The following is a 144,179-nucleotide window of genomic DNA, read 5'->3' as shown; positions in this document are numbered from 1 at the left end:
GGTTTATGAGAACGGATGTGATTCGCACCGCACTGCAGTGCAAATCACATCCGATCTCTGTGCGATTCGAGTTCAGCCATTCGCCGCACCCGCCGCACCCGCCGCACCCGCCGCAAATTCGCACGGGACCCTTTTTTTGGCCCGCAGCAGAATCGGATCGCATGGGTGTTCACACCATGCGATCCGAGTTTGCAGATCGCACTGCGATATGCGAACTGATCTGGGGGTGTCAGTAACATTTCACTGACACTCCCAGCAGTTCGCATAGGGCAGTGTGAACTGCCGCCGGGAGGCATGCGATGCGGGAACCCGCCGCGCATTCGTGGCGTTCCCGCATCGCTCCAGTGTGAACCCAGCCTAATAAGCGATCGTTTTTCTGATCGCTGTATTAGTGTCACAGGTGACGCTAGTTAGGCAGGTAGGTATTTAGGTTCGCTGCAGCTTTTTATAGCGCCAGGGACCCCCATATACTACCGCATAAACCCCCCTAATTGCCCCCTAGTTAACCCTTTCACCAGTGATCACCATATAACTGTTACAGGTGACGCTGGTTGGTTAGTTATTTTTTTATAGTTTCAGGGCACCCGCCATTTATTACCTAGTCTCACTAGTGTACCCCTAAATTTAGGGGTGTCTACTTTCCAAAATGGGGTCATTTGGGGGGGGGGTTTGTGCCATCTTGGCATTTTATGGCCTTCAAAACTGTAACGCCCTTAGAAAGCCTGAAGGCGGTGCTTGGTTTTCGGGGCCCCGTACGCGGCTAGGCTCCCAAAAAGTCCCACATATGTGGTATCCCCATACTCAGGAGAAGCAGCAGAATTTATTTTGGGGTGTCATTTCACATATGCCCATGGCATGCGTGAGCAATATATCATTTAGTGACAACTTTGTGGAAAAAAAAAAAAAAAAAAAAAAGTTTGTAATTTTCCCGCAACTTGTGGCAAAATATAAAATATTCCATGGACTCAACATGCCTCTCAGCAAATAGCTTGGGGTGTCTACTTTCTAAAATGGGGTCATTTGTGGGGGTTTTGTGCCATCTTGGCATTTTATGGCCTTCAAAACTGTAATAGGTAGTGAGGAGTGAAATCAAAAAATTACGCCCTTAGAAAGCCTGAAGGCGGTGCTTGGTTTTCGGGGCCCCGTACGCGGCTAGGCTCCCAAAAAGTCCCACATATGTGGTATCCCCGTACTCAGGAGAAGCAGCAGAATTTATTTTGGGGTGTCATTTCACATATGCCCATGGCATGCATGAGCAATATATCATTTAGTGACAACTTTGTTAAAAAAAAAAAAAAAAAAAAAAAGTTTGTAATTTTCCCGCAACTTGTGGCAAAATATAAAATATTCCATGAACTCAACATGCCTCTCAGCAAATAGCTTGGGGTGTCTACTTTCTAAAATGGGGTCATTTGTGGGGGTTTTGTGCCATCTTGGCATTTTATGGCCTTCAAAACTGTAATAGGTAGTGAGAAGTGAACTCAAAAATTTACGCCCTTAGAAAGCCTGAAGGCGGTGCTTGGTTTTCGGGGCCCCGTACGCGGCTAGGCTCCCAAAAAGTCCCACATATGTGGTATCCCCATACTCAGGAGAAGCAGCAGAATTTATTTTGGGGTGTCATTTCACATACGCCCATAGCATGTGTGAGCAATATATCATTTAGTGACAACTTTGTGTAAAAAAAAAAAAAAATTTTTTTTTTTGTCATTATTCAATCGCTTGAGGCAAAAAAATAAAATATTCAATGGGCTCAACATGCCTCTTATCAATTTCCTTAGGGGGTCTACTTTCCAAAATGGGGTCATTTGGGGGGGTTTTGTACTGCCCTGCCATTTTAGCACCTCAAGAAATGAGATAGGCAGTCGTAAACTAAAAGCTGCGTAAATTCCAGAAAACGTACCTTAGTTTGTAGATGTGACAACTTTTGCGCAAACCAATAAATATACAATTATTGACTTTTTTTTTACCAAAGACATGTGGCTGAATACATTTTGGCCTAAATGTATGACTAAAATTGAGTTTATTGGATTTTTCTAATAACAAAAAGTAGAAAATATCATTTTTTTTCAAAATTTGCGGTCTTTTTACGTTTATATCGCAAAAAATAAAAATCGCAGAGGCAATCAAATACCATCAAAAGAAAGCTCTATTTGTGGGAAGAAAAGGACGCAAATTTTGTTTGGGTACAACATTGCATGACCGCGCAATTACCAGTTAAAGCAGCGCAGTGCCAAAGTGTAAAAAGACCTCTGGTCATTTACCAGCAAAATGGTCCGGTCTGAAAGTGGTTAAAGTGAAAGTTCCACTTTTGGGTGGAACTCCGCTTTAAAGTGTAATTGTAAAAATAATTTCAGGCTGATCCCATGTTCATCTGCAACTGTCAGGCTACATTGTTCACTCTCACTGTTCACGATCGAATGAAAACAGAAGCACTTCAACTAACAGTATGTACACTATAAAGCCGGCCATACATTATTCCTTATTTTTTTGTTGAACCAAATGAAAAAAAAAGAAAGGAAAAGGAAAAGTTGACCCAGGGAAAATCCGATTGTCTCTCGGGGGATCAGGAAGGAATTTTTTCCCCTGCTTTAGCAAATTGGATCATGCTCCGCTGGGGGTTTTTTTACCTTCCTCTGGATCAACTGTGGGTATAGAATTGGGTATATGGGATTGTATGATATTATTATTTTTTTTTTTTTTTGTGGTTGAACTGGATGGATATGTCTTTTTTCAACCTGACTAACTATGTAACTATGTATGAAACAATTTCTCCATCCATATTAATTGGTAAACTGCAATATGTTACTGTTTTGTTTTTTGATTCAGATACACTTTTAATAAAACATGAATGCAACAGCAACAAAGTAAAACTACATTTTAAAATGGTATTTATATAATGTTTGGTTGAGTGCATCTTCCAGAAACGACTACAGAGGAGACTGGGAGGATATAACAAAACCATAAAGTACAGATGAATAGAGAGAAGATCTCCACAGTATAAAGAATTCTCCAGCAATCTCCAGCTGTCACCTTGCTCCCGCCCACTAGTGTTGTAATCCTCCAGGTTTAGGTTGGCCCCTCCCCCCCTCCTCCTATCTCAGAATTCTCCAGCACAGAGTACAGAGTTCCAGCCGTCACTCAGAAGTTCCTGCCCCCCCCCCCCGTATTATTCATGATGTGTCCCCCAGGCCCCTCCCCCTGGCTCCATATATGGAGAGCACATGGAGGGGTACAGAAGTGTCTCAGGCAGTATAAAAGGAGTCGGGCTGGCAGAGGTTGCAGTACAGCGAGCAGCAGAGAGCAGACGCTGACACACAGGCAGACGGCCTCCAGCTGAACTGTGACAAGAAGCTCCAGGAAAAGCAGCAGCAGAGCGACATGTTCCCTCTCAGCCTCCTCCAGTCCTCGCACAGTCCTGTGTATGTCTACCGCCAGCCCGAGCTCCCCCACTGGACCGCCACACACCTCATCCTCCGCCAGCTGGAAGACGACATACAGAGCGTGAGCAGCGACATGGAGAGGAGAATGCAGCGCCTCCACCAGGCTTACCATCTCCTGGCCAATGACCCGGACATGAGGAGGGGGAGGGGGGCTCAGAGCGGACACCCCACCGCCCCCCAAGACAAATCCCCCACCGAGGGCAAAGACGGGAAGGAGAACTTTGAGCTCTCCCTGGACGTGAGTCCGTTTTCTCCAGAAGAACTGACAGTGAGGACGGAAGGAAGGAGACTGATCGTGGCGGGAAAATCCGACAAGAAAAGGGAGGCGGAGAATGGCGGCTTCTTCCAGGAATACAGAGACTGGCGCAGAGAAGTCGAGCTCCCGGAAGACGTGAATCCCAGGGACGTGCTGTGTTCCATGTCCAAGGATGGGCGACTCCACTTCTGGGCACCTCGCCTGGCACTGCCCGCTGCCCAAGGAAGAGACATCACCATCACCATGGAGCAGAGCCCAGGAGAAGGTCAGGAGTCCAACCCAGAGAACCAGAACCACCGGGGACAGCAGGAGCAAGACCTTCCCCACAATTCATCCTGATGACATGATGGGACTGAGATTTGGCGTCATCACAGATCACATTCTTCTATCTCATTCTATTCTAAAATTTGATTTTATTACAAACTTTTTTTATTGAGGTTAAATTGTGGTACAATAAGAGGTTTCAGTAAAATTCAGTAAATTTCTGTAAAATTCAGTAAAAAAGAGGTTACAGTAAAATTAACATATTAAAGTTATTCAGTTATATAATTATTGGAAAATAGACAAGTAGAAAATATATTGATACAATCGATCAAAGGTTTTGTATAAATAAAAGCCTGTCCGGTACTATAAAGAATATATATATATATATATATATATATATATATATATATATATATATATATATATATATATATATATATATATATATATATATATATATATATATATATATATATATATATATATATATTCTTTACAGTACTGTACAGGCATTTATTTATACAAATATGTGTAGGCTATGAGCCAATGAATTGCTACACATATGGTGTAGTCTTTTGATTTTAATGAATAATAGACGGTTATGAATTGTGAGATTTTATTTTATTCTATTCTATCTATTCCCACCCTGAGATGTAACTTTATTTTATAATTAATGCTTATTTTGGTCTTGCTATTTGTTTTATACAATCTCTTCTTATGTTTTGTAACATATTTTTTAAATAAATGTTTAGATGCTAATGTTATTGTCTGTTTTGATTTGTATGAAGTCGTATGATGGGATATGAGATGTTTGTATTCTATGTAGAGGTGTTAGGGAAATGGTCCTGACTAGAGGAGGATAGCACTGACTATGAATACAAATGATAAATATTAAAATGTAACTTCAGCCAAATCTTTTTTTATTTTTATTTTTGTTTGCTTAATGGGGAAAATCTGTAAGGTTTTCTTGCCTCATTTGACTATATTGGAAACATTTCTTCTCTCTGTCTTCTACATGAATGTCTGTCATAGGGATAATAAGTGAGGGGGCACAGACATTATTAAAAACCTGATAGACTTTCCAACCCTTCCCCATAACAATAAAAAAACGAAAGAAAATAATTTGTATGAAGATCCACTTTAACTTGTGTACCAATCTGTATATATATATATATATTATTATTTTTTTTAAAACATAAAGCATTCTTTTGGTGATATTAAATATGCTTTTGGTTTTTAATTTTTTAACTGTATAAGTGAAAAAAAAGGTCAACATTTAAAAAAAAAACTTTTTTCTTTTAATTTTTTCTTATATAAAAATATGCCAAATTATTTCTTTTTGGAAGGCAACCACCCCAAAGTAATCGCAATTGAAATGAAAATATATGCTGGTCAGAGGCGCTGCTAGGTCTACAAAAGATGTGGGGCTAGAGCCCATAGAAGCATAGTAAAGAAAGTCATACGCTTGGGCGGGCATACACATGTATATAAAGTAATAAACGTGTGTGTGTGTATATATCCCCAGAGCGCCCCCCACTTACATCAGGGTCCCCAGAGAGCCTCTCCCTTAAATCAGGGTCCCCAGAGATCCTCCCCCTTGCATCAGGGTCCCCAAAGAGCCCCCCCTTGCATCAGGGTCCCCAGAGAGCCTCCTCCTTACATCAGGGTCCTCAGAGAGGCCCTCCCTTACATCAGGGCTTCCAGAAAGCTCCCATTAAATCAGGGTCCCCAGAGAGCCTCCCCCTTAAATCAGGGTCCCAAGAGAACCCCCCTGCATCAGGGTCACCGAGAGCCTCTCCTCCCCTTCGGGACCCCTGCAGGGACTCGGGGCTATAGCCCTAAAAGCCACCCCCTAGCGATGCCACTGATGCTGGTGATGAGGGGGTTAAAACACAGAGGTTAATGATTGTGCACAAGATAAAGGGTATCATGAATGTACAAGTCATACATAGAGGGAGGAGAAAGTGAAGGGGTTAATGTACAGGTCATACACAGTGTAAAGATGGAAATTAAGCGGTTTATGTACGGGATAACGGAGGTGAAGGGGTTAATATACAGATCACCATAGAGACAAGTTTTCAGGGCATGCTGAGACTTGTAGTTCCACAGCGGTGAGATGTTTTTCAGGCTCATCCTTAACATATACACATTTAACAAACTTTACCTTATTTTTACTCTTGAATAATTGCTCATCATTTGGAGAGATTATCTCACTGTTTATTTTTATTTGTTCATTGACTGCGGGGCTCTTCCTTAACATGACCATTAAGAGCAAAGAGAAAGATCAAGGACCCGCCCACTGGGAAGTTCCTCCACCAATTCCAACTTTGCAGGACCTGCCAGCTCCTCCCTCCCCTTGTATTATTCATGATGTATATACAGGCCCCTCCCCTTCACTAGAGATACACAGAGAGCACATGGCTGGAGGGCGGATCTTAGCTTCATTGAGGTTAACCCTGTACAGTCTGGAATAGAAGGCTGGGTAGTGATTTATGGATGAGTAGATTTGGACAGACTTTATATGAGTAACAAATTAAAGTAGAACTCCAGATAACACTCTTTGTACAGTTACAGCAATAGTTATTTTTTGACTTTTGTAATAAAAGTTTTACAGAAGTGAATAAAAGCTGATCATTGTAAGCACCCCTGTGCTATTATCAGACTGCATCATACAGTATTGGATATTTTTGTGTTAACATTACAAAGGAATCCAGAAATCTGACCGGATGATAAGGACTCAGCTTCAGTTTACATAAAACATTCCTATTCATTCTATAAACCAAATATTAAGAGATTTCTTATTTCAAAAAACATTTCCTGGTCCATGCAAACAAAGAACAGAAGATAGTTATAAAATGAAAATATTTATTTAGAAAACTATATATACAGTATATAGAAACAGTGATCCAAGCAATATAAAAATCAGGAAGTGGAACAATAACATCAATTCTAAGATGGCAAAGTAGAAGTGATCTTCCTGACATCTTCTCATCCTGATAGAAATAGTGACAGAAAATCGATTATTTTGTACCAAATCTCAGTCCCATCATGTCATCAGGATGAATTGTGGGGGAGGTCTTGCTCCTGCTGTCCCCGGTGGTTCTGGTTCTCCGGGTTGGACTCCTAAACTTCTCCTGGGCTCTGCTCCATGGTGATGGTGATGTCTCTTCCTTGGGCAGCGGGCAGTGCCAGGCGAGGTGCCCAGAAGTGGAGCCGCCCGTCCTTGGACATAGAGCACAGCACGTCCTCGGGATTCACGTCTTCCGGGAGCTCGGCTTCTCTGCGCCACTCTCTGTATTCCTGGAAGAAGCCGCCATTCTCCGTCTCCCTTTTCTTGTCGGATTTTCCCGCCACGATCAGTCTCCTTCCTTCCGTCCTCACTGTCAGTTCTTCTGGAGAAAACGGACTCACGTCCAGGGAGAGCTCAAAGTTCTCCTTCCCGTCTTTGCCCTCGGTGGGGAATTTGTCTTGGGGGGTGGTGAGGTGTCCGCTCTGAGCCCCCCTCCCCCTCCTCATGTCCGGGTCATTGGCCAGGAGATGGTAAGCCTGGTGGAGGCGCTGCATTCTCCTCTCCATGTCGCTGCTCACGCTCCGCATGTCGTCTTCCAGCTGGCGGAGGATGAGGTGTGTGGCGGTCCAGTGGGGGAGCTCGGGCTGGCGGTAGACATACACAGGACTGTGCGAGGACTGGAGGAGGCTGAGAGGGAACATGTCGCTCTGCTGCTGCTTTTCCTGGAGCTTCTTGTCACAGTTCAGCTGGAGGCCGTCTGCCTGTGTGTCAGCGTCTGCTCTCTGCTGCTCGCTGTACTGCAACCTCTGCCAGCCCGACTCCTTTTATACTGCCTGAGACACTTCTGTACCCCTCCATGTGCTCTCCATATATGGAGCCAGGGGGAGGGGCCTGGGGGACACATCATGAATAATACGAGGCGGGGCCAGGAACTTCTGAGTGACGGCTGGAACTCTGTACTCTGTGCTGGAGAGTGCTGGAGAATTCTGAGATAGGAGGAGGAGGGGGAGGGGCCAACCTAAACCTGGAGGATTACAACACTAGTGGGCGGGAGCAAGGTGACAGCTGGAGATTGCCAGAGAATTCTTTATACTGCGGAGATCTTCTCTCTATTCATCTGTACTTTATGGTTTTGTTATATCATCCCAGTCTCCTCTGTAGTCGTTTCTGGAAGACTCACTCAGCCAAACATTATATAAATACAGTTTTAAACTGTAGTTTTACTTTGCTGATTTTGCATTTGTGTTTAATTAAAAGTGTATCTGAATCAAAAAACAAAACAGTAACATATTGCAGTTTACCAATTAATGTGGATAGGGGAATTGGGTCCTTTTTTTTTTTTTTTATCATTCAACCTGCTGGTTGAACAAAAAAATGATTAATGTATGGCCAGCTTTATAGTGTACATACTGGTAGTTGGAGCACTTCTGTGTTCTTTTGATTATGGACAGTGAGAGTGAACAATAGTGCCTGACAGCCACAGACGAGCATAGGATCAGCCTATGATGTTTTTTACAATTATACTACTCAGGCAATTTTTTAAATTTTCTGTACACATTAAAAACTGCATTTTTTGGCTAGAATTTACCATCAAGAAGTATATATTTTCTGAAAGCAGAGACCCTGGAGAATAAAATGGTGGCAGTTGCAATTTTTATATTGCACGATATTTTTGCAGTTATTTATCAAACTTTTATCTTCAGAAAATAATACGCTAAAATGTATTTTAGTACAAACAAATACAATATTATACTGAGTTTATTTCCAAAATATAAAAGATGGGTTGTTTCAAGTAAATGGACAACATGGCAAGTCTTGCGCATGCTTATGGAATCACAAAAATGATGGTACTGAAAATTCTCTAAAGGTGACGCTGACTTGCAGTAAAATGCAGGGAAAATGAATACACATTTCCATCCATTTTATGCGCATGCTAATGTGTGTTGATGTACTTTGATGCATGTTTTAATGTGCATTAAAATGCTATGACAGTATTTTAGTGAATAATAGACAGTTATGAAATATGAGATTTTATTCTATTCTATCTATCTATATGTAACTTTATTTTATAATTAACTCTTATTTCGGTCTTGTTATTTGTTTTATATAATCTCTTCTTTTGTTTTTTAACATATTAACATATTATTTTTTAAATAAATGTTTAGATTCTAATGATATTGTCTGTTTTGATTTGTATGAAGTCGTATGATGGGATATGAGATGTTTGTATTCTATGTAGAGATGTTAGGGAAATGGTCCTGACTAGGGGAGGATAGTACTGACTATGGAAGCAAATGATAAACATTAAAGTGGAACTTCAGCCAAATCTTTTTTTCTTTTCCTTTTTTTACTTAATGGGGAAAATCTGAAAGGTTCTGTTACCTCATTTGACTATATTGGAAACATTTCTTCACTCTTTCTTCTCCATGAATATCTGTCATAGGAATAGTAAGTGAGGGGACACAGGCATTATTAAAAACCTGACAGACTTTCCGACCCTTCCCCATAACAATAAAAAGAAAGAAAACATTTTGTATGGAGTCCAACTTTAACTTGTGTACCAGTCTGTATATCCCCCATTTATTACCAGGCCACTTTTCAGTGCAGTGATAGTTTGACTGACAATTGCATGGTCATGCAGGTCTGTACCAAAAATAAATAAATATATATATATATATATATATAATTTTTTTTTAGGAAACATACATTTTTTAACTGTTTAAGTGAAAAAAAAGGTCAACATTTTTAAAAAACTTTTTTCTTTTAAGTTTCTCTTATATAAAAATATGCTAAATGATGTCTTTTTGGAAGGCAACCACCTCAAAGTAATCACAATTGAAATGACTGAAAATACTTGCTGGTCAGAGGCATTGCTAGGTCTACAAAAGATGTGGGGCTAGAGCCCATAGAAGCATAGTAAAGAAAGTCATACGCTTGGGAGGGCATACACATGTATATGCAGTAATATACGTGTGTGTGTATGTGTGTATATATCCCCAGAGTGCCCCCCCCAACTAACATCACAGGTCCCCAGACAGTCCCTCCCTTACATTAGGGCTTCCAGAGAGCTCCCCTTAAATCAGGGTCCCCAGAAAGCCTCCTCTCCCCTTGGGGACCCCTGCAGGGAATCGGGGCTATGGCCCTAATAGCCACCCCCTAACGACGCCACTGATGCTGGTGATGAGGGGGTTAAAACACGGAGCTTAATGATTGTGCACTAGATAAAGGGTATCATGAATGTACAAGCCATACATAGAGGGAGGAGAAAGTGAAGGGGTTAATGTACAGGTCAGACACAGTGTAAAGATGGAAATTAAGGGGTTAATGTACAGGATAGTGAAGGTGAAGGGGTTAATATACAGATCACCATAGAGACAAGTTTTCAGGGCATGCTGAGACTTGTAGTTCCACAGCGGTGAGATGTTTTTCAGGCTCATCCTTAACATATACACATTTAACAAACTTTACCTTATTTTTACTCTGGAATAATTGCTCATCATTTGGAGAGATTCTCTCACTGTTTATTTTTATTTTTTCATTGACTGCGGGGCTCTTCCTTAACATGACCATTAAGAGCAAAGAGAAAGATCAAGGACCCGCCCACTGGGAAGTTCCTCCACCAATTCCAACTTTGCATGACCTGCCAGCTCCTCCCTCCTCGTGTATTATTCATGATGTATATACAGGCCCCTCCCCCTCACTAGAGATACACAGAGAGCACATGGCTGGAGGGCGGATCTTAGCTTCATTGATGTTAACCCTGTACAGTCTGGAATAGAAGGCTGGGTAGTGATTTATGGATGAGTAGATTTGGACAGACTTTATATGAGTAACAAATTAAAGTAAAACTCTAGATAACACTCTTTGTACAGTTGCAGCAACAGTTCTTTTTTGACTTTTGTAATAAAAGTTTTACAGAAGTGAATAAAAGCTGATCATTGTAAGCACCCCTGTGCTATTATCAGACTGCATCATACAGTATTGGATATTTTGTGCTAACATTACAAAGGAATCCAGAAATCTGACCGGATGATAAGGACTCAGCTTCAGTTTACATAAAACATTCCTATTCATTCTATAAACCAAATATTAACCTCCTCGCGCCCGCCCTATAGCCGAATTACGGCCGTAGAGCAGGCGCGTTCGTCCGGGCGGTCGTCCCTGGACGGCTTGATGTTTACTTCCGCAATGCGCGCCGCCGCGGGCGCGCATCGCGGAAGTTCTGTGTTCGCCGTGTCCCCCGGGGACAGGCAAACACAGATCGCTGTAAACGGCCAATCACAGCGGCCGTTTACAGCGTGATCGGCGTGTCCAATGGGAGATGATCTCATATGTAAACATATGAGATCATCTCGCAGCGCCGCTCTCCTTCCTCGCACAGACAGTGCGAGAGGGGAGAGATGAACGGCTGCAGCGGCAGCCGTTCTGATTGTGGAAAAAAAAAATTAAAAAAATGAAATAAAAAGTGCCATCCGCCCCCAGCAGTGCCATCCGCCCCCAGCAGTGCCATCCGCCCCAGTGCCATCCACCCCAGTGCTACCTGCCCCCAGTGCCATCCACCCCAGTGCTACCTGCCCCCAGTGCCATCCACCCCAGTGCTACCTGCCCCCAGTGCCATCCACCCCAGTGCTACCTGCCCCTAGTGCCATCCACCCCAGTGCTACCTGCCCCCAGTGCCATCCACCCCAGTGCTACCTGCCCCCAGTGCCATCCACCCCAGTGCTACCTGCCCCCAGTGCCATCCACCCCAGTGCCACCTGCCGTCAGTGCCACCTGCCCCCAGTGCCACCTGCCCCCAGTGCCACCTGCCGTCAGTGCCACATAGTGCCATCTGTCATCAGTGCCACGTATCAGTGCCATTTGTCATCAGTGCCACCTGTCAGTGTCACGTGCCATCTGTTGTCAGTGTCACGTGTCATCAATGCCACTTATCAGTGCCATCTGTCATCAGTGTCACGCGTCATCGGTGCCATGTATTAGTGCCATCTGTCATCGGTGGCACATATTAGTGCCACGTATTAGTGCCATCTGTCATCGGTGCCACGTTTCAGTGCCACGTGTCATCAGTGCCACGTATTAGTGCCACGCGTCATCAGTGCCACGTATAAGTGCCACGCGTCATCAGTGCCACATATTAGTGCCATCTGTCATCAGTGCCACATATTAGTGCCATCTGTCATCAGTGCCACCTGTCATCATTGCCACGTATCAGTGCCATCTGTCATCAGTGTCACGTGTCATTGTCCTGGTGCTTCAAAAGTGTAATAAATAGTCAACAAGTTAGATGTGTAACTTATGTTCCTAGAACACATGATGGCGCTACCTGCATGTTGGGCCTCTCTATGTGGCCAGGCTGTGAAAAAGTCCCACACATGTGGTATTGTAATACTCAGGAGGAGTAGCAGAATTTTTTGGGGGGTGTCATTTGTGGTATACACATGCCACGTGAGAGAAATAACCTATTACAATGACAATTTTGTGGAGAAAAAAAAAAAAATGAAAAATCTTAATTTTGCAAAGAATTGTGGGAAAAAAATGACAACATCAAAAAGCTCACTATACCTCTTACTAAATACCTTGGAATGTCTACTTTCCAAAAAGGGGTCATTTGGGGGGTATTTGTACTTTCCTGACTTGTTCGGGTCACAAGAAGCGAGATAGGCCACCAGTACATCAGATGTGATCAATTTTGTGCGATTCGCACCACAGCTTGTAGACTCTCTAACTTTCACAAAGACCAAATAATATCCACTAATTTGGGTTATTTTTACCAAAGACATGTAGCAGTATAAATTGTGACCAAAATTTATGAAGAAAAATTAATAATTTGCATAATTCTGTCACAGAAACAAAGAAATATGCGTTTTTTTTCAAAATTTTCGGTCTTTTTTCATTTATAGCGCAAAAAATAAAAACCCCAGAGGTGATCAAATACCACCAAAAGAAAGCTCTATTTGTGGGAAAAAAAGGACAAAAAATTCATTTGGGTACAGTGTTGCATGACTGAGTAATTGTCATTCAAATTGTGAGAGCACCGAAAGCTGAAAATTGGTCTGGGCAGGAAGGTGTTTAAGTGCCCTGTAAGCAAGTGGTTAAGAGATTTCTTATTTCAAAAAACATTTCCTGGTCCATGCAAACAAAGAACAGAAGATAGTTATAAAATGAAAATATTTATTTAGAAAACTATATATACAGTATATAGAAACAGTGATCCAAGCAATATAAAAATCAGGAAAGTGGAACAATAACATCAATTCTAAGATGGGAAAGTAGAAGTGATCTTCCTGACATCTTCTCATCCTGATAGAAATAGTGACAGAAAATCGATTATTTTGTACCAAATCTCAGTCCCATCATGTCATCAGGATGAATTGTGGGGGAGGTCTTGCTCCTGCTGTCCCCGGTGGTTCTGGTTCTCCAGGTTGGACTCCTGACCTTCTCCTGGGCTCTGCTCCATGGTGATGGTCATGTCTCTTCCTTGGGCAGCGGGCAGTGCCAGGCGAGGTGCCCAGAAGTGGAGTCGCCCATCCTTGGACATGGAGCACAGTACGTCCTCGGGATTCACGTCTTCCGGGAGCTCGGCTTCTCTGCGCCACTCTCTGTATTCCTGGAAGAAGCCGCCATTCTCCGTCTCCCTTTTCTTGTCGGATTTTCCCGCCACGATCAGTCTCCTTCCTTCCGTCCTCACTGTCAGTTCTTCTGGAGAAAACGGACTCACGTCCAGGGAGAGCTCAAAGTTCTCCTTCCCGTCTTTGCCCTCGGTGGGGAATTTGTCTTGGGGGGTGGTGGGGTGTCCGATCTGAGCCCCCCTCCTCATGTCCGGGTCATTGGCCAGGAGATGGTAAGCCTGGTGGAGGCGCTGCATTCTCCTCTCCATGTCGCTGCTCACGCTCCGCATGTCGTCTTCCAGCTGGCGGAGGATGAGGTGTGTGGCGGTCCAGTGGGGGAGCTCGGGCTGGCGGTAGACATACACAGGACTGTGCGAGGATTGGAGGAGGCTGAGAGGGAACATGTCGCTCTGCTGCTGCTTTTCCTGGAGCTTCTTGTCACAGTTCAGCTGGAGGCCGTCTGCCTGTGTGTCAGCGTCTGCTCTCTGCTGCTCGCTGTACTGCAACCTCTGCCAGCCCGACTCCTTTTATACTGCCTGAGACACTTCTGTACCCCTCCATGTGCTCTCCATATATGGAGCCAGGGGGAGGGGCCTGGGGGAGACATCATGAATAATACGAGGCGGGGTCAGGAACTTCTGAGTGACGGCTGGAACTCTGTACTCTGTGCTGGAGAGTGCTGGAGAATTCTGAGATAGGAGGAGGAGGGGGAGGGGCCAACCTAAACCTGGAGGATTACAACACTAGTGGGCGGGAGCAAGGTGACAGCTGGAGATTGCCAGAGAATTCTTTATACTGCGGAGATCTTCTCTCTATTCATCTGTACTTTATGGTTTTGTTATATCATCCCAGTCTCCTCTGTAGTCGTTTCTGGAAGACGCACTCAGCCAAACATTATATAAATACAGTTTTAAACTCTAGTTTTACTTTGCTGCTTTTGCATTTGTGTTTAATTAAAAGTGTATCTGAATCAAACAACAAAAGAGTAACATATTGCCGTTTAACAATTAATGTGGATAGGGGAATTGGGTCCTTTTTTTTTTTTTTTTATCATTCAACCTGCTGGTTGAACAAAAAAAATGATTAATGTATGGCCAGCTTTATAGTGTACATAATGGTAGTTGGAGTGCTTCTGTGTTCTTTTGATTATGGACAGTGAGAGTGAACAATAGTGCCTGACAGCCACAGAGGAGCATAGGATCAGCCTATAATGTTTTTTACAATTATACTTTAACCACTTGTCTACTCAGGCAATTTTTTAAATTTTCTGTACACATTAAAAACTGCATTTTTTGGCTAGAATTTACCATCAAGAAGTATATATTTTCTGAAAGCAGAGACCCTGGAGAATAAAATGGTGGCAGTTGCAATTTTTATATTGCACGATATTTTTGCAGTTATTTATCAAACTTTTATCTTCAGAAAATAATACGCTAAAATGTATTTTAGTACAAACAAATACAATATTATACTGAGTTTATTTCCAAAATATAAAAGATGGGTTGTTTCAAGTAAATGGACAACATGGCAAGTCTTGCGCATGCTTATGGAATCACAAAAATGATGGTACTGAAAATTCTCTATAGGTGACGCTGACTTGCAGTAAAATGCAGGGAAAATTAATACACATTTCCATCCATTTTATGCGCATGCTAATGTGTGTTGATGTACTTTGATGCATGTTTTAATGTGCATTAAAATGCTATGACAGTATTTTAGTGAATAATAGACAGTTATGAAATATGAGATTTTATTCTATTCTATTCTATCTATCTATCTATCTATCTATATGTAACTTTATTTTATAATTAACTCTTATTTCGGTCTTGTTATTTGTTTTATATAATCTCTTCTTTTGTTTTTTAACATATTAACATATTATTTTTTAAATAAATGTTTAGATTCTAATGATATTGTCTGTTTTGCTTTGTATGAAGTCGTATGATGGGATATGAGATGTTTGTATTCTATGTAGAGATGTTAGGGAAATGGTCCTGACTAGGGGAGGATAGTACTGACTATGGAAGCAAATGATAAACATTAAAGTGGAACTTCAGCCAAATCTTTTTTTCTTTTCCTTTTTTTACTTAATGGGGAAAATCTGAAAGGTTCTGTTACCTCATTTGACTATATTGGAAACATTTCTTCACTCTTTCTTCTCCATGAATATCTGTCATAGGAATAGTAAGTGAGGGGACACAGGCATTATTAAAAACCTGACAGACTTTCCGACCCTTCTCCATAAGAATAAAAAGAAAGAAAACATTTTGTATGGAGTCCAACTTTAACTTGTGTACCAGTCTGTATATCCCCCATTTATTACCAGGCCACTTTTCAGTGCAGTGATAGTTTGACTGACAATTGCATGGTCATGCAGGTCTGTACCAAAAATAAATAAATATATATATATAATTTTTTTTAGGAAACATACATTTTTTAACTGTTTAAGTGAAAAAAAAGGTCAACATTTTTAAAAAACTTTTTTCTTTTAAGTTTCTCTTATATAAAAATATGCTAAATGATGTCTTTTTGGAAGGCAACCACCTCAAAGTAATCACAATTGAAATGACTGAAAATACTTGCTGGTCAGAGGCATTGCTAGGTCTACAAAGGATGTGGGGCTAGAGCCCATAGAAGCATAGTAAAGAAAGTCATACGCTTGGGAGGGCATACACATGTATATGCAGTAATATATGTGTGTGTGTGTGTATGTGTGTATATATCCCCAGAGTGCCCCCCGAACTAACATCACGGGTCCCCAGAGAGTCCCTCCCTTACATTAGGGCTTCCAGAGAGCTCCCCTTAAATCAGGGTCCCCAGAGCGCTCCCCTTAAATCAGGGTCCCCAGAAAGCCTCCTCTCCCCTTGGGGACCCCTGCAGGGACTCGGGACTATGGCCCTAATAGCCACCCCCTAACGACGCCACTGATGCTGGTGATGAGGGGGTTAAAACACGGAGCTTAATGATTGTGTACTAGATAAAGGGTATCATGAATGTACAAGTCATACATAGAGGGAGGAGAAAGCGAAGGGGTTAATGTACAAGTCGTATACAGTGTGAAGATCGAAATTAAGGGGTTAATGTACAGGATAATGAAGGTGAAGGGGTTAATATACAGATCACCATAGAGACAAGTTTGTAGCGCATGCTGAGACTTGTAGTTCCACAGCAGTGAGATGTATTTCAGGCTTATCCTGAACATATACACATTTAAGAAACTTTACCTTTTTTTTACTCTGGAATAATTGCTCATCATTTGGAGAGATTATCTCACTGTTTATTTTTATTTTTTTTATTGACTGCGGGGCTCTTCCATAACATGACCATTAAGAGCAAAGAGAAAGATCAAGGACCCGCCCACTGGGATGTTCCTCCACCAACTCCAACTTTGCACGACCTGCCAGCTCCTCCCTCCTCATGTATTATTCATGATGTATATACAGGCTCCTCCCCTTCACTAGAGATACACAGAGAGCACATGGCTGGAGGGCGGATCTTAGCTTCATTGATGTTAACCCTGTACAGTCTGGAATAGAAGGCTGGGTAGTGATTTATGGATGAGTAGATTAAGACAGACTTTATAGGAGTAACAAATTAAAGTAGAACTCCAGATAACACTCTTTGTACAGTTACAGCAATAGTTCTTTTTTGAGTTTTGTGATAAAGGTTTTACAGAAGTGAATAAAAGCTGATCATTGTAAGCACCCCGGTGCTATTATCAGACTGCATCATACAGTATTGGATATTTTTGTGTTAACATTACAAAGGAATCCAGAAATCTGACCGGATGATAAGGACTCAGCTTCAGTTTATATAAAACATTCCTATTCATTCTATAAACCAAATATTAAGAGATTTCTTATTTCAAAAAACATTTCCTGGTCCATGCAAACAAAGAACAGAAGATAGTTATAAAATGAAAATATTTATTTAGAAAACTATATATAGAGTATATAGAAACAGTGATCCAAGAAATATAAAAATCAGGAAAGTGGAACAATAACATCAATTCTAAGATGGGAAAGTAGAAGTGATCTTCCTGACATCTTCTCATCCTGATAGAAATAGTGACAGAAAATCGATTATTTTGTACCAAATCTCAGTCCCATCATGTCATCAGGATGAATTGTGGGGGAGGTCTTGCTCCTGCTGTCCCCGGTGCTTCTGGTTCTCCGGGTTGGACTCCTGACCTTCTCCTGGGCTCTGCTCCATGGTGATGGTGATGTCTCTTCCTTGGGCAGCGGGCAGTGCCAGGCGAGGTGCCCGGAAGTGGAGCCGGCCGTCCTTGGACATGGAGCACAGCACATCCTCGGGATTCACGTCTTCCGGGAGCTCGGCTTCTCTGCGCCACTCTCTGTATTCCTGGAAGAAGCCGCCATTCTCCGCCTCCCTTTTCTTGTCGGATTTTCCCACCACGATCAGTCTCCTTCCTTCCGTCCTCACTGTCAGTTCTTCTGGAGAAAACGGACTCACGTCCAGGGAGAGCTCAAAGTTCTCCTTCCCATCTTTGCCCTCGGTGGGGGATTTGTCTTGGGGGGCGGTGGGGTGTCCACTCTGAGCTCCCCTCCCCCTCCTCATGTCCAGGTCATTGGCCAGGAGATGGTAAGCCTGGTGGAGGTGCTGCATTCTCCTCTCCATGTCGCTGCTCACGCTCCGCATGTCGTCTTCCAGCTGGCGGAGGATGAGGTGTGTGGCGGTCCAGTGGGGGAGCTCGGGCTGGCGGTAGACATACACAGGACTGTGCGAGGACTGGAGGAGGCTGAGAGGGAACATGTCGCTCTGCTGCTGCTTTTCCTGGAGCTTCTTGTCACAGTTCAGCTGGAGGCCGTCTGCCTGTGTGTCAGCGTCTGCTCTCTGCTGCTCGCTGTACTGCAACCTCTGCCAGCCCGGCTCCTTTTATACTGCCTGAGACACTTCTGTACCCCTCCATGTGCTCTCCATATATGGAGCCAGGGGGAGGGGCCTGGGGGACACATCATGAATAATATGAGGCGGGGCCAGGAACTTCTGAGTGACGGCTGGAACTCTGTGCTGGAGAGTGCTGGAGAATTCTGAGATAGGAGGAGGAGGGGGAGGGGCCAACCTAAACCTGGAGGATTACAACACTAGTGGGCGGAAGCAAGGTGACAGCTGGAGATTGCCAGAGAATTCTTTATACTGCGGAGATCTTCTCTCTATTCATCTGTACTTTATGGTTTTGTTATATCATCCCAGTCTCCTCTGTAGTCGTTTCTGGAAGACGCATTAAAATTAACATTATACAGAGGGAACACAAAAACACTCCTTGATTTTAAGTAGTTATAAAATACAAATTTGGTGACTGCAGACACATTAACTCACATTAATGTGGTTGTAAAGGCAGAAGGTTTTTTATCTTAATGCATTCTATGCTGGTGCAAGGTAGAATTTGCTAAAACAAACAGTGCCGTGACTGTGCAACATGCTTTCAAATGCAAAGTTAATGTGGATCTGCTAGCAAGTCCATTTTGAAGTGGTACAGCAATTTCCTTGATAAAGAATGCATCTGTGATCAGAGAAAGGGAAATTCAGGCCGATAATCGGTCCCCGAGCAAGTTGTTGACTGAGTCAAAGAAGCCATTTTTGCGCAGCCCCAAGAAGTCAACACGCAGAGCTTGCCCAGAGTTACATGTCCGGCAAAGCACGGTAAGCAAACGATTGTGGTTTCATCCTTACAAGCTGCAATTGCTCCATAAGTTACACCAGCAAGACAATGAAACCCGATTTGAATATTGCGGGAGACGTTAATGGAAAATGATGATAACCTGCTGTCAAAATTCATTTTCAGTGATGAGGGACCTTTCACTTAAGGCGCACATTAGACATGTGCAGAACGGAAAGATATGTTTCATGAGATGGATCTACATCAGGGGGACATCGTTTTTTATTTTTTAATAAAGGAATTGTCAAAAAACTCGTGTACTATTTTTCACATTTTACACATTTTTGGTGAAAGGGTAGGAAATGCTCATTCGCATGGGGAGGTGTGGGGGATGAGATCTGAGGGCCCCCCTTGTTAAAGGGAGCTTCCAGATTTTGTTAAGCCCTCCACCAGCAGACCCCCACAACCACAGCTCAAGGTTGTAGGGAAGAGGCCCTTGTCCCCATAAACATAGGTACAAGGTGCTTTGGGGCGGGAGGGCAGAGGGGACTGGTATGGATTTGGGAGGGAATCCCCCACGCCATTTTTAAATAAAATTTTTGCATTGCTGGCATTGTTTCGCTTACATTTCAGGTGTCAGTGGGGAAGCCCGCTGACAGCTGATGACTCATCGGTTATTAAGGATGCGTTAGTCGGCTTTCCAGCCCGCTGCTTTACAACCAGCTATTCTTCACACAGGATTCAAATCGGTCGATCATTTTCCAACCAATCCACATTCGGATCGTTCTGAAAATTTGGAATTCATTAGAAAACAAGTAAACAAAAACAGTTTTAATGATTTTCAACGGAATTCGTTACTATTCATTACTATTTTGTTCAGAGATTTGGATGTATCACCAAAAATGTGTCTGAATTTGTATTCGGACCAAAATGAATTGCATATGTCTAGCGCACATCAAGTGTGTGATACCAACCAATACCACATGAAACTTTATGAGTTGATGCATCTGTAGCCATTAATGTGTAATTTATATATTTACTGCTACAGGGCGGCTCTCCAGTGCAGGATAAGGTATATACAGTATATGTGATGCTGCACTTCAGCCTAGGGGGGCGTGCACCACCGGCGGGCCACTTCTGCTGTGATTAATCTCAGCAGAAACTGTTCTGAGGGTGTCAGGCACTGCATGTCTGCCGGCACCTACTGAACGTTGATACAACACACAGAGCAGAGATCTGACTATGTAAATAAAGAAGATTTCTGTTCTGACAGGGGGGAGGGATGGATTTTGTGTCCCTGGGGAATAAAATCCATCTCTTCATCTAGTAAAAGCAGCACATAAAGTACACAAAAACACTGGCTAGGCACACACTTAACCCTAGATGTTTAACCCCTCCACCGCCAGCATCATTAACCAGTTCCGGACCGTCCACTGTACATATACTGTGTCAGGGCGGCCTGGCTGCAAAAAACAATGTACTGGCTCATTGTGTGTACCCACGGCTAGGAGTTGCATGCGTGAGACCCCCTGCTGTCCCTGCGGCAATCAGATTACTTTCAGGACTGATCAGTCTACAGGTTCAGACCAATGATTTCTGGCCTGGACCTGATGATTGGTTCTGGCGAATGACAGACTGTCCTCTGCCTCTATGTAATGTAGACACAGGCCGAAGAAGTGATGTCATCTCCCCTCGTCGAGCCCTTTTTGGTTCCAGTGAGCGAGGCGAAGACATCTACTAAGACCAGTACATGCAGGCACACTTTAAACCCCCTGATGGCCCCCAAGTTAACCCTTTCACTCCCTGTCACAGTGTCTCCAAGTGCAGTTTTCACTGATCACTGTATTGGTGTCACTTGTGACACTAAACAGCGTTAGGGCAGTTAGTGACAGTTAGTGGTAGGCCCAGGTAGGTTTTGGATACCCCCCATATATTTCCCAGTACATTTTTAACCCCTTGATTGCCCCGAGTTAACCTTTTCACACCGTTACAGTGTCACTAGTATAGTGTATAGATATTTTTTCTGATCGCTGTATTAGTGTCACTTGTGCTGCTAGTTAGCTAGTTTATATCATTGTTAGTCTTGTATAGCATCAGGGTACCTGCCATATATTCCCTATTAAAGGTTTAACCCCTTGATCACCCCCCTTTCACTTCCTGTCACTGTGTCATTAGTATAGTGTACAGATCTCTTTTCTGATCAGTGAATTTGTGTCACGGGTAACATCGGTTAGGTGTTAGCATCAGTCAGTGGTAGCGTCAATCGCAGGCATTTTAACCCTTTGATTGCCAGTAGCACTAACACACATTCACACACCATACACCTCCTTTACTAGTGTATCACCATCTACCTTACGTAGGATATGCTAGAGGTAGTGGTTTTGTTTTTTTCAGCCAGTGCAGGCAAATGTAGGCAGGCCTAACTGTGAGCTAGGCCTATTTGTTTTGATCTGGGGGCTGGAAGTGGTTTTGAGAGTAGAAAATAATGGAAAATAATAGTGGCCACACAAAACAATTTGGACATTTTCACTTAGGGGTGAAAATTTTGTTGCCGGCGGTTTAGACATTAATGGCTGTGTGTTGAGTTATTTTGAGGGGACAGCAAATTTACAGTGTTATACAAGTTGTACACTCACTACTTTACTTTGTCATTTCTTCAGTGTTGTCACATGAAAAGATATAATAAAATATTTACAAAAATGCGAGGGGTGTACTCACTTTTGTGAGATACTGTATGTGTTTGAGCTTTGGGGTGCACACCCTTATGCAATAGGCTGCGCACGCCTATGGCCGCTCAACCTTCTGGTGAACTGGCAAGCACCAGCAGCTTAATACATCCTGGTCCTAAACAAACCAGCACTACAGTACCACTTTGTGATGTGGCGAGTCCCAGAAGTTCAGTTCATGCTGGTGTGGTGGCTAGCGCAAGTAGTGACCCGCCTCCACCAAGAATTTGAACACAGGCCCGTAGAGCACATAGTGACCTTTCTGATGCGTTTGCAAATCCTGATTGGTAGCCCACCACTTCTGCAGCGCCTGTACTTCTCCCATTCACTGGCCAACCCAGAATTCAGGTGGAAACAGCAAATTTTACTTCCCTTGACTGTTATGAGCTGTCTTTCATGGAAGATCTGTACAGATCTATTGTGGACCAAAGCAATTTATATGCTGGTCAATTTATCGCTGCAAATCCAAATTTGACCCTTGCCAGAGAATTTGGCTGGAAACCTATAACGGCTCCCAAATCTTTCTGGGCCTCATGGGCATTACTTAAAAGAGTGATTTGCAGTCATATTGATCCACGGACCCAATGCACCATATGCCCGTGTTCTTTGCTGCCATGGCCAGGACTCGATACAAGCACATTTTGCGGTTCATGCACTTCAACGGCGATGGACTCTGTCGTCCTGGGGTTGACCCTGAATATAATTGGCTCCACAAAATTTGGCCCCTCTTAAACCACTTCAACCAACAATTTACAGCCTTGTTTATTCCTTATCAAGATGTCTGCGTTCCATTGTGGCAATTTCTCTTTATTTCCTGTCACATAACCAAACAGGAAGTGAGAGGAAATCCCTACAAGGGGGCAATTAAGGGAGTAGCGATGGGCGCCAAGTTCGCACCAAGTGTGGCATGTCTGTTTATGGCCCAATGGGAAGAGGAAGCCGTATACCATGATGGACCTGAAGAATTGATGTTGTTCAAGAGGTATATTGATGATATTATTATATTCTGGAAGGGAGATACTAATAGTTTAGTTATGTTTTTGGAAAACTTGAACTCAAATAATAGGAATATTAGCTTATCGTGGGAAGTCAGTAGTAAGTCTATATCTTTTTTAGATTTAGAAATTATACAAGAGAATGACAGATTACGCACGAAGACGCATTTTAAAAATGTGGATAAGAATAGCTATTTACCAGTAGGAAGCTGCCATCACCGTAACTGGTTATGCAATATACCTAAAGGACAATTCATGCGGTTGCGAAGAAACTGCACAGATACCGAAGATTATTTGAGACAAGCTGGAAGGATAGGTCAGAGGTTCATGAATAAAGGCTATAGGAAAGAAGAGATCAAAACGAAGATTATGGAAGTTGAAAGATTGAATCGGATAGACCTTATCAGAGATAAACAAACTTCGAATATAGAAGACAAGAAGGTGCCCCTTGTTTTGAATTATAATGCTCAATACAGAAAGATCGAAAAGATTGTTAAGAAACATTGGTACATCTTATGCTCAGATGTGCATTTAAAGAGTCTGTTACCACAATGTCCTAAATTTGTGTATAGGAGGGCACCAACATTAAGAGATAAGGTTGTTAAAAATGTCCCTGATCCACCGTTCAATGGTTTGACCTTTTTTACGGGAAAAGGTTTTTTTCCTTGTAAATGCTGTTATGCGTGTAGAAAAACGAAACGTCCACCTGAAAAGAAATTTAGTTTCCAGTCTACAAGTACTGGGAATTCCTATAAGGTGAAAGATTTTATATGCTGTAACACAGAAGGAGCTGTGTATGCTTTACAATGTAGTTGTGGCCTGCAGTATATAGGCTGCACTAAGAGACCCCTAAGAGTGCGTATAAAAGAATATGTTAAAAATATTATTAATGGGTTCGACAAACACAGTGTATCAAGACACTTCATAAGGTTAGGACACTCAGTCAATTAGAATCCAAGTGGATATTCACTTTAGACACTTTTGTACCTCAGGGACTGAATGTGGACTTCGATCTTAACTGCTTTATTAGCGATTTTTAGATTTTATAACTGCTTTATTAGTGTTTTTTAGATTCTTTTAATATGTGGTATCTCTGTAATATTCCTTCAGCTTTGTATACTAGTAAGTGTTATAGTGGGTACAATGGACTTCATTTTCAGTATCTCCCACTAAATTGTTTACGGTTTATTGCATTAGTACCGTAATCATTTTTTTTTATCTTTCCACTAACCTCTCCTTCTCTAGTGGGATTTTATATCCCACCAGTTTATTGAACTATTGCCCCTCTTTTATTGCCGATGTATCCCTAGGTTTTAAGTCTGTTTGGGTGCTGATACTATTGGTATTATCATTTGGGAATAATATAAGATTAACGATATAATCAATTTTAGGCCGCTAAATCTTGGATTACTGAGGGATGATATGGGATTCTTGATATGGGTCTATGGGTATCATTTAAATCTCTGGTAGGTACAGGTCATGTTTTCAGGATTTCCTCAGATGAAACGGCTGTGGTAAATACTAAGGCAGTGAAACTGATCAAATCACCTGTGCAAAATAATGGAAGGCCTGAAAACATGACCTGTTGGGGAGCCTTGAGGACTGGAGTTGAGAAACACTGCTCCAACTGAACTGTGACAAGAAGCTCCAGGAGAAGCAGCAGCAGAGCGACATGTTCCCTCTCAGCCTCCTCCAGTCCTCCCACAGTCCTGTGTATGTCTACCGCCTGCCCGAGCTCCCCCACTGGACTGCCACATGCCTCATCTTCTGTTGTCTGGAAGGAGGGTTGCGCCGATACTGATACTGGTATTGGTAGAAGTGATTCTACAGGGAAAAAAAATATTTTTACAAATAACAATTATGTTATACTTTCCTGCTCTGTGCAATGGTTTTGCACAGAACACCCCCAATGTTCTCCTTTTTGGAGCCCCCGCCAGCAGTCCTGGCTCCTTCCCCCGGCAGAGTACTCCCAATAGCAAGCCTCTTACTATGGGGGCACTCAAGCAGGCTTGCTCCTGAGCCAAACTCTGATTGGGCTCGCCTCCCACTCTCTTCTTGCTTCTTCAGTTGTGCCTTTTTACTGAGATGGTCCTTCTCTTGTGTTTCTTGCCCTCGGAGTAAGTTGCTGTAACTTTTTGCCCTTCAGCTGAGACACATTGCAATCGTACTGAGAGATACTGGTGGCACAGATTTCTATGACCTCAGCGTAGGCCATTTCCCTTGCACTGAATTCAGCCCCCTGGCTCAGGACTTGCACTCCTTCTGCATGAATGGAGATGATGGGTGAAGGGCCTACCAGATCCTCAGGAAGTCTGTCTGAGTTGTGCTTGGCAGCCTAGATTCGGGCTTTTCCCTGTTGTAATACCCTCCTCTTCATAAGGTTCTTCCCAGGCTTAGAAGAGGAGTGTTAAAGTGGTTGTAAACCCTTACAACACACTTTGACCTACATGCAAGCCTAGATTAAGGCTTACCTGTAGGTCCATGAAATATCTCCTAAACCTATACGGTTTAGGAGATATTTGCCCGAAGACAGCGGCGCGCAGGCGCACTGAGCGCGGCATCGTCAACGACGAAGATGCCACGCGTGTCGGCTCCTGTGCGCAAGAGATTTTTCTGACGAAAACTCTGATCATTTGTACGCAGCATAAGTCTGAAAATCTTTTAGACCTCCTGCACACCAGTATTGCTAAAAGAATAGACCCATGGTGTGAAAACAGTCTGAAGATTGAGACTTCTGCTGGCTTAATTGGGGCCCTTATGTTGGCTCACAATGCAAGGGTCTCATATAGTTTTGATAGAGCTAAGGTTGATTGTAAAGTCAGATTGTAACATATTTGGTGAGATTTAGCGTTTACAATTGTGCAGTGTGAGAGACGTGTAGGCAGGTGCAGTCTATATTCTCCACTTCAGCACCAATGCTAATATGAGAGGAAGTCAAGAGACGCTATTTTTCTCCATGATTTCCTCAGTGCACCTGCCCTATGTAACCATAGTGGCCATCTTAGGTTAGGCAGAGTCTATTTAACACTCTTGCCCTTGGGTTTGGCATGCTTTATGCGAGTGGACAGGTTAGGGACAGGTTTCCCCGTCTGACAGGGACAGTGGTAGCGGTAGGGAAAGGCTTTGGTGGAGTAGGGAGAGAGCAGGGCCTACGTCTTCCTGTTCAGAAAACTGACCATTTGAGTGTGGACTGGCCAGGCCCCACTTCATTACTACACGTGGCAAATGCTGTTGGCATTCCTGAGGCTTCTGATTGCTGTCATCCTCTGCATGCCTGTAAGTGGCTCCGGATGGGTGAACTCTCCACCGGGCCTGTTGTGCTGTTGATTCACTGGTCAATATAATGTTCTTTGCAAATCGGGGCACTTTGTGTTTAGTGCCTGCCACACCATGCTGCACTTACTCAACACAGTGATGGGGAGCTATGTCCATCTGCGCTGTTTAGCATGGATGGAGGAATCTATCAGATCTAGATCAAATTGTAAAATATACACGTTGAACAAAAAAATCTATGCGTGTGTGGTCATCTTTATCCTATGTGTGCACAGCTACCTTAGTTACTGAGATTAATTATCCTTTAGGGCTCATTTACACTTTTTTCGACTTCAACACTCACTAAAGCTCTCACCGCTTTAACAAACTTTTTTGATGTGTTTTTGATGCTTCGGTGATGCTTTTTTGAAGCTTTAATGCAGCTTGGTCAATGCCCTCTTTGTGCTGATTTTCTATTTGCTTTAAAGCGGCCCAGTAGAACCCCGGCTCAGTAGTACTGCTGTATAGCAGATCCCCAGCTCATTAGTACCTTTGTTAAGCAGATCCCCAGCTTGTTAGTACCCTCATTCAGCAGATCCCCTGCTCTGTAGTAACCCTTAGCTCTGCTGATCCCCCGCTCAGTAGTAATCCCCACCTTTGCTGATACTCCTCTCTTTCTCTGGTCCCTGCTCACCTCCTGCTATATGGCTCCTATGCTGCTCACCACATGTGACATTTCTAGTTTCTCCTGCTCCTGACTGCCAGCTCTGCTGATCAAACACTGCTCAGTCCTCTCTCTCTGGTACCTGTTTATCTTCCACTATGGCAATCCCATGTTGCATATCACATGTGCCATTTGCTAGTTCCCAGTGCATCCTGGGATATCTCATATCTGCAATACCTCCAAAACAAAGCAAAGCTAACTCTGCATAAAAGCCCCTCAAAAGCTGCAGGTGGTGTAAGTGAACTTTGTCATACACTTCTATGGAGGCTTCGGAGATGCTTTGAAGCACCAAGAAAGCAACATGGGGTATAATTTTTGAAGCAAGACAAAAAAACAAAAACAAAAAAAACAAAGCAAATACAATAGGTGAACAGGATTGTAAGCTAACCATTTTATTTAGTGACAGGTGGTTTGTATGAAATTCACAACGCCAACGACATAACGACATTCTAAACAAGCCCTAAAGCTTAAGAAAGCATCACTGAAGCATCCCCGAAGCATCAAGAGTGCATCAAAAGCACATCAAAAAAGCATGTTAAAGTGATAGGCGCTTTAATGTGTGTTAAAGTGGAATTTCATCCAAAAGGGGAAGTCCCTCTTATTTGCATCCTCCCTCCCTCCACTGCCAAATTTGACACTTTTTTTGGTTGCAGCAAACTGAGCTGGAAGTTCAGCCCCCTACTTGCCCCGCAATCTTCTGGGACACATCACAGGTCCCAAAAAGCTATGGGATCATTCAAAAGGCACAGCGCGGCTTGAGAATGCACAGTAGGGATCCGGCTGTGATGCCACAAGGCTTCACTGCTGGTTTCACTTACTTGAGATACCAGCACCTGCACCCGATTAAAGAATCGGCTCAAGTGAGGACATCACAAGATCCCTGGGCAGGTAAGTGTCCCTATATTAAAAGCAAGCAGCTTTAATTTTTTTGGGGCAGCCTGCAGCTCTTCTTTAACCGCTTGCCGACCAGCCGCCGTCATTATACTGCGGCAGGTTGGCACGATCCCATGAACCGTTGTAGCTGTATACCAGTCCCTTTAAGCGGGATAGCAGGTGTGCGCCCGCTGCCGATGTCACGATGACCCCTGGCCATGCGCGATTGCGGGCACGCAAATCCCTGTTCTGTGAAGAGAGGAGAGGCAGATCGTGAGTTCTTACAAGCTAGGAAACATGACCTCTCATTTCCTCCAGTCACTCCCATCCCCCTACAGTTAGAACACACACTAGGGAACACAGTTAACCCCTTGATTGCCCCGAGTGTTAACCCCTTCCCTGCCAGTGAGATTTACACATTAATCAGTGCATTTTTATAGCACTGATCGCTGTATAATTGTCAATGGTCCCAAAAAAATTGTGTCAAAAGTGTCCGATCTGTCTGTCATAATGTCTCAGTCCTGATAAAAATCGCAAATCACTTTACTAGTAAAAAAAAAAAATAATAATAAAAATACCATAGCTCTTTCCCCTAGTAGAAGAATACATATCGGCCTAAACTGAGAAAAAATTTGCCATATTTATTATAGCAAAAAGTACAAAATATTGTGTTTTTTTTTGTTTATAGCTCAAAAAAAAACCGCAGAGATCATCAAATACCACCAAAAGAAAGCTCTATTTGTGGGGGAAAAAGGACGTCAATTTTATTTGGGTACAGCGTTGTGCGACTGCGCAATTGTCAGTTAAAGTGACGCAATGCCGTATCGCAAAATAAAATATGTTCTGGTCATTGAGTGGCCAAATCTTCCGGGGCTGAAGTGGTTAAAGTCGAAGCAAGTGTAAATAAGCCTTTTGTTTTTTTTCAGAGCTGCAATACATAAGTTCTTTCACTAGAGGCCACTCTGCGCTGGTTCCATGGTGCTAATAGCTGGGCATTATGAGATTATCTGCTGCTTTTAAGGCTTGCAGCTACCAGTTTCTCCTATTCAATTTCACAACAAGAGTATAGAGAAATTAAAGAAAACAAATCGCCTACAACTGCTCTTTATTCAGATAGTATTATAGTAGAAGATTACAACACAAAAAGTAAATAATAAAAGTAATAGCGGCAGAAATAGGCTACAGTGGGCTCTGTGCAGCGAGGGGTAGTCCGGACTAACTTTGACCACCCTTGACTGTATCCATGGGCGTCCGCAGCAGGGGGCAAGGGGGGTCAAGTGCCCCCCCCTGGAATCCCCAAGGTGTCTGCCGCAGCCGCCGCCATGCTGCATTTTTTTCACTTTTTTTTAAAAAAAATTGTCCGCTGGCGGCTGCATCCTCCGCCCTCTCCGACTCCTATGGATCAGAGCGCTGGATGGCTCTGTTTACTGCGGCCGCTCTGTAACATGGCCCCGCCCCCTCAGACCGGCTCGTGTGATAGTAAAGAGAATAAACGTTCCGCCTATCACATGAGCCGGTCTGGGGGGGCGGGGCCATGTTACAGAGCGGCCGCAGTACACAGAGCCATCCAGAACTATGATCAAGAGAAGGAGATGCGGCAGGTACAGCCCGCCCTATGTGCCACAGTGCCTGGATAGGAGGATCGGGGGGGTATCCAACTTATTTTACTGTCCCCAGTTCACCTTGTGCTCCCTGCCCCCCCCCCCCCCAGTGCTCTCCTCCACCACCACACTCTCCTGCCCCCCCCAGTGCTCTCCTCCACCACCACACTCTCCTGCCCCCCCCCCCAGTGCTCTCCTCCACCACCACACTCTCCTGCCCCCCCCATTACTCTCCTCCAACACCACACTCTCCTGCCCCTCCCAGTGCTCTCCTCTACCACCACACTCTCCTGCCCCCCCCCCAGTGCTCTCCTCCACCACCACACTCTCCTGCCCCCCCCCCCCAGTGCTCTCCTCCACCACCACACTCTCCTGCCCCCCCAGTACTCTCTTTCACCACCACACTCTCCTGCCCCCCCCAGTACTCTCCTCCACCACCACACTCTCCTGCCCCCCCCCCAGTGCTCTCCTCCACCACCACACTCTCCTGCCCCCCCAGTGCTCTCCTCCACCACCACACTCTCCTGCCCCCCCAGTGCTCTCCTCCACCACCACACTCTCCTGCCCCCCCCCAGTGCTCTCCTCCACCACCACACTCTCCTGCCCCCCCCCAGTGCTCTCCTCCACCACCACACTCTCCTGCCCCCCCCCAGTACTCTCCTTCACCACCACACTCTCCTGCCCCCCCCAGTGCTCTCCTCCACCACCACACTCTCCTGCCCCCCCCCAGTGCTCTCCTCCACCACCACACTCTCCTGCCCCCCCCCAGTGCTCTCCTCCACCACCACACTCTCCTGCCCCCCCAGTGCTCCCCACCACCACACTCTCCTGCCCCCCCCCCCAGTGCTCTCCTCCACCACCACACTCTCTTGCCCCCCCCCAGTGCTCTCCTCCACCACCACACTCTCCTGCCCCCCCCAGTGCTCTCCTCCACCACCACACTCTCCTGCTCCCCCCCCAGTGCTCTCCTCCACCACCACACTCTCCTGCCCCCCAGTGCTCTCCTCCACCACCACACTCTCCTGCCTCCCTAGTGCTCTCCTCCACCACCACACTCAACTGCCCCCCCAGTGCTCTCCTTCACCACCACACTCTCCTGCCTCCCTAGTGCTCTCCTCCACCACCACCACACTCTCCTGCCCCCCCCAGTGCTCTCCTCCACCACCACACTCTCCTGCCCCCCCCCTGTGCTCTCCTCCACCACCACACTCTCCTGCCCCCCCAGTGCTCTCCTCCACCACCACACTCTCCTGCACCCCCCCTAGTGCTCTCCTCCACCACCACACTCTCCTGCCCCCCCCCCCCCCCAGTGCTCTCCTCCACCACCACACTCTCCTGCCTCCCCCCTCTCTCCTCCACCACACTCTCCTGCCCCCCTCACAGTTTTCTCCTCCCCTGTTCTTGCTGCCCCCCCAACTCTCCAGCTCTCCCCATCCTTCTCTAGCCACCATCCCAGTGCTCCCCCCCTGTCCCCCCCAGTGCTCTCCCCCCCTGTTCCCCCCTGCCCAGTGCTCTCCACTCCCCCACAGTGCTCCCCCAGTCCCACCCCCCACAGCACTCTCCGCTCCCCCCAGTCCTCTCCCCTCCGTACTCTCCCCCCTGTTCTCCCCCCGTGCTCTCCCCCCTGTTTTCTCCCCCCCAGTGCTCTCCACCCCCTCCAGTGCTCTCCCCCCTGTTCTTTCTCCCCCTCTTCTTTCCACTCCCCCCAGTGCTTTCCCCCCCCCCCCCAGTGCTCTTTAGCTCTCCCCATCACTCTCCAGCCCCCAACCCAGTGCTCTCCAGCCCCCCATTCTCCCCACCCCTGTTCTTTCTGCCCCCCTGGTGCTCTCCAGCCCCAACCCCCCCCCCCCCCCCAGTGCTCTCCACTGCTGTTCTTTTTGGCTCCCCCCAGCACTCTCCACTCCCCATCCCTGTACTCTCCAACTCCCACCCAGTGCTCTCCACTTCCCCAGGACCAGAGGATAGGCTGACTGGGGCCGGAAAATGAGGATGGCTGAAGGTGCAGGTGGCCAGGGACCACTCCATCTCACAGCAGACAGATCCTCTGGAAGGAGCACCGTCCCCATCCAAAACGAGAACAGACCCTGCCTGCTGCTGCCCATCATGGATATCCTGCTGGCATGCAAGGTACCGTACCAAGCATCAACAACACACCTTCCCACAGACAGGGACTGCAGACTGGGACATGGGGCACAGGAGGGGCTGCAATGATGGGCACAGTAAAGCTGCATTTGATGGACACAGTGAGGCTGCATTTGGTGGGCACAGTGAGGCTGCATTTGGTGGGCACAGTGAGGCTGCATTTGGTGGGCACAGTGAGGCTGAATTTGGTGGGCACAGTGAGGCTGCATTTGATGGGCACTGGTGAGGCTGCATTGAGCTCTTGCATCAAGTCTGCAGTCTCTGTCCATCTCCTGTAGCATGTCTGCAGTCTCTGAGGGAGTCTGGAGAGGAGTCAAGAGTGGGAGCACCGCTGGGATGGGGGTCATAGCAAAAGTCAGACTTGTGTGGACTGTGGACAGGAGACCATAGGATAAAACCAGACCCACCAAGCTGGAGCCGACTGACTGAGCCCTGCACAGTGCACCTGAGAGGAGGTCAGTGAAAGCACCGCCAGGCCAGTCGGGGGGGGGGGGGGGGTCACTGATGTAAGGGGGGAGTGAATACGATAATGTAAGGGGCACTGATATAAAGGGTTTCCTCCTTATATTAGTAACCCACCCCCCTTACCTTTGAGTATTCTTTCTGCAGAAGGTGGTCCCCCTCCACGTTCTGAGTTCCTGGGGTCCCCCTTGATGATTGATCACTTACCACTATTAACTGGTAAAATGTATGGTTTTCCCTTTCATGAACAAGAAAATAATGACATTATGCTGTTGGGCTGGTATAATAATGCTGTTAGGCTGGTATGAAATTTTTTCCAGGGTTGGTATTTGAAAGCATGGGCGTCCGCAAGGTTACTCAGGTGGCTGCGTACCATGCCCATATAGCCTAGAGAATGTACATCTTTTTACATTGCAATACATCTGTTTTTGCCATATTTTTATCTTGATGAAAACAGCCTATACAGTGACAGTATGAGATCAAAATATGGCCACAACAGATGTATTGCAATGTAAAAAGATGTACATTCTCTAGGTTATATGGGCATGGAACACAGCCGCCAGAGTAACTTCCAATACAAAGTGAAGATGAATTATCTGTTATATAACACATATGTATTACCAGTGGAAAGATTTTCATGAGATTGTCGAAAAGGGGCAGAACATGAGTGGCCTTAAAATGATGCCCCCCCTTGGAAAAAGTTCTGCAGACGCCCATGACTGTATCCAATTATAATTTTCAATGAGAACATAACAGCCATTTTCAGATTTACAAAGTAAAAGTCTGTTAAAAGCACAGATAGTACAAGATGTCTGCTACTACTTTTGATAGACAGAAATTCCTCCTCTGTGTGCCTTTCTGAAACTTGTTTCAGTTTAGCCCTGGGGGGCTGATTTCAAAAGGCACAATAACAAAGTGAAATTAGTTTTAAAGAGGCACAAAGAGGTGAGTTTTCTGGTTAATAAAGTTTATAGTGGCATCTTGTTGACTGGTCCGCTATTTTACTACTGTCCTACTTTCGAGTTACAGTCCTACTATCACCTCAAAACCATAATCCAACTACTTTCCCACTTTCCAGCTGTTGTCAAACTATATAACTACTGTCCTATTCTGTAACCTCCATCCCACTCACTAACCAACTATTGTACTGCTATCTAGTCACTGTTCCAATATCCAACCACCATCCCACCATCCAACTACTGTCCTACTACCAGATTAGTGTCCCATTATCTAACTGATGCAGTGGGAGGCAGTGGACGATAGAAAAGCTTGGCGCACTATGGTCAGTGTGGTCACGAAGAGTTGGACACAACTAAATGACTGAACAACAATTCAACTGATGTCCCACCATCCATCCACAAACTCACTATCCAACTGATGCCCCACCATCCAACCACCATCCCACTATCCATCTACTGTCCCACTACCCTACTACTGTTACATTATCCAATTACTTTACCATTATCTGTCTACAATCCCACTATCCAACCACAGTTCCACTATCTAACTACAGTCCTATTATCCAAGCACCATCCCCCTATCCAACAACAGTACTGCTTTCCAAACGCTTTTTGTTGTTCCTCTCAAAACTTGCATTGTCTTATAAATATCTATTATAATTGAAGTCTCCAGAACTGGACACAGTATTAGAAATGAGGTCTAACTAAAGATCTATACAGGGGAATCAGGACCTCCTTCCTCCTGCTGATGACCAATTTAGTGATATCAAAAATTCTATACAGAAGCATCAGGTCCTCCTTCCTCTTGCTAAACTGAAGATTTGTATAAGGGAATCAAAACCTCCTTCCTCCTGCTGGTGATCGATCCAGCAATACCTAAAGATCTATATAGGGAAATCAGGACCTCCTTCCTCTTGCTGGTGATCCTTCTAGTGATAACTAAAGATCAGTATAGTGGAATCAAGACCCCCCTTCCTGTTGTTGGTGATACCTCTAGTGATATCTAAAAATAAGAATCAGGACCTCCCTCCTCTTGCTGGTGATCACTCTAGTGATAACTAAGGATATATATAGAAGGATCCAGACCCCCTTCCTCCTGCTGATGGTCCCTCTGTGGATGCACCACAGAATTTTATTTGCTCCCCCCACTGCCAAGCCACACTGCTCATTTTGCAATCATTTGAAATAAGAACCCTCAAATATTTTTTCTCTGTATCTCTGATCAATGATGTACTCTATCAGGAGATTATTCTTCCCAAAGTACATTATTTTACTTTTAGAAACATTGAACTACAATTTCCACTGCTTTGTCCAATCTTCCAGCAATGCAAAAATCATATTCCATGTTACAAACACCTCCGGGCATATTAGCCTTATTACATAAACTTGTGTCCAACCAACATCTCACTATCTAGCTACCATCGCTCAATCCATCTGCAGACTTAATATCCAACCACAACTCCACAATCCAACCACCATCCCACTATCTAATAAATTAAACATAGTGCTACAATCCATCCATTGTACCACTATTCAGCAGCCATTCCACATTTTAACCACTGTGCCAATATCCAACAATTGTCCCAATATCCTATCTGCACCCCAGTAATAAACCACAATCACACTATCTATTCACCATTCTATTGTCCAATATTCATCCCAATGTCTGACCACCACCTCATTATCCAACCACCATAACACTATCTAATAACTATCCCTCTATCCAACCACCATCTCACTTATCCAGCTACCATCCCAACATCCAATAATTGCACATCTACTTAACCATTATTTCACTAATCTGACCACCATTTTACCATCCAACTATTCATTTATAATCACACTAGTAAAATATTTACTCACTGACCCAGCAAAACCACTATCCATTCACTGTACCCATATATAAGTTCTGCATATAACACATCCAATTGGTTAATGATAAGGCAGGGGAGGGGCCGCAGGGGCGTAACTAGAAATCACAGGGCCCCATAGCAAAATGTTGTATGGGCCCCCCCACCAAAAAAAAATGAACTAATGCCATTAAACAACAGACTACCACACCCATGTGGCACAGTACCCAGGCAACAGCTTATATTAATTTTGAACAACAAAGTATGCAGTATACTGTATGCAGCCCCTGAAGGGAACACATTGCAGACCTCCATGCCTTCTAACCAATTTCTGTTCTGTTATATAAAATGAAATAGTTCAACTCACCATAATGCAAAATCAGTGGGATCCCTGAGTGTGTCACTTGCCATCATCGCCTGCCACCAGATGCAGATTGTAACTTGTCACACGTTGCGAAATGTCACCTACCACATGCTGCGGATTGTCCACTTGCCACATCCCAGATTGTCACTTGCCAAGTCACCTGCCACACATTATGGATTGTCACTTGCCACGTCCTGGATTGTCACTTGCCACGTCACTTGCCACACATTATGGATTGTCACTTGCCACGGCCTGGATTGTCACTTGCCACACATTAAGGATTGTCACTTGTCACATCACCTGCCACACGTTGCGGATTGTCCACTTGCCACGTCGCCTGCCACCAGATGCAGATTGTCACTTGTCACACATTGCAGAATGTCACCTGCCACATGTTGCGGATTGTCCACTTGCCACGTCCCGGATTGTCACTTGCCACGTTACCTGCCACACATTACAGATTGTCACTTGCCATGTCCTAGATTGTCACTTGCCACGTCTCGGGTTGTCACTTGCCACGTCACCTGCCACACATTACGGATTGTCACTTGCCACGTCACCTGCCACACATTACGGATTGTCACTTGTCAGGTCACGGATTTTCACTTGCCACGTCACCTGCCACATGTTACGGATTGTCACTTGCCACATCCAGGTTGTCACTTGCCACGTCACCTGCCACACATTACGGATTGTCACTTGCCACGTCCTAGATTGCCACACATTACAGATTGCCACTTACCACATCCTAGATTGTCACTTGCCACACATTATGTATTGTCACTTGCACGTCCCGGGTTGTCACGTGCCACGTCACCTGCCACACATTACGGATTGTCACTTGTCACATCACGGATTTTCACTTGCCACGTCACCTGCCACATGTTACGGATTGTCACTTGCCACATCCAGGTTGTCACTTGCCATGTCACCTGCCACACGTTACGGATTGTCACTTGCCACGTCCCTGGTTGTCACTTGCCACGTTGCCTGCCACACATTATGGATTGTCATTTGCCACGTCATGGATTTTCACTTGTCACGTCACCTGCCACACGTTACGGATTGTCACTTGCCACATCCCGGGTTGTCACTTGCCACGTCACCTGCCACACATTACGGATTGCCACGTCACCTGCCACACATTATGGATTGTCACTTGTCACGTCAGATTTTCACTTGCCACGTCACCTGCCACATGTTACGGATTGTCACTTGCCACATCCAGGTTGTCACTTGCCACGTCACCTGCCACACATTACGGATTGTCACTTGCCACGTCCTAGATTGCCACACATTACAGATTGTCACTTACCACATCCTAGATTGTCACTTGCCACACATTATGGATTGTCACTTGCACGTCCCGGGTTGTCACTTGCCACGTCACCTGCCACACATTACGGATTGTCACTTGTCACGTATTTTCACTTGCCACGTCACCTGCCACATGTTACGGATTGTCACTTGCCACATCCAGGTTGTCACTTGCCACGTCACCTGCCACACATTACGGATTGTCACTTGCCACGTCCTAGATTGCCACACATTACAGATTGTCACTTACCACATCCTAGATTGTCACTTGCCACACATTATGGATTGTCACTTGCACGTCCCGGGTTGTCACTTGCCACGTCACCTGCCACACATTACGGATTGTCACTTGTCACGTATTTTCACTTGCCACGTCACCTGCCACATGTTACGGATTGTCACTTGCCACATCCAGGTTGTCACTTGCCACGTCACCTGCCACACATTACGGATTGTCACTTGCCACGTCCTAGATTTCCACACATTACAGATTGTCACTTACCACATCCTAGATTGTCACTTGCCACACATTATGGATTGTCACTTGCACGTCCCGGGTTGTCACTTGCCACGTCACCTGCCACACATTACGGATTGTCACTTGTCACGTATTTTCACTTGCCACGTCACCTGCCACATGTTACGGATTGTCACTTGCCACATCCAGGTTGTCACTTGCCACGTCACCTGCCACACATTACGGATTGTCACTTGCCACGTCCTAGATTGCCACACATTACAGATTGTCACTTACCACATCCTAGATTGTCACTTGCCACACATTATGGATTGTCACTTGCACGTCCCGGGTTGTCACTTGCCACGTCACCTGCCACACATTACGGATTGTCACTTGTCACGTATTTTCACTTGCCACGTCACCTGCCACATGTTACGGATTGTCACTTGCCACATCCAGGTTGTCACTTGCCACGTCACCTGCCACACATTACGGATTGTCACTTGCCACGTCCTAGATTTCCACACATTACAGATTGTCACTTACCACATCCTAGATTGTCACTTGCCACACATTATGGATTGTCACTTGCACGTCCCGGGTTGTCACTTGCCACGTCACCTGCCACACATTACGGATTGTCACTTGTCACGTATTTTCACTTGCCACGTCACCTGCCACATGTTACGGATTGTCACTTGCCACATCCAGGTTGTCACTTGCCATGTCACCTGCCACACGTTACGGATTGTCACTTGCCACGTCCCTGGTTGTTACTTGCCACGTTGCCTGCCACACATTATGGATTGTCATTTGCCACGTCATGGATTTTCACTTTCCACGTCACCTGCCACACGTTACGGATTGTCACTTGCCACGTCCCGGGTTGTCACTTGCCACGTCGCCTGCCACACATTATGGATTGTCACTTGCTCTGCCACTTTCCTGCTGTGTCACAGAGTCAGGCAGCAGATTATCAGTCAGGCAGCAGAGAGATAATGTCATCTCTCTGCTTCCTGGCTGCCTGCACAGTGAGGGGGAACTGCACTGCAGGGATGAGAGGGCAGCGAGAGATGATGTCATCTCTATGCTCCCCCGCCCGTCAGCTCCCTGATTGGCCAGCCCGCTCACGCCCACTCTCTCACCAGCGGACCGGCCACTCTCATCTGCCTCCCACTATCACCCGCGGAGCCGCCCGCGGACCACCCGCGGAGCCGCCCGCGGACCACCTGCGGAGCCGCGGACTGCCCGCGGACGACCCGCGGACTGCCCGCGGACCACCCGCGGAGCCGCGGACCGCCCGCGGAGCCACCCGCGGAGCCGCGGACTACCCGCGGACCGCCCGCTCTCACCCGCGGGCCGCCCGCGGACCACCCGCGGAGCCACCCGCGGAGCCATGGCACCTATCCTCACCGGGCCCCACTTGACTGCGGGTCCCATAGCGCCCGCATGTGTTGCTATGGCGGTAGTTCCGCCACTGGGAGGGGGCATATCAAAGCTCAGACAGCGGTGTTCTGGTTGCACAGGGTGGTCAGGTTAAAGAGGTCCCAAACCACGCTGAGAACAATTTTCAGATAAATAAAAGTGCACACAATTATTTACATTTTAGAGCTTAAGCTACTTTGCTCTTCCAACATCCCTGATAGTATCACTTTAAAGCAAAAAGCTCAGGCAGTATCTGAGCCCCTACTAGATAGGCTGAGGTGCAGGAGCTGTACTATGGTGGTCTATACAGGCATACCCCATTCTTAAGTACACAATGGGGTTTATTTACTAAAGCTAGAAAGTGCAAAATCAGGCTCACTTCTGCATAGAAACCAATGAGCTTCTAACCCCAGCTTGTTCAATTAAGCTTTGGTAATAAAAGCTGGAAGCTCATTGGTTTCTATGCATAATTGAGCCTGATTTTGCACTTTCTAGCTTTAGTAAATAAAGCCCATTGTGTACTTAAAAGTGGGATATGCCTGTACATGTTGGGGGCACCGTGGGCATTGGACAAATTGACAAAACATTTTCTAGTCAGGTGTGGCTTCTGGGTGTAAAGTTTATTATGTCAGTATGAAAGGGGAGGAGTGTTGATAGCTTATTTTTAAACACTAATTAATGGCTAATGTTTCCTGTGTATTATAATTAACTGAGAGGAATGAGCCTAATTTATTCCATCTCATTATAGAATCAATATCAGATTTTTTTTTAATTCTGTGAAATAGGAGGTGTGTATGTGACCTCGTATAATAATAACATTGGTAATTCCTGATAATTACTCAGGATCTGTGATTTCCCACGCTTCATCCTCACTGATTAGGTCACATAGATAGGGACACGTTATTAAACTGTCTGTGCTCTTGGGATATTACATAAATTATAAACTTAAGTTGGAAAAGACAGATCCAGAGAAAGGGAAAAAACATATAAAGCATGGTCCAACTTGTTCCAGTGGAGAAATAAAAACCCTTCTTGATCCCACAAGGCAATGAGATATTTTCTAGAATAGATCATCAATCTGTTGTGTTATTACCTATAAATCTTAATATTCAGTTATATTCTGTATGCATCTACACAGGACCAGAAGAGTGACCAATTACCTGTGCCGCAAAGATGTCAGCCTTGGACACGGGCAGGTGGGAGGCCTGTGACACCGTATGATCCAATCAGAAAGGATTATGTGATTTGGAACTATCAGCCATAAAAGAACAGATATTTTAGCCTCATATAAACACAAAAAAAAAATGTGCAAAAAGAGGTAATGCAGCAACCTATATTCCAGACACAAAGGAATTACAAAAATAATTAATCTAAAAGGGGCCCAAAGCCAGTATCTCTTTAGTGATAAATACAAAAATATATGCGTAAGAAATAAAGTTAAAAGGATTGTAAAGGTATTTTTTTTTCTTAAAATAACAAACATGTTATACTTACCTTCACTGTGCAGCTCGTTTTGCACAGAGTGGCCCCGAACCTCATCTTCTGGGCCACGGCTGCTGTCTCTGCTTCTTCCCGCAGGTACTTCTCACGTTCATGCGAGCTCCCTCGCATGGTAAGAAGCACCTGCGGGCGCGCTCCCATGATACAGCCGGCGGCTATAGCCGCTCGCTGTATCACACGGCCCCTGACCCCTGTGCACCGCGTCATTGGATGTGATTGACAGCAGCGCGAGCCAATGATGTCTCCAGGGGTGATGGGGTCCCTGTCTCCAGGGGTGATGGGGTCCCGATTCCCAGGGGTGATGGAGTCACCCCCCCTTATGCAGTGTCCTCTGTACCCCCATAGCAGTGTCCTTTATCCCCCTTCACATCACTCCCATAGTGTCCTTTGCCCCCTCCCCCTAGCAGTTCCTGTGCACCCCCAAAGCAGTGTCCCTTGTCCCCTGCCCCCCCCCCCCCCCCACACTGTCGTGAACTCTCCTACCTTACACAGGTGTACAGCAGAGCAGAGATTGGCTGGTATCAGAGGGCTGGATGAAGGCGGGAACTGCTAAAGTTAACTTTCCATATTAACAGGCTGGTGATTGGTTTCTAGGATCGCCCAGCAATGAATCACTTACTGTTTAATGTGAAAGGTTAACTTCAGCTGTTCCTGCCCCCATCTAGGCTTGTGATAACAGCCACTGTCCGATGAGGAGGAGAGCGGTGCAAGTGTTCGTGGCCGGGTGCCCGTGAATTCATCACAGACACTGACATTTAGCAGTGGTGGGCTGGATGCGGCCTGTGGGCCGTAGGTTGCCAACACCTGACATAAACAGTAAAATAACAGTCCCATAACATATACTTCACTTATGCATAACAAAAAAGTAAACTTCAAAGAGAAATATATAAAAGTCCAACAAAAATTATGAAAGCCCAGATGTAGGAATCCCAAACCTACTCACAGGCCAGTATGCCTGTTCCCTTACCAAACAGTAATGATCTCCAAATGATAAGAGATTACAGTGCAGAAATGATCCAATTTGGGGACCATGACTCAGGATACCACCTCCTCCACTTCATCCATGGTCCTTCACTAGTTATGCAAAGGTAACACCCTACACGCGTTTTGTCTGTTGCAAAGGATGTCTTCAGAAGATAAGACACCAATTGCACAAGACAAAATGCACAAAGGAGCAGGCTTTTGGTAACTAGTGAAGGACCGTGAAGACGGTGGAGTTGGCGATATCCTGGGAGGTGTCCCGTCCCCCCCAATTGGATGATTTCTGTGCTGTTGATCTCTTTTCATTTGGAGATCCTTACTGTTTGGTAAGGGAACTGGCACACTTGTCTGTGAAGGGGGTTTAGGATTCTTACAAGTGGACTTTCATCATTTTCAAAAAAGGGGGCTCCTGGATTCCGATAAGCCCCCCGCCTGCAGACCCCAACAACCAACGGCCAGGGTTGTCAGGAAGAGGCCCTTGTCCTCATCAACGTGGGGACAAGGTGCTTTGGGGTGTAGGGATTACCCTTAAAACCCATACCAGGCGACGGGGTTCGCAAGATGTCAATCTCGTCGATGGAAGCGACGAGATTGACTTACTTCTCTAGTCCTGTTGTACCTGAAGTCACATTCAAAATGAACGATTTTAGTCTGTGTGTGGGCAAGTCCATTCACTTGGAAGGTCTGGCGGACTAGCACACAGATGAGCAGATTGTCCGCTAGAAAGCCGAGTCCGGTGGACAATTTTGAAGCAAGTCTTCTTTCTAAGTCCGCCAGACTTTTGGGAAGAAAAAGTCCGCTGGAGCCCACACACGATCGAATTGTCCGGCGGTACTCTGGTCCACCGGAAAGTCAGATCGTGTGTACGCGGCATTAGACAGAAAGCAGCCCATGCACTTTGTTTTGTATTTTTTATTGAGGGGAATTAACTTGGATAGGGTAAGGGTATACGGGATGCCCAGTTGATTGAAGAAAATTTACATGAGACAAAATATATACATTCTCTGTAAATAAACTCCAGTCTTCACTCCAGCACAACACTTGCTTGCAGACTATTACTCCTCAATACCTCCAGCACTTCACTTGCTTATACTGTATTTCCAGGACCAGCTAACACGGATTTGTAGGCCAGAACTGACTCAACCAGGTCTAAGATAGAGGCCCCTTGCAGGCAGAGACCGCAGTCCCCTTTTTAGTGTAGCAACAAAAATAAGGTAGTTCTTTAGTTCTAGCTGTTTACATGGCTACTGAGCCCAGTACTACATTTTCAGGCCCTGCCAGCCCTCATGGCTGTAGCTACCTCTCTCCACTGCCCATGTTTCCACCGTTCTCTCACCTTGTTCTGCACCCACCTCAGACTGCAATCTCCCAGTCCTCTTAGGCATGCCTCCCAGTCCTTTCTTTTGGTTCTACACCTATCTCAGACTGCTCTCTATCAGTCCTCCCTGGAGTGTCTCCTCAGTCCTCTCAACTGTGCTACTTAACTCACCAGCCCTCCTGGCTATGATCTGTGGTTCCTCCTTGGAGACTTGCCTGGCAGTGCTCTCTCCAGCTGTCCTCTCCTTGCTCCTCTTGGCCAGGACACCTCTGTGTGTTGCAGGAGGGTGCCATCCATACCCGGGCCCAGGCCCAAGGTCACCCCCTCCCCCTCAGACTGGGGAGCTCCCTCCAAGGCCCTCGACAGCCTAGCACTCCATCTCCAACTTCCACCCAACTAACTCCTCTCCAGCTGGGCTGACCCTGGGTATTTAAAGAGGCCTCCCCTCTGCAAATCTAGATTGGGGATTGGTCAGGGCTCCTCATAATATCCTAGGCAGCACCACCTCCCCTCCCCACCTCTCTTTCCAGAAAACACCAGAATGTTCTGGAAAGAAGTAGGAGGTCCCGGTGATGCTGGTGAGTCACCCAGCACTACCCCGAGCCACTCCCAGCATAGATCAAAACAAACAGGCCTGGCTGCCAACCTGTCTGCCTAAATTTACCTATTCTGCCAAAAACCCTGTATACATACTCAAGCAACCTAGAGGGTTCTATGTCTGATTATTGCTCTCCTTGCCCGGCTTGTCAGTTTAGGTGGATGCAAGTCTTGGTAGGTTTGCAGTTGTGCCATACTTACTCTCTCCATTTTCGGATGATAGATTGAACAGTGCTCCATGAGATGTTCAAAGCTTGGTTTTTTTTTATAACCTAATCCTGCTTTACACTTCTCCACAACTGTATCCCTGACCTGTCTAGAGTGTACCTTGGCCTTTATGATGCTGTTTGTTCACAAAGGTTCTCTAACAAAACTATAAGGGCTTCACAGAACAGCTGTATACACAGGAGGACTCTATTTACTAATTAGGTGACTTCTGAAGGCAATTGGTTCTACTAGATTTTAGTTAGGGGTATCAGAGTAAAGGGGGTTTAATACAAATGAAGGTCACACTTTTCAGATATTTATTTGTAAAAAATGTTGAAAACCATTTATCATTTTCCTTCCACTTCACAATTATGTGCCACTTTGTGTTGATCTATCACATAAAATCTCAATAAAATATATTTATGTTTTTGGTTGTAACATGGGAAAATGTGGAAAATTTCAAGGGTTATGAATACTTTTTCAAGGCACTGTGGGAGTAATTTACTAAGATGAATGCTCTGCGCCCGTTCATACCTTAATTTGTGCGCCAGATAAATTATTAATTGAGCGCATGAACCGGCTCACGCATAAGCGCAGCGATAATATGCCGGCGCACGCGATAATAATATACCATTGATAATAGCGCACACCGTATCATTAACAGTCCATTCACACAGGGGCAACACGACTTGAGTATGAATCACAGCGCGACTTACAAGACGATTTGGGGTGACTTACAACATGACTTTAAGTCGCCCCCAGGCCAGGCGACTTTACTTTTAAAAAAAAAATGGCGTGGGTTCCCTCCAAGAGCATAGCAGGCCCTTCAGGTCTGGTATAGATTTTAAGGGGAACCCCGCGCCAAAAAATAAATAAATGGCATGGGGGTCCCCCTCAAAATCCTTACCAGGCCCTTCAGGTCTGGCATGGATTTTAAGGGGAACCCCATGCCAAAAAAAAAAATGGCGTGGGGGTCCCCCTCAAAATCCTTACCAGGCCCTTCAGGTCTGACATGGATTTTAAGGGGAACCCCGCGCCAAAAAAAAATGGCATGGGGGTCCCCTTCAAGATCCATACCAGACCCTTATCTGAGCACGCAACCTGGCAGGCCGCAGGAAAAGAGGGGGAATGAGAGAGTGCCCCCCCTCCTGAACCATACCAGGCCACATGCCTTCAACATTGGGAGGGTGCTTTGGGGTACCCCCAAAGCACCTTGTCCCCATGTTGATGAGGACAAGGTTCTCATCCCCACAACCCTGGTCGGTGGTTGTGGGGGTCTGCGGGTGGGGGGCTTATCGGAATCTGGAAGCCCTCTTTAACAAGGGGACCCCCGTTCCCGGCCTCCCCCCCTGAAGGGCCTGGTATGGAATTTCGGGGGACCCCCACGCATTTTGTTTTCTTAATATTTTTTTCTTAATGTTAACATGACCTGTGTGCAAATAGCCTTAAAAAAAAAACCATAGAAGTGAACCAGCGTAAAAAAAAAAAAAGGCAAGTTGAGAGGTGCGCCTGTTCAACTTATACAAATGCATCTACGTGGCTTGATATTTACTAAGATTTTGCTGGCGCAGTGAACCAAAGCACTTGAACGTGCGCAAATGCCGCTTGTGCGTGCGCAGTGCATAAATTGACCTTGCGCAGTTCCAAGTGTATTTGCAGGCGCAGAAAGCTTGTTCACAGAAAGTTCGTTTTCCATTCTATTTTGGGCATATTTGTTACTTGGACAGTTATAACTATACTTCCTCACAGCACCCACATCACATCCATAATATTGGCACTTCCACCTTCTTTTAAATTTGAGTTGAAGAATGCGTACGCCATGTCCATAGTAGTGCACCGATCGCCGCCTCCCACGTGCCGGCAACATGATAGTAAATGGGGAATTGCGCTGTGTAATGCCGCGTACACAAGACCAGACTTTTTGACAGCAAAGGTCCGACGGAATGAGTCAGTCGGACAATTCGATCGTGTGTGGGCTCCATCGGACCTTTGCTTGCCAAAAATCCGGCGGACTTTAGAAATAGAACATGTTTTACATTTTCCCACCGGAACTCCGCTAAACCGAGAAATCCGTTCCTGTGTATGCTAGTCCGACGGACAAAAACCGACGCTAGGGCAGCTATTGGCTACTGGCTATGAACTTCCTTATTCTAGTCCGGTTGTATGTCATCACGTTCAAATCCGTTGGACTTTGGTGTGATTGTGTGTGGCCATGTCCGTTGATTCGGAAAGTCCATTGGAACTCCGCCGAAAGTCCGTCGGAAAGACCGTCGGACCTAGTCCCTCCAAAAGTCTGGTCGTGTGTATGCGGCATAACAGGCGCAAATGCTTTGTGAATAGGAAAACGGCCTATAGGCATGCGTCGCAACTCATGGCGTGTATGTGTTACATAGGCAGCAACGGGTTAAACTGTGGATTCTTTTGCAGCATTATACACAGCATTATACACAGCAGGAGTTTTAAAACCTAGAGAAGAATGAGTTAGGTATACAAGGTTAATTTCAGTGCTGGCTGGGATGACCGGGAGCTCTGAGGGTGACAAATCTACATAGACAGCTAAACAAATTTACTGAATTTACTGCATAACCCTTAAAGGGAGATGTATAATTAGTGACACTGACTCTGAAGTCTCCACCTGTACTTCTGATGGACTTTCTCTTGGATTTCTTTTTTATGAGATCTGGGGTGGGTGTTGAGGAGCACTGTGTAGGAAAGTTCATAACCTGATTTTTCTCTGCTGCTGTTAAATAACACTTGCAGGTCTCGTCCCCCAACCCCCCCCCCCCCAGACTTTGACTGGATAAGAAAAGGAGAAATAGCAGACTAAGGAGCTCATTACTCTATCACTTTGTTCTCTTCCTTTTAGCCTCTACCTTGTTGGCACATGCAGCACTCTGATGTGCCATCTAAAAGACAATGTTCAAAATCCCTAGTCTGTCTCACAGGGACATTGCCTACAGTATTTGTCTCTACCAACCTAAAAAGCCCTCCTCTGAGCAGCTTCGTTGTTTGCGTCATCATCATGATGGTGTAGACGGTGCTCGTTCACAGCAGTAATACGGATGGGGAGGAAATCGAGAGAAGCCTAGTTCCTCCATGGTTTCCTCAGTCACAGGGAGGCAGCTATCCGATTGGATGCTGGCACCCCATGTGACTTTGACAGTCATCTTGGGTCAGGCAGAGTCTTCTTAAGAGCCTGGCTTGCAGGTTTGGTGTGCATCTGTCAGGGACAGTTCTTAGAGCCAGGGAAAGGTTTTCCGGAGAAGTAGGGAAAGCAAAGGGACTACGGTAACATTCCTGGAAGCCTCCACTTTGGGTACGGACTGGCTAGGCCGCATTCCGTTCCTCGAGGCAGACTCTGTCACCATCTTCAGTCTTCTGTTCCTCGACTTTTGCACTTTGTAAGGGGTCCCAGTCGTGGTTCCTCCCCACCGGACCTGTTGTGTACTGCTGAACTTTTGTTACAATATACTCCTGTCACTGCACTTGGACTCCATGTGCTTTCTGTCCACAGCCTCACACTGTAAGTACCCACACTGGCACTGTCTTTGGCCCTCCAGCTACAAGACGTGTTAGCTCAGAGGGCTGGACTGGGAATATAATTTTAAAAAAGCACCTGAGATGGTGTTCTCAGAAGACCAGCTTGATAGTGACAAGGTAAACTTGGAAGCAGGAAGGCCCAGACCCAGGCAGCAACACTTGAAAGATAATCTCAGGCCTTAAACTTAAACTTTTTCTGGAAAAGGAGTTAAAGAATGGACAAGCTTGCCAGTAACAAAGTTTATTTGGGTGTAGGGTGTCCCAGCACAGCCTAGACAGCAACACCTGAAAGATAATCATCAATCATCAAGTCCTAAGATGGTCAGTTGTATCACCCATGTACACTTCAAGACCTCATTTTTATTTCTGGAGAAGGAGACCAAGACTGCACGAGTCCAAAATACAAATATATTATTAAAAAAAACATTGTTTTGTCTTTTTATTGTTAAAGGTTTTTTTCTTTATGGGGCACCACAGTGCTTTGCTTGTTGATGCCCTGTGAAGAAAAAGAGTGAAGCATGAAATCCCAGCACAGAAAAAAGTGCATGAGGGTACAGTGGGGTCCAACCTCTGAAGAGAAAGGGGACTTGATCCCTGAACCCCTCAAGGTACAAGGCATGTGACATAGCAAGGCACTCTAGTCCACCTGGTTGAAACCAGACTACATTTCTTAGAAGCAGCCAAAGACAGTTCTAGGTACTAGATGAGGGATCTCCTGAAGAGACCAGTTGGGAGAGTTAAAAAGGCCATAGATCCTCCCCCCAACTTCAGGGCAGCCCCTGATAAACTGGCATCCTCTCTCTGTGGAGTGAAAAAACCAAACCACACATGCAGTGCAGGTGCTTGTGCACAAATAGTGAAAAATACATGAAAAGTGCCAAGTGAATACACATGGCAGGCCTTCTGGCCAGTATAAAAACTGGCTAGCCAAAAAATGCCTGCCTGTAAAGCCTAGTGCAAGAAAAGCAGTAGTGAGCTTACCTAGTGCCAGTGAAACTCACTGGGAGCCCAAGCCTATAGTGTTCCTCTGGCACTCCTGGCATCAACCCCAAGTGCACATCACCAAGAGCTCCTTGCCCTCCCCACTGCCCGACCAGACAAGAGCAGCCCCATCCTTTCCACAAGAAATTAGCACTTAAAGTGGAGTTCCACCCAAAAGTGGAACTTCCGCTTTAGGGACTCCTAACCCCCTGACATGCCACATTTGGCATGTCATTTTTTGGAGGGAGGGGAGTGGGTACCTAGTTTTGACAGGTACCCAGCCCCCACTAACACTCGGACTGCAAAGGGTCTAGAGTGGAAGTTGCCACTGAGAAGGTGCAGCGCGACTTGCGTATGCACAGCGCACCCGACTGTGAAGCCGCAAGCTCTCACAGTCAGATGACCACACTTGTGATGCTGGCCACAGAGAACCGAGTGAGAGAACCAAGGGTTTGGGTGGCCGCATAGCTGGATCGTGAGACAGGTGAGTGTGTGTTTATTAAAAGAGCAGATACTACACTTGATCTTAGCCAAAAGGCCAAGGAGCGATATCAATGGCAGTCTTCATTATACCAGAATAAGTTTGTCTTTTGGAATCTCTAGTGTTGGAAAGTGTCCAACTATGTGTACAAACACTATTACAACACCACCATATCACAGTTCTGGGGAATCAGCACCACCCATCTACCCTTCATTTTTTATCAGTTTCTTTGGAATCAGCACCACCCATCTACCCTTCATGTTTTATTTCTGACTGGGGAGTTTACACAATGGTCCAAGCTGTCACTCTGCCACATTCTCAAGAAAGACATCTGGGTAGTGCCCATAGTGTAATCTCTTTAATTATACATGTGGTACAAGTCACCACCTCCCTTTCTCACCACATGCAGAAAGCAGATTAGGTCACGTCTCAGGTAGCAGAGTATATAAGGAGCCAGGGATAGATTAGCTAGACCATAAATAGATCATTAAATTGATTCTCTCTATCCAACCTGATCAGAAGTTCCAAGGGCAACTGAGCTGAGATGTTCCGTTCCAGCCATTTTCAGCCCAACCATGAGATCCATAACTTCAATCCAAGCCATGATGTGGAGATCCTTCATCAACAGCTTCAAGATGACTTACAAAGAATGCAGAATGATCTTGAGAGAAGGATGGAATGGATGCAGCGGGAGTGCCAAATCCCACCTCACCACCTTGACCTAGGACAGAGGACAATTCAGAGTAGACCCCTTTCCACCCCCAGAGGAATGCTCCTCAGCAGACGATGGAATGGAAATGGAAATGGAAGTGGAAATGGAAATGGAAACTTTGAGCTCTCCCTATATGTGGACCAGGTTCCTCCGGGTGCACTGACTGTTAAGACGGAAGGAAGAAAACTGATCGTGACAGCAAAACATGACGAGAAAAAGGAGACAGCAGATGGCAGAATTGTTCATGAATATAGAGAGTGGCACAGAGAAGCTGAGCTCCCTGAAGATGTCAACCCCAAGGACGTGCTGTGCTCCATGTCCAGGGATGGACGACTCCACTTTCAGGCACCTCGCATGGCACTGCCCGCCGCTGAACACAGAATTATCCCACTCCATAGAGAAATACACATCCCCATCCGGATGGACTCAAAGTGGGCAATACACTGAGACGAAGGCCAACATGTAGGAATCTGTTTTTAAAATAGAGACACAAAGCTTAAAATCCCTGACTCTATTCTGTAAATTGCTTGTCTGTCTGGTATAGGCCTAGCTGTTCTGATAAACTATAGAATGTTCTATGTCATTTATATTAATAAATCTTTCATGGTATTAATCGGTGCTCCAAAAAAAATCTGATTTTATTAAATGTATTACATTTATGTGATGCCTTAGATTTATGGGAAGGAAGGAAGGAGTGTTTCAAAAGCTATTTTATGTATTTAATGTATGTAGAGAGGTTTCCTGTCATATAAATATTATAATTCAACCACCTCAGCCCCAGAAGGTTTTACCCCCTTAATGACCAGGGCATTTTTTGCGATACTGTACTGTGTTGCTTTAACTGACAATTGTGCGGGCGTGCAATGCAGTAGCCAAATAAAATTCATGTATTTTTTTCCCACAAATTGAGCTTTCTTTTGGTGGTATATGATCACCTCTGCGGTTTTATTTTTTTGCGCTTTAAACAAAAAAAGAGTGCCAATTTTGAAAAAAACAAAACAATATTGTTTTACTTTCTGTTATAATACATATCCCCCCCCAAAAAAAAGTAAAAAAACAAATTTCTTCATCAATTTAGGCCAATATGTATTCTACATATTTTTGGGAAAAAATCCCAATAGGCGTATATTGATTGGTTTGCGCAAAAGTTATAGCTTCTACAAACTATGGGATAGATTTACAGACTTTTACATTTTTTCACATTTTCGCAGTGATCTGTAATTTTTAGCAGGACTGCGACGTTGTAACGGACAAATCTGACCCTAAGTGACACTTTTTGGGGACCAGTGGCACCAATACAGCGATCAGTACTAAAAAAAAACACTGATTACTGTATAAATTACACTGGCAGGGAAGGGGTTAACATCAGGGCAATCAAAGGGTTAAATGTGTTGCCTCAGTGTGTTTTCTTACTGTATGGGGGAAGTGGTGACAGGAACAACACAGAGATCACTGTTCCTAATCACTAGGCTTTTTAAAACTGCTTTAACCTCTTCAATACCAGCCATTTTCTCCCCTTCCTGCCCAGGCCAATTTTTAGCTTTTAGCGCTGTCACATTTTTTATGACAATTGTGTGGTTATGCTACACTGTACTCATATGAAATTTTGATTATTTTGTTCCCACTAATAGAGCTTTCTTTTGGTGGTTTTTGATCACTGCTGGGGTTTTTATTTTTTGCACAACAAATAAAAAAATATAGGATTTTTTTTTACGTTTTTCTTTGTTTCTGTTATAAAATTTTGTAAATAATAACTTTTCTCATTCATTGATGGGCACTGATGATGGGCACTGATAGGTGGCACTGATGATGGGCACTTGATAGGCGACACTGATGGGCACTGATATGTGGCACTGGTATGCAGCACTGATGGGCACTCATAGGCAGCACTGAACGGCACTCATAGCCGGCACTGATGGGTACCTATAGGCAGCACCGATGGGGACTGAAAGGCTGCACTGATGGGTACTTATGGGTGACACTCATAGGTGGCATGGATGGGCACTGATAGGTGGGAACTGATAGGCACTGATAGGTGGCACTGATGGACACTAATGGGTGACACTACTGGGCATCACTGATGAGGAGACATCTGGCAGGCATTTGTAGTGGGCACTGACTTGTCCCATTTCTGGGGACTGATTGGCATCTTTTAGGGCACTGTGTTGCATTCCTGGCCTGGTAGCCATGGGGGGCATACCTGGTCATCCATGTGTGCTGGCCATCATTGGTGGTCCTGGCGGCATCCCTGGTGGTCCAGTGCAGGCATCCGCGGGGGTTGGGCTGCGTTCCTCCCTGTCAGGAGCGCTGCCAATCGGCTCTCCTTTACTTGCATCTGTCAGACACGAGTGAGAAAAAGCCGATAAATGTCTGTTTACACTGTGATCAGCCGTGATTGGAGGTTCTTTACGGAGATTGGTGTTGTGGTGTGTCAGACTGACACGCCACCCCACCGATCACCACGCTGCATGCCCCCACAGGCATGCGCCAGCAGTTATCCTGAAAGGCGTCCATTTTGCTATAGGCTGGGCGGAAAGAGATTAAAGTATGTAGGGATATTTCTTGTTATGAGAAAGAAAGAAAGAAAGAAAGAAAGAAAGAAAAAAAAGAGGAAGAAGTTCAATGCACAGTATGTGAGTATGTGGGACAAGTCTTGTCATATGAAGATTATAGTTTAAACAATGATTTGATGTGCCTCTCCCTGTATCATCTTATCGGAGACCCCCTGGGGTTATGGCAGAATTGTCTTGTAGGTCCGGAATCCTTCGGTCTCACATCCCTGCTCCTTGGCTGCTCTCTCTTGTTTTTTCACACTATATACATTGGGACTGATTTACTAATATCTGATGCCGCTCTGCATAGAAATCAATCAGCTACCATTTTTTTTTTTGTTTCTTTTTGTCCAAGCTTAAGTGAACAAGCAGGAGTTAGAAGCTGATCGGCTACCTTGCAAAGCTGTACCAGATTTTGCACTCTTAAGTTTTAGTAAAGCAACCTCCTTGTCTTCCACTTGCATTCATGAGAACTAACATGGTGGGAACTGCATTATATAAACTTTAATTTCTGGGGGTGTAAGTAAATGACTACATACTGTATGGATGTCTTCTCTATTTGGACGACTGTGTTGGTCTATAGAGGTGAGGGACAGAGTGAAGCATGCATTACCAGATAATACCAGCAGAGGGCACTGGTCTTGTGCAGTAAAATACATGTGTAGAAATCATTGAAGCTATTTAATTGTTTGAAAATGCTTGATACCTGGCTGTGAAACTGATCAAAAGAATTTGAGATACTTAGATTCATGGACTTTGACTTTCCTGACTTAACTCATACTCGTTTAGGGCATTTTTTCAGAACATATTAAAACCACAGACAGCCAGGAAACTAGCATTTTCAGAAGGGGTGAGCTAGCAATCTTCGTATTATTTCACTATTGTTAAGCTAGCCTGCTAGGAACCCTCTAAGAAGATCTGCTGCAGACACATGGCAATTTTTGCGTATTAAAGAAACATCTAAAGCCATCACTTTTTGCTTTTGTAGTTTTGGATAGAGTTGAGGGGGGTTCTTTTTTCAGGGGGGGGGGGGGGGTAGCTCTGTCTGTGTCCCATTAAAGGTTTCTGTTGCTTTCCTGTCCTGGAAACACAATAGCAAGCAAGATAAATCCTTTCCTAGACAGTTGTCACCATGACAGGTGTCCCCATTGGAAGATTTCCCACACCCCCTGTTCTAGTGACAACAGTATTATTTAGATTTTTCCATCACTTTCCATTCCAGAGACAATGGTTATCAGGACAATAGAGAGAGTGAATCTCCCAACAGTGTACAAAAACAGCAATAAAAACCTGACAGGGGTTCCAACTCTTCCCCACTTAACCCAAAACTAAGTTCTGGATTTAGATGTACTTTAAAGATGTACTTTAAAGAGGAGCTCCAAGCTGAAGACCCCCCCCCCAAAAAAAAAGTGAGCAGCTACAAATACTGTAGATACTGACTTTTAATATAAAGACACTTACCTGTCCAAAGATCCTGTGCTGTCCTCACCCAACCTGATTCTTCAATCGCCTTTGGGTACAGGAGCAAGCATCTCTAGTAAGGGAAACAGGAAGTAAAGCCTTTCGGCTTCACAGCCAGCTTCCTACTGCACATGTGCGAGCAGCTCTACACCTTGTGAATGGTCCCGTACAATTCTAGGACCTGTGATGTGTCCCAGAAGACTGCAGTGATCTGAGCCAGAAGAGGGAATGACTACCTGTCAAATCCAGGTACCCGCTCCCCCCCAAAAAGATCCAAATGTGGCAGAGGAGGGTGCAAACAAGCAGAACTTCTCCTTTTGGGTGGAGCTTTGTTTTAATAATGTAGGTATCCCAATATCCTCTTCCTGACACTTCTAACAAGAGTTTTCTTTGGAAAGCAGCCACAACCTCAGTAGAAAAGCCTGTCCCCTGCCAGCACACTGCAGAGAAGAACCCTTGCCCTCTCAGTAGTCTCTCTGCAGAGGCCCAACACAACAGAGCTCTCCAATCAACAGCAAGCTTAAACTTTGCTATAGATCTGACTCAGCAGGGGGTGTATTGGATCTCGTCAGAGAGACCATTGCTTCCATAAAGAGAGCAAGACTTTTCTCTGCAGCATCCTGGCAAGGGACAGGCTTTTCAACAATATGTCCCTTGCTGAATCAGGTGCTCCATGCTGATTGGAGAGTTCTAACTCTGACTCGGGATAGGGTGTGTCAGAGCTCTGCAGAGAGACCACTGCTTCCAAACGCAGAACAAGGGCCCTTCTTTGCAGTATGCTGGCAAGACACCGGGTTTTCTACTCAGACTGTGGCTGCTATCTAAAGAAAATGTACTGTATGACTTTGTACTTTGCGCGCCTTTTGATTTGGTGCACCTGGGATGTATTTAGTTGACATAAACTGAAAGCTCCATTGGGCTGGGCCAAACCTATTTCACCAAAGACAGTAGAGCATGGCAAGTAGATTGCACACACCAGTAAAAATGCTGTTGACTTACAGCTCACCACACATGTTACAGCCTGATTGTACAATCTCCTTTAGATGTACCAACAACTATTAGTGTAAGCTTGCCTGGTTGAACTGGCTACATTAGGTAGGTCCTCTTATTATTTTGGTTGACTTTTCAAAGATTGTATGGTCAGATTATGATGAGTATGGTGACCCCAAGGCTGACCATATGCTATACAATCTGATTGTACTATCTCCTTTAGCTCTAACATCAACTACACTATATTGGCAAAAGTATTGGGACGCTTGCCTTTACACGCACATGAACTTTAATGGCATCCCAGTCTTAGCCCATAGGGTTCAATATTGAGGTGGCCCACCCTTTGCAGCTATAACAGATTCAACTCTTCTGGTGAGACTGTCCACAAGTTTTAGGAGTGTGTCTATGGGAATGTTTGACCATTCTTCCCGAAGCGCATTTGTGAGGTCAGGAAGCGATGTGGATGACAAGGCCTGGGTCACAGTCTTTGCTTGCTCTAATTCATCCCAAAGGTGTTCTATCGGGTTGCGGTCAGGACTCTGTACTCCAGTCATGTTCCTCCACCCCAAACTCGCTCATCCATGTCTTTATGGACCTTGCTTTGTGCACTGGTGTGCAGTCATGTTGGAACAGGAAGGGGCCACCCCCAAACTGTTCCCACAAAGTTGGGAGCATGAAATTGTCCATAATGTCTTGGTATGCTGACGCCTTAAGAGTTCCCGTCACTGTAACTAAGGAGCCAAGCCCGATCCCTGAAAAACAACCCCCCCCCCCCCCCCCACACCATAATCCCCCCTCCACCAAATGATTTGGATCAGTGCACAAAGCAAGGTCCTTAAAGACATGGATGAGCGAGTTTGGGGTGGAGGAACCTGACTGGCCTGCACACAGTCCTGACCTCAACACGATAGAACACCTTTGGGATGAATTCAAGCGGAGACTGGCCTTCTCTTCCAACATCAGTGCCTGATCTCACAAATGCGCTTCTGGAAGAATGGTCAAACATTCCCATAGACACACTCCAAAACCTTGTGAACAGCCTTCCCAGAGGAGTTGAAGCTGTTATAGCTGCAAAGGGTGGGCCAGCTCAATATTTAACCCTACGGACTAAAGCCTCATACACACGATTGGATTGTTCGCCAACAAAAGTGTGGAGTTTTGTCCGAAGGGCATTGGCCCAAACTTGCCTTGCATACACACGGCACACAATTGTTGGCCAACAATCACGAACGTAGTGACGTACTACGTAGTTTTTCAGCTCTTTAGCTGCACCTTTTGGGCTCCTTCTGCTAATTTCGTGTTAGTAGAAGTTTGCTGAGTGTTGATTCGTACTTTTCAGTTCGTTTCTGAACGGCCGTTTGTCAACCAGCCATGTTGTGGAACTTGAGGAGATAACGTGTTATTTATTATTGGCCTTGGAGTTTTTGATTTGACATTATTTTTTGGTGGAATAATAATGATTTAATTTGTTATTTTTCTATATTTTTGGATGCATAGAATGCACTTTTTGGTTAAGTTCTATTGGCAGATAGCATGTCTAATTTTATTTGTTTTCTTTCTTTAATGCACAATAAAAAAAATTGTGTAGAATAATACTTGGCGATGTGTTTTACTTCAAATGACAGATTGGAAGTAGGCCGTTACATTTAAAAAAATACAATGTAAAATTGACAAGGGACACCAACATACTTGTATCTTTAATCTTAAAAACTACAGGATAATGGTGTTGTGGTAACTTGCTCAAATAAAAAAAAAAAAAAAAAAGCATAATAATATTATTCTTGATATCACTAGAAAAATAAAAGCCTTTGAAAATTAGTTTGCAATAACTCCATCAGTATCACCAGCAAAGCAGCTTCATTATTATCCCATTAAAGAAGAAGAGAATTGTGCGCTGCATTTCAACATTTCATAATTTGCCGCGTCACGAATGTTAATTCTCCATTACGAATGCTAGTTTGCAAGACCGACCACTTCCGGCTCGTCCTTGCTTCTGAGCATGCGTGTTTGTACTTTTGTCCGATGGACTTGTGTATACACGATTGGGAAAATCCGACAACAGACATTTGTCCGCGGGAAAATTTTAAAATCATCTAACATTTGTCTGCGGAAAACCCGACAACAATTGTCCGATGGAGCTTAAAAACGATCAGATTTTCCGCCAACAGCCTGACATCACATATTTCCTGACGGAAAATCCAATCGCGTATACGCGGGATGTGTGTGTAAAGGCAGGTGTCCCAATACTTTTGGCATTATAGTATAAATCGACCAATCAGGTTGTATCCTGTATGGCCGGCTTAATCAGTGACACATGTTTTGTTTGCTTGTTTATTGCACAGAAAGTTTTGCAGTGACACCACCACGTACTGTGCAATCCTTTCGGCGTGTCCCAGACTGATCTGTTACTGATTAATTCACGGATCTCGAAGATCTATCAAACCAAAAGGTCATCGGTGATCCCAACCAGCATTTTTTTTTTTAAATGAATGAGCTGAAGCCAAGTTACAGAAGAGCCCTGCAGCCGCCCCCCTCCCTGCGCCCTCTTATCTCCCCTCCCTGGAAATGGGCAGGCTTTACTGTACCTCCTGTCTGAGTGACACTAATTCTTTCAGTCCACTGCCTGCAACACACACATAGGGACCTGTAAGAGGGGGGGGCCCACACGTAATCCACTCACAACGATCCAGCTGCATCCGATCGCTTACAGCTCTTCCCAGCTACACCTCGCCATCCAACATGTCCGACAGCGCCAGCGAAGCATCAGTGCCAACCGTGGAAGAAGGGAGCGCGGCGGTGGCGGCAAATCCCTGCGCCGAACTCAAGGTCGCCATGGAGAAATGGTGAGTGGCCCCTAGCAATGGCTGTGAAGCTGCGAAGGTCACATTTATCGGGTGCAGTGCGCTGGAAATGCGCAAAACGCAAGATAGGCTGTTTTATAAAATGGGAATGACGTTGGAAAAATTTATGGGGCAAATGTACCCATCATTTGTTCATTTGTTATACCATCCTGAGGGTTTCTATCGCCTGCAAAAATTCCGCAACTCGCTGGAAATTATCCGTCGCAAATTTTCAGTATGTGAAGACGGGATTGGTTACATAACCAGCTGGCCTTTTGCTTTTTGTCCTGCGTTGGTTTAACCATTTATGTACATTGAGTTGCTGACTTCGTCTTCAAGAATTTTTTCTGTTTCTGCTACAAAATCAGATGAATGCTGGTGATGGTGGCCATACACTGCGTGATAAAACTGGAATGATCGATGTCCGATTGGACAAAATGATCAAACTTTACATCAATCATGCAAGATATTAATGATGTGGCTAAGGAATGAGTGTCTGATAGTGACGGTTTTTGGGTTGATCGGTTGTGGCGGAAAAACATCAACCATACAGGGTGGCACTTTTTACACCCTTGTGTATCACGTTCGATTGTTCTACATGTATAGACATGAAATTCCACCGTGGTTCACACTGACTGCGGGAATTACATCGTGCGTGTTCAGCTGAACTCGCACGATTTCATTTCCGCATGTCAGTCCCGATTTCGGGGGCGATTTCAGAGACATCGATTGCATCAATTGCGATTCACTACAGAAACTACCTTTGGGAATTGGGGCAGCGGTGACATTGCCAGCAATTGCCGCCGATATGGCATGAAATTTGACATTTCAAATCGTATACCAAATTGCATCAATGTGAACCAGGGCTAAATCAATTTCGTACTATCACTTTTTTTTTAGCCACGACCAATCGATCAAAACTGTCACTATGGGGGGAGATTTACTAAAACTGGAGCACTCAGAATCAGGTGCAGCTGTGCTTGGGAGCCAATCAGCTTCTAACTTCAGCTTCATTTAAGCTTTGACAACAAATACCATGCACAGCCGCACCAGATTTTGCACTCTCCAGTTTTAGTAAATAACTCCCACTCTGTCGCTCGTCCATGCTTTTTTTGTCTCATGTGATTGATGTCTGATCCAATTATTACATAGTTACATAGTAAGGTTGAATAAAGACACCAGTCCATCCAGTTCAACCTGAGTGAGTGTCTACAATTGTCCCTATCCCTGTACATTGCACACTCACATCAGTCCCTACCCTCGAGGAGCCCACAATCCAAGGTCCCCAATCATATACTAGGGCCAATTTTGGACAGAAGCCAATTAACCTACCTGCATGTCTTTAGAGTGTGGGAGGAAACCAGAGTGCCCGGAGGAAACCCACGCAGGCACAGGGAGAACATACAAACTCCAGGCAGGTAGTGTGGTTGAGATTGTATTGTATTGTATTGTCAAACTGGACATCGATTGCTCAGTTCTATCAGGCCGCGTACCGCCACCATAAAGCGCGGATCGATCTTTCCGTTTCTACAGTGAAATCCCTGGGAATGATTGTTTTTGAAAAGCACCTGTGGCCACAGCAAAATTAGCAAAAAAAGATGCCTGCACCATTCTGAAAAATCACGCCGCACCAAACTGCATGGTGCTGCGCTTTTTGGCACACATAAACCAAAAGAAGAGCAACAATTTAAAAAAAAAATAAAAACACAATATCTTTTACTTTTTGCTATAATAACAATCCCAAATTTAAAAAAAAAAAAAATATCTTTTCCTCAGTTTAGGGCAATATATATTCTTCTACATATTTTTGTTAAAAAAAAAAAAAAATCGCAATAAGTGTATATGGATTGGCTTGCGCAAAAGTTATAGCGTCTACATAATAGGGGATAGAGTTACAGCATTTTCAGGGGAGCCGACCTGCTGCAGTATAACTGCGGGGGCTGGTCCGGAAGCCGTCAAAGGAGACCGACATACACCTACGGCGATTTGCGGGATCAAAACGACCTGCCGCAGTGGCGGTCGGCAAGTGGCTAAACTTGAACTGTTTAGGAGATATTCACATGAGATGCAGCTGGTGATGTAACCAGTGCATGCGCTCTGAAGGGACGGGGCTCTCTGCAGGGGGCCCACATTTTTTTTATTTTTATGGCGGTATACTACCGCTTTAAATGCAACACAACCAAAATGTGACGCACAGATGTGAACCGGCCCTAGCAAGCCTTAGCCAATGGCTGTTAACTCTGTCCACTGCATATTCTAAAGCAAAAAAAACGCACTGAAATGAGTGTCAACCTGCGTCCAGCACACGTGTCAACGCACTTAGGTAATGCACGCCAACGCAGAACCTTGCACCTGCCTTTTCATTGTGTTTATTGAGATTTCCAATTATATAAACATTTATAAGGCTTACTTTTACAATGTTACAATGATTATGTAGCAGCAATACAGAGTAACAGTGAGAAGTAGTATAAAAGTAATATATGGGAAAAAATTAAAGAGGAACTCCACCTATTAAAAGAACTCGTTTTCTCCTGGCTCCTCCCCCACAACTGGAGAATATTTTCTACGTTTTTCAAAGGCTCCTTATCTTTATAACACTTTACTGCAGCAGGTGAGAAGGATGTAGCGCCCCCTATAGTCCCCTAGCACACTAAACACTCTAATGCTCTGTACACACGGTCGGACATTCCGACCACAAAATCCGTCTGATTTTTTCCGACAGATTCCGACGGATTTTGTCTGAAACTAGTCTTGCATACACACAGTTGTCGGAAAATCCGATCGTTCTGAACGAGGTGACGTACGAAACGTACGACGGGACTATGTAGAGGCCAGTAGCCAATAGCTTTCATCCCCAAATTTATTCTGAGCATGCGTGGCACTTTGTGCGTCGGAATTCTATACACACGATCGGAAAAAGTCAGATCGGATTTTGTTGTGGGAAAATTTTAGGCCCTGCTCTCAAAAAGCCCGCTAAAGCCCACACACGATCGGATTTTCCGACAACATAATCCGATCTGACTTTTCCCGTCGGAATTTCCAATCAGGCAGGCCCTTGTATTGCATAACTGTTGGTAGATCTAAAGCAGATTATGCAATCAGATTATAGAATGTATAGTCAGCTTTAGGCTCTGATTGAACAATAAACTTTAGATTTACCGAAACTATTTATTATGAGGACCTACCTAAAGCTGGCCATACACCTATAGATTATCTGCAGATTTTCTATGGTTAGATGGAAAAAGTGCAACAGATTTCTCCATGTTCGCTAAACTGTGTGGATGGAGGAATCTCCCACTTTTTCCATCTAACCATAGAAAATCTGCAGATAATCTATAGGTGTATGGCCAGCTTTACCTATCCAATCAATTATTATCCAATTAAGCAGGCACTTGCACTACCTACTTGTTGATAGATCTAAAGGTGATTTTACCATGAGATTGTGATGTGGATGGTGAGCCTAGCCCTACAAAAAAAAAAATGAAAGGATCTAAACGAGCCTCTAACATTTGACATCAATTTTTATTATTCTTATGAACTTATTTTTTATTTTGTTGATTTGCCGCCAACGATACTTTGATGCAAAATTTACAACTGTCATTTGATGCTGTAAATTTGTACAATTTAAATCTGAATTATTTTTTTATTAGTTTTATTACATATTTACAAAATAATAATAATAAAAATAATAAATAATTGACATTAATAATAAACATAATAATTATTATTATTATGCAGGATTTATACAGTACCAACAGTTTACGTAGCGCTTTACAACTTGGAGGCAGTACAAGTACAATACACTTTAATACAGTAGGAATCAGAGGGCCCTTCTCCTTAGAGCTTACAATCTAAAAAAAAAAACAAGGAGACCGTTAGATGTCAGGGTCCATCATCGATACATCGATCGGTTCGTGTTTTCTTGTTTTGTGTAATTGACACATAACGGCGAATTGCTGCTAAAAGAAATATCTTCCGAAAATGTCATTTGTACGTTGTGTCGATGTTGATAAAGCTAGCATGTTCCAGTATAAATGACGCAGGGAGATACGCCATGACAGTATAAAATTTGTCCTAAAAAAATGGTGAAGATGACTGATCCCGGCCTCGTCCTGTGCGGGGGAGGGGTCCAGATGTTGTCGCCTCTGATGTAACAGATTAGAGGTGATCGGAGTGAATGAGTAACTGCGGGAGAGCTAAGCTGCTCTGTGGTTGGATCCAGGCGCGGGTCTCTGATCGGAGAAGAGGCCATATTGTCCTCTGTCCCCCACATACACAGCAGATTTTTATCTGTATTTAGAAGCCAGATGAGGAATGTGATGATCCTGATCCTTATGTTATGCTATTTAACTATTTAAAGGGACACTGAACCATAGCTCCCTACTGTCCCTGATTTCAAGGGACTGTCCCTGATTTGGAACAAAGTCCCTCTTTCCTCCTCACTTTGGTCCAAGCTATAGCTATAGCTGTACACTATATTGTAAAAACTATTGGGACACCTGCCTTTACACACAAATGAACTTTAAATGCATCCATAGGCTTCAATATTGAGTTGGCCACCCTTTGCAGCTATAAATCTGAAGACAAAAACCAGCAGAAAATCTGATAGTGTGTATGGGGCTTAACAGCATCAACTCTTCTGGGAAGGTTGTCTACAAGGTTTAGGAGTGTGTCTATGGGAATGTTTGACCATTCTTCCAGAAGCGCAGATGAGGTCAGGTGCTGATATTGGATGAGAAGGTCTGGCTCGCAGTCTCCACTCTTATTCATCCCAAAGGTGTTCTATTGTGTTGAGGTCAGCACTCTGTGCAGGCCAGTCAAGTTCCTCCCCCACAAACTCGCTCATCCATGTCTTTATGGACCTTGCTTTGTGCACTGGTACGCAGCAGACATCCCAACCTGCAAAAACTAATTTCTGGGAGGTGGCACTCCGCGTCCGCATACCCCCCGCCCAAGTTTTTCACAGTGCTCCTGGAGGGGGGGGGGGTATGTGGCAGTGGATGTTGTCAGTAATTTTTTACTTTTTACATTTTTTTTTTACAATTTAATTTGTTTTTCATTTTTTTCACAATTCTTTTTTTTTTTTGGGGGGGGGGGGGGGGGGGCAGTGGACAGTGTTGGAAGGGCAGGGGGGAGTGGTGTCAGTAGTTTTTATTTTATACATTTTTTTTACACTTTTATTTTTTAGAATTTTTTTACAATTCATTTTTTTCATAATTTTGGGGGCTTTGATGAGATACCAGGGGGCTAAACAGACCCCTGACATCTTGTCTTTGAGACAGAGAAAGGGACTGAGGACACAGATTCCCCAGTCCCTTTCTCAGCACTGAAGATGTATAAAGATGAGACAGAGGCTCCTGTTCATTCATAAACTGAGCAGAGTAACACACAGTTTACTCCTCTGCTCAGTTATCACTGGACATAGGAGCGATCTCGCTCACTGTGTCCAATTCAGACAAGGAAGGGGTCAGTAAATCACATATTTACCCAGCCCCTTCCTCCGCTCTCCATCCTGACAGATCCTCCTCAGCCGGCGGGAGAGGAGAGGAGGGAAGCCGGATGTGGGTGGGGGCGGAGGGGGGGGGGGTGGATGAACAGGACAGGGAGCGGGGGGTGGGGGGGTGGGAGGACACAGAGGGGGTGGAGGAGAAAAAGGGGGGGGGGGAAGGTTAGGGGAGGAGCACACAGGAAACAGCAGGAAATGATTGGTGCGGCGGGAGGGACAGCTGTGAACACCGATCTCCCTGTATAGATTTTTAGCTGACAGTCACGGGAAGGAGAGAAGGAGAAGCGGCTGTCAGCTAAAAATCTATACAGGGAGATCATTGCTCAAAGCTGTTCCCCGCCTCAACTATCATTCCCGGTATATCGGGAGGCACTTAAGGGTGTGCATGAGCCGCTGCAGAAATGCGGGAGACTCCTGCACCTCGCAGGAAACTTGGGATGTCTGGCACCATCATGTTGGAACAGGAAGGGGCCATCCCCAAACTGTTCCCACAAAGCTGGGAGCATGAAATTGTACAAAATGGCTTGGTATGCTGATGCCTTAAAGTGTTTGTTAACCCCAAAAAATAATAATAGAGATCCTGGTCCCTTAAAGCAGATGAGGCAGCACAGTGCTTGTGCTGTGTAATCTGCCCCTGTCTAAACTTGGCTGATCCTGCCACTTTCTGTATCCCCCTCTCTGCGCTAACCACGATAATCAGGGCTTCTGATCCCTGACCACCGTGCTCAGCGTACTTCCCTCCGTCATCTGCAGCTCTCCTCTCTACCCCTCACCCCCTCCCTCTCTGCCTGTCAGATCCATGTTCTGTGTCTCTGTTACATGACTCTCGGCCAGTTTCCAGGGCTACTGCAGGAGGAGCTGAATGGTCATGTGACCTCCCCAGCTGACATCAGAAGAGATCTTGGCTCCTCCTACAGAAGCCATATATTTGAGATATAAAGTGGCCGCATGTCCCGTGACCGGCCTGAAGATCACTCTAAAAAGGTGTTTACATGCTTCGTTTTTATAAAAGACATATAAAGTGTGCTATGCCTAGAGGGACTGGCAGTGATTTGTATATATTCACAAACACTTCAAGAGTTCCCTTCACTGGAACTAAGGGGCCAAGCCCAACCCCTGAAAAACAACCCCACACCATAATCCCACCTCCACCAAATGATTTGAACCAGTACACAAAACAAGGTTCATAAAAACATGGATTGAGCGAGTTTGGGATGGAGGAACTTGACTGGCCTGCACAGAATCCTGTCCTCAACCCAACAGAACACCTTTGGGATAAATTAGAGGGGAGACTGAGAGCCAGGCCTTCTCATCCAACATCAGTGCCTGACCTCACAAATGCACTTATTGAAGAATGGTCAAACATTCCCATAGACACACTCCTAAACCTAGTAGACAGCCTTCGCAGAAGATTTGAAGCTGTTATAGCTGCAAAGGTTGGGCCAACTCAATATTGAACCCTATGGACTAAGACTGGGGTGCCATTAAATTTCCTGTGTGTGTAAAGGCCGGTGTCCCAATACTTTTGGTAATATAGTGTATATAAAATGCAATATATATCTTTCAAAAAGTGCTTCCCAGTGCTAAACCTTTCATCCAAATTCTAAATTGCTGCGTTTATAAATTTCAAATGTCAGTATAAAGGACTAGTGGTGGTAAAAAAAAAAAATGGCACAGGTGCAACCTAGGCTGAACTCGTTTTTCATATTATTGAGATAGACCCCTTGCTCTGACACCGCCTTCTTCACCAGCTGCCGCACTTCCCTTTTGGTTCATTCACTTCCAGGTATCTTCACCACCGTACACAACTGCAGTCGGCTACCTTGCTTCTGACCCCAAGCGCCTACTGAGTACATTTGTTCTTCATCTCTTGGCTCATCACACCGCTTGCTAGGACCAACCATGCAGGGAATCCCGGACGAGCCCCCAAATGTCCTATGCCAGTGATGGCGAACCTTGGCACCCCAGATGTTTTGGAACTACATTTCCCATGATGCTAAACTTTATTGCAAGTGCATGAGCACCATGGGAAATGTAGTTCCAAAACATCTGGGATGCCAAGGTTCGCCATCACTGTCCTATGCCTACATACTTTTGCTAATAGTTGTCCCTCGTTCCCATCTCAAAAAGTTGGAAGGTATACTGCACCCAAAATTGAAAGATGTCAAAGCATTTAACTATCTAACGGCTACTAATGCTGACCATACACTATCCCAGTGATGGCGAACCTTGGCACCCCAGATGTTTTGGAACTACCTTTCCCATGATGCTCAACTACACTGCTGAGTGTATGAGCATCATGAGAAATGTAGTTCTAAAACATCTGGGTTGCCAAGGTTCGCCATCACTGCACTATACAATCTGATTGTACAATATTCTATTTTGGTGGCCATACGCACTTTGATAAATTAAAAAAAAAGTTTCCAATCGATCTCTCCTAAAAGAAATAATCAATCTATAGTCAACAACCTAATTGATTGCAATGCCATGCATGGGCAAGTGTGATTTTGACCAATGGTTGGAAGATATGATTGTAAAGGATACCAAAAACTGCTCACAATGTGAATTAGAAGCTGCAGCAAGTCAGATAGAGCACATCTCATTTCCTATATGGGGGACATCCAGCAACATTTAGCTCCTTTCTCCCCAGCCTGGCTTTCCCTTGCCCTCCCGTTTCATTCATTGGACTTCTATTCTATCAATCAGGAAGGCTCAGCATCACATGTGGGTGTTACCTATGGGGGTCTGCATGCAAATACAACCTGCCTAGGAACGCCTACTCCTCTAGGCTTACATCCACACATCAAGTCCCTTTTATATTTGCATAAACCCTCCCAAGGGCCAGCCCACTGCCTACATCAGGACTGAGAGCTCTTGAGTACTGAGGCAGGGTGCTGTGATGTTTTCAGGAAGCCGTGTACAGCACCCTGCTGGTTCCTCTAATCAGCTATGATCTGCCTGCATTGTATAGAGAATCACAGAGGCCCAGTGATTTGCCTGTAACGCCCTCTTGTGGCAGTTAGCTTAGCCTGTTCATGCCACATTAGCTACAGCACATGTCACATAATGGAGGGTCTGGGACCCTATTAATGAAACCACCACTCCTCAACCTTTGGTTCCCAATCGGGAAACACTGGCTCACGTTCACGAGAGGGGCCCCCCAGCTTACGATACTTCCAGGCCTAGTCCTGGTGAACACCCGGGACCATGAGATATGGGGGTCTCAGATTATCAGGCGCATGCGACTACTGAGATGACCCTTCTTGGTACCACCAGACAAGCGGCCCCTCCTCTACTACACCAGCATCCTTCTCCTGACCAGAACCAGTCTCAGAGTCTCCACTCCCCAGGTATAGCCCTCCCCTGAGTTCCCATAACAATAAGAAGAGAAGCTTCCTTAACATTTTCTTCAATTAAAGGAAAGTTGGACACAACAGTTCAATGTTCATCATTGGCTTTTCCAAGTCTTACTCCATCTGTCATAGCGGACCCAGTCTATATGGGTGGCTAATGCCAAGTCCCTTCTCTCTAGCCAGAATCCAGATTTGCTGGTGGGCTCCATATGAAAGAACAGGTGCTGGCTGCCCCTCAAAAGGGGAAACCACAGACTAGACCAAGACCCCCAACTCTCCTCTCATCCCTCCTTCTTCATCTTACACCTTCACTACTCTCCTGTATCTTACTGCACCCAAACCACCCTGATCCCCCCTAGAAGTGGATAAACCTACCTACTCCTAGCAGACCAACATTAGGAGTTAGAGATAACTGAGTTATTTCATAGCGAAGCACAGAGACCCAGTAATGACGTAATTAGGTCTAAATTAAGGTATGCTATGAAAATGGAAAGTTTTAAAAAAGTTATTTCCTTGGCATCTTGATGGGAGGGGAAAGGAAGAACCAATGATAGCAAAATATTATCATATTACATTTTATTTTTAATCATTCCATACTCTTTCCAAAAAAAAAAAAAAATGCCTTTACATAAAATTTAAACAATTTCATTTTTCATATGAATTTTTCATGAAAAGGGTGCAAGTGCTTAAGTGATAAAAGGCGTCCCTCTATCATCATCATCTTAGAATCTGATAACGGGCCCATAGTGTACGGGTCAGGCACTTGTGTACAGATGCCTCAAAGTCCACAGAGAGAAATTCAAGCATGCTGGAAATACAGACACAGCACTTATATTTATGGAGCAAAGACAGGGGATGATATATGGGCTTAAAGGCCAGCCCAGCCTTCAAGTCGTTATACCGACCAACATGTACTTCTACAATGCTTGTCCTCAGATTCTTCTGGGTCCTCCATGCTATATCCTGCTTTACCATGAAGAGGGTCTGTCTCTCCCTACCCCAGTAACCCCTATCATTTATATATAACCCAGCAATTTCAAATTCTCATGGATTTAGGGTAACAGGCAGTCTGCAGATTACATTTGTTTAGGTATATATGTCCACAAGATGAATATATAGAGCTGTATATTAACAGTATATTAACTATAACCAACTCCCTAGAACCCTTTTAAAGTAGAAGTAAAGGCAAAACGTATTTTTTAATTTTGGATAGAGTAAGTAAATGTCATGTTGGAACAGGAAGGGGCCATCCCCAAACTGGCTTCTGTACAAAAAATTGTCCCTAGTATATGAATGTGAGTTGGGGACCTTGGATTGTGGGCTCCTTGGGTGTGGGGACCAATGTGTGTTTGGTGCACTGCGTAAATTGACGGTGCTATATGGGTACCTTAAAAAATAAATAATATATATATAATGGAGGGGCATCTTGATGAGATGCAATGTGCAGGGACAGTGACTATTGTGGACACGCACCCACACTCACTCAGGTTAAACTGAGTAACTAACTATGTATCTATGTAACTTTTCCCACAAAGTTGGAAGCTTGAAATTGTCCAAAATGTTTTGGTATGCTGACGCCTTAAGGGTTCCCTTCACTGGAACTAAGGGGCCCAACCCCTGATAAACAACCCCACACCATAATCCCCCTCCACCAAATGATTTGAACCAGTGCACAAAGCAAGGTCCATAAAGACCTGGATGAGCGAGTTTGGGGTGGAGGAACTTGACTGACCTGCACATAGTCCTGACCTCAACCCGATAGAACACCTTTGGGATAAATCAGAGTGGAGGCTGTGAGCCAGGTCTTCTCATCCAACATCAGTGCCTGACCTCACAAATGTGCTTCTGGAAAGAATGGTCAAACATTCCCGTAGACACACTCCTAAACCTTGTGGACAGCCTTCCCAGAAGAGTTGAAGCTGTATATAGGGTGGGCCAACTTAACATTGAACCCTACGGACTAAGTCTGGGATGCCATTGAGGCCGGGTTCACACTGGTACGACACAACAGTCGTGTGACTGTGGATTCGACTTTGCCCTCCGACTTGAATTCCGACATCCGTCCGACTTCAATGAACGGGGATCTGATTTTGATCCCGACAATACCATGTCAAATAAAAAACACACAAAAAAAAAAAAAAAGCGGCATGGGTTTCCCCCCCAAGACCATATCAGACCCTTCGGTCTGGCATAGATTTTAAGGAGAACCCCCACGCCGTGCGCCTCCCCTCCTGAACCATACCAGGCCACATACCCTCAACATGGGGGATGGCTGCTTTAGGCCCTGCACCCCCCCCACCCCAAAGCACCTTGCCCCCATGTTGATGGGGACAAGGGCCTCATCCCGACCACCTTGGCCGTTGGATGTCAGGATCTGTGGGTGGGGGGCTTATCAGAATCTGGAAGTCCCCTTTAGCAAGGAGGGCCCCAGGGCCCGGTCCACCACCCTATGTGAATGAGTATCGGGTACATTGTACCCCCTACCCATTCACCTAAAAAAAAGTGTCAAAAAACAAAAACCAGTACACAGGATTTTAAAGTAATTTATTAAGGCAGCTCTGGCGTCTTACGATTTCTTCTCCCCTCTCTGGCTCTTCTCCCTTCTCCACTGATGTCTTCTGCCTCTGCTGGTTCTTCTCCCCTCTCCGGGTCTTCTCTACTCTCCGCTGATGTCTTCTAACCCTCTTCGGTTCATCTCCCTCTGTCCGCTGTCTTCTTCCTCTGTTCTTCTTCCAATTTTGACTCAACGCTCTCTCCTGCTCTAATGTTAGGTGCACCACTACTTATATTGGCATGGGTTGGGGTCACGGGGTGACGTCATCTGGAGGCCCTGCCCCCTTATGACGTCACCGCCCATGGCATGATGGGGCGATGATGTACTGCGAAAAATGTGGCTCGATCCCATGAATCGCTGGCATTGTACTGGCCAGCGGGGGAGCCAATCAGCAGGTGGGGTGGACCAGATGTCCACCAGCCACCCGCGATTGTTCCCTGCAGAGACAGAATGGGGATCTGCCATAGTAAACAAGGCAAATCTCTGTCTGACAACAGAGATCACAAAGATCCTGTCTTTTTGCTAAGTAGGAAGACGGATCTGTGTGTTTCCCCCCGTCACACAATCCCCCATACAGTTATAAATCAGAAACATATTTAACCCTTTTTTCGCTCCTGATGTTAACCCCTTCCCTGCCAGTGTCATAGCACTGATTGCTGTAATAATGTCACTGGTTCCCCAAAAAGTGTCAAAAATGTCAGTTAGGTGTCTGATCTGTCCGCCGCAATGTCGCAGTCCCGCTAAAAAGCACGGATAGCCACCATTACTAGTAAAAAAAAAATCATAATAAAAATGCCATCAATCTATCCCCTATTTTGTAGACACTATATCTTTTGTGCAAACCAATCAATATACGCTTATTGCGATTTTCTTTTTTTTACCTTTGCCTAAACTGATGAAGAACATTTTTTTTTACTTTTTTTGTGCATATTATAGCAAAAAGCAAAAAATATTGCTTTTTATTCATAAATTGTCATAAATTGTCACTCTTTCTTTGTTTATAGCGCATTTTTTGTGGGGAAAAAAGGACACCAATTTTGGGTACAGCGTCCCACGACCACGCAATTGTCAGTGCCGTATTGCAAAAAAATGGCCTGGTCATTAAAGGGGAGTTCCAACCAAAAATTTAACTTCCGCTGTCCGAATTCCTCCCCACCTTTCAGGGGGAAGAAGATACCTTTTTAATACAGGTGATTGCTCCTACTTATGGCAAAAGATCGCTGCAGTATCCGCGTTGATCTACGCCATGTGCAGCCCCTCCTCCATTCCCCCTCTGTCTTCTGGGAGACACACAGGTCCCAGAAGACAGCAGGGACCATTTAGAATGCGCAGCGCGACTCGCGCATGCTCAGTAGGGAACCAGGCTGTGAAGCCGCAAGGCTTCATTTCCTAAATCCCTTACTGAAGATGGCGGCGCTTCCACCCGGGAGCTGAAGGACGGGTTAGCTTCGGGTGAGGGCATAGCAGGCACCCTGAACAGGTGCCCTTATATTAAAAGTCAGCAACTGCAGTATTTATAGCTGCTGACTTTTATTTTTATTTTTTTTCGGCAGAACTCCTCTTTAACCACTTGCCGACCGCCTCACGCCGATGTACGTCGGCAGAATGGCACGGGCAGGCATAAGCACGTACATGTACGTGCTTTGCCTCCCGCGGGTCGGGGGCCCGATCGGGCCCCCGCCCGGTGCCTGCGGCGGTCGGTTTTCGTTCGGGAGCGATCCCGGACGAGGGGACGGCCATTCATTCATGGCCACCCCCTCGCGATCGCTCCCGACGAATGGAAATCCCCGGTGACATCACTTCCTCTCCTGTAATGTAAACACAGGAGAGGAAGTGATGTATTCTCTCCTCCGTGTCGGTATTTTTCGTTCCGACACGGAGGAGAGCGGATCAGTGAGTTGCACCAACACATCCCACACACAGTAGAACATGCCAGGCACACTCACACCCCCCCTTTACCCCCCGATCACCCCCCCAATTACCCCTGCCCCCCAGTCACAGTGACACCAATGTCATTTTTTTTTATTTTTTTTTTTTTTTTGCATTGGTGTCATTTGTGACTGTAATAACTGTTAGGGCAGTTAGGGTTAGCCCCCTTTAGTTCTAATGTACCCCCCTAACCCCCCCAATAAAGGTTTAACCCCGTGATCACCCCCCGTCGCCAGTGTCACTAAGGCTGGGTTCACATTGCAGCGGTTTATGAGAACGAATGTGATTCGCACCGCACTGCAGTGCAAATCACATCCGATCTCTGTGCGATTCGAGTTCAGCCATTCGCCGCACCCGCCGCACCTGCCACACCCGCCGCACCCGCCGCAAATTCGCACGGGACCCTTTTTTTGGCCCGCAGCAGAATCGGATCGCATGGGTGTTCACACCATGCGATCCGAGTTTGCAGATCGCACTGCGATATGCGAACTGATCTGGGGGTGTCAGTAACATTTCACTGACACTCCCAGCAGTTCGCATAGGGCAGTGTGAACTGCCGCCGGGAGGCATGCGATGCGGGAACCCGCCGCGGATTCGCGGCGTTTCCGCATCGCTCCAGTGTGAACCCAGCCTAATAAGCGATCATTTTTCTGATCGCCGTATTAGTGTCACAGGTGACGCTAGTTAGGCAGGTAGGTATTTAGGTTCGCCGCAGCTTTTTATAGCGCTAGGGACCCCCATATACTACCGCATAAAGCCCCCTGATTGCCCCCTAGTTAACCCTTTCACCAGTGATCACCATATAACTGTTACAGGTGACGCTGGTTGGTTAGTTATTTTTTTATAGTTTCAGGGCACCCGCCATTTATTACCTAATAAAGGTTTAACCCCCTGATCACCCGGCAGGTGTCATTTGTGACTAATAACTGTTAGGGCAGTTAGGGTTAGCCCCCTTTAGTTCTAAGGTACCCCCCTAACCCCCCCAATAAAGGTTTAACCCCGTGATCACCCCCCGTCGCCAGTGTCACTAAGGCTGGGTTCACATTGCAGCGGTTTATGAGAACGGATGTGATTCGCACCGCACTGCAGTGCAAATCACATCCGATCTCTGTGCGATTCGAGTTCAGCTATACAGATAGTATGGCTGAATTCGTGTCGCACCCGCCGCACCCGCCGCAAACTCGCACGGGACCCTTTTTTTGGTCCGCAGCAGAATCGGATCGCATGGGTGTTCACACCATGCGATCCAAGTTTGCAGATCGCACTGCGATATGCGAACTGATCTGGGGGTGTCATTAACATTTCACTGACACTCCCAGCAGTTCGCATAGGGCAGTGTGAACTGCCGCCGGGAGGCATGCGATGCGGGAACCCGCCGCGCATTCGTGGCGTTCCCGCATCGCTCCAGTGTGAACCCAGCCTAATAAGCGATCGTTTTTCTGATCGCTGTATTAGTGTCACAGGTGACGCTAGTTAGGCAGGTAGGTATTTAGGTTCGCCGCAGCTTTTTATAGCGCCAGGGACCCCCATATACTACCGCATAAAGCCCCCTGATTGCCCCCTAGTTAACCCTTTCACCAGTGATCACCATATAACTGTTACAGGTGACGCTGGTTGGTTAGTTATTTTTTTATAGTTTCAGGGCACCCGCCATTTATTACCTAGTCTCACTAGTGTACCCCTAAATTTAGGGGTGTCTACTTTCTAAAATGGGGTCATTTGGGGGGGGGGGTTTGTGCCATCTTGGCATTTTATGGCCTTCAAAACTGTAACGCCCTTAGAAAGCCTGAAGGCGGTGCTTGGTTTTTGGGGCCCCGTACGCGGCTAGGCTCCCAAAAAGTCCCACATATGTGGTATCCCCGTACTCAGGAGAAGCAGCAGAATTTATTTTGGGGTGTCATTTCACATATGCCCATGGCATGCGTGAGCAATATATCATTTAGTGACAACTTTGTGAAAAAAAAAAAAAGTTTGTAATTTTCCCGCAACTTGTGGCAAAATATAAAATATTCCATGGACTCAACATGCCTCTCAGCAAATAGCTTGGGGTGTCTACTTTCTAAAATGGGGTCATTTGTGGGGGTTTTGTGCCATCTTGGCATTTTATGGCCTTCAAAACTGTAATAGGTAGTGAGAAGTGAACTCAAAAAATTACGCCCTTAGAAAGCCTGAAGGCGGTGCTTGGTTTTCGGGGCCCCGTACGCGGCTAGGCTCCCAAAAAGTCCCACATATGTGGTATCCCCGTACTCAGGAGAAGCAGCAGAATTTATTTTGGGGTGTCATTTCACATATGCCCATGGCATGCATGAGCAATATATCATTTAGTGACAACTTTGTGAAAAAAAAAAAAAAAAAAAAAAAGTTTGTAATTTTCCCGCAACTTGTGGCAAAATATAAAATATTCCATGGACTCAACATGCCTCTCAGCAAATAGCTTGGGGTGTCTACTTTCTAAAATGGGGTCATTTGTGGGGGTTTTGTGCCATCTTGGCATTTTATGGCCTTCAAAACTGTAATAGGTAGTGAGGCGTGAAATCAAAAATTTACGCCCTTAGAAAGCCTGAAGGCGGTGCTTGGTTTTCGGGGCCCTGTACGCGGCTAGGCTCCCAAAAAGTCCCACATATGTGGTATCCCCGTACTCAGGAGAAGCAGCAGAATTTATTTTGGGGTGTCATTTCACATACGCCCATAGCATGTGTGAGCAATATATCATTTAGTGACAACTTTGTGTAAAAAAAAAAAAAAAATTTTTTTTTTGTCATTATTCAATCGCTTGAGGCAAAAAAATAAAATATTCAATGGGCTCAACATGCCTCTTATCAATTTCCTTAGGGGGTCTACTTTCCAAAATGGGGTCATTTGGTGGGGTTTTGTACTGCCCTGTCATTTTAGCACCTCAAGAAATGAGATAGACAGTCGTAAACTAAAAGCTGCGTAAATTCCAGAAAACGTACCTTAGTTTGTAGATGTGACAACTTTTGCGCAAACCAATAAATATACAATTATTGACTTTTTTTTTACCAAAGACATGTGGCTGAATACATTTTGGCCTAAATGTATGACTAAAATTGAGTTTATTGGATTTTTCTAATAACAAAAAGTAGAAAATATCATTTTTTTTCAAAATTTGCGGTCTTTTTACGTTTATATCGCAAAAAATAAAAATCGCAGAGGCAATCAAATACCATCAAAAGAAAGCTCTATTTGTGGGAAGAAAAGGACGCAAATTTTGTTTGGGTACAACATTGCATGACCGCGCAATTACCAGTTAAAGCAGCGCAGTGCCAAAGTGTAAAAAGACCTCTGGTCATTTACCAGCAAAATGGTCCGGTCTGAAAGTGGTTAAGGGAGAAAATCTTCCGGTCCTTAAGTGGTTAAACAGCAGTCCACATTAGAGCAAAGAACGGTGCTGCAAGTTACAGCTCTGCGGGGTCACTGACCTCATACATAGTAAGGGAGCACTGCCACCGCCAGGTCAGTGACTGTGCCCGCCATGTCACGTCTTCAATTTTTATTTAGTGTTATTGCATATAAACAGTCCTAAATAATATAATAAAAAGAGAAAACAGAACGGAGTTGTATCAACTTTGTTTTTCCCATTACTAATCCAACAATGCTGCTAGTATAACCACTAGGAATCTGTCTTCATATGATCTTCCCACAGATACCTGCAGAACACAGGTTCTGCAGTGTTTGATTGCACAGTGTTGGCAATCTAACATGTTTCAAGCACTGGGAGTTGGAATGGGACATTTTTAAGGGCAGATGAAGACAGCAGTGTGCTGATAGCTCAGTGACCTCAATGACACAGTAACCTGCAAAGTTGCAGTAGTGAATGGTGGTGTCACCCAGTAGGCTGCACATGACTCACATAAGACTAATACAGCCAAATGTATGTATAGTAACCTTCATCTTGACAGTCCTTCAGATATCTATCTGTTACTCGTTGTTTCCGGTTGATTAGGTCTGAGCTGCTATGTCCTTCAGTAGAGTAATGCCCCGTACACGTGATCGGAAATTCCAACGGGAAAAGTCCGATCGGATTCAGTTGTCGGAAAATCCGATTGTGTGTGGGCTCCAGCGGTCTTTTTCCGTCTGAATTTCTGACGGAAAAAATTTGAGAGCAGGACCTAAAATTTTCCGACAACAAAATCCGATCTGACTTTTTCCGATCATGTGTATAGAATTTCTATGCACAAAGTGCCACGCATGCTCAGAATAAATTTGAGGACGAAAGCTATTGGCTACTGGCCTCTACATAGCCCCGTCGTACACGTTGTACGTCACCTTATTCAGAACGATCAGATTTTCCGACAACTTTGTGCGATTGTGTGTATGCAAGACTAGTTTCGACTAAAATCTGTCTGAAAAAATCCGGTGGATTTTGTGGTTAGAATGTCCGATCCTGTGCACAGGCCATAAGCCTTTGGATGCTTTCCTCTATAATGTAATCAGCAGTTTAAAGGGAATGCATACAATGATTTATATTTATGTGATTTATTATTTCAATAATAAAAAAATAAAAAGTATATATTTTTTTCTTTTTTAAACAAGTAAATATGAAATATTCCACATCTATGCATTTCATATTTTACATTTGCAGCCAACCGGTACATTACGCCAGGAGAGATCAGATTACACACATACTACTACCTACTGAACTGAGATGCCAGTGTTCTGTTGAATAGTGCCCTCTATCCTAAAATGCCCGATTCGGGCTGCTTATGCACCGTACGGTATAGTGTCCGGCCATGAAATAGTGTCCGCTCCGTACTGCGCATGCGCAGTACGGAGCAGACGAAGCTTCGGAAAATCTCCGAAGCTGAACGGCGCCTGCGTCGTGAGAGGAGGTGGTAGCCCACCCATCCAAGCGGACATAGGGTTGTGAATTTTAGAGGGCCCCTCGCGGGCGAGCTTCGTTTGCCACGCTTCGGGCTCGGCCTCGCTGCGCTCGGCTCTTTTTTATTCCTACTCTATGTCCACTTGGATAGTGGGGATAGAACCTGGACTCACGGCAGAGGCGCCGTTCATCCTCGACAATTTTCGGAATCTGTGTTGCTGTGTACTGCGCATGCGCAGTACGCAGCGGACACTATCCGATGGAGGACATTATTTGACAAGACACCGGAACAACGCAAAAGCTGATTTCCTGATCATCTGACGTTGTGACGGCGCATGCGCACCGAGGGGACAGAATTATTCCCCAGTTCTGCCTCGCACTTGCGGGGCGTGTTCAGTGTTGTGAAGGGTGTTTTTTTTTGTGTTGATTGGCGGGTTCAGTGCTGCAAAGGGACAATGTTATTCTCTGATTCGTATGCCCAGCAAAGCTCTAATCCCGCCCATGAATAAAGAACAAAAAAATTGCCCTTCACAACACTGAACATGCACCACAAGCCCAAAGCCGAATCAGAGAATAACGTTGTCCCTTTGCAGCACAGAACCTGCCCATCAACACAAAAAACCCGCCCTTCACAAAACTGAACATGCCCCACAAGTGCAAGACAGAATCAGAGAATAATTCTGTCCCTCTGCGCTCGTCTGCTATTGTCTTCGACGCACTGCGCATGCGCCGTCACAATAGCTGATTGGGAAATAAGCTGTTGTGCCGTTCCGTACTGCACATGCGCCTCCCGGAGCGGGCATTTTTCGATAGATGCCACTATTCAACAGAACACCGGCTCAGAGATGACACAATCGTGTAAATTAGGCTGCCTTTGTGGTTCCTGTGTTCACAGATGTCTGGCACAGATCAGCCCCTGGTGCAGCCTCTCCCCTCGTGACAAAGTTACAAATACATTCTGATCACTGGAGGAGACTGAAGAAATGCTTCCTCCTGCCTGCAGCAGACTGATGACATCATCTCAGCCTAGGCACAGTCACTGACTGGAGCTCAAGGATGTTGTTTTTTTAATGATAAAAGGTGGATATTTTCTGGAAAATTATACCACTGTTGTATATTGTGACATGTCAGGATTTTTCAATGCAGACTAAAGGTCATGTATGCCCATGATCACCCAGCAGGGGGTCAGGCAGCCCAGTATTCAATCATGGGTGCAGTATCCCCAGCACTATTGAACAATGCCTATTTCTGTATCTGGGAGGATTTTGTGCTATTTTTTGCTGTATCACAGTGACCTCGATTTCAAAGCATCATCAGATTTTGCTGGTGCCTTTTCTCATCTGACCCACATCCTCCCGGACATATTGCCATGGTTACAGGGATCAGCTCTTCAACTGGCTTGGCATGGTTCTAACCGGCAAATGGGCTTTGTCAGGGGAAGCCAGAGGAGGCACGAAGGGCATCGGAGGCAACCAAAACACACTCACTTTAATCATCGCAGCAGAAAAAGAACCGATCCACTCCCCAGACCAACCAATCAGAGCATTACGTTCATGCTTCCTGTGTGGCATATCTCCCAACTTTCTGAAATGGGAATGAGGGACACCTATTAGCAAAAGTATGTTGGCATAGGACACGCCCTGCCACGCCCTCCTGAAAGTAGAATTGTACAAAAAAAAATGACTGGTTAAAGAGGAAGTAAACCCTGTAAAAAAAAAAAACACCCTGCAGGACAAAGGCATAATGAGCTAGTATGCATAGCATACTAGCTCATTATGAATTACTTACCTGAGATCGAAGCCCCCGAAGCAACCATCGTTCACGTCCTCCGTTGCCACCATGATACCCTAAGTGACTTCTGGGTATTGCTGCTCCAACGCTGTGACTGGCCGGAGCAGCGATGATGTCACTCTGGCGCATGCGCGTAGGAGCCATCAGTGACGCCATAATCGCCTTCACTAACGGCACGATCAGTGCGCCTGCGCTGTAGACATCGGTGCCCGTTTTTAAGAAAATATCTCCTTAACTGTGTAGGTTAAGGAGATATTTCTTGCACCTACAGGTAAGCCATAATCTAGGCTTGCCTGTAGGTCAAAGAGGTTTGTAAGATTTTACAACCACTTTAAACCCACAAGTGCTTTTTTACCACTGCTATTCCTCTATATTGGCTTTTGGTATTTACAAATGCAGCAATTTAGAAATTGGATGAAAGGTTTAGCTCTGGGAAATACTTTTTAAAAGATAAAAAGTGCATGTTATGTACAATATATAGATCAGACCAAAATGAGGGACAAATGAGGAGGAATGAGGGACAGAGGGACATTGCCCCAAATCAGGGACAGTCCCTCGAAATCTGGCACAGTTAGGAGCTATGGGTTTGGTACTGCAGTAAGAAAGGAGGAATACGATTGGTTAGTATGGGAAAGATGTATGAGAAAGTTTGATCAGTGAGGCCCAATCAGATATTATGACAGCTGGACTGAGAGCCCATTTACAACAGACATCTTAAAAAGTTCAAAAAGTTTTGTTTTTGAGAAATTTGTGAGCTTCTTAAGTTCAGAAATTCTGACCCAGAACTTCCATTAAAGTCAAATGATGCAAAAATTTTCAGAAGGGTTTGGAAAGCTCCTGGAAGCCCGGTGTGATGGGATGAAGGGGACAAAAAAATGGAAAAATGTTGAAATATAAAATAAAACAGCAATAGAGTTGTGTGGCTGGGCTGACACCGCGTGCAGCTATTTGGCAGTCGCACTCTCACGCCTGGCCGCCTGATACGGGGTGACAGTTCTCTGCCTGTTTATCTGGCTGGAGCCACCCTGGGGGTAGACACTCCCTGCCCTAAACCGGGGCTGACTGCATATAATGGAGGGCAGATCGCTGACTCAGCCTGGGCCTCATTAGTTGCAGATAAAGGGCAGGATAGCCGGGGAGCAGTTATGCGGTGATAATGCGCAGAGTCAAGTCTTATACAGTGGTGCAGAATGGAGGAAAGGCCCCATCGCTGGGTGACGTGTCTCTACTACAGGGGTGTCTGAGGGCAGAGTAGCTCCTGTTCCCTTTCTCTTTCTCTTGTAAAAAGTAAATTTTATGCAATCCCTAGATAAAAAAAGTAACAACCACTTTTTTTTACATGCTAGGATTAAACAAAAGTTACTGTAAAAAGTTTATACTTTATTTTAACCACTTCAGCCCCCAGAAGGTTTTTCCCCTTCCTGACCAGGTCCTTTTTTGCCATACAACACTGCGTCGCTTCAACTGACAATTGCGCAGTCGTGTGACGTTGTATTTAAACAAAATTGACGTCCTTTTTTTCCCACAAATAGAGGTTTGGTGGTATTTGATCACCTCTGCGGGGTTTTTATTTTTTGTGCTATAAACAAAAAACTTTCTTTATATAGGCTGGTGTTTCACATATTATGATACCCATATTTTTTATAATTTCTTTTCACTAAGGTATTATTTTTAAGCATATTAATCATTTTTAACCCTGCGCTCCCTACCAAATTTGTTTCAACTTGCACTAGTGATAATATCATTTAGTTCGGGGTTAGCAGCTCACTATTTTTATCTCTTTAACTATTTATTGTTTAAGTGTAATTCACTGTAATATTTGGTTTAATAGGTGTGAGATACACCTGATTCTTTTTATAAACAAAAAAAAGACTGACAATTTTGAAAAAAAAAAAGCAATGTTTTTTACTTTTTTGCTACAATAAATATCCCCCCCCCCCCCCAAAAAAAATCTTCCTCAGTTTAGGCCGATATATATTCGTCTACATATTTTTGGTAAAAAAAAAAAAATGCAATAACCGTATATTGATTGGCTTGTGCAAAAGTTATAGCATCTACAAAATAGGGAATAGATTTATGGCATTTTTATTATTTATTTTTTTTACTCAGTTTAGGCCGATATATGTTTCTCTACATATTATCGGTAAAAAAAATTGCAATAAGCGTATATTGATTCGTTTGTGGAAAAGTTATAGTGTCTACAAAATAGGGAACAGATTTATGCATTTTTATTATTATTATTTTCTTTTTATTTGTAATGGCGGTGATCAGTGATTTTTAGCGGGACTGAGACATTGCGGCAGACAGATCCAACACCTAGCTGAGATTTTTTACACATTTTTGGGAACCAGCGACATTATTACAGTAATCAGTGCTAAAAATTTGCACTGTTATTGTACTAATGACACTGGCAGGGAAGGGGTTAACATCAGGGGCGATCAAGGGGTTAAATGTGTTCCCTGCAGGTGTGTTCTAACTGTATCTGGGATGGGCTGCTGGGCAAATGCACAGATCAGTCTTTGCAGAACGACAGGATCTGTCTGATCTTCACTGTCAGAATGGAGATTTGCCTTGTTTGAGATTTGCTGATCCGCATTCTGTCACTGCAGGAAGGATCATGTGTAGGCCAGCGGATATCGAGTCCACCCCATCTGCTGATTGGCTCCCCTGCTGGTCAGTGGCTGCACGCCCACTAACTGCAGTTCCCAAGCCAGAATGCAATGACGGCAAATTATGGGAACGTGCCCATCCGGCAGCTGGTCGGCAAGTAGTTAAAACAACACTAAAATTATGATTCTGGCACAAAGAACAGATAAGTTATTTACATAAGAAATAACAGCTTTACAGGCTTTTGAACTTTTATTTCAGTTTGAAGAAGCTTGTACTTTTTTGGGCTCTTTTGCACTTTTTTATTGAGCTTCTTTGAGCTCTTTTGAACTTTGAGCTTTTTTGAGCATAAGCGTTTTTTTTCCCCACAAACCCTCCTCTCAGCTCATTAAACTATTTTTTTTATTTTTTTTTGTGTGTGTTTTTGAGCTTTGAACTTTCCCATGCTTTTTCATGCTCTTTTGTGCTTTATTGCGCATTTTTGGGCACTTAGGCGTCTTTTCTGCTCAAAAGCTCCTTTTAAAAATGATTTGGTAGGGTTTTTTTTTTTCTGCCTCTAAGAGCACATGTCTGAACGCAGAGCACAACTCCTGAAAAAGCCATAGTGTGCATGGATACATTACCCAACGTGGAGGGGAGTTTTCAGGCAGAAAAAATACGAGCTCAAAAGCCTCTTTCTTTGAGCTGAAGTGTGCATAAGACCTTAAATGCAACACTCAAAAAATTAATGAACAAAAGGAATAAAAAATAAAAGTTTAAATATTACCTGAGAAAAATAGAAATAAAAAAAATCAGTAGAAAAATAACAGTTATGGGGAGAAGGGGAAGAAGAAGTTAAAGCGGAGTTCCACCCATAAGTAGAACTTCTGCTTTAAGGAATCCTGACCCCCTGACATGCCACATTTGGCATGTCATTTTGTTTGGGGGGAGCAGGTACCTAGTTTTGATCGGTGGCCAGCTCCGACTTCTGCTCGGAGTGCCGCGGCGTCCTGAGCAGAAGTTCTCCTCTCCCCCTCCCTCCTTGCAAACTTCTGGGACACATCACAGGTCCCAGAAGATTTCCCAGCCATTCAGGATGCACAGCGCAACTTGCACAGTGCGCAGCGGCTGTGAAGCCGCAAGCCGGCGCTGGGGAGAGGACCGAGGCTTCGGGCGGCTGCATTGCTGGACCGCGGGGCAGGTGAGTGTGTGTTTATTAGAAGTCAGTAGCCACACTTTTTGTAGCTGCTGACTTTTAATAAATACAGGAATGGCTGGAACTCCTCTTTAATTATGGCTGATTTGCAGGTGAAAGACAATTCAAAAATAATGTTACTTTGTATCTCTCTGGCCCTGTTCACACCTGAGCAGAGTGATTTAACCACTTCAGCCCTGGAAGGATTTACCCCCTGCCTAACCTGAGCACTTTTTTTTGTGATACGGCACTGCGTCGCTTTAATGGACAATTGCGCAGTCATGCGATGTTGCACCCAAACAAAATTGAGGTCCTTTTTTTCCCACAAATAGAGCTTTCTTTTGGTGGTATTTGATCACATCTGTGGTTTTTATTTTTTGCGCTATAAACAAATTTTTTTTTACTATTTTGGAAAAAAAAACGCATTATTTTTTACTTTTTACTATAATAAATATCCCCCAAAAATATATATTAAAAAACTATTTTTTTCCTCAGTTTAGGCCGATAAGTATTCTTCTACATATTTTTGTTAAAAAAAAAAAAAAACACAATAAGCGTTTATTGATTGGGTTGTGCAAAAGTTATAGTGTCTACAAAATAGGGGATAGTTTTATGGCATTTTTATTTTTAACTTTTTTTATTAGTAATGGCGGCGATCTGAGATTTTCATCGGGACTACAACATTATGGCAGACACATCGGACATTTTTTAAACTATTTTAGGACCATTGTCATTTATACAGCGATCAGTACTATAAAAATGCACTGATTACTGTGTAAATGACACTGGCAGTGAAAGGGTTAACCACTAGGGGGTGATGAAGGGGTTAAGTGTGTCCTAGGGAGGGATTCTAACTGTGGGGGGAGGGGCTTCAACACACATGACAGCGATCACTGCTCTCGATGACAGGGAGCAGTGATCTCTGTTCTGTCACTAGGCAGAATGGGAAATGCTTTGTTTCCAAACTTTCTCCGTTCTACCTCTCCGTGACAGGATCATGGGCTCCCAGCAGACATCAAGTCCGCGGGACCCACGGTCACAGAGAACGTGGCGTGCGCCAGTCGGGAATCGGTTAAAGGCATTTTTATTTGAGAGTTTTGCAAGCGTATTACGAGCATTTTACATGTATATTCAAGCTTCAGGTGTTTTCATTTTAGCCAATAGAAAGCACTAGGGGAGGAGATTAAAGGAGAAGAGCTTTTTTTGCCAGAATAAAATGTGACAAAACGCTAGTAAAATGCCCATTTTGAGCATTTTTCAGGCATTCCCATTAAAGTCTATGGGGCCAAGCTGCCTCTAATCTATCTAAAAGAAGCTTGTGTACTTCTTTGAGGCCCTATTCACACCTAGGTGTATCGTTTTTGAGCGTTTTTTCCGGCGTTTTGTCATGCGTATTTGCGCATTTGCATACAGCATTTTCCGGCATTTTTGAGCTTTGGCGGTTTTTTTTGCTTGTTTTGTTTTTAGCCAATAGGAAAATGAGCATCTCTTTCATCATTTGTTGCTATGTTTTTAGATTTTGTCATCTGCTTCCTGCTCCAAAAATGCCCAAATCTGCCCGATTTGAGTGACAAAAAAGGGTCCAGAACTTGTTTGAGCTTCAGGCGTTCGGCTTCAGGTGACTTGGAGTGGAGATGTGAATTATCTCCATTGAGAATAATAGATTTTTTCCCCTCAAGTGTTTTTTAGCTTCAGGCTTCAAGCTACAAAACACTCAGGTGTGAATGGGGCCTTAGTGGTGAGCATTTTGCTTCAGGCGACAAAACACTCACATGTGAACAGGGGCCATTGAAATAAATGGGATTTTGTTTGCTGAACGCATTAGAGGTATAAGCTTCAAGCAGAAAATTGCTTGGGTTTGAATGGTGTCTCGATCTCCATCTGATCAATGTTTATAAACAATGTTACTTTGAATCTCTGGATCTCATATCTGAATAATGTTTATAAACAATGTTACTTTGTATCTCTGTCTCAGGTCTGAATAATGTTTATAAACAATGTTACTTTGTATCTCTCTGTCTCAGGTCTGAATAATGTTTATAAACAATGTTACTTTGTATCTCTCTGTCTCAGGTTTGAATAATGTTTATAAACAATGTTACTTTGTATTTATCTTAGGTCTGAGCAATGTTTATAAACACGGTGGAGTCTGTTTAACGACAATAGCAGCTTATACAACTACTATATCTGCTACCTGGTTGTCATTCCAGGTAATGCTGATAAGTGCAGGGGGGCAGAAAGACTCCATAAACCATAGTACTTTGATCACGTTTTTCTGTAGCACATCCAGTGTTCAAGATGAATCAGGCTGTTTTCTTTACCCCATCATCTCATTCGGCTGGGTTTATAAGACCTGTACAATTTAGCTGCTGCTTTAGTTCTGCTCTGTAATACACTAAAGCCCCGTACACACGATCGGAAATCCCGCCAGCAAAAGTCCAATGAGAGCTTTTGGTCGGATATTCCCACCAAGTGTATGCTTCATCGGAATTTCCGCCAGCAAAAGATTGAGAGCAGATTCTCTATTTTTCCGACAGAAAAAGTTCCAATCATCTGTAGCAATTCTGACACGCAAAATTCCTATGCATGCTCAGAAACAATTCAACGCATGCTCAGAAGCAATGAGCTTCATTTTCTCGGCTCGTCGTAGTGTTGTACGTCACCGCGTTCTTGACAGTTGAAAGTTCAGAGAACTTTTCTGTGACCGTGTGTATGCAAGCCAAGCTTGAGCGGAATTCCGTTGTAAAAAAACATCCAAGATTTTTTTGACGGAAATTCAGCTTGTGTGTACGGGGCATAAGGCCATTTTTACACAAAGGGACTGATGAGGTCCACCTGTCAGTTTTTCAGCCAGACCTGATAGGACAGTCCATTCGCCCCTACAGACACAAATCCATTTACACTCGCCAATTGCTGGTCTTCTAAAAAAAAAAAAAATGGAAGAGGATCTGTCCTCCTCCATCAAGATCGGAGGGCAGTTAGGTGTAAATGGACAGCAGAGTCCATTTATTCCCAGCCACCCATAGAGCCGAGTGGGCTCTGTCCATGTCTGCTCTGCAGAAACTGAGCGGACACGGACCTGTCATCGGCCCGCTCTACTATGATCAGCAGGGGATCAGTGGACAGATCGCCTGCTGATCAAAACAGAGTCTGCCAAGCAGGGGGCCAAATGTTTTCAAACCAGTTCACATTTCCATTGATTTCAATGGGTTTCAGAAGTTCCCCACTTTAGAGGTTCCTGAATTTTTTTGGGTCCATGCACACTGACTTAAAGTGATTGTAAAGGATCGTTGTTTTTTTTTTTTTTTTTTTAAATAACAAACATGTCATACTTACCTCCACTGTGCAGAATGTTTGTCCGATTTTTCTCAATGTTCCACAGCAAATCGGAACCAATGAACAAAATTTCATAGAAAAATTCCCAAAGGGACACACTCCAAAATTTCTTGTACAGGAACAGAACAAACGATTTTCATTTAATGCGTACCATTTACATACGATTTTTGTACAAGAAAAATCTGAAAAAAAAGACTGCCCATGATCAGAAACAATAAAAGAACAAAAAAAAAAAAAGCCTTTGTCGTGTGAGAATTTTTGTGTGAATATTTGTTCATCGGTTCAGATTTCCTGTGAAACAATGAGGAAAATCAGACGAACGTTCGCCCGATTTTCTTATAGTGTGTACCCTAACTAAGCTTAAACCTACTCCCACCCCCATAGACTATTCTAACTACCCTGTAAAAGAAATACAGTAATGTCTATACCTACCTATCCTGAAGTTGCTTGGGTCCAGTCATGGTGGGGTCACACCATCAGCTTTAGTGTAGAGGAGCAGCGACAACAGCTGTAGAGCCTGGGCAATAAAGTCACCAATAGGCTTATGGGGCAATCGTTGTCAGCTGATTTTCTTCTACACTGAAGCTGCCGTTGGAACCCAATCGTGATCAGACCGAAACGACTTCAGAAAAGGTAAGTATAGACATCATTTATTTTACAAGGTAGATAGAAAAGGCTTGGAATGGTGGTGGTAGTAAGTTTATACCTAGAATTTGTCTGGAATTCCACTTTAAGATTAAGGTTAGTATTATTAAGGGTTAGAATTAGGGTTCGTTTTAGAGTTAGGATTGCATTTAGCGTTAGGATAAGAGTTAAAGTTAGGATTAGGGTTAGCGTTAGGATTAATGTTGGTGTTAGTGATAGGGTTTGGATTAGAGTTAAAGAGGGATTTCACTGTAAAAAAAATTATTAAAAGGCAGCAGCTACAATTACTACAGCTGCTAACTTTTAATAGATCCAGCGATGTTGTCAGCCAAGGCCGATCGATCGCTCGGCTCTCGGCTGCTGCCGCCGCCATTCAGGGTGAAGGAATCAGGAAGTGAAGTGTTGCGGCTTCAATTCCTGGTTCCCTACTGCGCATGCGCGAGTCGCGCCGCGCAATAGGAATGGTCTCTGGGACCCGTGTGTGTCCCAGCAGTCAGCGCACTGAGACAGGAAGAGGCATAGATTCCCGTGGGAGTCTATGCCTGGAAGTGGGTGCAAATACCTGTCTTAGACAGGTATCTGCACCCCCCCCCCCCCGAAAGGTTCCAACTGTGATACCGGAGGGGGGGAGGGTTCCGATGAGCGGGAGTTCCACTTTAGGATGGAACCGCGCTTTAAGATTAGGATTGGTGTTAGTGTTGCGATTAGGGTTAGTGTTATGCCCTGCACACACATGGTCGTACTTTCTGACAGAAAATGTGTGATCGGATCTTGTTGTCGGAAAACCCGATCGTGTGTGGGCTCCATCTGACTTTTTCCGTCTGAATTGCTGACACACAAAGTTTGAGAGCTGGAACTAAAATTTTCCAACAATAAAATCCGATAGTTTAAATTCTGATTGTGTGTAGACAATTCCGGCGGACAAAGTGCTACGCATGCTCAGAATAAATTACGAGACAAAAGCTATTGGCTATTGCCCTCTTTATAGTCCTATAGTATATATAGTCCTTATAGAACTATCGGATTTTCCGACAACTTTGTGCGACCGTGTGTATGCAAGACAAGTTTGGGCCAAAATCCGTTGGAAAAAATCTGACGGATTTTGTCATTGAAATGTCTGACCGTGTGTACAGGAAATAACAGTTAGGATTAGGGTTGGTGCTAGTGTTAGGATTTGGATTAGAGTTAGAGGTGACTTTAGTTTTTAACAAAGCCCTTGTTCACCATGTTAAAGAGAATTTTTTTTCTTCGTGCCATGTGATAACGACAGATGACTTTCAGGTTATGACTTGAAAGTGAACGCCCTCTCAGCCGGCTGTGAACACGTGTGACATCTTATCTCCATGCACACGTTATTGTCAGACTCTGCTATCTGAACATACTACAAAGCTGGAAGAAGAGACAAGCTCAGTTCATGGTCACCTACAAACAGCACACAAATCAGGAGCCATAACTGACACCCATAAAGTGTCACACACATGCTGGGAGTCTGACCATGGAGCTAAACTGAGAGCGCAGCTGACTTAGAGGTTACGTCCAACCTAGATAAAGTGTAACTCTACCTGTGACAATTCTGACACCATGAAGCAGTTAAAATAATAAACTCAGTAAAAAATATCAATTATCTAATCTGCATTGTTAAAGCTGAACTTGAGGAAGACAGGAAAGGAAATGTGTGCTAAGAGCCCTATGAAGGCTGCCATTTCTGGCTTGTTTCAGAAAATGTTGATTTCCTGGCTGCCATGTTGATCAACTGGATTTATAATGCCCCTGTACACACGGTGGGAAATTCCAACGGAAAAGGTCCGATCGGATTATATTGTCGGAAAATCCAATCTTTTGTGGGCTCTGTCGTACTTTTTCCGTCGGAAATTTCGACTGAAAAAATTTGAGCGCAGGATCTCAAATTTTTCGACAACAAAATCCAATCTGACTTTTTCCAATCATTTGTAGAGAATTCCGATCGAAAAAAGTGCCACGCATGCTCAGATCAAATTACGAGACCAAAGCTATTGGCTACTAGCCTCGACGTAGTCCCGTCGTAACGAACGCACATCATCACGTTCCAAGCGATCGGATTTTCCGACAACTATGTAACACCGGTTTCGGACCAAATCCGTTGGAAAAAATCAGACGGATTTTGTGATCAAAATGCCCGACCGTGTGTACAGGGCATTAGAGACATTTTGTATCATTTAAAGTATTTATTTGTCTGACACGTTTACAGTGTTATGATGGTGATAGTTATGTGGCTTTTAGGTTAAAAACAAATACTTTTTTGCTGTCAGCTCCAGGTAAAATGGATAGGGCCACCCTGTATACAGTTTGCAGCACTTGTTTGCCTGGCATGTTCCTGCCAGCTGCTTAGTGATCTGTGTGCGTGAATGAGCGGAGCAGGAAATGAGGGGGACAGCTTGGCCTGCGGGCTATGAACTTCGGAATGTGCTCCAAAGGCATCCCAGAATTCTCTCTGATGTTCCAGCACTGAGACACCGAGATTACCTACAGAGCCCAGCCCTCTTGTGTAACAGAATGACACACATACAAGGCAGTACATATATCTATATTAGAGCTGAACTCCAGTCTTCCCTTCAGTCTTGCACAGTTGTACAGGCTCTTCTCCTGTACTGAAATTGCTTACTCTGATTTCACTGCACACTGTGAGCTTCTCACATTGTGCATCAGAAGTTGCAGCAAGTGAGATAATGCCTGCTTCATTTCCTGAATGGAGGACACCCAGCATCATCTAGGGGTTTCCTCCCCAGCCTGACTGTCCTTAGCCCGTCTGCTGGCAGCACAGGGGGGTTGTGTGCTGTCCGTGATATATTTTTTACATTAGATGCTGATATGATGAAACTGCTTGCTTGTGTGGGTTAGCGCCCCTCATGGTCACAGGCCAAAATATTGCTGCACTAGGCCTCACACTGGAAGGATAACATCTTTTCAAGTGCCAGTGACATCAGTCCCGGGGTTCCATCGAGAAATGCCCTCCTTTGAAAACTGCGTCTGCATGCGCAGTACCAAACGTCACTCCAGCTGATATATTGATCAACTGGCGTGACGTCAACATAGCACATGCTCAGATCGGCAGAGGCATTATCCAACGTTATGCAAACAGCGGGGGAACGTACTTGTCAGATTGAGCCTCGCTGTTGTGGGCGTGTTTATCGGCGGCTTTTGTGTGTGTTGCAATACACTCTTAGCCCCTGTACACACGGTCGGAGATTTCGATAACCAAATCCGTCGGATTTTGTCTGTCGGATTTTGTCCGTCGGATCTTGTCCAAAACTGTTGCATACACACGGTCGGACAAAGTTGTCGAAAAATCCGATCTTTCAGAACGTGATGACGTCATTTCGTTACGATGGGACTACATTCAGGCTAGTAGTCAATAGCTTTGATGTAGGAACTTGATCTGAGCATGCGTGGCACTTGGTCCGATCAAAATTCTCTACACATGATCGGAGTATGTCCGATCAGCCCAGTTGGTCGGGAAATATTTCCAACAAGTTGGAAAATTGGGTCCGACGGATATTCCGATGGAATCAGTCCGATGCAGACCACACACAGTCGGATTATCCGACAACACGGTCCGATAGGACACATTCCGACGGATTCTCCGACCGTGTGTACAAGGGCTTAGACACAGGCAAAACTCACCGTTCAACACACCAAACCTGCCCTGCAACGCTAACAAAACCCACCCTTCAGCACACAGAAAACCGGTCCCACAACAGCGAGCCACAATCTGACAATTACATTGTCCCTCCGCTGTTTGCATAGCTTTGAATACTGCCTCCTGTTGAAAAATGCCTCTGATGATCAGCGCATGCACTGTGTTGACATCACGCCAGCTCGTCAACATATCAGCTGGAGTGACGTTTGGTTCTGCACATGCGTAGATCCATCAGGGGGCATTTTTCGACGGAGGGCATTTCTCGATAGAACACCGGCACTGAGTACAGAGGCATTTTGAAGGAAATAGCGTAGAACGATGTACACTTTACTCTTCAACCCAAAGGCATGCTGGGAAGCTGCTGTAGACTTTGCAGGGCCTCGCACACATGTGGTCCAGGCCCAGTCCTTAGTAGGGTTCTTCTGTACAGTGGGCTCTAATACAGGGACCCTACTGCTTAGAAAGGTAGACCAGACAGCTCCAAACCATGCCTTTGACTGAAGCTCCCTCACTGGCCACCGCCACCTCCTCACCTGAACTGGCTGTGCCTTCTTACTTTTATTCTTTACTTTCTATCACACAAAGGGTTATCATGAAGTTTATTCTTTGTTCCCTATTCCCATTCACTGTAGGAGCTCACTCTCACCTTTGGTTCACTGTAAATCTGACCAGACAATTCACTTAACCAGCAACTTCTATTACAGAATAAAATAGCAGAGCGTACAGTTCCTTTTCCTGTTCATATTACAGTTCTTCCATAAATCACATGTGCATTGCAACAGGTTACAAACTGAATAGAGTTCCTCTTAATAATGAAACAGGGCCTAGGCTATGCTGCGGTATCTCATATAGAACTTCTAGCTTGTAATGCTAATGGTAACATTGGATTGTTCTGTGTCCCATTTCAGAATCCCTTTTTCAAATTGCTGACATTATCACCCCACCCTTCAGTTAAACCTGCCCCAAACTGCTGCCCACAGCCCACAGATTTGTGTATGACTATCTCGGTTACACGGGGAGCCACAGCCTGGTCTGAATCATGTGTCCGGGCTTCAGGTGGACTGAAACCCAGACATATGAGTCAAAACCCAAACTGTCCGGGTGAATCCTGGACAGGTGGCAACCCTACGTGTAGGTGTTACCTAGAGTTGTCTGCATGCAATGGCAGGCTGCCTAGGATAATCGCCAGCTCTGGCCAGCATAAAGGGGTTAATAAAAATAGTAATAATCTCTGAAGATGATTATTTTATCTAGGAGATTGTTATGTGGAATAATTGTATCTTGTGTGCTTGGGCAGCCAGGTACAGCACTAACTGTTTGCAATGTGGAGTCTTCCCTACAAGATCTGATCTTATTGTCATCTGTCGCCCCCTGCTGGACTCTCTGAGGAATATATAATATACAGGTGCATCTCATAGAATTAGAATATAATCAAAAAGTTAATTTATTTCAGTAATTCATTTCAAAAAGTGAAACTCATATATTTTATATAGATGCGTTATACACAGAGTGATATATTTCAAGCTCTTCTTTATTTTAATTTTAATGATTATGGCTTACAGCTAGTGAAAACCCAAAATTTTGTATCTCAGAAAAGTAGAATATTACATAAGACCAAAAAAAAAAAAGGATTTTCAAAACAGAAATGTTGGTTTACTGAAAAGCATGTCCATGTACAGTATGGTGTGCACTCAATACTTGGTCGGGGCTCCTTTTGCATGAATTATTGCATCAATGCGGGGTGGCATGGAGGTGATCAGCCTGTGGCACTGCTGAGGTGTTATGGAAGCCCAGGTTGCTTTGATAGCGGCCTTCAGCTCCTCTGCATTGTTGGGTCTGGTTTCTCTCATCTTCCTCTTGACAATACCCCACAGATTCTCTATGGGGTTTAGGTCAGGTGAGTTTTCTGGCCAATCAAGCACAGTGATACCATCATTAAACCGGGTATTGTTACAGTTGGCAGTGTGGGCAGGTGCCAAGTCCTGCTGGAAAATGAAATCAGCTTCTTCATATAGCTGGTCAGCAGAGGGAACCATGGAGTGCTCTAGAATTTCCTGGTAGACGGCTGCTCTGACTTTGGACTTGATAAAACACAGTGGACCCACACCAGCGGATGGCACGGCTCCCCAAATCATCACAGACCATAGAACATTTTGCATTTCATTTGGAAATCAAGATCCCAGAGTCTGGAGGAAGAGTTTAGAGGCACATAATCCAAGTTGTATGAGGTCCAGTGTGACGTTTCCACAGTCAGAGATGTTCGGGGAGCCATGGCATCTGCTGGTGTTGTTCCGCTGTGTTCTATCAAGTACATCATCAGGGCAGCCATCTATCAGGAAATTCTAGAGTGCTTCATGCTTCCCTCTGGATACAGGATTTATATAGTTATATAGTATATATACTATAGTATATATATATATATATATATATATATATATATATATATATATATATATATATATATATATATATATATATATATATATATATATATATATATATATATATACATATATATATATATATATATATATATAGTATAACAGTTTGCGTCCTTCATATAAGTACAGCAAAATATAAACATCAAAGTCTGCTAATTAAATTGATATCACATTAGTACAACTTTTATGTAATGTAGTGAAATGGAAAAGTTTGGAATGAACATGCGTGTGTTGCTTTTTGAGGGCTTTAGTCCCCTTTGGACGCTACATTGAAATACATGGAAAGAGGAAAATAAATAAATATATATATATATATATATATTACGCCCCTTCCTAACCAATGTCACCACAAAGCTTCTAATCCACTCCCTGTTCATCTCTCGACTATTGCAAATCCTTCCTCATTGTCTTACCTCTAAATAGGCTATCCCCAATTCAGTCCATCATGAATGCTGCTGCCAGGCTCATCCACCTCTCAAGCCGCTCAGCATCTGCTCTGCCAATCCCTCCATTGGCTGCCACTCAACCAATAAATTAAATTCAAGATACTAACAATAACATACAAAGCCATCCACAACCTAGCCCCCAGCTACATACCTAACCTAGTCTCAAAATACCAACCTAATCATTCTCTTCGTTCCTCCCAAACCTCTTGCTCTCTAATTCCCTTGTCACCTCCTCCAATGCTCGCCTTCAGGACTTCTCCAGAGCCTCTCCCATCCTCTGGAATGCTCTACTCCAATCTGTCTGACTTTCTCCTACTTTGTCCACTTTCAGACGATCCTTGAAAACTCATCTCTTCAGAGAATCCTATCTGCCCCCACCTAACAACTGTAAATTTACTTTCTACATCAGCACATCCCCCACAGTTATTATCTCTTGTATCTCTTGTCATTCCCTCTTACATTGTAAGCTCTAATATATTAAAGTGTATTTTATTTGTATTGTCTTCCCTCTTGTTGTAAAGCGCTGCGTAAACTGTTGACACTATATAAATCCTGTATAATAATAATATTTTGAATGAATTGCTAGTATAAGACTATGATAAGATCACATTGGGTTGACATGGGTACATAATGTAAGCTCTACGAGCAGGGCCCTCCTGTACCTTTTTGTATTGTACTGTAATTGTGTTGTCCCCCCTATACATTGTAAAGCGCTGCGTAAACTGTTGGCGCTATATAAATCGTTAATAATAATAATAATAATAATTGCAATCACTAAAAATTCAAATAGCATTACATTCAGTGTCTTGTGCATTTAATGTTTATGCAGTCAATGTCATTTAGATCATCCAATATGATTGTTGGAACCTGTGCAGCAACAGATCACTTCTAATGCCCCTGTACACACGATCATACATTGATCTGACATTCCAACAACAAAATCCATGGATTTTTTCTGACGGATGTTGGCTCAAACTTGTCTTGCATACACACAGTCACAAAAAGTTGGTTGGAAATTGTGAACATCAAGAACGCAGTGCGTACAACACGTACGACGAGCCGAGAAAAAATAAGTTCAATAGCCAGTGTGGCTCTTCTGCTTGATTCTGAGCATGCGTGGAACTTTGTTTGTGAGGATTGTGCACACACGATCGGAATTTCCAACAACGGATTTTGTTGTCTGAAAATTTGAGATCTAGATCGCAAATTTTGGCTGTCAGAAATTCCGATGGAAAATGTCCGATGGAGCCTACACACGGTCGGAATTTCCAACAAAAAGCTCTCATCGAACATTTTCCGTTGGAAAATCCGACCTTGTGTACGGAGCATTATAGTGATCTATTGCTGTTTGCAATCATTCAGCAATAGCACATTATAGCAGTGATCTATTGTTTCAGAGAGAGGCAGGACAGAGCTGTTGGCCTCTGACCATAATCACTCTACACTCCTGATGTAAACACAATGCTAAAACATTGCATCTACATTTTTTTCTACAGGTGCTCTATGGAGCGATCTGTTGAAGGATCAAATGTCCAGTAGCTGAAACAAAGTCATTTTAGTGCTTTGTGCTGGATCCTGACTATCATAGACAGCTGGCAGCTCCAGCTCAACAAAGCTGTCAGGACCCGTGAGAACCACTGAGTCCGGGGGCCCCATAAAATGGCACTACCACAAACAGCCACTGTCCCTATGCCATTTTAAAACAGCACTCACTACTCAAATGGCTAACAAGTGTGTTTTGCTATAAATTGCCACATCTAAGCATACACTAATGCCCCATACACATGGTCGGAAATTTTGACCACAAAATCCAATGGATTTTGTCCGAAACTGGTGTTGCATACACACGGTCGGACAAAGTTGTCGGAAAATCCGATCGTTCAAAACGTGATGACATTCATTCGTTCCGACGGGACTACGTTCAGCCTAGTAGCCAATAGCTTTGCTCTCGTACTTTGATCTGAGCATGCGTGGCACTTTGTCCGATCGTAATTCTCTACAAATGATCGAAAAAGTCCAATCGGATTTTGTTGTTGTAAAATTCAAGATCCTGCTCTCCAATTTTTTTCGGTCGCAATTACCGACGGAAAAAGTCCGACAGAGCCCACACACGATCGGATTTTCCGACAACATAATCCAATCGGACTATTTCCGTACGTGTGAATGGGGCATTAGTCTTCAAGTGTTACTAAACCCAGGAGCCTGCATTCACTATATCTGGTCATCCACCGTACACAGAACATGGAAATGCAATAGTTTTATGCAATAGTTCTATTGGTCATGCATACAATGCAGGACCAATGGGCTAGTAAGGACAATGAGGACCCACCCACAGGCTGGAGAGCTCTGGTGGCCTGAGGATCAAGGAATAAGGTATTTATTACATCCTTTCCCTCTCCTAGATTTAATGAGCATTTAACCCTTGCAATCCAGGAAGCATGGGGTTGGCCCATTGCAATTATTTTATGTTTTAATAACAAGAGTTCAGCTTTAAGTGTGAATGGGCCCTAAATATATTTCTGTCAATCTTAGGCTAGGTTTTCACTAGTGTGACTTTTCATGCGATTTGGGACTGAAAAGTCGCATGACAAGTCGTACCGCATGATTTCCAATGAGTACAGTTCATATCTTCAAGACTCAGCGACTTTAAAGTAGTCCCTGCATTACTTTGGTCCCACTTTGATGCGACTTGAGGTCCATAGACCTCAAGAATACACAGGCATTGCTTCAAGTCGTGGTAAAAATCGGACACAATAGTGGAAACATAGCCTAAGTGTTCTTAGTATTTTTAATGTACATACCATGTAGGAATACTGCATCAAGAATACGCGGCTATCATTAAGGAGTAAAAAAAAGAAATGAATGTGGGAAAACCTTCGGAAATGTGCCTATGCAAAGGGCTGCGCATGCGTGGAACTTTAACCAGGAAAAAAAAAGCAAACAGGCAGGATGTTTAATGCCAAAGAGACACACTATAGCTTTCTTGCATTAAAGTTCTTTACATGCCTGTATATGTACAAATTCTGGCAATGCCGAGATGAATGAACTCCCATGCATGGGAGTGACGTCATCTCGGCTGGGCCAATGAAAATGGATTGGTAGATTGGTACCCAGTAGCCGATCCAGCCAAAGATGATGGCAGGGAGCGCCAGACAACTGCTTCACTGGATAGAAGGTGAGTATAGTACCACTTTCAAGTTCATAGATGAACTCCAGGAAGATATGAAAGTCACAAATGAATGCAGCTCTGTCATCATTAATACATCATTAAATGTACAGTATATGTAAAATATAAGCAGTGTAGGTATCTGAATTACAGCAGAACTGGTGTGTGAGAGGAAGAAGCAGCACAAGAAGCCAATTAGTTAATGTGCTGATAAGAAGCATGTTAATAGGAGGAGAGAGCAGAATGGCAGAGAGATGAGCTCATCGCTTCATTGCTTCTCATTTTGCTATCCAGTCACAAGCACCTCATCATATAATGAATAATGTATAATTTTCCTAGTGCTGTTCCTTGCTCCACGATACAACTATACCCTGGTGGCTATCCCCGCTCATGTATTTAGTTTATCGTCTTCACCTTCATAGGACGTTTATTTAAAGCGATTGTATACCGCTTGACTTTTTTTTTCTTCTTTCTGCAAGGTAAAGTCATAATGTGCTAGTATGCATCGCATACTAGCACATTATGTGAAACTTACCTTAAAACGACAAGAAAAAGGGCGTGGCCTAGTGTGGGATGTGAATGGACGTGTTCCTGTGTAGCTCCGGTATCTTCTTCTACAATCCTGCTCCATCCTGATCAGCCATATCCAGAAAACATCCAATTTTTTTGCCCACACCAACCCAGGGCATCTCCTGTACCCTAGGGAGGCATTTTGGTGGATGGGAAAGCAGCAAGGGAAGAAGCAACCCCTGCCAAAGATGAGCATCACCACTCGCTCCTGCCAAGATGGCCGCCGCAACACTATCCATGGGCCTAGTGTATCCCCAGCCTCCATGCCGGATCTCTTTGCAGACAGCCAGGATGCCTTCCCACCACCTTCCTCCAAGATACTGAACCCTCCGATCATGCCCCCACAGGCGACTCTGGGAGCGGCGGTTGCGGATGGTGGTGGGGAACCCATGTTGTCGGTGGTCCTTGCCATTATTAAGGTAAACCATGTAGACCTTATGGGGAAGGTGGATGAGCTAAAGATTGACTTGCCAATTATGTGGTAGGTCATACAGAAACTATGCAGCTGGGTTACTGAAACCAAGCAGTGTATTAGTGACCTAGAGGACACTATTAACCCCATCCTGCCCAAACTTAATACACATGGGGGGAAGATTGCCACCCTGGAGGATAAGGTCGATGACCTCGAGCATAGTCTCCGTGGGAATAACCTGCGTCTGGTTGCTCTCCCAGAACGGGTGGAGGGTCCTGACCCTGTAGCCTTCTTTGAAAGCTGCCTCGAGCAAGAATTTGGCCGCACTCAACTATCCCCCTGTTTTGTGATTGAGAGTGCCCATCGAGTCCCTCGGCGCCCCCTCCCTGAAGGACACCCCCACGCACTGTGGTGATTCATCTCCTCAATTACAGGGATCAGAAGTTTTGCATCAATAATGCTGTCGCGTCCCTTTTCCCTGACTACTATGCGACAATCCGCAACCGTTGAGCTAGCTACCAGCGTGACAAGCAGAAACTCTGGGAGCAGGATATCCAATACTCCATGCTATGTCCTGCCACCCTCCGGGTTGCCTACCAGGGGAAAGTCCAGTTCTTCCAATCCCCAAAGGATGCCCCAGCCTGGTGGGAATCTCTACCCCGCCCTCCAAAACCACCTGCCTGATGAAGGTCCACATGTTTTGCTGGAAAGGCTGGAGAACCTGCATCCTCTTTCTCCTGGCCCGTTCCCAATATCCCTTGTTAATCACCATTGAAGCTCTATTCAGTGATACTTTGGTTGATCCTACACATCTCCTGTGAGGAGAGTACCTGGCCTCATTTTTTAAAAAGGCCTGAGCTGCCTTGGTTTTCACCCCGCCTCTTTGATATTTGTTGAACAATGACTATTTTTGTTTTTCTGACATCTCTCTTACTTACTGTTGCTGGCCATGTGCCCCATGCATGGTACAAAGTTTTGGGTGTAGGCCCTCTCCCCTTTTTGAGCTGGGCAGAGGTAATGCTACCCTTATTGGTTAATGATTGTGTTTCTGTAAAAAAATTTATTGTCGTGTGTTTTTATTGTTTTTTTTTTTTTGCAGCACTGCGACCCTCACAACCTTTTGTAGCTGTGACCGGGAACGGGGAGCCCTTCAGGGGCCCCTTCACTCCCCCCCTCCCCCATGATTTTTGCTCTGATCCCATGTCTCAGGTAAATGTTTGTTCATGGAATGTCCGTGGATAGAACTCTAAATTTAAAAAAGCTTCTATTTTTGAGGCCCTGAGACACAGCAAACCACATGTTCTGTGCCTCCAGGAAACTCACCTCATGGGATCTAAAATTCTGGCCCTGAAAAAACACTGGGTCCATAATTACCGATCTACTTATTCTAACTATGCCCGTGGGGTTGCAATTTTAAGGGGTTACCTTTCCTGTGTCACCAGGTCATCCTGGACTCTAAGGGACAACATATTATCTTACATGTAACTGTACATGGAACCCCCTTTATTTTGGTCTCGGCCTATCCCCCCACTCCGGTCACGGCTGCAGTATTTGCTGATCTCAGTGTGCATTTTGCCTCCCTACCTAGCTGCCCCATGCTAATTCTTGGAGATTGTAACTCTGTGTTGTAGCCTGCCTTGGATAGGTTGAAACTTCTACAGACTGAGACTAAATTATTTTGTGTGTGGTGCAGTGCCTACGGATATGTAGACATATGGCGCTGGAAATATCCTAATGACAAAGTGTTCTCCTGCCAGTCCAGGTCTTATGCAACCCTCTCCAGAATAGACTATGCCCTGGCCACAGGGGGACTTTTTACCCCATGTCCAGTCCATAGCATACTTATCCCGAACTGTCTCTGACCACTCTATAATATAGGTGGGTTTGACTGTGGGTCACAGACTGTTCTTCTGGCCCTGGAGGCAACGACTATACCTCTCCGCTCGCATTTGTGCGTGGGGGAAAAAACAGTAAGCCCCTCGCGTATCTTGCCCATACGGACCTCCAACTTCCAAACGGGTCAACTACTGCTGACGCTCTGACTATTAACCAGACATTTTGATTTTTACAGTAAATTATACAACATTACATCTATCCCCTCAGAACATGCCTTCCTAGGTTTCTTTGAATCACTTGACTTCAACACTTAGAACCCCCCCAACAGCTTTCTTTAGATAAACCTATTATGCTGGAGGAGGTGACCACGGCCATACATTTATTACCGACCAATAAAACTCCAGGCCTTGATGGACTCCCCTCAGAGTGGTACCAGACACACATAGAAGAACTAGCTCCTAAGCTCCTTAAGACATTCCAAGACTCTCTTTCGCTGGGGAAACTCTATGAATGAAGCACTTATAGTGGTTATACCTAAACCTGGCAAAGACAAGCTGCAGTGTGGGTCCTACCGTCCCACATCCATATATCAATCCGGTTTTATGTCTGGCAGGAGCAGTTTTGACAATATTTGTAGACTGTATTTGCATATCCATGGTGCAGCATGCGCAAAATGAGGTGGATTGGTCCTATACCCAGATGTGCTAAAAAGCCTTTGACACTGTGATCTGGCCCTTTCTTTGAGAAGTTATGGCACCAGTGGGTATTGGTCCAAACTTTATTCAGTGGGCCTGTTTATTATACGCAGACCCAAAGGCCAGGGTCCGCACCAACAGGGACATCTCTGAACCATTTTCCTTGAAGGGGGGTACCAGGCAAGGGTACCCTCTCTCTCCACTCCTGTTCGCACTGGCCATTGAGCTGTTGGCCCTGGTGGTTCGACAGACGTCAGAGATAGGGGGTATCCGCTGTGCTCCAGTGGCAGAGAAGATCTCCCTCTACGCAGACAATGCCCTTATATATTTGGATGGTAGAGAGAGCTCATTTCATAAATTGCTGTGTGTTGTGGAGGAGTTCGGTGCAGCTTCGGGACTACAGGTGGGTTGGGAAAAATCTCAGGCCTCTCTTATAGCCCCCCCCCCCCCCTTTCCTATTGATTATCTACAAAGGTTGCATATTCAATTGATATCCTCCTTTAAATATCTAGGTATTCAAATACATGCTGACATCTCTAAATATGAAGAACTTAATGTCATACCTATAGCCAAGCAAATGATTTCATACCTGGAAGTCATTGCCCCTTAATCTAATTGGTCGCATAAACATATTCAAAATTATTTTTCTACCAAAATGTCTCTATTGTTTTCAAGCTGCCCCTGTCTTTTTTCACTGAAAAGTTTTTGGGGAAAATAGACTCCACCCTTTCCTCATTTGTCTGCAATGGCTGCCAACCTCGTATAGCCAAGTCCTCCTTACAGGCAGCAAAGACCATGGGTGGCCTGGTTTGCCCAAACCTAATAACTTATTTCCTTGCTTCCCAACTTACCTATGTCCATGCTTGGTTACATTCTGACCCACTGACTCCGGTCACGGCACTTTTATTGACCCTCTTTGAACCTCCTACCTCTCTACGGGAACTCCATAGATCAAAGAGATTGGGTGGCTCCAGATTCTCCCCTGTTGAGGTTAGTTTTATGGCCTGGAGGGGGGGGGGGGGGAACTCTGACACAGTCTTCTACGGCAGGAATATGCAATTAGTGGACCTCCAGCTGTTGCAGAACTACAATTCCCATGAGGCATAGCAAGACTCTGACAGCGACAAGCATGACACACAGAGGCAGAGACTTGTAGTTTTGTAACAGCTGGAGGTCTGCTAATTGCATATCCCTGTTCTACGGGTATCTCCTCTGTGGCGGAACCCCAACCTCCCTGAGCTCTTCGGTCACCCGGACTCGATATGGTGGAGTAAATTTGGTATTACACACCTAACCCACATAGTTGAAGAGAATACCTCACTATTCTTTGATGTACTCAGACTTAAATATGACCTGGACACTAAATTCTTTTTCAAATATCTCTTACTCAGACACGCCATTCGGGCACAGTTTGGATCTTTGACCATTGAGCTCATGGAATCGTCTATTGAAGATCTCCTGTCATTCCAGGAAATTGCCAAACTGGTGACAACCTTTTATGGTCGCCTCTAGCTAGTTGGAGTTGATCCTTTTCAGAACTCTCATCGCAAAGGGCTATTGTCTAAGTCTGGGCTTTCTGAAGAGGAAGAAGCAACTAAGATATGTTTTCAGGAAATAAATCAGCACTGCTGACCTACTGGTACAATTTAAGTTTATACACCACCTGCTTTATACCCCAGCTAGGCTGGTCCGGATGGGTCTAGGACAGGTTATTGCATGTGCTAGATGTTATATGATTGCTGCAGACTTTTTTCATATGTTCTGGACCTGTCCCAGACTCTCAACATTCTGGAAGGAATTGTTTGCTTTCTTCAACCACAAACTTCTTCTACTGATACCTCGCATGCCAGAGGTGAGACTTTTGGGAATACTCAACGACCATGTCCACCGTACCCACACCAAGACTTTGTTACGTATAGTATTATTTTATGCATGTAAAACCATCCTATTGCACTGGAAGGATGTGAGCTGACTTTCAGCCCACGCCTTCTTCCGCATTGTTCATGGGGTCCTTCCCAAATTCAAATTGATATACACGAGTAGGGCGTGCCCTAAGAAATTCACCAAAATCTGGCAACCATGGCTTGACGTCTCTGAGGATTTCTGGGGGGCTGTCCTTTCTTCACAGCTTTCCCAGTAGGCCCACTACTAATATACTCTATCAATTTTGGCATCTTGCTGAAAAATATTTAATCACAGATTGCCTGATATGAAACATCCAATACATGGGGGGGTCCTAGACCTCTGATGTCCTTACGGGGTCGCATGTGTTGCAGGTTTGAATGAGTGCAAGTATGAAGGTATGAGTGTGTGTTGGTTGGGGTTTTTCTGTTTCTTATGAACTGTTAAACTTGATCCACTCTCCTTATTATGTAAGTGGTTCTATGATGTGCACTTCACACATTTGTAATTACAGTCCTTCTTTTATTGTTTTTATGTTACAAAATCAAAATAAACACCTTTTAAAAAATATAAAACGACAATAAAAACAGAAATGGAAGGCGTACACACCTGAGGGTCCATTCACACAGGGGCAACTCAGATCCGACTTCAAGTCGCCCTAAGTCGCCTCAGGTCGTACAACATGTAGAAATCAATGTAAGTGAATGAGAGCCGTCTTAATGCACACTACTGAAGTCGCTCCGACTTCAGAAAAGGTTCCTGTACTACTTCAATCCGGCTTGTAGGCCACTGGTACCCATTGATTTCAATGGAAGTCGCCTCCAAGTTGGATCTCCGTCTATACGGAGGCGACTCTCACAGAATTATCAGCTCTCAAAAGGGAACTCCACGCCAAATTTATTTAAAAAAATTGGCGTGGGTTCCCCCTCCGAGAGCATACCAGGCCCTTAGGTCTGATATGGATTTGAAGGGGAACCCCCTAGGCCGAAAAAACGGCGTGGGGGTCCCCCCCAGATCCATACCAGACCCTTATCCGAGCACGCTACCCGGCCGTCCAGGAAAGGGGACGCTGTTTTTTTATTTGACATGGAGTTCCCCCTTGAGAGCTCATTCTCTGAGTGGCCACGGCAAAAGTCGCCTGGCCTGGGGCGACTTAAAGTCGTGTTGTAAGTCGCCCCAAGTCGTGTTGAAGTCGTGTCCAAGTTGCCTCCAAAAGTCGTGTTGCCCCCTGTGTGAACCGACCCTAATGCATTACAAGAGATAATTTAATAATAAGAAATATTTGTATAAAAGTGGGTACTCACAAAATGCAACTGACAAAAGGCCATAAACGCAGTGCAAGGACATGCACAAAACATGGGGTACATCTGGAGCACTCCCTTCCTCTGAGCTAGGCTACTTACCTTAAAACAAATTTATTCCAGCACCGCAATGTCAGCGCTGCAGCCACTTCCATTTCACCCGTCTTACTTCTGGGCTCTGTGACTGGCCGGAGGCACGATGATGTTCACGGCACAGGGCTCGGAAGGAATGGCACTGGTGGCCGATCCTTCAGAGCGCATGCGCCAGTGATGTCACTGGCTGCATGTAATGTAAACATCTCCTAAATGGTACACGTTTAGGAGCTATTTACACTACCTATAGAAAAGCCTTATTATAGGCTTTCCCATCTCAAAAAGTTGGGAGGTATGGGTATGAGGGACACCTATCATCAGGCATAGGACACACCCCTTGCCACACCCCTTAAAGAGGAAGTAAACTCTGATGAGTTTACTTCCTCTTTCATTCCCTGCAAAGGCAAAGCATAATGGACTACTATGCATCGCATAGTAGTCCATTATACGTCACTTACCTGACACAGGAGCCAGCGAAGTCGCCGCTGTCCCCTGTAGTCCGGCGCATCCATGTTGTCGGTGGGGTCTCGCAGCTCCGCCGCTGTCATTCGGCAAAGCCGCGATGATGTCACTCCCACACATGCGCACGGGAGCAGACACGCGTGGCAGCTCCTTTCTTGGAAATGCAGCGCTCAGTGCGCCTCCGCGCCGCTGTCTACGGCGCATGCGCCGTAGACAGCGGTGCCTGTCTTCGGGCAAATATCTCTTAAACCGTATAGGTTTAGGAGATATTTCTTGGACCTACAGGTAAGCCTTAATCTAGGCTTACCTGTAGGTCAAAGTGTGTTGTAAGGGTTTACAACCACTTTAAAGGGAGATTGTACAAAAAAACAAGATTGGTTAAACCCACAAGTGCTTTTTTACCACTACTATTCCTTTATGTTGGCTTTTGGAATTTACAAATGCAGCAATTTAGAAATCAGATGAAGCGTTTAGCGCTGGAAAACGCTTTTTGATATGTAAAAAGTGCATTTTATATACATCTATATAGATCACACCAAAATGAGGGACAAATGAGGAGGAATGAGGGACAGAGGGACAGAGGGACATTGTTCCAAATCAGGGACAGTCCCTCGAAATCGGGGACAGTTGGGCGCTATGGGCTTACCTATAGGTAAATGTCAGTGAAGTTGACTTCCTCTTTAACAGAGCAAAATGCATGTGTCCTTTTTGAATACTTTGCTGGTTGAGTGTGTTCCACAAGAGGGCGCTCCATTACAGGATAACTACTGTGCAAACTGCACTGATGGACAGCTTGCTGCTGTATTACTATCATTCTGCTGATACAAGATAATTCCTAATGGGAATAAGGTTAAAGCGGTAGTAAACCCGCAATTTTTTATTTTATTTTTTAAACCTGCAAAGCAAAATGCATAATGAGCTAGTATGCACCGCATACTAGCTCATTATGAAATACTTACCTTAGAACGAGGCCCCAACATCTGGCCCGATCCACGCCGAGGGAGCCGACATGCTCCCTCTGCGTCTCTTCCGGGTATCGCGGCTCCGGCGCTGTGAGTGGCCGGAGCCGCGATATCGTCACTCCCGCACATGCGCGCGGGAGATTTCAGTCCGGCCGCACGAGCGCTGCCGGATTTTCACGGAGAGAACCCCCTTGTGCGCATGCGCCGCTGCAGTCAGCGGCGCATACCGAGGGGAATATCTCCTAAACCGTACAGGTTTAGGAGATATTATTTTTACCTACAGGTAAGCCTTATTATAGGCTTTCCTGTAGGTAAAAGTTAAAAAATTGACCATACTACCACTTTAAAGGGTATCTAAACCCAAGAACAAAAATTGATAGTATATCTGCTTACCGGTCTTTTGATGTGGTGGCTGCTTTTGTTTTTTTCTTCTATTTTTTAACACTTCTTTTATTTTATTTTATCGTAGCAATTCTGCCATTACCTCACTTCCTGTACTAGGGTGACAACCAATCTGAACAGCATTGTCACCCTAGGGCAGGGTGTGTTAGGGCTATATAACACTGTGTTTAGATTACATAACACCTCCCTCACTTCTCCATAACAGGGGAGGTGTTTTGTAGTTCAAGAAGATAGCCGGGAATAATGCTAACTGATAACAGTCCAGAGGCAGAGAGCTCAGGAAGTTATCAGCTCACAGGATTTTGGCTGGATGAACTTTTTTGAATGGATATAATAAAATGCTTTCAATGGGATAGAGGAAATTAGAGTAATAAATTGTTAGAATTTACACCTTCATGTTGTGTTTATTAGTTTAGAAGTTCTAAAGGAAACCTGTTTAACCACTTTCCTACCCACCCATTGTAATATGACGTCCACAGGAACACTCTATCCCTCCTGTAGGGCATCATAATGTCCTTGGTTTCCCGGCAGTATAGGGAGCGCACGAGCCCACCGCGTCACTCGGGAGCCGATGCACGTGCCTCTCAGCTGCGATTTCTGCCGGGCACCCGTGATTGCTGGTGACAGAACAGGAATGTGGAACTGTGTGTGTAAACACATAGATCCACATCCTGTCAGGGGAGAGGAGACTGATCATGTGTTCCTAGTATATAGGAACACCCATCTGTCTCCTCCCCTAGTTAATCCCCCCCCCCCCCCCACAGTTAGAATCACTCCCTAGGTAACACAGTTAACCCCTTGATCACCCCCCTAGTGTTAACTCATTCCCTGCCAGTGACATTTATACAGTAATCAGTGCCAGGGCCGGTGCTACCACTAGGCAAACTAGGCAGCCGTCTAGGGCGCCCGGCCACTGGTGTTTCTACTCTTGTCTCTCTGCAGCAAGCAACTATGTCTCAACATCAGCAGGCAGCCGCCGCTCTGTTTGCGCATGGTTTCAGAGGCGTATCAGCGGTGGAGGACTGTGTTTGTGTCTGATTACAAATGAATGGAAGCAAGCAAACATTCATTGATGGACACTGGTAGGCTGCATTTGATGGGCGCTGGTGAGGTTGCATTGATGGACGCTGGTGAGGCTGCATTGAGGGGTGCTGGTAAGCTGCATTTGATGGGCGCCCCATTAAAAAGATGGGGTTTACATGGGCAGGAAAAAGGGGGTGGGATCAGGGGTGGAGCCAAGGGGGGGCAAAATCAGGTTTCGACTAGGGTGTCAAAAATCCTTGCACCAGCCCTGATCAGTGCATATTTATAGCATTGATCACTGTATAAGTGTCACTGGTCCCAAAATAGTATCAAAAAGTGTCCAATCTATCTGCCACGGCACGATAAAAAAAAATTGCAGATCGCCATCATTACTAGTAAATAATAATAAAAATGCCATAAATCTATCCTCTATTTTGTAGGAACTATAACTTGTGCGCAAAACAATCAATATACGCTTATTGTGATTTGTTTTTACCAAAAATATGTAGAAGAATGCATATTGGCCTGAACTGAGGAAAAAAATTTTTTTAAAATAATTTGGGATATTTATTATAGCAAAAAGTAAAAAATATGGTGTTTTTTTTTTCAAAATGGGGGAAGCAATTATAAAAATGTAATTTGGGTACAGTGTTGTATGACCACGCAATTGTCATTCAAAATGTTACAGCGCTGAAAGCTGAAAATTAACCTGGGCAGGAAGGGGATGAAAATGCTCGGTATTGAAGTGGTTAATGGATGCTACTGTGCAGATCTGTCACAATTACTTCCATGATGTCTTTTGTTTTTCATGCAGTGTAGCAGAGAAAGGGGAAGATAACTGCCTGGAGCTCATCCATGCCTATAAAGAATGTATAAAATCCCTCGGACTGCAAAACTGATGTAAGCCGAGGTAAGTGCACTATTCTCCCCTTATCATAAAGAACACTGGCTTCAGTCCCGGGCTCAGTGGCGCTTACACTCTAATGTCACACACTATTATTAGGTACACCTTGTTAGTCCTGGCTTGGACCCCTTTTTGCCTTCAGATTTGCCTTAATTCTTTGTGGCATAGATTCAACAAGATATTGAAAACATTCCTCAGAGATTTTGGTCCATAGTGACATGATAGCATCATGCAGTTGCTGCAGATTTGTCGGCTGCACATCCATGATTCAAATCTCTCCTTCCACCACATCCCAAAGGTGCTCTATTGGATAGAGATCTGGTGACCGTGGGGGTCATTGGAGTACAGTGACCTCATGGCCATCTGAAGACCACTTCTGGCCAGACATCTCCAGACAGTAGATGGGTGTACTGAATACCCAAGCTCTACTGCAGGTAATGCTGTCCAAGGCGGAAAACGGGGGCTCGTGACCAGGATGTGCAGTCCTTCAATACTTGCAAAATTGATAGATATAAGCCAGCAACGCGGTAGGTTCAAACATTGAAAAACTTTGACTACACAAGTAAATCCGGTAAAACAATGCTGCTTTAGCATTGTTTCACTGGATTTAAATGTGTAGCCAATAAAGATTTTCAACGTTTAATTCCATCGAATTGCTGGCTTTTATCTATCAACGTTAAAAGTAGATGGGTGTACCTGGGTCCCACTGGTTTCTGCTAGTTCTGTGCTGATGGCACTGCTGGACATCTTCAAATGTTGAAGGGAAGTAAGCATGATGTGTCTTTCATCTGTTGCATTACGTTTCCTTGGCCAACCACTATCTATGGTCCTTAAAGTGGTGTTGCCACCAAAAAATAAAAACGTGATTAAAAATCTTTAAAAAAATAAAAAATAATTGGGAAAAAAATGTTTTTTTACTCCACTCTAAATGCCTGTTGCTAGGGAGTCCCTCGTAGTCTGCCTTCTTCCTTGCCCGGGCTGGTGACATCACTTCACCTCGCACCGCACAGTCATCTGGGACCTGTCAGGTGTCCCAGATGACTGTGTGGCATATCACAGCGCCCTGCACCGCTCACGCATGTGCAGTGGGTGCCCGCCTGTGAAGCCACACCCTGGTGCCCACAGTACGAATGACGGCGCAGTGAGTGGAGCGGGGAACGAAGGGGGGCTTCGTTCCCCTGCATTGCTGGACCCTGGGACAAGTAAGTGTCCGATTATTAAAAGTCAGCAGCTGCAGTATTTGTAGCTGCTGACTTTTAATTATTATTTTTTTTAGGGGCACCCCACTTTAACATTGCCTGTTTCTTTGCACTTTTTCAAAAGAGCTTGAACATACTGACACCCCAATCTCCTTTGAAATCTTTGCTTGGGAGAGACCTTGCTGACGGAGTATAACTACCTTGCGTCTGGTTGCTACGCTCGGTCTTGCCATGGTGTATGACCTGTGACATGAAATGAACGGTCTTCCACAACCTCACCGTAGCAGCTGTTCCTCACCCAGTTTTAAGCCTCCTACACAACTGTTTCTGTTTCAGTTAATGACTGTGTTAGAACCTACATATGAAATTGATGATCATTAGCACCTGCTTAATATAATTGGTTAATAATACACCTGACTAAGGCTGGCCATACATGGTCGAATTTCAAAATAATTTTCTTTTGAAAATCAGAAAATTTGCGCGTTTTGTGATCCGATGGCGCCACCACTGATTTAAAAATTCAGCCAACCAAGCCTTCAATTTCTCCTCATGTTGCTACAGAAAAGAATTTTCATCGCTGCAAATTTTCTTTTCTTGCACATGGCCATTTCATTTTCGATTACATTTCCCGCACGATTCTCCCATCATGGATTAGAAAGTTGTTAGTTTTTCAAAAAACGTCCAACATTTCCGATTACTCAAATTCGCTGGCCGCACAAAAGATCGGCTGTTGCTGCAGCCCACTAATGGTGCAAAATATGAACGAAAATTCTTAGATATTATTTTCAAAAGAAAATCCTTTCGAAATTCGACCCATGTATGGCCTTCCTAATTTTACAAAATTCCTGACTTTGTGCAAGTGCAAAGCCCCATACACACTATAAGTTTGTCTGCTGAGTTTTTCCTTCAGATTTACCAAAACCATATAATATGCGGTCAACCCTTAGAATTTTCAATGTGTGTGCAATTAGACAGGCCCTTGTTCTACAATCTACATGGTTTTGGCAAACCTGAAGGAAAAACTCAGCAGAAAAACTGATAGTGTGTATGGTGCTTAAGAATTGATGCTGGTGTGAAGCCAAAGGGTGGTCACACCAGATATTGATTTGATTTAGATTTTTATTGTGTTTGTTGACTTTGCATTTTGTAAAATGATAAAAAATAAACAAAGCATTCTTATTTTACATTATTTTTGCACACCTATCTAAAACTTGTGCACAGTACTGTAGCTCTGAGAAATTTCTCCGCTGTACAGAGAACACTAAGCCAATCACATTACTTTTTGCTCCAGAGGAGCTTACACTCTAATTTCCTCACCATGGTCAGACACTAATCATATTATACCTTTATATAGCCAACATGTACTGCAGTGCTGTATAGAGAAGGTTACTCTCTAAACATATCTTCTATAATCAGTCTAGGTGTATTTTTGAGAAAACAGCCACTCGTAGTAAACTACTATGGTTATTCTTCGCTTTCACAGCAGTCTCACAGGTATGGAATTGGAATACTTACAATGTTTCACACTGGACCATGTAACTATGCAATAAAAGCAATACCTGGGGGCTCAGCTTAAAGAGGAAGTAAACCCCGATGGGCACCTAGAGGTAAGCCTTAATCTAGGCATACCTGTAGGTGAAAGTGGTTGTAAAGGGTTTACAACCACTTTAAGGTTACTATATAGAGCCAGGCTACAATAAACGTGTAGTTGCATATAAACAACCCTGAATAGCCCTTAAAGATACTGATATTTTCCTTCAATATTTTCTCTCGCAGGGACCGTTATTAGTGAAAAGATCTGTGTGTTCAAAATCCTCCATATCCCCCATCGTACTGTCCACTCTAAATCCGACCATTACCCTAGGATGACCAGATGGGGGCGTTCCAATCTATATGGGTGTTCCAGCTGAAGAGCACTTGTTTTATTCCATCTTGCATACGCTTACAGGGACGCAGACCTCTAGGAGGAGGCCGAACACCTCAACATAGTCATAAATTTCATATAATTTCCTGTACTGGTGTAGAACGTGCAGGACTGAGACAACCATCTAGTAGCAAGGCCTGAGATCAGTACGTTCCTCTCCTCTTTTGTGACTCCATGTCGTCCGTACGTTCCAGGAGATGTTATATTTATGTGTAAAGGTCAATAAAACTCATGCAAAGCTCCTGACAATATCCTGAATGGCTCCTGAATTCTGTCACAAAGACAAAAAGATCTGGTTCTTGTATTTGGAAATTAATCAATAAAAATGTGTTTTACCTGATGGCTGTACATTTCTTCTTTTCTAAACAATCAGCTCAACTATTTTACAGACTACTGAAGGAAAAATGCATCAAAATAGTTTCTAAAACTTGTTTAACCTGTAGATCTCCAAAACTAGGAGGCACTATTCTTTCCACTGATAATAATGGGGCACAATTCCTCCCACTGACACCAACAATGGGGCACGATTCCTTCTACTGATACCAGTGCTGGGACACAATTCCTTCTGCTGAGGAAGGGGTGCTATTTCTCCAACCAAAAAAGATGAGGTAATACTCCTCCTACTGACTCCAAGAATGGATCACTATTCCACCCACTGATACCAAAGATAGGGTTATATGCCACCTTCTGCTACCAAGGACGGGCAATATACCTCCCACTATTACCAATAATGGGGCACTACTCCTTCTGACTTCAAGAATAGGGCACTATTCCACCAACCGATACCAAGCATTGGGAACTATTCCACCCACCAACACCAATGATGGGGCACTATTCCACCCACTGATACCGATGATGGGGCACTATTCCACCCACTGATACCGATAATGGGGCACCATTTCTCCCAATAATTTCAATGATGGGGCACCATTCCTTCCAGTGACACCAGTTATGGGGCACAACTCCATACACTGCCCCTAGTGATGAGGCACTATCCCCCCCCCCTCCCTTATTCCATTGATGGAGCACTATTCCTCCCACAGACACTAGTGATGGGGCACTATTCCCCTTACGGACACCAGCAATGAGCCACTAGTCTTCCCACTGACACCATCAATGAAGAGCCATCACTTCCATTGACCGCACCTGACATGCACCCATGAATATATTTACTAAAGGATAGTATAGAGGTAATTCTAACCAAATAATTAATCGGATTCGATCAGGAAGGATGTTTTTTTACCACAACTGACCCACAATATTGACTTAATGTAGAGCAAACCTACAAAAGTCTGAGTATTTTTTACTTTTAGTAGGGAAACCTGCTTAGCCACCGATACTTGTGACCATAAATCAATCAGATGGAATGCTCCATTCACACACACACACACACACACACACACACACACACACACACACACACACACACACACACCCTCAGCTGGCAGACTACGTATGAAGTTCAAGGACACGTGACGGAACATGAGAACTAAAGAGCCCCAACCATTTCTGAATCACTAACACAGATGATCTCATTCATCATGTGAAAAATGAAAAGATTCTCAAACCAGACTACCAGGCTTGCCAGCGACCTGCAACTTGACCAATGGCCTCTTCGAGGATTAAGGTGGATTAGTAATCAATAGAGGAAACTGTAAAGTGTGCTGGATAGAGGGAGTTAAAATAGGCTTTGTCCCTCTTTTTATGAGTGAAATGTCAGGTCAAAGGTGGACTTCCATCCGGCTGCTCTTGGAGCTCACAGGTATCTTAACTTGAACAGTAATGAATTTCAAACAAATTCAAATTGTCAGGCATGGACAACGATCTCAGGATTCAGGCAAATTTGCCCACTTGCCTCTCTAAACTGCAGAATGCAATAAAAGTTACTTTTGATCTTGCCTATGACTAAAGTGGAGTTAAGGCCCCAAATTTTTTTTTCTTTGGTAAAAAATACCCTTAGTATAGCCAGGGCTTGTGCGTTTACATTAAGATATCATTTAAACTTTCCAGTTTTGTGTTTGTGGCAGCAGTGACGTAGTGGGTAGCACTCTCGCCTAGCAGTTAAAAGGGTCGCTGGTTTGAATCCCAACCATATCAGTCACACAAACATGATCACTTTGCCCTAAAGGGACAAGGGGACAAGCTCTTTATAGGATCTGTCCAAAACTTTAAAAGTTGCAAAGATTTAAACCCACCGACAGGTTCCTAGTGCCATTGTGTTTTAGTGGTCCAACAAATGAACCCTTCCTTTTGGGGTTTAGGTGGTGGAAGTGGCAGAACTCAAAGATGGCACAACAACAAGGAAGGATTTGTAACTGTATAGGGTTACTGATAACTGAACCCCTGGAATCAGTGTCCTGTAACACGTGTATATGCGTTTTGTTGATACACTGATTCCACCTGTGCAATAACATCTATACATTATTCCTAGGTATTCTTCCATCTTTGAGTTTGTTTTAGGTTATACCGCTTTAAGCACTCCTTGCCCCCTTACATGCCACGTTTGGCATGCCATTTTTTTGGGGGGGGGGGGGGGGGGGAGAAGAAGAGCAGGTACCTAGTTTTGACGGGTACCCAGCTCCCACTTCCGCTCTCGCCGCATAGGAAAATCCTCTCCCTGCAATCTTCGGGGACACGTCACAGATTGCCTGGCCACTAAGAAGGCGCATGCGCACTCGGCTGTGAAGCCGCAAGCTGTCACAGCCGGGTTCCCACACTTGTAGAGGGAGAGGAGCGAGGCTTCGGGCAGCCGCATCACTGGACCGTGGGACAGGTGTCTGTTTATTAAAAGTCAGCAGCCACACTTTTTGTAGCTGCTGACATTTAATAAACTTAAAAATGAGTGGAACCCTGTTTTAAATAACGCACTCATTTTACACAGCGAGAGATAGATATATCTATATATATATATTACATTCACATTAGTCTCTTCCCTCAAGGAGCTTACAATCTAAGCTTGCTAACTCACATACATATTAGGGCCAATCTAGACAGGATCCAATTATCCTATCAGTATGTCTTTGGAGTGTGGGAGGAAAGCGGAGTACCCAGAGGAAACACACACAGGCACAGGGAGAACATGTAAACTCCAGGCAGGTATGCCATTGTTGGGATTATAACTGATGAACCTAGAGTTACTTAGCCACTGTGCTGGATTTTGGGCTCTTGGACCTTTTATTTGGCGCTCTCATTAAACTGAATATATGGGGATTCTCATTTCTGGGTCCCCTTTTCAAGGTGTTTTCTGAAGAGCAACCTCACCAGACTCTCACAGATTTACCATACATTTGTATCCAGGGCCTCATTTTCCCTTAGGTTTCTAGTGCTGTCTGTGACTCCATTTGCATAGTCAGGTTGAAGACCCAAAAAATAAAATAAAATAAAATAAAAACTCCACACACAATTCTAGAAAGCCTCCATAAACACAGGACTACAATCATATATCCACAGTAGATTCAGAGGAAGGCAAAAAAAAAAAAAAATGTTGCTCTAGCAGGGAAAAAAAGAATTCCTTACTGATCTCCCAGGAGGAGAATTGGTTATTCCCTGGATCAAATAACCCTGGTGTTATTACCTATAAATTACATAAAATAGTAATTTTTTTTCCACGCAGTAAATGAAACTGAAGAGGAACTAAATGCCTTATGGTAAATATGTAATGCCCATACACTTTTTTTATTATCTTTTTTTTTAATTAGAGTAAAATGTATTATACAAACATCTGTACAGGAAGGGACTATAAAGTAAATACAGAGCTAGACCACCTTAAAGATAAAGCAGACCCAAAACTGAGATAGCGACCCAAAATCAGCAATCAGCTGAAGAAAGAACCAACAGAGATGACCCTTAAATGTAAGCTAGTCACCCGCATAAAAACATCTATTCCAAAGCAAAAGTCTGAGGAACCATTGTGACCGCTAGCCTGCAATTCTCTTCCTCTCCACTAGATTTGCATTCCAGAGGCCTTCAAAGAATTTCCGCAACCCAGATCAGGACAAGGGCCAGAAATTGGTCAGGTAAAAAGCAGGATCAATGGCATAAGGGTCACTACAGCTTACATTTTGTTTGCCGATGCGTGCTTGTAGGATTTGCCCTATAATAAATAGACATGAAACTATAAAGCAGGACATCTATGGACAATCTCTTGCCCCTAGCTGCCCTCAGCAGTTACAGAATTTTAGGGCACCAAACTGGCACTAAAATGTGCAGCCATTTTTATAGAGGTGGGGACTTTCAGTAATGGAGGTTTCAGTGCCTTTTAGAAGGGTTAATCCTGTCTTTCATACAAATGGAGTTGTACCACCTCCACCAATAAGCCACAGCCCTTCAACTATAAATACTATCATTAAAGTTATGAAGGATGACTATGCAAATTACATCTTATGGGTAATGTTTTGAACGCCTAAGAGCCTGAAGTTGATTTAAAAAGTTTGTTTAAAATACATACAACACATTTGGGGGAACTGCCTCCCCCTTCTTCAGGGCTTAAATGTAAGGAGTGAGATTAACTTCAGACAAGAGCCATTAAAATGACTGCTTTTAGGCTAACAAGAGCTGAGATAACAGCAAATCCACATGTTAGGATTAAGCCCTGAAGGGTGCCCTTCCCCCGGAATGCATCGGTGTATTTTTTTTTTACAATAAAAACTTTGCAGATCAGCTTCAGGCTATTTGACTATTTGTACTAGGGACATTTAAAGTTATCCATAGAAACAAAATATCTGCTGAGAGGTCCACTGCCCGCGATAGGAGAGGCCACAGCCTAGAAACCTCAACTGGGTCACCTCTTACTAGGCCTTAAAAGGAGATGTAATTGTTTTGAATTTACACTAAGAAAAAAAAAAAAAAAACTTAACTTGGGTTTTAACACCTACCATGATATCCTGAGATACTAAACACTTGGGCCTGTGAAATCTAACCTTTCAACATTGCTCCAGTACTATAAAAGACAACATTAAGGCACTCAGGACTAGAGTGGGCCCTGAACTGGACACTTCCAAAGTACTCCAAGACCTTCATTATTGGAAGAACCGTGTACATAGTCTACCTCCCATTACTGAAAGAACCATGTACACAGTCTATCTCCCATTATTGGAGGAACCATGTACAGAGACTACCTCCCCCAGCCTCCTTAATAATTACATTATGTTCACTGCCAAGTTATGGGTGCCCTTTAAGCCTTTGGTTTTACAGATTGTATATATGTTAAATAGTATGTGTCACCCAGTATGAGGACACCAAGACACAGACAGAACAGTCTTCTTGGCCTTACACGACCTGTGCGGAAAGGGAGTGTCTACGTTACAGAATAAATCAGAACCAGCCAAAAGCTGAGGGTGGAGACTGGCAGCCACTATTGGTGCAGGGAAATCCTGGCTTTATGCCAAAGCGTTTAATGAGCAAATCATTCATTTAAATCTCTGCCAGGTTCCACCCCATTCACCTACATCCTCACTCATAACAGGAAAAAAAAATAGATAAAAACTTGAAGAGTCCATGTAATACATTATTTAACACGTTAATCCCGTCGCAAATTGTTCAGTCGCTCTTCCAGGTCTGCATCTGCGTCAGCCAGGGCAGCCGTGGGCTCTGCTTTCTTCCCTCCAGCCACACTGAGGGATCCTCCTGTACTCGGTAGGTCTGTATTGTGCAGGAAGAGGATGAGATGTACCGTAAACAGATATTGGACACAAAAACACAAAGTTGATGCAGTGAAAGCAAAACAACCAACCTTACAGTGCAAGAATGCTTAAGACCCAATGTGACAGAACTAGCCAGGACTGCTGTATATATTTGTGTGAAAATCTCAAATAAAAAGGTTATTCCCGATGTACTCCAAGACTGGTGTGGTCTGATGTTTTACCCTACACTGAGCTACAACTAGTGTATGGGAAAGCTAAGGGGTCTTGGATTGTGTGGTACTGGACAGAGGAAGCATTTACGGCAGACATCTTGAGTATGGGGTCCGTTACACACAATAGCATGAAAATTTGCTGTCCCCTCAAAATAACTCAACACAGACATTAATGTCTAAACCACTGGCAACAAAAGTGAGTACACCCCTAAGTGAAAATGTCCAAATTGGGCCCACTTAGCCATTTTCCCTCTCCGGTGTCAGGTGACTCGTTAATGTTACAATGTCTCAGGTGTGTTAAAATCGGTGTTCCCTCATACTGGTCACTGGAAGCACAACATGGCACCTCATGGTAAAGAACTCTGAGAATCTGAAAAAAAGAATTGCTACTCTACATAAAGATGGTCTAGGCCAGTGATGGCGAACCTTGGCACTCCTGATGTTTTGAAACTACATTTCCCATGATGCTCCACTACACTGCAGAGTGCATGAGCATCATGGGAAATGTAGTTCCAAAACATCTGGGGTGCCAAGGTTCGCCATCACTGGTCTAGGCTATAAGAAGATTGCCAAGACCCTGAAACTGAGCTGCAGCACGGTGGCCATGACCACACAGCAGTTTAACAGGACAAGTTCCACTCAGAACAGGCCTCGCCCTGGTCAACCAAAGAAGTTGTGCACACATGCTCAGCATCATATCCAGAGGTTGTCTTTGGGAAATAGACAAATGAGTGCTGCCAGCATTGCTGCAGAGTTTGGCAGGGTGGGTCAGCCTGTCAGTGCTCAGACCATACGCTGCACACTACATCAAATTGGTCGGCATGGCTGTAATCCCAGAAGGAAGCCTCTTCTAAAGATGATGCACAAGAAAGCCCAGTTTGCTGAAGACAAGCAGACTAAGGACATGGATTACTGGAACCATGTCCTGTAGTCTGATGAGACCAAGATAAACTTATTTGGTTCAGATGGTGTCAAGGGTGTAGTGGCAACCAAGTGAGGAGTACAAAGACAAGTTTGTCTTGCTTACAGCCAAGCATGGTGGTGGGAGTGTCATGGTCTGGGGCTGCACGAGTGCTGCCGGCACTGGGGAGCTTCAGTTCATTGAGGGAACCATGAATACCAACATGTACTGTGACATACTGAAGCCAAGCATGATAGCCCTCCCTTCAGAGACTGGGCCACAGGGCAGTATTCCAACATGATAACGACCCCAAATACACCTCCAAGACAACCACTGCCTTGCTAAAGAACCTGAGGGTAAAGGTGATGGACTGGCTAAGCATGTCTTCAGACCTAAACCCTATTGAGCATCTGTGGGGCATCCTCAAATGGAAGGTGGAGGAGCGCAAGGTCTCCAACATCCACCAGCTCAGTGATGTCATCATGGAGGAGTGGAAGAGGACTCCAGAGGCAACCTGTGAAGCTCTGGTGAACTCCATGTCCAAGAGGGTTAAGGCAGTGCTGGAAAATAATGGTGGCCACACTAAATATTGACACTTTGGGCCCAATTTGGATATTTTCACTTAGGGGTGTATTGATTTTTGTTGCCAGTGGTTTAGACATTAATGGCTGTTTAAGTTATTTTGAGGGGACAGCAAATTTACACTGTTATACATGCTGTACACTCACTACTTTACATTCTAGCAAAGTATCATTTCCTCATTGCTGTTACATGAAAAGATATAATAAAATATTTACAAAAATGTGAGGGGTGTACTCACTTTTGTGAGATACTGTTTTTTTTTGTTTTGTTTTTTAGCAAAGACCCAAGAGAATACAATGGCGGTCATTACAACTTTTTATTTTGGGTGGCATTTGCGCAGAAATTTTTCAAGTGCTTTTAAAAAAAAAAAAAAAAAAAAAAAAACACACACACAACACAGTAAAAGCTAGCCAATTTTTTTTGCATAACGTGAAAGATAACATTTGAGATTTACCGTATATCCTCACAGGGTGATACTGTTGATACACTTGATAAGAGTGTGCCAACGTCCCAGTAATATAGGCAATTGATTTTTTTTGGGAAATTTACAAAAAGGGACTTTTGTGGGCACAAGTTTTTAGAATAAAAATATGAAAAAGTATTTAATTGGATAGAGTTAAACGTTTTATGTACAGCACATAAAAGAAAAAATACACGTCATAAAAAATGACATAAAATGTTTGACCCTAGTGACTCAAAGAACACTCAAATTGTGATGGAAAATTAGGCAATTAATAATTGTAATAAGATGTAACTAGTAGCACTTTTCAACATGAATGAAGTACATGAAATGATTGAGTCCAGATGAGGATCACAGAGGTATTATTCGCTCAAAATATTTCCTAGATACCCAACATGTCATACTTCAAAATTGCACACGCTCGTGGAATGGCCACAAACTTCGGTACTTAAAAATCCCCATAGGCGACGCTTTAAAAATATTTACTGGTTACATGTTTTGAGTTACAGTCTAGGGCTAGAATTATTGCCCTCGCTCCAACGTTCGAGGCGATACCTCACATGTGTGGTTTGAATACCATTTTCATACCACACTTACATATGTTTTCGCATGCGAGCACACAGGGACAGGGGCGCTTACATATTTCTTTTTTTGTATTATCGTCTTTTAAGTTTTACAATTTTTTTTCTATTACGGGGAATGTAAACATCCCTTGTAATAGGAATATGGCATGATAAGTCCTCTTTACAGTGAGATATGGGGTCAATAAGACCCCGCATCTCACCTCTAAGCTGGGAAGCCTGAAATCCCCCCCCCCCCCCCCCCAAAAAAAAACAAAAAAAAAAGAAGACGATCTCAGCTTCCCAGCCGAGGCAGCGCTGTTTGTTTGAATACAGAGGCCGGGTGTGACGTCATAACATCGTGCCCAGCCTCCGAACGATCATAGATACTCTAGTGACCATCTGGTCCACCGGAAATCTCGATGGTAAACATCCGGGCCAGCGGATCCTGTTTCCAACTCACCGATGGAAGCGGCGAGTCTGTAAAAGCACCGGAGGGCGGCAGGAGATGTCCCCTCTTGCTGCCCGTAAGAACAATCAAGCTGCAGAACAGCCGCTATGATCGTTCTTATGGTGTAGGGAATCTCCTTCTGAATGATGCCTGTAGTTACAGGCATCATTCAGATATACCCACACAAAGTCAAGGATGTCATATGATGGCCGGGAAGTGGTTAAAGTGTAAATTAGCAATGATTCATTTTTTAAAGTTCATATTTTGTGGGTAATACTCACTGGAGAGCTCATCGGTAAGATTAAGGCCCAGTTCATCCAATACCTGAGATACCACAGCGTCACTACGGGGAAAAGGAAAAAAAAAAAAAAAAAAAGTGCAGCAATGTCAGATTAAAGATTATTATGCTTATATTTTTCTGGTTCCTCCCTCCCCCTCATCAACTTGCTAATGAAATTTTATATAAAACCTTTCCAATCCCTACCTCATTCTAGATCCAGTGATATAACTAGGTCTCTGTGCTTCTCTATTTGATGCAGGCAGATCATGAGGGGTGGGAGGGGCTGGCAGGGTGCTGTACATGGCTTCCTGAAAACATCACTGCCTCAGTACACCTCCCAAAAGCCCTCAGGCCTGATGCAAACAATGAGCGGACCCTCTCATATTGCAATGCCTTAATGGGTGGATGTCAGCCTGGAGTAGGTGTTCCTAGACATGTTGGATTTGCATGAAGGCAGAGTAAGGAAATGAGATGAGCTCTATATAAAGCTTGCTGCAGCTTCTAATGTGAGAAACGCACAGTGTGCAGTGAAATCAGAGCAAGTCATTTCCATCCAGGAGAGGAGCCGGTACAACTGTGCAAGACTGTAGGGAAGACTGGAGATCAGTTTTCAAGCAGAAGAAAATCCAACCACTAAAATATTTAACATGTTAAAGTAATTTCAATATTTTCAAATCTGCAGCTTTCAGTATAATCATCTCTGATGATCCTGCCATAAGAGTCCTTGATTAGACCCTTCCCGGTATTAGGGGGCAATGCTCTGTTCATGCCTCCCTCTCATATAGGCTTTTAAAAGAGACTAAGTGGCCGTTTTAAAAAACATTAAACGGGCATGGTCTACTGTGGTCACCATCAAGGAACCCACCCTGAGAAATGCCATTGAGCCATTGCTAGAGTGCATGTAGACAGGAAGTGGCTGCAAAAAAGCTGAAGGAAATCAGCCACACTGAGATAGATCAAAAAATTAAAAAAAGGTGAAAACAAGGCTTCCATTTAAAAAAATGCCTATTTATAATACACAGTGCACACAACAAAGTGTCACCCAGTTTGGGATTACATCCAATTTGAGTGTAAACAAATAAAATATGCTGTATTACAACCTTAAAGTGTTTGTTACCCAAAAAAATAAACCAAAAAATAGATCCTGGTCCCTTAAAGCATGAATAACAGCACAGTGCTTGTGTTGTGTAATTTGGCCCCCTGTATAACCTAAAAAAATCATGGCTGATCCTGCCCTCCCCCTTGTAAACTGACCCCAGTTTATCATGGCTGCTGAGCCCTGACACCATGGTCAGTTAACGTGCCTTCGTCAGCCGCAGCTCTCCTCTTTGCTCTCCCCCGTCCTCTCCTACCCTCATAGCTGTTCTGTCACACGACGCTGTTTGTACAAACTACCAGTGTGGGGGACACAATCAGCAGCGGGACAATACAAACGTGCACGGCTTACCGCTGATTGCATGGAATAATCCACAAACAGCTAATGTCAAAAGGCACACTACAGTCAATACCAATGGAGGAGACCACGGAATGGGATTAAGGGAGGATCAAGGCAACAAACATATCCATCACAGGTGACAGTAAAGTACACCCACCACTGGCTAATCACACTAAGTCCAGGATTGGATATCCTAAAAAAACTGCACCTATTGCCTAAACAAAGCTCCCCACTCCCTAGCCTATAGGGGCTTTGATGATAAAAAACTTATATCTATATCAATCGTGAGTCTTAAAACCGAATACCAACCCCAGATCTATACCAGGACTAAATAATAAATAATAAATTCCTCTACTTAACGATAACATGACCCATCATCAATAAGAATTTTGTTGACATCTATCAGTGAGACTCCCCTGTATAAAACTCTTCCTCAAATACTGGATTTCAATGTGACTCTTGCATAGTAACAGTACTCATGCTTTTTATGCCACTACCTGTGGAAGGCATGATTTGGATTATTGTCCCCAACTAAAGTGCACTTTAGAGCAATTCAGCTCCCTTTAACCCATTTAGTACCTGCTAGCCTCCTCTTTTTAATTCCGTTCCCTGACCAATCCTTCCTTGGAGCAACACACAGGTCAGGCTGCCACCTATCTACTTATATATCCACTTTGATGGCCTTGTTAAAACTAATTATGATGGAACTTTTCATCCGACACCCTGACCTGCGTGTTGCTATACGGCGTCCGGACATTCTCTTTTTTTATTGTTACATGTTATGTGTTGTGTTTATGTGTATGTGTGGTGATTTATATTTGTTAGTTAATTATTAGGCCACTTTTGTGAAGCTGTTTTCTGATACTGGCCAATGACTATGCCAAATCCGTATTAAATTATTACAATAAATCTGAATCTTTTATACTCTAATACAGGCATGTCCAAAGTTCGGCCCGCGGCCCGGTTTTGAACGGCCCTCCTGGTAATCTAAACATATATATCTTTTGTGGCTCCCGGCGATCTCCCAGCGCCGGGGCCACAAAAGATATATAGTCTGGCTGCATTGAAGATAGGAGGCTGTACGAGCGCCGTGCACACAGGAGTATTTCCTGTTTACACGGCAGCCTCTGTAATAGGAAGTCCCATCCCTGCCATTGGACCACTGTTCTGTCCATCAAAGGAGGCGGGACTTTCTCTTAAAGAGGCCGTTGTGTAAACAGGAGATTCTCCTGTTCTTTGGTGCTCGTCCAGCCCCCTCCATGTCCCCTCCAAGGCTGCACTGATGGCAATGGTAAGTACATTCCTGGCTAATGGTGGCTGCATTCCTGGCAATAGTATGTGAAATCCTGGCTAATGGTGGCTGCATTCCTGGCTAATGGTGGCTGCATTCCTGGCTAATGGTGGCTGCATTCCTGGCAATAGTATGTGAAATCCTGGCTAATGGTGGCTGCATTCCTGGCTAATGGTGGCTGCATTCCTGGCTAATGGTGGCTGCATTCCTGGCTAATGGTGGCTGCATTCCTGGCTAATGGTGGCTGCATTCCTGGCTAATGGTGGCTGCATTCCTGGCTAATGGTGGCTGCATTCCTGGCTAATGGTGGCTGCATTCCTGGCTAATGGTGGCTGCATTCCTGGCTAATGGTGGCTGCATTCCTGGCTAATGGTGGCTGCATTCCTGGCTAATGGTGGCTGCATTCCTGGCAATGGTGGCTGCATTCCTGGCAATGGTGGCTGCATTCCTGGCAATGGTGGGGGCTGCATTCCCACATTTAGACCAAATTTTAATGGTTCAAAGAATGTCAGGCAAAATGGTCGGCCCTCGTGCATGTTCACTTCATCAAATCTGGCCCTCTTTGAAAAAAGTTTGGACACCCCTGCTCTAATAAGACCGATTTCTGATACCATTGGTAACTCTTTCCTGGCGCTATACACCAGCATTTATTTGTGATATATGCTTTTAGTTACGGTAACAGTACCCTACGCGGTGAAAGGTCTGTGAGTGCACACCTTATCCTTTAAGGTGGCTCAATACGTGCAAAGCCTGCAATTCTGTTTTCATTATCTCTCCCCCTCCCCGCCCTTCCACTCCTGCTGCTAAATAAATAAATACTCTTTTGTATGTATACCATTTCATCTGTTATATAAACGCTGTGTGTCCCAGTGCCTGTGCTGTATAAAAACTATGAGAAAGGTTATAAATAAATCCGCGCACAGGAAATGAGTGCAGAAAAACTTGAAAAAGAACTGCTGCCCCTACAGATATACGATCACCTGAGTGGAGTATACTTAGATTGATTCAAGAAAATTGCAGGTGTGGTGCTGTTACGGTAAGTGCAATACGTTTATAGATTTGTTTTATTGAAGAACACATTTTATTTTTATTCTTTCGGTATACCCCAGATAGGCTGAGGGTATAACATTTACACCATCTGCATTAAGGTTTAGTTCACACTTTCCTTTTTTTGCATTCCACCAAAAACGTGGGGGTTTAAGACTAAAACACACAGAATTCATGCAGAGGGTGTAGCACATCCACATTATAGGTGCTGCACTCCTTTAATTTCTGGTTTATACCACTTTGGTTCATCCCATTAAGTGATATTACCAATTACGCTCCCACAGGCCTCTGTCCTGACTTGCTGCACCCAGCAGAGGTTATAACACATTTACCAGCATATAAGTCATTAGACATCGCACCTTGCAGAGGGTATATATATATTGATTACTGGCATACCAAGCCAGTGTATATTCAATTCCCATTATTCTCAAATTTTTGTTTTTTTAAAGTTTCTAAGATTGCAACCTGCAGAGGGTGCAACACAGAAGTATTACTACAATAGGTTTAAACCAAACACCTAAGCACTTTCTAATCAGAACAGCGTCACACCTACAATTTTCTTTAATCAATCCATGTATAAAAACGATGCCAATTTCTACCTTATATCAGAGCATCTCCCGATGCTCACATGACTGCTGGTCTCTCTGTTCCTTTCCTCCCGGCTAAAGTCAGAAGGAGTTCTCGGCCCCTCAAGAACGAAAAATCTGCCTAGTTTTTATACAGCACAGGCACACAGTGTTATATAAACAGTTAGGATGGTACACATAAGATATAGTGGCGTAACAAGATCCTGTGTCCCCCCTTTACACATATACAAGCAGCAGATCACAGTGTATACATACGTTTCTTCCTCATCATCCTCATCCCCCATTGCGTCATCAATAGCGTCATTCATCATCTCCTCTTTCATGTCCATAATCTCTGCCTGCTTCTCAAACTCCATCATGATCTTCTGGATTTGGGGCAATTTCAGCTGCAGGTGAAGAGATTTCCTGATCAGAACCCAACAGTAAAATTATCTGCCATGCACCCTCCCCTGACCTGAGTGTACCATGTAAAATGAGAGCTCCACCCAGAGCGAAAAACATAGAACCATTTAAAAAAATGGACAGCAGAAAAAGACCAAGTGGTCCATCGATTTAAAAAAAAAATGGATGGAAATTTTTATTGTCAGACTGGTGTATAAATAATCAATTACTGATGTTATTGGTCACTGCATTTTCTGCTGGAGACCACAAGCCGGCTGGAATGAAGAAAAATTAAAAAAAGGGGGGGGGGGGGGTGGGGGTGGCTGACATGCCCTGAATGGCCTCTCTTAACTCACTTTTCCACTCTAAACTAAACTTCAGCTTCTATGCTCAATTGAACAATCCTTATTAAGTACAGCAATGCAGCCAAACTGCATATACATTCAAACACATGAATCACATTCTGCTGTTTTTTTACTAAACTGATATAGGTACCTAAATAGGTCAGACAGACATTCTCTCTCTGGTCAGATGTGGCTCATCTCTCTCCACCAACGATTAAGCCTATTGAGTAAAATGCACCATGAGGTGGAGTCACATCTGACAAGTGAAAGAATTTCTTGTTGCAGTTCCCATTTCTGAAATAAAATCAAGTTGGGCTGTGTATATTCTCAATGAATATAAGGCTTCCTTTGATTGGCTGAAGTGGATTGATGTCACAATCTCCACCTCACCCAGAGGAAACTTTCTACTCATTCAAAAAAATACACAGCCTCCTGTGAATGGCTAAGCAGTGCTCAGCTTAACTCAATTTTGCTCTGGGACAGTAAGCTCCTGCTGTCAAAACATAACACTAGTATACTGTATGAAGCTACATATAGTTCATACATTGCTGACAGCCATTGTCTGTGTTAGCCCTTGTACGCACGGTCGGACATTCTGACGACCAAATCCGTTGGATTTTGTCTGACAAATTTTGTCCGAAACTGCTGCATACACACGGTTGGACAAAGTTGTCGGAAAATCCGATTGTACATAACGTGATGACGTTATTTTGTTACGACGGGACTACGTTCAGGCTAGTAGCCAATAGCTTTGGTCTAGGAATTTGATCTGAGCATGCGTGGCACTTTGTCCGTCGGAGTAGGCTACACATGATCGGAGTATGTTCGATCGGAGCATTTTGTCAGAAAATTTTACGGACAAGTTGGAAAACTTGGTCCGTTGGATACTCCGACGGAAACAGTCCGATGGAGACCACACACAGTCGGATTATCCGACAAAACGGTCCGATAGGACACATGCCGTCGGAATCTCCGACCGTGTGTACAAGGGCTAAGAGAAGGAAATAGTTTGTTTGGACTAGCTTGGTCCAAACAAACCGTTTAAAGTTCACTAAAACATGTAGTAAGTCTTGAAGGGTAGCACTGATTGACAAGCACTGCAGGACACATGGAGTAATACTGCCCTCTATGCAAGAAGTCCCCTTCTGGCTCACACATTTCAATGCCAGTGTCAGTCTTTTTAAATCAGAATTTTGGGAGTAATTTCAGACAAAATATGTCTCTATACCCAAGAGCAATATAATATATTGCAGCTTTCTAATCTTTAAGATGTGGTGGCTGCGTTTGTTTTTTTAACACATTTTCTGCCCTAGGATGACTTGGAGGAGCAGCGTTGTTCCCTAGAACTGAAAGTGTGTTGGGACTACAGAGCATCTTCCCTCCTCCCATGTCCATAACAAAGGGGGGTTGGCTATGGAAAAAGTTGGGAACAATGTAACCGATAAGAGCATAGCATAGGCAGTAAGCATAGCAATTTACCAGCTGACAGGAATGTTTTTACTCTTATCATACAGACAAAAACACCTGCGATGATAAATTCAACTGACCAAAAATGAGCAAATCAGAAATTCTGTTAGTGGTTTACATACTGTTTCAATAGAGACAAAAACATTAAATGGGAACTCTGTGCCCCCCGTGGTAATGGGAACATAGACGCTCTCACCTGTCTGTTCATGGTAGCCATGGCTTTAGTCACCCCTTTCATCGCCTGGGCCATGGAGTTATTAGACTTCAATGTCTGGATCTTAAGAGAGACGGCCTGAATGTTGGCTCGCATCATAATGAACTTCTTCACGTAGCGTCGGGTACGGACCAGGTCCTTAGCCATGATCTTCACAGCATCCTAAAAACAAAATTAAATAAAAAAATACTGGACTGAAACCACAGTGTGCAGTGACTGTTTTCATCCCAAACATTCCTTAGGTACGGCTCTGTGCTCTTATGACAATGTGAGTGCTGGGAGGTGAAGCAGGTCCACGACACCTTGTACTTGCAGGATGTCCTCAGTCTTTCATGTTTAAAATGATGGAGAAGGATTACTGCAGTGGAATGTGCCAGCCAAAACGCAAGATTGCCAGCCATAACGCCATTTTGGTTTGTTTTTCCCTTTTGTGCCGCATTTATTGTTTTCTATGTGTCCCGTTCACATTACAACACAGCTGGGAGATGCAGTAAAATGCTCATGTCATCGCACCACGTTATATGATATGAATGAAGTGTCACAAAGTGCAGTGTGGTGTGCAGCAGAAAATGTCAAGGCGCTGCAGTAAAACGCTACGTCTCCATTTTACCACAGCTCACCACACTGCGGGTAAAGTAAAAAAAAAAAAAAGAAAAGTAAAAGTGAATTGTGTTATACACTTTAACTTGCATCGCACTACAGCCTCACTGCCCTATAACGGATAGCAACCCTCACGCTAAAACTCAGCGGTGTTGTATAAAACGAGCCCTTAAAGTCAAACCAGATACATATCAGCACATATGTACTTTCCATTTGGAAGTCATTTATCCTTTCTGCCCTTCCCCAATGAAATCCACCTTCCACATGTGTATACTTTCCTTAATCTGATAGCTGCGGCTTCCGGTGTGTCCCCCACTGTCCTAGCTACACTTGTGCAATTTTCTATGTGCCTTCACAGTTCTATGGGGCTGTGTCCTGAGGATGGGGTTGATCAGAAATGGTCCCATTAAAGTCTATGTGGCTCTAACAAGTAGTTGCAGTTGGGAAAGTAAGACTTGTTGGTTAGGTTAAGTCAGTTCTGGTCAAAGGGGCAAAAAGAATAAGTGCACATTGCTTTAAAGTGCCATGATCCTTTAATGGTTTTCTATTTTTCCTCTTAGAAGCCATTATTTCAGAAACTGGGTTGCTCATTTTCTTCTTTTACACTGAAGGATAAGTTCACCTTTTGTAACATGTTAAATATTCAGGGTGTAACATGTTAAAAATACACCAGCCCCCCGCAAACTCGAGTCCCTGTTTTGACAGCTAGCAGGGGATCTTCTCTCCCCATGGCTGTCATAATTGGAAAAAAATATATATATAAAAAAAAAAAAAAAATGTGGCTTGGCAGGGCACAACCCGGGTCGTTCATTCAGTGTTCTGTGAATGGGAAAACTACAAGTCCCAACAGCCTTTGTGGCCCTAAGAACTATCAAGGTGCAGTTGCTCTCTCTCTACGTAGTTCATGGAGCTTTCTGTCATTGTGTAACTGCCTGCCTCTATTGGAGGTATGGGCAGACAGATACACAGACAGTCTGCAGGAACCCATCATTACACCCATGATCTGCTGATCATGAGTGCAATGCTTTACAGGTCCCTAACATAAAAAATATAAAATGCATTTTTGTTAGAGGTCGACCGATATATACAGTTTTTTAATTAATCGGCATTGGCCGATTGAGATGATAAAAAGGCCGATTTAGAACAACAGCGCGACTTGCAAATGACTTCTGTAATAGAAGTCAGAGTAAGTTGCCTGAAGTCTTCATAGAAGCGACTTTCCTCCTCTCTGGGCAGTCTGCCAAGAAAAGAGCAAAGCGATACAATGTTTACTCTTGAATGAACTCATCTCAGTGTGTAGAGTTCTCAGTTTAACCATTTAAAGACTAAGGCCCCTTTCACACATGCGGACATTATGTCCGTATTTCATCCATCCGTTTGCGGATGAAATACGGACATACGGGGGGGGGGCCAGCGAGCTGAATGGAAGCTCTGTGAGAGAGCTCCGTGACACGAACGGGCATATTAGCGACAATTCACAGCGAATATCGGTAAAAAAGATACGAACAGACGACGGAAGAGTTCCTGAATCTGAAGGTGATGTCGAAAAAGCGGAAAGACAAACGGAAAAGAAAAAAACTAATGACATTCTCCTCTCAGTCAGCGGGAGGGAGAAAAAAAGATGGCGCAGATCCTCTCACAGCTGCTGTACCAGCAACGGCCTCCTCAGGGAGAGCGCACTACACTGACATGCCTGATGATACTCTAGAAGAATCACCTCACAAAACACATCTGGAATCTCCTCATGAGGAAGATTGCCTCAGCCCTACATGTCGCAGCCTGGCTAAAACTCGTATCAAACTGGATTTCACAGGCCAAGAGGTAAGCCATAAAAATACCTCATATTAGTCAAGATAACCCAGTCATAACTCCTATAGCTTTGCCTATAGCCGCATTCCCCACTAATAACCAGCCTATTCTGGACACCCAATTAAAAGAAATGCTATTAACTTTACATACTTCGCTTCATACGGATATTTTACAACTCACAAATCAATTCTCCAAAGCAGTGAACTCCTTAGGTGAAAGAGTACACACTATTGAGAACTCTATGGGAGACATGACCAATACTATGACCTAATAGATGCTCATGAAGAAAATAAAACTGAAAAAGAGTGGCTTAAATTTAAAATCGCAGATTTAGAAGACCGCTCAAGGAAGAACAATCTCAAAATCAGGGGTATCCCTGAAAATATACAGCAGTCTGATCTTAAAAAATATGCCACTGACTTATTCTCCAACTTGCTGCCAGCTATACCAGTCTTAGAGCTCACAATTGATCGTATCCATCGGATTCCGAAACCGTCATTTCTCCCTCCACAGATACCACGTGATGTACTACTTAGAGTACACTTCTACCATGTTAAAGTGCGACATCTAGGACAACTTCCACAACCATATAATACAATCCAGATTTATGCTGACTTGTCTAAACATACTCTAGATATGAGAAGACAACTTTCCACGATTACAAAAGCTCTGCGTAATCATAAAATTGAATACCGTTGGAAACAACTATCTAAACTACTGATACAGAAGAATGACACCTACCATACAATCACTTCTGTGGAACAAGGCATTAAGTTACTTCACGCATGGGGTATTATCCCCGAACCAACTCCACCTATCGGAGCTAAGAAGAAAGGAAACCGATCTATCAGCTTGCCCGCCGTGCGATACTAAATCTTTGGAACAGCTGACCTTTGAACTTATTCCCCATTCTAATGTTGCAGTATACATTGAAATGTTTACCACTGCAAGTTAAGTTTAATGTTTGGTTATATTTTTGCTTTTACTTTTATTTTTTTCTTCACAGTATCCTATACACAACTCATAGCATTCAAGGGGACAGGTATGTTGTGAACCTACAAAATTTGAATCAAAACTTTTCAGTCACTAAATTTTTGGACATTCATAGTCATTTCAGACTACAGATTGTTCACATGGAAGTAGAATTTAAAGCTATTATCAGGCTAGTATGTACTTACTTTTTCCATCTTATTAATATCCTTTTATGAGTATAAAGTTAATATCTTTAAATACTAATGGTCTTAACCATCCAGCAAAAAGAGCGTTGATGTGGCAAATGGCTAACACCCAGCGATGTCAAATATTGTGTATACAAGAAACCCATTTCAAAACGGGCGCTATTCCCACTTGCACCCATAAGAACTTTCCTCACATATTTACAGCATCAGGCCAACAGAAAAAAAGAGAGGAGTACTTATTGCCATACATCATTCAGTTAATTTTCAATTACATGAATCTATTGTAGATACCAATGGACGATACCTCATATTAATATGTACCATTGATAATACACTTGCTACTAGTGATGCACCAAAATTTCGGCCGCCGAAACATATCGGCCGAAAAATGCCCTTTTCGGCAATTTGCCGAAAGAGAAAAACGGCCGATAATGGAGCCAAAAATGGGGCGGGGCTCCCATCATGGGGGGTGTATAGCGCAGGAAAGCCACCTCCGCCGCCTGTTTGATCACAGCGCGGGGAACATCACAGCTTTCATTTCAATAGCTGTGTGTTCCCGGCCGCGCGCCGTCACACGCAGCTCCTCCCCCTTGTCCGGGCACTTAGAAAGACAGATCATCCGCAGGATTGGACGGATGATCTGTCTATCAAAGTGCCCGGACAAGGGGGAGGGGCTGCGTGTGACGGCGCGCGGCCGGGAACACACAGCTAGTGAAATGAAAGCTGTGATGTTCCCGGCGCGGTTATCAAACAGGTGGCGGAGGCGGCTCTCTTCCCTGCACACAGTGCACAGGCTGGCTGCAAAATGGCACACTGGCTGCAATGGGGGATGCCTCCTGTACCGTGTCCCCAGTCTCTGACCACCTCCTGTACCGTGTCCCCAGTCTCTGACCACCTCCTGTACCGTGTCCCCAGTCTCTGACCACCTCCTGTACCGTGTCCCCAGTCTCTGACCACCTCCTGTACCGTGTCCCCAGTCTCTGACCACCTCCTGTACCATGCCCCCAGTCTCTGACCACCTCCTGTATAAAAATATGTTTTAAAAACCGTCATTTTCAGTATCGGTTTTCGGCCTAGTGTATTTTTCATTTTTAGTATCGGTTTCGGCACCAAAAAACCCATTCGGTGCATCCCTACTTACTACATTGGTAAATGTGTATGCGCCTAATAAAAGGCAATCCCATTTTCTGAATGGCCTGATGAGAAAAATAGGTAAATGTCGAAAAGGTGCCTTAATAATTTGTGGAGACTTCAACACAATACATGAACAAGAACTAGACACTTCTAATCCCAAAACCAGATCCAACTGTGCACTTAAAAATGTTTTGAATAAAAGCGATCTCTATGATGTATGGAGATGCCATCATCCTGGAGATCGTGAATACACATATCATTCCCTGGTACATAATACCTATACTCGTATCGATTATATTTTTACGGATAAGTGGTTATTACAGCGGGTGAGGGAGTCTGACATTGCACACATCACTTGGACTGATCATGCCCCAATTAGTATGACTATTCTACCTAAACACTCTCAAAACGACCCATTTTCTATGGAGAACAAATGCATATCTTATCAAAATGCCTACCTATGCTACAGCTATACAAAACCAGATAACTGAATTCTTTAAATATAATGTGGGATCGGTGTCAGACTCCGCCACCCTATGGGGTGCTCATAAAGCATTTAGTAGGGGAATCCTAATGCAACTGAATGCTCAATTCAGGAAAAATAAAAAACAAAACTCATTGAGAAACTTACTGCTGACATTAAAGCATTGGATTCCCAAAACCAATGTCACCCATCACAACAACTGAAAACTAAACTACAAATATTACTACAGGAACTCAGAACGACTTTATTGGATACATTTGAAAAGCATACTAGAAAACTTAAAGCTAAATATTACCATACTAGCAACAAAGCAGGAAAAAACATGGCACTTCGGATCAAAGGCAGATATTCCAAATCAAAGATTCCATATCTATACCACCCTATTACTAGAGAAAAATTGCAAGACCCCCAAGACATAGCGAATGCATTTAGCCGTTATTATAGCTCCCTTTACAATCTTAAATAGGATTCTCAAACTCCCACACCTACCCCAAAGATAATAAGTGATTTCTTAGATACTATTAGTCTCCCATCATTAACTACTGATCAAATCTCTGATCTTAACGTCCCATTTTCAATGGAAGAAATTGCTAGAACTATAGACTCCCTGCCAAACAATAAATCTCCGGGCCCAGACGGAATGATAGGAGAATACTATAAATTACTTTGAGATATACTGGCTCCCCACTTATGCTCACTTTTTAACGAAGCGGCATCCAAATCAGAATTTCCGGCTGAGATGCTTCAGGCCTTGATCATAACACTGCCGAAACCAGGCAAAGATCCCAACGCTCCCCAAAATTTCAGACCGATTTCATTATTGAACATTGACATCAAAATATACGCCAAAGCAATAGCAAATCGACTGATGAACTACATACCAGACCTCATTCACAAAGATCAATCTGGCTTTACTAAAGGTCAACAATCTTTAGATGCAACAAGACGTCCGATTGATATTATACACTTCACTGAGAGACATCAAACGCCTTCTCTGCTCCTTTCTTTGGATGCAGAGAAGGCGTTTGATAGGGTCCATTGGGGCTATTTACAGTCAGTGCTTTTAAAATTTGGCTTTCATGGAAATATTTTAATCGGCAATTTCTGCACTGTATAAGGGCCCCTCAGCGAGAGTATACACAAATTATATGATGTCTAGGCCCTTTGGCATCTCGAATGGAACACGACAAGGTTGCCCCTTATCTCCTTTAATATTAAATTTAGCCATCGAACCTCTAGCAGAACGTATACGATCTGACACAAAACTATCTGGAATAAAAATTGGGCAAATAGATAATAAAATAAGTCTGTTCGCAGATGACATAGTGCTTATAGTGTCTGATCCTATTTCATCTCTCCCGAATCTCCAAAATATACTAACGACATTTGGAGCAGCATCATATTATAAAATCAATGAAACCAAGTCCCATATTTTAGACCTAGGATTAGATAACACAACCAGGTAGTTATTGTCTAATAAATACCCCTACCACTGGAAAGACGAGGGGATTTCTTACTTAGGAATCACTCTCACTAACAAAACAAAACAGTTATTTAAAACAAACTTTTTACCATTTAAGAAACATTTTGAAACAGATCTGACAACACTTAGTAAATTTGAATTTACATGGGCTGGTCGCCTGACAGCTTTCAAAATGATGACCTTACCAAAATTATTATATCAACTCAGGTCCCTTCCAATATGTATCCCTAAATACTACTTTAAATCCTTACAAAGCAGTTTGGGAAAATATCTATGGAATGGCAAAAAATCCCGTTGCGCAAACCATATACTAATTAAACATAGAAATATAGGTGGTGCGACCGTACCTGATCTACAGGATTATTATGACGCAACTCTTTTGACCCAATTGCAAGAATGGTTCTTGCCTACTCCTAAAACTTTATGAGGACAAATTGAGAAAGACATCACGCGACAGCCTAATATGCAATTATGGTTACTTAGTAGGAAAATTAAGTCCACAATTACAGCTCAATACCCACCAACGGTGAAAGCGACGCTACACTCTTGGCAGAGAATCATCGCATACAAATGGGATAAAACTCCAATCAAACCCTCCTCTAACAATTATACCAACATTAATTCCTGGCGTACAAATACACGACTGGAATTTGGGTCGGGATATCAAACTTGGTTCCTTCTTCCAACAGGGCTCATTAAAGTATTTTTCTCAGTTAAGTAATGAATTACAGCTTCTGAATTCTGAGCGATCTACATATATTCAAATAGAAAAGTGTCTGCTACACAATCCACAACTCAGAGCTTCAATCCCGGTTAAAATATGGTCTTTCCTCAATAACCATGCCACCTCACAGAAAGGAGTAGCTACAATATACCCAATTCTAGGGGGAAAAAATAAATAAATAAATAAATAAACAAACATACCCAGCAAACTACCTTCCTTCCTTAAATGGGAACAAGATTTGGGGCAAGACTTTTCAATTAAACAATGGATGGCTTCCCTACGAAGCATATATAGGGCCACTGCATGTGTTACACTATGGGAATTGGCACAAAAAATTGTTCAAAGACAATACCTGACTCCACATATCCTAGCTAAATTCAAGGGGAACTCGTCACCTAATTTCTGGAGAAATTGTACCCAATTGGGGACCCTATTTCATATTATGTGGGACTGCCCAAGCTTACATAACTACTGGCAGGCAATCTGCCATTTACTCACTTCCGTAACAGGTATTGTCCTTCAACTTTCACCAGAACTAGCCATTCTGAATATGAATTTACATACGATTCCCAAACAATATCGTAAAGTAGTAACACATACTTTTAGCTGCGAGACTATCCATAACTAGAAAATGGAAAACCGACTCTCTTCCTACTATGACAGAAGTTATAGAATTATAGAATTAACCCAACTCCACCACTCCTACGAATTGTTATTTCCCAATGACAAATCCCTATATATTAAGGAACAACAACTATGGGAACCTTGGAGTACATGGTACAAAAATTATACTTCCACAATTTAGATAATGCTGATTCTTTAATCATATAGAAGAAAGAACTCCTGTGCGTTTTAATATTTTTTGGATGGCTTTAAAAATAATTTCATAACAAAGTGACAAATATATCACATGTCTGTTTATCTGAATTGAGCTGCGGAGTAAGAATAGATCTTTATTTTCCTTCATAAAAGATAACTACTGTGTTTGAATTTCCTTAGGATGTTGGCCTAGGTACTCCAAGACACAGAGATCCCTGTGAGGGGTGTCTTGGGGTCCAGAAGTGGCCATTATCCATATCGCTATTTATAAATCTTACAATAATTATATTACGGACTTTATTATACAAGTTCTAAGAGACTTACTCTTGTTCGAGACCCTTTATGACTATGAATATTAGATACTTGGGAATACTACTTTATTCTTTATTGTGTACTATTTGTTTCTATGCTATATTGTGCTGAGAAAACCCTGTCACTACATTATACTGTGTTATGTTACTTTTATTACTATATATTATTTTTTTGTTTTGTAACCCTTGTTGTAACTAACTCTGCTAAAAATCTCAATAAAAACATTTGAAAAGAAATACAGACATACATGCATGCCTATGGGACAGCGGGTGTCTGCGGATGAACATCCGCAGACACCCGCTATTGTCCGCCTCCGCTACTGTCCGATTCTGCAGACGGAGGAAAATCCTATTTTTCTATCTGTCTGCAGAGCGGATCAGATGAACACGGACAGACGGTCCGTGCTCATCCGATCCCCATAGAGGAGAGCGGAGAGCTGACAGGGCGGTCCCTGCACAGTGTGCGGAGACCGCCCTGTCCGCCTCCGGCTCAGCGGGGACAACGGAGCGATCCCTGCTGAGCGAGCGGATCATCACGGGGCGGATCATCACTGATCCACCCCGTGTGAAAGGGGCCTAAATCTTTTCTGACACTTGTTGCTTATTTTCTGCCAGAAAATCACTTAGACTCCCAAAATATGATATATATTTTTTTAGCAGAGATCCTAGGGAATAAAATAGCGGTTGTTACAATATTTTATGTCACACGGCATTTGCGCAGAGGTCTTTCAAATGCAATTTTTTGGGGAAAAAATACACTAAATGATTAAAAAAGAAAAAAACTCTCTTTCTGTATCACTTATGAAGGCTGCTTTCACACTGGAGCGGGCAGGCATTGATGGTAAAACGCTGCTAGTTTTAGCAGCGCTTTACCATAATTTTAGCGGTGCTATTCGGCTGCTAGTGTGGCGCATATGACCCAGCTAGCGGCCGAAGAATAGGTTAAATGCGCCCGTGAATCACCGCTGCCAAATCGCATTGCATGCGCTTCGGCAGTGGTGCCCATTAATATCAATGGGCAGGAGTAGTGGAGGAGCGGTATACACCACTCCAAACGTGCTGCTTGCAGGACTCTTTTTTTTTTTTTTTTTTTTTTTTAACATCCTGCCAGCGCATCACTTCAGTGTGAAAGCACTCTGTCTTTCACACAGACTGCAGGGGAGCCATTTTGCAGGCACTTCACAGGCGCTATTTTTAGCCAAAAAGCGCCTTAAAAATGTGGCCAATTACACTGCAAGTGATAGCATGATTTCCTTTCCTACTACGTTTGGTGATTGGCTGTCAAACAAATAAATAAATAAAAAAAATAAAAAAAAGAGAAGGGAGGAGTTCCACAATAGAAGGATAACGATTACAAGAAACAACTGACTTCTAAAAAGTGCAAGTGGGTGTAGAAACAAAACAAGATTATATACATCACCACTGACCATCTGTCCCTGTTTAGCCATTTTCTTAATATCTGTTATAACTTTCTTCTCCTGCTGCTCGAGTTTCTGTCGCTCGCGGTCGAGCTCCCTGATGGCGCGGGTAAGGGCCCGCTGATTCTGCCGCAGCATCTCCTCTGGGGTCTTCCGGCGTCCGAACAAGAAATCCATGTTTGCTTCTTAGTGTCTACATGTGGAAAAAAAATTTATAAAAACATTACAAGACATGCAAAAGGACTACAAAGACTGGCGGCATTGCCTCTACATATGATTTAGAGACAGTAAAATACATAAATGGATGTCCCAGATGCTTGCCGTCTGGTGTAGCAGCATAAGGTTCCACATTTAATAATCTGAATAAACTTATTTTAGGACAGATATGAATATTCATCAACGATAAAATGTATATGAATCCAAAACAAAGTTTTAGCCTTGATTAAATGCAAGCAAGTTAAAAAGCCCTCTAAGCTCTCATATATCTCAAGGGTTGGATACAGGGCCTCCCACAGACATGGCTGTCTCACTACTTTCAGATCCTCGGACCCCTGCATCGGGTGCATGGGCAGCGAAAGCCAATCATCCACAAAAGGTGTGTGTATCAGGGCCTGGGGGGGGGGGGGGGGGGTGGATGAGTCTGTACGACGTAGGTTCGTCTTTTCAGAAAAAGGTGAACTTACACGTTAAAGGATAAATTCACCTGTAAAATAGAAATAAATAATAAAACGCACATCTTTTTTCAGGTAAAAAAAAAAAAAAAAAAAAATGTGCATTTTTATTAGGGGCCTGTAAAGCATTGCACCAGTGATCTGCATGCAGTCTGTGTAGCTTTCCGCTTGTACCTCATAAGGCAGGCAGATCGCGCATGAGAGGAAGAATCAATGAACTATCTACAGTGCTCATCAGCACCCCGGTAGTTCATTGAGAACTACAAAAAGTAATCCGCAATGGCTGACACTAGTTGTAAAAAAAAAAAAAAAAAAAAAGAAGGACAAAATTGTGGGAAACAAGCAATTTAACTACTTTGCGCCCGCTCTATAGCCAAAAGATGGCTACAGAGCGGACGCTAACTGCCGGGAGGGCGTCCCTGGACATCCTCCTGTTAACTTCCCCAATGCACGCCACCGCTGGCGCACATCGGGGAAGTTCTGTGTTGGCCGTGTCCCTCGGACACAGCCAATCACAGATCGCGCTAAATGGGCAATCACAGCGGCCATTTAGCACTCGATCGGCCTGTCCAATGAGAGGTGATCTCATATGTAAACATATGAGATCATCTCTCATCGCCGGCTCCCCTCCTCACACAGAGACAGTGTGCGAGGAGGGAGAGCTTCCGTGCTGCAGTGTCAGTGAGAGCGAGCACACACACGCACACACACGCACGCACACACACGCCCATCTGTCCCCAGTGCCACCTATCAATGCCACCCATCCCCAGTGCCACGTATTGGTGCCATCTGTCATCAGTGTCAGGTGTCAGTGCCACATATTAGTGCCATCTGTCATCAGTGCCACGTGTCATTGTCCTGGTGCTCCAGGGCCATCAAAAGTGTAATAAGTAGTCAACAAGTTAGATGTATAATTTATGCTCCTGGAACACGTGATGGCGCTCCCTGCAAGTTGTGCCTCTCTATGTGGCCAGGCTGTGAAAAAGTCCCACACATGTGGTATCGTAATACTCAGGAGGAGTAGCAGAATGTATTTTGGGGAATTATTTGTGGTATACACATGCCACGTGAGAGAAATAAACTATTACAATGACAATTTTGTGGGGGGGGGGGGGGGGGGGGGGGAGAGATAAAAAAAAATCTTAATTTTACAAAGAATTGTGGGAAAAAATTACAACACCAAAGACCTCACCATGCCTCTTACTAAATAACTTGGAATGTCTACTTTCCAAAAAGGGGTAATTTCGGGGGGGGGGGGGGGGGGGGGGTATTTGTACTTTGCTGGCTTGTTTGGGTCGCAAGAAATGAGAAAGACCACCAGTACATCAGGTGTGATCAATTTTGTATGATTCGCACCACAGCTTGTAGACTCTCTAACTTTCACAAAGACCAAATAATATCCACTAATTTGGGTTATTTTTACCAAAGATATGTAGCAGTATAAATTGTGGCCAAAATGTATGAAGAAAAATTTATAATTTGCATAATTTTATCACAGAAACAAAGAAAAATTTGGTTTATTTTTCAAAATTGTTGGTCTTTCATTTATAGCACAAACAATAAAAAACCCAGAGGTGATCAAATACCACCAAAAAAAAAGGACAAAAAATTCATTTGGGTACAGTGTTGCATGACTGAGTAATTGTCATTCAAAGTGTGAGAGCACCGAAAGGTGAAAATTGGTCTGGGCAGGAGGGGTGTTTAAGTGCCCAGTAGGCAAGTGGTTAATCACCAGAAGGCAACGCCCCGATAAACATATATACAGACCCCTGGAATAAAGTGATACCTCTTATGAGTTGATTTCTAATATAGCCTAGAATGTACATCTAAAGTCCCCCTTATTTCTTATTCTCAGAACCCTAAATAAATGAATGATGCTGCTGGATGGGCGGACACCCGCACGGCCATGTTTTTTTCAAAACTGACAGTGGGTGCGGGGAGAAGATCCCCCACCTGCTGTCAAAACAGGGGGCGTGGGGCTGCTCATTTAGTAACATGTTATAATACGTGAACTTTTCTTTTTTCACTGGCTCAAGTCAGCATCAAACACAGAAGACTCTATGCAAGGTACGCACAATAAGTGCTAATAGACTGCATGCGGCCCGAGTCACAGGTTGGGCACCACGGTTCTAAGGCCTTCCCTACACTAACTACCTTGCGTACAGAGGCTTCTCCAGACATGTAGACCTGTAGGGCCCCAGACAATAACAGTCAGGGCATACGGGGTAAAGTCCTCAGCTTCTGGCACAGCTGTGACCACAGGCCCGAACACTCCCTGTAATGCAGGAGCTGGAATCTCATTACATTAGTATGGGGGATTGCAGAGACTGCTGAATCACAGCCAACTGCTATAAACAGCTGAATAATACAAGAGATAATGCTCTGAGGGCGACGTTTAGATACCAGACCTGCGACTGATTACCGGCATCATGGATTTATATAGCACCGGTATCATAATACAACATACAAAAAGCAACTCTGGTTGAGTGAGACATCAAAATGTTTCCAGAACATAGAGTAGCAGAACATCATATAGACAGCAATGAGATACAAGAGGAGAGAGGGAAACAAGACATCTGATCAGTCGCCAACTACCCCCATGACACTTCTCTGACTAGAGCTCACCATACAGGTTAAAATCTGGTTATACAACCTTTATTAACCACTGACAACTATGAAGTGCAATGACCCTCCTGATCGGATAGATTAGGTAGGTGCTCAGATTACAAAGTTTTGGTAAATATAAAGTGAATTGTACGATCAGATTGGAAACTGTATGGTGGCCCTTAGCTGTGTATGGCCAGATTCTCAGTGGGTGTTCCCCTTACCGTGCACTTGAGTAGCTAAACTGAATATACCTGAGGAACACTTACCTAGCAGCACTGGATTCTGGGTTCAGTCCCCTCCAAATGTCACTGCACATGGGAGTTCATCCTACTCGTGTTTGGGTGACGCCATTGCTATTATACAGACACATGAGGGCAATGGTACACCAACACAAGTAGGACAAACCCAATATACAATATGACTTGGAGAGAACTGAGCCTAGGATCCAGCAATGCAAGGCAAACATTCTGCCTATATAGTCCCCACTAAGATGAAGTCATCTCAGGAGTCAGAGGAGGCTGTAGGAGGAACATTTATCAAGCACAATCTGACCTCTGAATGTGGCGGTCCAAAGATGGATTAGATATGGCCAGTTCAGCAGGGACCAGACAAATTTTGATCCATGTGTGGCCAATGCAGTTGAACAGATGTTGACCAACTGATGGACTTCAATTCAACTGTCCTGTCAGATACAGTTGTACTATGTTGTTTGCATCCCCTTGGAGAATTGGTAATATACGGTATGTACCATTTAAAAAGCAAAACAAATGAAAAGGCACCCCCTGTTTAATTTGCATTGCCCTCTTTAGCATCAATGACAGTGTGCAGTCTTTTGTAATAGTTGTCTATGAGGCCCCCAAATTCTTGCAGGTGGTATAGCTGCCCATTCGGCTTAGCAAAATGACTCCAGGTCATGCAAAGTCTTTGTTCCTCTTGCATGAGCTGCATATTTGAGATCTCCCCAGAGTGGCTCGATGATAATATGGTCATGAGATGGCGATGGCCACTCCAGAACCTTCACCTTTTTCTGCTGCAACCACTGGAGGGTCAGCTGGGCCATGTGTTTAGGGGTCACTGTCATGCAGGAAAGTCCCAGAGTGTCCCAAACGCAGCTTTCATGCAAAATAATGCAAATTGTCTGCCAGTATTTTCTGATAATGCTGCATTCATCTTGCCATACATTTTCACAGGATTTCCCTTGCCATTAGAGCACCCCCCCAAAACATCAGTGAACCACCGCACCATGCTTCACAGTGGGGATGGTATTCTTGTCACTATAGGCCTTGTTGACCCCTCTGCAAACGTTGTGCTTATGGTTGTGACCATAAACCTCTATATTTGTCAAGGTGTTGTGGGGCATATTGTAACTTGGCTTTTTGGTAGCATTGGTGCAGTAAAGGCTTCTTTCTGGCAACTCGACAACGCAGCTAATTTTTGTTCAAGTATCAGTGAATTTGTGCTCCTTGCAACAGCCACACTGTTTTTTTCCAGAGCAGCCTGAGGCCTGTATTTCTCCTGAGGTTACCTATGGATTTTCTTTAGATCACAAACAATTCTTCTGCTTCAGTTTTGGCTTTAATCTTTCTTGGTCTATATAACCTTGGCTTGGTATCAAGAGATCCCCAAATTTTCCACTTCTTAATAAATTGAACAGTAATGACTGGCATATGCAAGGCTTTGAATACCTTCTTATATTCTTTTCCATCTTTATAAAGTTCCATTACCTTGTTATGCAGGGCTTTTGACGGTTCTTTTCTGTTCCCCATGGTTCAGTATCTAGCCTGCTCAGTGCATCCACGTGAGAGCTAAAACTCATTGACTATTTGTACACAGACAGTAAGTGCAATTTAAAAAGCCTCAGATGTGGGATGTTAACCTTTAATTGCCATTTTTCCACACGTGTCACCTTGTGTGTCTGTACCAAAGCCAAACATTGGATGGAAACTTATCAGGGCCCTTTGGGCGATTTCTAATATTAGAAATTAAAATGGAATCAAACAACCAAATGTGATAATAAATGACTTCATATGATCCCTACTATTTAGAAATAAAAATAATTTTTTGGCCATTTCTGCCATGGGATGGAAACATTTGAGCACAACTGTAAAAGATACCTGATCAGCAGCTGCAGCATTGATCTGTGTATTTTAACAGCAGAGGAGTCTCCCACTATCACAATACAATGGCTCAGTGGGGAGGATTCCCCATCCACCTCAATGTGAGGACAGGGAAATCAGTTCAGTTGTTTTTGGTTTCACTCGGCTGAACGAAAAAAAAAACCTGAACCATGTATGGCCAGCTTTAGACTCCCCTTACAATCCGTTTTAGATTTACCAGAATGATGTAATATGTGGACCTGGTTAATCTATCTAATCAAGCAGGACCATGCACCACATAGTTAGCTGTTGGTAGATGTAAGGCTCGGGTTCACACTGCCATGACCTGATGGTCGTGCGTTTTACGGTGCGACTTTGCCAGGCGACTCGAGTACTACTTTGATGCGACTTTAAAGCAACTTTCAGGGACTGCCTTGGTAATCTTCCTGTAATGTCGGCTTCAAATCACATCAATATAGATGAGGATCTGACTTGGAGGCGACTTCCATTGAAGTCTCTGGGCACAAGTCAGATCAAAGTCGCCTTGAAGTAGTACAGGAACCTTTTCTAAAGGCAGAGCGACTTCAGCAGTGCTAATTATGACCGCTCTCGACTAAAATGTGATTCCACATGTCGCGCGACTTGGGGTCTCACAAGGCAGATGCCAAGTTGTGGCAGTGCCTTTAGAACCTAAAGGAGCTTGTAATGTGTGTGGTGAGCAATTAAGTGCCCATAAACTAAGCAATTTGATTGTACAATCTGCTATAAGGCTACCATTAAAGTGCTACTAAACCCAGGAGCCTGCATTCACTATATTTGGTCTCCCACAGAACATAGACATGCAATTATTTTTGTAAATATAAACTGCTAAATACCTTTTCTCATCAGCAGAATATAGCAGTCTTGTGAATTCTATCAGTGTCTGCTTAAAGCGTGTAGTGTCCTATCAGGCTGCATGACCTGACCCCTGACCTTCTATCTGGACAGTGCTGATTGGCCCTGTGCTGATCACATGTACAATCCCAAGGGGGAAAAAAAAAGCTCTAGAAATACACACCAAACTGAGCATGTGGCAGAGGGATTCACGGTCGGACCACTCCACCCGGCCGAGGGATTCACGCGTACAGCCGACAGAGACATGGCCATACTACTCCACCCCGCCACTACTACCCAATGCCAGCTCTGAGATGCTGGGACTTGTAGTGCCCTCACAGGTCTATAACTTATCTGGAGCATATCGGGGAATGCTGGGACTTGAAGTCCCCCCCACAGGTCCAGAGCTTCTCAGGGCCTGGTAGGTACACTTCAACAGGCTACCACATGATATCTGGGGATGCTGGGACTTGTAGTCCCCCCACAGCCTGAACCCAGGCAATATACCAAGGGTATACCAAGCTCAGGCAATATACCAAGGGGAGGGGATGCTGGGACTTGTAGTACTACTGCGAATGGAGTTTGTCTAGAACCCGCACTCCCTCCAGGGGGGGGGGGGGGGGGGCGGACCACCACTGCTGGCCCCCACTCAGCACTCACCTCTCTCGGGCTGTCCGTCAGTCTCTCTTCTCTCTCTCTGTCTCTCTTCCTGTTTGCCTGTCCGTGACGTCAGCGTCACGAGGATCCCGGGAGCGCCACTACGTCACCGCCGCTGAGATGGTTGCGAGGTGAGTGGGTGTAGTGTCATATTTTGCTGCCTATCACAGGATGCTGCGGAAGTGACGTTGCCGACAGAAATTGCGTACTGCGCATGCGCGATGCGTTCCAAACACTGGCGCGGTGCGTTCCAACATAGTTTCGCCAATACAGTTCAGCGAAACCATCACATAATGTTACGGAAGTGATGTTACACACAACACAAACACTGGGCCGTGCATTACAACACTAATACTTTCCTTGTTACCTAGTAGGTTTTGCATTGCTGGGACTTGTAGTGCCTATCCTGAGCTACATGCTTCAATGTTCAGTGTCCTCATCCTTATCCCCGAGCTTCAATTTTCAGTGTCCTCATCCCTATCCCTGAGCTTCAATGTTCAGTGTCCTCATCCTTATCCCCGAGCTTCAATGTTCAGTGTCCTCATCCCTATCCCCGAGCTTCAATGTTCAGTGTCCTCATCCTTATCCCCGAGCTTCAATGTTCAGTGTCCTCATCCCTATCCGCAAGCTTCAATGTTCAGTGTCCTCATCCTTATCCCCGAGCTTCAATGTTCAGTGTCCTCATCCCTATCCCCGAGCTTCAATGTTCAGTGTCCTCATCCTTATCCCCGAGCTTCATAGTTCAGTGTCCTCATCCCTATCCGCAAGCTTCAATGTTCAGTGTCCTCATCCTTATCCCTGAGCTTCAATGTTCAGTGTCCTCATCCTTATCCCTGAGCTTCAATGTTCAGTGTCCTCATCCCTATCCCCGAGCTTCAATGTTCAGTGTCCTCATCCCTATCCGCAAGCTTCAATGTTCAGTGTCCTCATCCTTATCCCCGAGCTTCAATGTTCAGTGTCCTCATCCCTATCCCCGAGCTTCAATTTTCAGTGTCCTCATCCCTATCCCTGAGCTTCAATGTTCAGTGTCCTCATCCCTATCCCCCTGCTTCAATGTTCAGTGTCCTCATCGAAGCAGGGGGATAAGGATGAGGACACTGAACATTGAAGCACAGGGATAAGGATGAGGACACTGCACATTGAAGCTCGGAGATAGGGATGAGGACACTGAACATTGAAGCAGGGGGATAGGGATGAGGACACTGAACATTGAAGCTTGGGGATAGGGATGAGGACACTGAACATTGAAACTCAGGGATAAGGATGAGGACACTGAACATTGAAGCTCGGGGATAAGGATGAGGACAGTGAACATTGAAGCATGGGGATAGGGATGAGGACACTGAACATTGAAGCACAGGGATAAGGATGAGGACACTGAACATTGAAGCACAGGGATAAGGATGAGGACACTGAACATTGAAGCAGGGGGATAGGGATGAGGACACTGAACATTGAAGCTCGGGGATAGGGATGAGGACACTGAACATTGAAACTCGGGGATAAGGATGAGGACACTGAACATTGAAGCTCGGGGATGAGGACACTGAACATTGAAGCACAGGGATAAGGATGAGGACACTGAACATTGAAGCTCGGGGATAAGGATGAGGACACTGAACATTGAAGCTCGGGGATAGGGATGAGGACACTGAACATTGAAGCTCGGGGATAAGGATGAGGACACTGAACATTGAAGCATGTAGCTCAGGATAGGCACTACAAGTCCCAGCAATGCAAAACCTACTAGGTAACAAGGGAAGTATTAGTGTTGTAATGCACGGCCCAGTGTTTGTGTTGTGTGTAACATCACTTCCGTAACATTATGTGATGGTTTCGCTGAACTGTATTGCCGGAACTATGTTGGAACGCACGGCGCGAGTGTTTGGAACGCATCGCGCATGCGCAGTACGCAATTTCTGTCGGCAACGTCACTTCCGCAGCATCCTGTGATAGGCAGCAAAATATGACACTACAGGGGCTTTGCGGAGGGCGCTAGAGCGGAGATTTCCTGTCCGCGGTGTAGGGAGAGGGGCGGCGCCTTGAATGCATTGCCGACAATGGGGAGCGGTCTCCGGGAAGATGGCCGACACCGCTGGGGAGTCTCAGACAGAAAATGTTGCTCTAGTGACAGAGACAAGTAGACTAGAGCAGTGTTTCTCAACTCCAGTCCTCAGGGCGCCCCAACAGGTCATGTTTTCACGATTTCCATCAGATGAAAGCGCTGTGGTAAGAACTAAGGCAGTGAAACTGATCAAATCACCTGTGCAAAACAATGGAAAGCCAGAAAACATGACCTGTTGGGGTGCCTTGAGGACTGGAGTTGAAAAACACTGGACTAGAGGTTGTTTTGCGGCTTTCAGTGTGAGGGCGATGTACAGAGACCAGGATACAGCATGTTATCCTTCATTCTCCATAGAGGATGTGTCTCTGAACTTCCTGGAAGTTGTCCGTTCCCAGCCCAGCCCTCTCCTTCCTTGTATGGCAAATCCCTGGAATCTTCTGGGAGTGGGTGATTACTGTCTGTGCTGGCCCAGCTCCTCTACACAATGTAACTAGGGAGGAGGGGTGAAGAGGAATACTTTATAGAGGGGCACTTGGGTGACACCCTGCCAATGATGACTCCCCCCGCTGCCCTCTCCCAAGTAGTACCCTAGCAGCATCTAGAGGTGACTCGACAGCTCATTTCCTCCTTCCAGCAGTGACCTCTCCTGGTCTCCCCCTAGAGGTGACCCAGAAACTCAGTTCCTCCTTCCAGCAGTGACCTCTCCTGGTCTACCCCTAGAGGTGACCCAGAAACTCAGTTCCTCCTTCCAGCAGTGACCTCTCCTGGTCTACCCCTAGAGGTGACCCAGAAACTCAGTTCCTCCTTTCAGCAGTGACCTCTCCTGGTCCTGAATGCAGCACCATGCACACATTTAGGACACCCATCCATAGAGGTGACTTATTCTTCCAAAGTAAACACACCTTTGTACAATGCTACTGACTAGCATTGCAATGACTCTCTCCTCCCTCACTCAGTGTCCTCATCCTTATCCCCCTGCTTGAAGGCTAGTGGTTTAACTTACAAGGTATGTCTGAAAGGTTTGGTGAATGGTCCGATATCTCATCAGCAACATGGGCCAGGTGTGTACACATGACTCTCCAGAGATGGGCACCTATCGGGGAGCACACGTGACCGGCAGGGTAAATCCACTTAACATAGTCAATGTTAGAGGTAGGTAGGGTCACCGTGCAACGGAGCAAAGAGAGAACATCATATTCTGCTACAAATTGGGTAAAATGGTGATGAAGACTCATGAAATGTTGAGGTAAGTGTACGGGACGGACACCATGAGCAGAAAACGTGTTTACAGTTCAAGTGATTTCATGACGGGAAGGAAACGACTGAGGATGAGTCACGTTCGGGTCAGACATCGGCCAGCAGAACCGCAGACATGATCGAGTGAGTGCAACAAATTTTGGCACGAGATTGGCTACTGACTCTACGATTGATGGCGGAGGAATTGGGCATCCATCCTACTTGCCATTCATCCGCCAGTTCACCTTCCTGGAATCCATGCCGTGCATCATGGAGGGGATGCCCGCACGCCTCCCGGTTCTCACACTGGCTCCATGGGGGGGGGGGCACACCCGCCTGCTCACCTCCTGCTCACATGGTGCATCATGGGGGGGGACCCGCATGTCTCCGGGCATCCACCGCAACGTTATCCTGCAAGGCATGGGCGCGGGGGGGGGGTAGGGGGCATTTCAGTCCTTGGGTCCGGTTTAGCCAGACGCAATGGATACATGGCACTCCCAGCA

The 144,179-nt window shown here is 44.3% G+C and overlaps 6 protein-coding genes, 1 long non-coding RNA gene and 1 pseudogene across 7 annotated transcripts; 3 read left to right on the top strand and 5 right to left on the bottom strand.

The window, feature by feature from the left end:
* Nucleotides 1-3,235: 3,235 nt before the first annotated feature.
* LOC143933253 (heat shock protein 30C-like) lies at nt 3,236-4,278 on the top strand. The gene has a single exon (XM_077456139.1). It carries the CDS (start codon nt 3,379-3,381, stop codon nt 4,033-4,035), a length of 657 nt encoding a protein of 218 aa, XP_077312265.1. The 5' UTR covers nt 3,236-3,378; the 3' UTR covers nt 4,036-4,278.
* Nucleotides 4,279-6,909: 2,631 nt separating this feature from the next.
* LOC143933252 (heat shock protein 30C-like) lies at nt 6,910-8,122 on the bottom strand. The gene has a single exon (XM_077456138.1). The coding sequence runs from the start codon at nt 7,669-7,671 to the stop codon at nt 7,084-7,086; it is 588 nt and encodes a 195-aa protein (XP_077312264.1). The 5' UTR covers nt 7,672-8,122; the 3' UTR covers nt 6,910-7,083.
* Nucleotides 8,123-13,124: 5,002 nt separating this feature from the next.
* LOC143933251 (heat shock protein 30C-like) lies at nt 13,125-14,124 on the bottom strand. Its single transcript, XM_077456137.1, has one exon. The coding sequence runs from the start codon at nt 13,980-13,982 to the stop codon at nt 13,332-13,334; it is 651 nt and encodes a 216-aa protein (XP_077312263.1). The 5' UTR covers nt 13,983-14,124; the 3' UTR covers nt 13,125-13,331.
* A 3,363-nt stretch (nt 14,125-17,487) lies between these two features.
* On the bottom strand, nt 17,488-18,550 carry LOC143933250 (heat shock protein 30C-like). Its single transcript, XM_077456135.1, has one exon. The coding sequence runs from the start codon at nt 18,349-18,351 to the stop codon at nt 17,695-17,697; it is 657 nt and encodes a 218-aa protein (XP_077312261.1). The 5' UTR covers nt 18,352-18,550; the 3' UTR covers nt 17,488-17,694.
* A 29,368-nt stretch (nt 18,551-47,918) lies between these two features.
* Nucleotides 47,919-48,022, bottom strand: LOC143934679 (U2 spliceosomal RNA; annotated as a pseudogene).
* Nucleotides 48,023-48,417: 395 nt separating this feature from the next.
* Nucleotides 48,418-49,329, top strand: LOC143933249 (heat shock protein 30C-like). The gene has a single exon (XM_077456134.1). The coding sequence runs from the start codon at nt 48,498-48,500 to the stop codon at nt 49,110-49,112; it is 615 nt and encodes a 204-aa protein (XP_077312260.1). The 5' UTR covers nt 48,418-48,497; the 3' UTR covers nt 49,113-49,329.
* Nucleotides 49,330-56,264: 6,935 nt separating this feature from the next.
* Nucleotides 56,265-107,997, top strand: LOC143934283 (uncharacterized). The gene is made up of 3 exons (XR_013263242.1): nt 56,265-56,511; nt 104,445-104,540; nt 107,510-107,997. It is a non-coding gene; the product is annotated as an uncharacterized LOC143934283 (long non-coding RNA).
* A 3,302-nt stretch (nt 107,998-111,299) lies between these two features.
* On the bottom strand, nt 111,300-140,529 carry CHMP2A (charged multivesicular body protein 2A). Its single transcript, XM_077457745.1, has 6 exons — nt 140,379-140,529; nt 133,481-133,664; nt 123,494-123,673; nt 121,361-121,491; nt 116,747-116,808; nt 111,300-113,297 (listed from the first exon to the last, which is right to left on the bottom strand). Exons 2-6 carry the CDS (start codon nt 133,646-133,648, stop codon nt 113,176-113,178), a joined length of 663 nt encoding a protein of 220 aa, XP_077313871.1. The 5' UTR covers nt 133,649-133,664; nt 140,379-140,529; the 3' UTR covers nt 111,300-113,175.
* Between the last annotated feature and the right edge of the window lie 3,650 nt (nt 140,530-144,179).

The sequence above is a fragment of the Lithobates pipiens genome, unplaced genomic scaffold (assembly GCF_037356315.1).
Source record: "Lithobates pipiens isolate NorthernLeopardFrog02 unplaced genomic scaffold, aLitPip1_a1.2 Scaffold_27, whole genome shotgun sequence".
NCBI lineage: Eukaryota > Metazoa > Chordata > Amphibia > Anura > Ranidae > Lithobates > Lithobates pipiens.
This window is presented reverse-complemented; position numbering and strand designations above follow the sequence as displayed.

Excerpts from the sequence above, each read along its gene's own strand:
- LOC143933253 (XM_077456139.1), top strand. The coding sequence starts at position 3,379 with ATGTTCCCTCTCAGCCTCCTCCAGTCCTCGCACAGTCCTGTGTATGTC.
- LOC143933252 (XM_077456138.1), bottom strand. The coding sequence starts at position 7,671 with ATGTTCCCTCTCAGCCTCCTCCAGTCCTCGCACAGTCCTGTGTATGTC.
- LOC143933251 (XM_077456137.1), bottom strand. The coding sequence starts at position 13,982 with ATGTTCCCTCTCAGCCTCCTCCAATCCTCGCACAGTCCTGTGTATGTC.
- LOC143933250 (XM_077456135.1), bottom strand. The coding sequence starts at position 18,351 with ATGTTCCCTCTCAGCCTCCTCCAGTCCTCGCACAGTCCTGTGTATGTC.
- LOC143933249 (XM_077456134.1), top strand. The coding sequence starts at position 48,498 with ATGTTCCGTTCCAGCCATTTTCAGCCCAACCATGAGATCCATAACTTC.
- CHMP2A (XM_077457745.1), bottom strand. The coding sequence starts at position 133,648 with ATGGATTTCTTGTTCGGACGCCGGAAGACCCCAGAGGAGATGCTGCGG. Across the intron at positions 116,809-121,360 it reads GAGGATGATGAGGAAGAAAC|TGACGCTGTGGTATCTCAGG; the intron begins GTATGTATACAC and ends TTTTCCCCGTAG. Across the intron at positions 113,298-116,746 it reads TCTTACCGATGAGCTCTCCA|ACCTACCGAGTACAGGAGGA; the intron begins GTGAGTATTACC and ends TGCACAATACAG.